Genomic DNA, 144,179 nt, shown 5'->3' with positions numbered 1-144,179 from the left:
GGACTCTATTTCATGTGTGGAGAATGCTGTATAAATACTAGCCTCACATATATAAAAGGCACATTTCCTTTTGTCTTGGTTGGAAATAGAGTGCATTCTCTTGACTCTTATGATGCTTATGATATTCAGTTAATATTTTACATTAACCAGGCAATATTTACCAGGGATTACTGTTAATATTTGGCCTAAAATTGTAGCGTGCATGGGGGAAGGCAGCAGCAGGGCTGGTAGGTGACATAATCACACACAAAAACATGAGCCCGACATATGCTCCTTGCAAAGGAGCCGGCTCTTTTATACAGCAGTATCGGCGCTATGCTTTAGTGCGAGAGATCCCGGGTTCGGATATTCTGAAGATTATTGGAAAACATGTACTTTCTTTGAAGAGTTTTGGCTTCATGTTATTTACCAATTATTGTTTATGCTGGCTTTCGCTGATCACCAAGTAGGCTACTATTTGAAAAGATGTCCGGATCTCTTCTGAAATGAAAAGGCATATGCCACTGTTTATTTCTTCGGAGAGTGCTGCTTATCATTATTACTATTTAATTTTTTTATGTTTCCACTGCTCTGTTCAAAAGGAATAAACAACTACAAGTATTAGTCATGGGAGTAACAAGATCAGTAACACCAAGCTTCAAAATAATAAAACCTTTTCTAAGAGAGGTCCCAAGCAGCTCATCCAAGCTTTATTATGACACCATTGTTGCTACCCGAGACAGCACCCGTTCTGCATTCGATAAACCGATATGTCTGAGCTACGTACGTTTTTTATTCTATATACTCATCTAGTAGAGTAATTAACACTATGCTTGGAGGATTCTTAATAACACTTGAATGTTCCCAAGAACCAAACAACGACAAATAGCCTTTAAATGCTAGTTAGTAGTTGTTAAGCTGTCTCTGTATCCTAATAAAGAGAAAACTAATAATTAAAGATTGGGTACTAAGGTAATTTGTTGGTTTGCAAGGAGATTTAAAATAATGGACTTGCTATCAGTATACACTCAGTAGGATATTTTATGCTGAAAAGAAAATCTGTCAGAACAACTAGTTAAACGAGTGAAAATAACAACAGCACAAAGATAAACTAGGCGACTGCAAAAATGAAATGCATTTAGGATCAGTGATGAGCAATTAACGTTATTTGTCACGTCTGTTTGAAATAAAAATTAAGCAAAACAGAATCAGGCTCAGTCAAGATATGAAGGTAAAAACAAGTGACATTGTTTTGTCAGTAATAACAGCCTTTTCTGAGTTTAATTAGGAAACAGAATTGGATCAAAGTTTAAAGGGAGGTAATAAAATCAAAAATATAACCTGAACTTAAAAAAATAGAAACTTCAAGCCCTAATTATAAGGCATAGTGATGCCTTTTGAGGATTAGTTTAAACTTGAGCAATTCATACTTGTAACAGCATATATGTTCTATTCAGCATATAATGTACATATTTAAAACAAAAAACAAAACCACTTATAGCCTGTCATTTGTTTTCCTATTACATTTCTCTCTATAGAAAGACCTTCACATTACATAGCAAAGGCAATAGTTTATAGCTTACTTTTGCTACCATTAAGGTCTAATATATCACTTGTTCAGTCGATTGTACTTGACAAGCAGCTTCTTGAACTTGAACTTTGTCATCTGGTGACAGATAACTCTGCCTGTTTGCTCAATTTCCTCTTTTGCAATAGCATCACTATGTTGTGTCTTATTATAAATCATTGCCTGTAGATTTGCCATGTATCAAGTCAAACTATAAAAAAAAAAAAGATGAAGCACTAGAACATGTTGTATCACCTTGAACACAATGTCAGCAGTATGGTAATAATGTGGTACCTGAAAGTATAAGGTGCATAACCTGATGTTGAAGTTACATGCATCCTTTTCTTATTTGTCAAAACAAGTGAATGTTGCAGATGAGAGGAGGTTTTTGTATCAGGTATATTCTAATATGTATAAAGATGGCATCAAACAGCTATCGCAGGTACAAAAAACAAATATTATATCATAACAGAGTATAAAATCTATTGACCACACTACTCAGGGATGTGAATCAGGTAACTGGTTTGTACCTAGGGTGATATCTGCAATGATCTGGAATGGATTTTTTAAAATTAGTTTTTTGCCACATATTAGTATTCATATCCTGTATTCTCATGCATAACAACTCATCACTGGAATTTAGAAAGCAGAAAGTTGTAGATATTATGACAGGGTAAGGAGTTCCCTGTCCACTAAAAAGGCTGTTTTAGTTATACAGTAGTCTCCGTGTATAGGAACACCTCTTAAGAGAACACATCGCCTAAGGGAACACCTGTGAAACAGATTTTCCCATTGTAAATGCTCCAGCTAAATGAACAGGAACTTTGCTTAAAAGAACACCTTCTTCACAACGTATACAGTATCGTTTTGTATTCTGATTTCCACGAGTGAACCTCATCGCTAACAAAATGGCATGTAAACAAACAAAAAAGTTTGAAATTGTTCAAGAAAAAAACCTGAATCAGACAGAGGGTGCTGTGTGCTGCGTGCTGCGTGCTATGTGACCTACTACACAAAATGCATGTTCTTGACGAGGAGAGAGCATTTTACAGACTGAGTGTCAAAAACTTGTATTTATTATTTATACTGAGTGAGTTATTTTAGAGAGGTAAAGGGAGCAGCCCTCCTCCAATAGTTAGGGAGTTGTTTGTTTAGTTAGTGCCATTGACGGCAAGTTTTGTTTTATTATTTTGAGCTGAGAGTTTTCCCATACTTTTGTTAAACTTTCACACTGAGTGTCTGCAATAAAACCAATAATTTCGCAAAAGAATCCTGGTGTCCTTCATCTGCCTCCTTCACCTGCATTGAGCATTGCACTGACAGAGGTATTGCCTCAGTACACCACTAGGGACAAACTTCTACAAAATTATATATATATATATATATATATATATATATATATACACGTAAGGCCCTGTGAAAATCGCGGACATTTTCTTTAAAATTCACGCTAGTGTCAAGGGTATGTGTTTCGTGCTTCACGGTTTTCAGTGGACTTTTGGAACATGGAAGTCACCGTTTTTTGTTTCTTTGCAAGTAAAGCAGTCACAGTATTGATCTGGATTTCCACCTTTCTCTTTCGGTGAATACTTGAATCTAAATGCCTGTCAACATCCAATTCTCGGTTGTGATCTACAGTAACTTTGCAGGACGTACAGAAGAGCTTACCTCCATCGCTGTGTAAAACTCCTGCTGGATGCTGCTTTATGTGATCTGCTGCAGACACATTTTTAGCCTTTTTAGAGACATTCATTTTCTTGTTTTACAGTGTGTGGTATTTTAATTTCCCGCCTAGATTGTATATAGTCACATGACATAATCTCTGCACAGCACTATGTGCATGTTGAATAGTACACGCAGGCACACAGCAGAACTGTACAGTTCTGTTTATGTATGGTATGAAATACAAATAATAATTATGAAATAATTATTTTTTATTTATTAAAAATATTGTAAAAATCACGGTATTGGGCTAATTTCACGATTTCCACAGAGAGAGAGAGAGAGAGAGAGATTTTCAAAATGGACTATACCTTCTGAATTATGTAAACTTTTTTTTTTTAAAACAGTCTGGGACACTACACCTTAAAATGTAATTGCTGATCCAAGCATAAATAAATTAAACGTTTTCTCTCCAGTCACATTCTTTATTGGGTGTACCTGTAAAAGAAACACATTTTGCATTGATTGATATCTAATTCAGCTATCAAGCGACCGATAAGAGAGTTAAGGGGAGAATATGAAAAATGGATGAAGCAGAGGGAATGGAAGCTGAAATGAAGTTTCACTGCTTGGTAGAAGTGTGATGAAGTATACCTACTCTATCACTGTTCATGCGATAAACGACCTTGACAGCATCCATTCCAGCACTTCCTTCCTGCAGCTTAATGATCACACAAATGAACAACACCAGGTCTTCTAAATGTGACCAAATCCAAACGTGCTGATGCAATTAAAACACCCCACAAACCAAAACATCACAGATAAAACAAAAACAGTATTTCTTTTTTTTTTTTCTGTACAAGAAAATACACTGTAAAACGTTAGATGTGTCCTATTTAAATATTATGCCATTTTCAGCTACTTTATGCCACTGTTCTGTCCATTAAAAATAATTACTGTACAACCTTGTATCGTCCTAAACGTCTTCTGAATATGGTCCACATACCTTTGCATATAACATGAAGCACTGTTTAGTTTCTAATAGATGTTGTATGTCAGGTAAGATTAATTAATAGAAAAAAATATATATTATCCCTATAGTAAGCCCTAAAACTGCTGTTTTCATTGATTTTCTCAGCGTTATAAAACATTTTTATGCTGTAACCCAACACTTTTTTTTAAAAGCCATACTGCCATGGAGACAACCCTATTGCAAGGCACAGTGCACTGGACAGTGGACGTTGACAAATCACCTGCCCTGACATATTCCATCACCTTTACAGTAACTGTAACATTGGTGTGGAAATTGTTCTGCACCTCCAAACCATCCAGCAAGTGTTTTCTGACCTTCACAGCTCTCTCTGTTCTTGTCTCATTCAGCACTAATACCTGCAGTTTCCCTCATGTCCCACTATATATTTTGGCGAACTCAATCTGTTGACAAATTCTAGTTAATTTTTCTACACCAAGTCATCGACTTGGAAGGGAAGCGATGTGGCAGCCACCGATTGGTGGAGAAACGGTTGCACTCGCTAACCAAGGGGGCGTGACTGACGGTGCTGTGTATTGCCTGGGATTATTCTTTGTGGTCGCCAGACCAGGATTATAAAAACAAAATAACAATCAAGCAAAAGCACAAAACTAATTCTAACATCAATACAATGTCACTGAACCCATAAAAACAGTGTTGAATTCCAAATGGGTCCTGGATTAAATACTCTTTTTAGCAGCTGTCCGTCCAGCCAGCAGTTATTTTGTAGAAAAAATTGGCAAATACATACAGAAGACATGATCCGGAAGGAGAAGCACCTGGGATCCAAGTTTAGATAAAACAGAAACAACTTCAGTTCAACACATTGTGAAAATGTTTGACAATTTAATTTAGAGTAGATATTCAGGGCCAGACATAACTCTAAAGTTCCATTAAGATGCTGTCTTAAAAATAATAGTTACAAGTCTTGAGATCACAGCAGAAAGATTATTTTGTGAACTTTCATTTCTATATATGATTTTCTTTTCTCGTTCATACCTCGTGTTCCCAGTAACTGATGCTATCTCCAACAAAAATGCTGTTTTGTTCAGCTTGTTATCTTTGAAGAGAAAAATATAAATTTGTGATAACCCTGAAAGCCTGCACAGAAGCTAAAAAAAAAAGGGAATTCAGCAGTCTTTAAGATAATAAAGAAACAAACATCTTAGTTCTATTGCATTTTTTAAGTCTCACACTTTTAGGGAACCAAGTTTAAGAGTTTTAGTTTTTTTGGTTTTTTTTGTCCCACAGAAAAGATTAAAAATGAATAAAAAATAAAGCTTGATGAAGGTGCTCTGGTGTTCTTTGACAAGAGGTTTCATAAAAAATACTGTGAAACATAAAGGGCCGCATTCATAAAGCACTTAGCTGCACTTAAAGACTAAGTAGCAGGGTTCCGAAAAGTATAGTGTTACACAGCCCCACGTGCTGCTACACCTGTTTAAATAACATACCTGTAATTTTTCTTTTCATTGTTAACATCATAACAACTTTTTACACTAATAACTTTAAAGTCTGTTTCAAAGCTCTTTTCAAAATGTCTGCTCTAGTACACTGGGGTTTGAGATCTGTCCTCTAAATCACTGCAGGAGGAGCGATTAAAAAAAACAACAACATAACAACAAGTGCTCTGGCTTTTCTGTTCCATATCACATCATGGATCGTTATTGCTGTGTTACCTGTTTGACAATGTGAGCAATAATCCTTAGGCTGTAAGATTTTTTTTTTTTAAAGTCATGATTATTATGATAATAATGTAAAGAGTCATTACTGAAGCTGGGTTTTCCACTTACACTTAGTAGCCATTTTCATCCTAGTTTCATTTCATGCTTCAATTAATTTTAATACAGTACGATGCACTAATAAGAGAGCAGGTCACATTATTTCAGCACTAGTAAACTTCAAGCCATATTTACTTTATTTTCCAACGAGAGGGATCTCTATAGGTAGAAAGACAGAACTGCTTTTAATTAGTCCTTTGTGTATCTATCCAGTCACACATTAATATAACCGCTTGTTCAGAATGAATTAGAGTGACAACAACTGTTTTTCTCCCTACTTTCTGCTCAGGGATGTTTTGATTATTTTCTTTACTGTGTTCATTAGCTAATGTTTCCTGGTAAAACCTTGACTCGGGGCAATGTATATAAGGCACATTAAACACTGATGTTATCATCAAATTAAAACATAAGCATATATACCAAATACTGTTTTTTCATTTTCATCTGCCACCTGGAAAATTCAGAATTGTTGCCATACCCACCACCAAAGGCTGCATTCAGTAATCAGTGGTGTGGGGGTCGGAATGTAGTGTATTCTGTAACTGTCTTGGATTTTTCCACTGCAGAATTATTATTTTTTTTAAATTTAGTAATTGCCAATTATTTAATTATTTTCTCCCAATTTGGCATATCCAATTATTTTTAGGCTCAGCTCACTGCTACCACCCCCGCGCTGACTCGGGAGCGGCGAAGACGAACATACGATGTCCTCCGAAGCATGTTCCGTCAGCAGACCACTTTTTTTTCACACTGCAGGCTCACCGTGCAGCCACCTCAGAGCTACAGCGTCGGAGGACAACGCAGCTCTGGGCAGCTTACAGGCAAGCCCGGCCAGACTACAGGGGTCACTGGTGCGCAGTGAGCCGAGGACACCCTGACCAACCTAAGTCCCCCCACCCCCCTGCGGTGCTCAGCCAATTGTGCGCCGCCCCCTGGGAGCTCCCATCTACGGTCGGCAATAGAATAGCCTGGACTTGAACCAGTGACCTCCAGGCTATAGGGCACATCCTGCACTCCACTTGGAGTGCCTTTACCAGATGCGCCACTCGGGAGCCCCACTGCAGAATTTTTAATAAAGTTATTTTACTTGTAAGTTGAACATCAGGTGACAGTGAAGTAGCAGTAAATCACAAACAGGAAAACATCATGGAAGCTGGCTCAATGACACCTGTGCTTCATTAAAGCTGTTTTTTTTTTTTTTTCAAAATTACAGACAACCTGAAGATGGTTTGAAGTTAAAATGCGGGTCTTCTTGAATAGCAAGTGTTTTTATGTGTGTGTTTGGGATGTAACATACTGTTATGTGCTTGTCTACACTGTACATTTGTTCTAGCGTCACCAGTATACCACACTGGGAAATGTAGATGATGTATCCCACTGTGATAATTCTGCCCTTTGCCTCAGCCAATCACGTGTGAATTCTTTCAATTCGGCGCAACCTGGCCTGCTGAGAGCAATCTGTGTGAGACTTCACACATGACACCTCTTGTCAATGCCAATTTTAAGGTTTACTATTCTTTTAAACAGCAAATGAACAGAGAAAGGAAAAACAGACATTTCCTTTTGCTCTTCAAAAGTTGTTTTTCCGGCAAAAACAAGATGTTTGACAAGTCTTTCCCCCGCCGGACCCCGAACCAGAGAGGCTGCAAATGCAAACAAGGTTCATGTTTTAAGAGAAGCCCATGGAAGATGCTACTTGCCAATTCCATACCAATGGTAGTCATTTGAAGTGGATTTTATCAAGTGGGCTGATCAAGCCATTAGGGATTTGGGCAATGGTGTTTGTTTCTCTAGGTAAACATAGCTGTTTTCACAACAGGGTACATCCACATCTATCACCCAGCGTGATACCTCACCCCCTTAAAAACAACAGAAATAGCAATCATTCTTTGAACTAGAAAATTGAAATAGAACATTGTGGTAAATATCTACATTTGTTGGTAGGTTTCACCAAACTCTTAAGTCACCTTTTGAATATTATCAGTTTTGACTGCTGATCATTTCAAAATCCCAAATCATCTATTTAACTTCTCAGAAACCCAAGCATAGGGATGCATTAAGATGCAGTGTTTTTTTTTTTTGAGTGAGACTCCTGAAATTAAGGCCAAAAAGTGACTTCTAATGAGTGAGACTTGTCAATTCTTTATTAAGTATGCCTAATTGCTTTTAATTATGCTTGTGTAGTTAATTATGTGCTATATAAGTTCATGGTAATTATATTAATTACACATGCAGTTATGTATTAACACAGTAATTACCACACGTGATCTTACATTAAAATAAAATTGTTCAAGTAATTCATGTAAAAATAAATGCTGAATATGGAAGAACTGACACAAGGCCAGAGACTTAAGATGCTTTACATCATCTATATTTTCACAAAAATGTATGTCTCCTCTGTGTATTACCCTGTTATGACTGTATAGTTCTCTATTTTAGTTTGAGCTTGTTCATTATTCATGCTTACCAACAAATGCTTCAGAGTGATTGCAAATTATTAATTTCTCAGTTGTTTCCATGAGCTGAGGCTTTACATTGGGAGTCAGATTCAGCATACTGTATGATGAGCTCTCCTGTTCTCTGTTACCAGGTACTGGTAGTATAGTACATATAGTGCTTAACAACCAAAAACCAAACAGAAAGATTTGGAAAACATTTGCCACACAGATTTGGTTCAGGAAGTTCTGAATCCAGAATAATTTGTGTTTCCACATGTTTTGTTCATATGCTGTACCGTGCTGTATGTTGCTGTATATTACAAAAAATATGATTGCATTAAACAAACATCTCATTCAATAATGTCTCTAGTTTGGTTTTCAATAGTTTACGGGTACATTTTTGGTAAAGGCATGGATACATGGATAATACCTGACAATATGTTACAATATGTGAATAAAATGTGATCTCAAATACTGGAATTCTAAACGAACACAATTTCAAGGCATTTGATATCAAGATTTAACTCAAGCATTGACATTGGCTATTAAAACAATAGAATCTGCTAAAATACATGAAATACAGTGTCAGAGAAACAATGCACAAAATCAACAAAACCCAAACACAAATGCTTTAAGCTACTGCTCAGATTAGAAGCAGGATTGGAAATGAACTGATATTTGAGGTGACATGGCTGAAGTGTGCCCAGTTTTAGAAGACACTGTGCCTGCAGCATCTGTTCACTTTGCACTGATGCTGACCAGGAGCATTACTGAAAGCTCTGAAACAACTAATAATTCACACAAGCCAAACTTGCGCATTGATCAGGCAATAGCAGTAAAGTATCCTTTGGTTCAGGCTTATATACTATAGCTTACTAACAGATAGAATCCTGACAGGCTTGTTCAAATAACAAGAACCTGTATGAGGACCCTGATGATATCTACTTAAATTACCTTAAAGTACCAGTATTCAGAATGTATCTTCCTGTTGTGCTTTCTTTGGTTCCTGTGTGCTTTTAAGACCCATTAAAGCTCAGTTCTCATGCAATATTTACAACTTCTGTATCAGACAGGTCATACCATTGCTCAAACACAGACAGTACCTTCAAAATGCTTTACAGGTCAGTGGATAGCAGTAAATCAGTCAACAGCTTCCCAGAGGAATTATTGCATTAGGCAGCTACTTAGCAAAACACACCTGTCTCATGTTAAGAAACAGCCTAATGTAGGTCAGTACAAATATTGCAGGATTTAGAATCTCAACCACAGTCTACTATAGATTATCATTGTTTGCAAGCATTGTAGGAGCCATTTTACCAAATGTTTTTTTTGTTTTTTTTAACCTTAACTGACGTGATGGCTGACAGAAGCTTTAATCAAACAGTTCCTGAACAAAACATTAAATTAAGTTGATAATATGACATTAAAGGCATTCATTCAGCTTTACCATCTATGAAAATAAACATGGTCTATGGGTAGAATTATGCAGTTGTTTTTTTTTTAATAGTTTTACGTAACATTTATAATTCACTGTTTTTTAAAGTTAAGGATGACCATACGCTAAATACAATACGTTCCTGTCTTAAGGTAAGTTAGCTTTAATTTCTGTTCATAGCGTCTTCAGTTTCATTCAGTAATAATTTAGTATTTTGATCTGGTATAGACGTCTTGTTTTATTTATTTATTTTGTTTTAACGCTGTTGCTTTTTTAGTGCATTTTTATGAATTTTGAATGTTTTGATATTTGTTGCTTGTTGCAATATTGATTAACAGTTACACATTACTTAACCCACTTTTGCACTTTACCTCTAAGCCATGGCAGTGCTAGAGCCAATGCAATATTACTGGCAACTTTGCATAGCCAGGATGTAAACCTCACTCTGCACACTACACGACCATGCCTTTACCAGGTGAGCTACTCAGCGACATCTTACAAACCTTACAGTCCTTGTTTATGCTTAACCAAACATGTCGGAAAAAGGCAACATAAAAAGGAGCAACATAAATGTAAGCAAAGCACTATATTAGCAATAATACTGTGCGTGTAATTAGTGGTGTATTCTAAAGCAACTTACCGGTGGCCTTTAAAGTACTTATTCATGGAAATAATTATGAAACCTAATAAGCAATTCAATTAGAAAGTGGATTTAATAAATCAGCTTACTTTATAATGCCACATATAAAGAGATGAATATTTGATCAATGATCTATATCAGTTAGGCAATTTCAAACTCACTCAATGTCATTCTAAATATAATAATATTATCTGGCATCAGATAAGACAAAATGCACACTAAGATATACTGCACAATATGTTTGATATTACCCAATTCCCTGAGCAAACTTGTTCAAGCATTGGAGATCAGCCAGAAGATCTCTGGTGTATACAAGCACATCTACATGTGACTACATTTTAAATATAATAGTGCAACAACTTTCTCTAAACATCTTCTGTAGTTCCAGGTCAGGCTCCCCCCAGGCCATCTTTGTTCTGACGTAGTCACAGTCTCTCACGGATAACTCTGCATTTTAAGTTTAGCTTAATTCTGCCAATTCTTTTACATTATCTGCAGTCAGTCTAACAGTCTATTTTGAATTAGTTTACTTAACAGGAAGCGCTAGTAACCAGTCTGTCAGATCAACTTTCAGTACCTAATAGCTCTTGCGACTCCAGATTTCTTTAATCAGCTTCACTGTAAACGATGTGTCGAGATGCTTTGATCCCTCTACAGTGATGGCAATCCTGATAACACTGGCTAGTGATGGCATATTGCTCTTAGCACATCAGTCCTCACATTCTAGTATGCAAAGGAACCGTGTGCACTGAAAAGTGCTTGATACAGATTATTTGGGAAACAGCTAAAGGCACAAATCTTAGGACAACTGACAACTGATGCATATATAACATGCTCTGGGTTCTATCCAATAGGGCGCATATATTGCACCCTCTACTGGTAAAGGGTTGTTATCAGTGATTTTGTTGTCACAGTGATGGAGCCAACTCTTTTAGCTCAACTCCTAACACAGTGAACATCACAGAGTATGTGTTTTGGCACCTCAGATTTTTGCAGGTATGACCAGCTGAGTGCAAAAGAGCATTGTTTGGTGCCCAAGTTGATGCGGTCATACAGCTGTGGAAGAGCAAACTCAGACATGGACAACCATGTGAAATTGAACTAAATCATTGAGTCAACTAATGTTAGCTTTATAGTGTCACTTATTCATATTCATCCTACACCAGTACAGGCAGTCCTCGCACTTACCACACAATTGGTTCCTGAAAGTCGCATTGTAAGTCGAAGCACATTTTCCCATAGGAACAATGTTATAAATTGGGGTTACGTTCCTGACTCTTTGGCCAGATAATATATTTTTACAAAAATGACCCATTATATTGTACTCACACACTCTTCACACTCAGCCCGCTGATTTTGGGGCACTGGCGCCCCGGTGGTTATGCACATATTACTCAGGCACCTAACTGGCTTGTTTAAAAGTACCGACTAGGTGCTTTCCCAAGACGTATTCAGTGTGTGCATGCGGTACTCCTAGCCAGAAATACGATCGCCTGAAGTTAAGCTCCTCTCGTGTCTCGCCGTGTCGTAAATGCCGTATCGATATCGTAAAGTCAAAGCAGGGTAATAATGCAAAGGAGTCGTAAGTGTCGTGCGTGGTAAGTCGAAGTGTCGTAAGTCGAGGAGTGCCTGTATTATACAGCATCTAGCTCAGTTCATAGTATTAAATCAAAATTGAATACAATATTATTATTATTATTATTAATTTCTTAGCAGACGCCCTTATCCAGGGCGACTTACAATTGTTACAAGATATCACATTATACATTATTTCACATTATACAGATATCACATTATTTTACATACAATTACCCATTTATACAGTTGGTTTTTTTTTTACTGGAGCAATCTAGGTAAAGTACCTTGCTCAAGGGTACAACAGCAGTGTCCCCCACTGGGGATTGAACCCACAACCCTCCGGTCAAGAGTCCAGAGCCCTAACCACTACTCCACACTGCTGTTCAGATATATCTATATAATTGAAATGTGCCTCTGATAACATCTGTTTTTATTATTGACTATAATTGGACAATACCACATAAGACTTTTTTGGTTTACATATAATTCTCTGAACAAATAACAGACAGAGTTTTGTGTTAACTGTTTTCAACTGCACTACTGTATGGTAAAAAAAAAAAAAAAAAAAAAAAGAGTCCTTTCGTAGCATTAGTTAAAAGGCCATCATAAATTGCACCAATTTATTTTTCCACAAGTACAAAAACAAGAACATGTGCAAGTGCTCATGAAAAGTGAGGGACACCGGTAGACAACATACAAGATTAACACATACGCTACAGTAAGCTTAAACACCCTTTTCAGACATTAGCCTCTTTTAAGCAGATACTACCAATGGTCACAAATTGTGTTGCAGTTTTGTAATGTGGACTCTGGTCCATACAACCTAACTCATCTTACTTATGATCCAAGATTATGCATATTGTTAGGCATGTGTATGATATGGAATCTCTCTGCTATTCACTTTCATTCAGATAACAAATACTACAATAAAAAGGTACGGATAAACTAAAACATCTATAAAGAGTGCACTGACAGCATAGTCACAGCAGCCTATCAAACTCAAATCGTAAGTGGCAATTACTGTAACTGACAGGCCCTCAAAACAAAACAAAAAAAGAACAAAACACTATCGCAGCTATGACTAAAGGATGCATCAAGTGTCCTTGAAGATAACAGTCTTTACTAGACCTAACTAGTAAAACATCCTCAAAATTGTCTTGGATTTTATCCACTCAGAAGACTCCTCATATACTTTTTCGCCTTGTAGTTTTCATTGCAATATATAGGCAAAAACATTTCTAAGTATATTTTAAACTGATTAGGGCTGTGTAGAAACAGAATATTAGATTTCCAATGAGATTTGTTCCTGTAAGCACAGTCATCTGTCTTATTATGCTTTTAGGGTAATAGTTTCATTTTTTTTTTTTGGTTTTCATAAGGGACACTTTCAAATGCAATTGTGCTTGAATGTTTTTGATATTCACATTCATCCTGAAAGACTATATAAAATGTTTTGGGTGTTAGAAGGTGCAGTGGTGTTGGACTTGTTACTTGTCAGGTAAGACATGATTTGAACTGACTGCTCTAAATTACAGAAGGCATGAGCATTCTGTGCACATAAAGCAGCAAGCCAAATTAGCAGAGAAAAGCCATGTGTAGTCAGTTTATGAGAGAAGTGAAGTTGCTTATAAATTAACAAATAATAATCAGTCACAACCACAGAGGGGGAATTTCCTAACCTTATTAGAATGTGTACCAAGTGATCAGATATTTAACATTGCCGCGTCTGACATTTGTCTCGCCTATGCTTTGCAACATGTTGAATAAAACAAATTGCTGTGTAGAACTAAGAATATGATTAGCGTCCATGTTCATTTCCATTTGGCATTCTAAGCTATGTCTTTCTTTGGCTGAAATCCCAATGAACAACTCCAAAACTGTGAAATGTGAAATGTTTGTAGCCTCCAGTATCTATCTGCTGGTTTACCTTGGGGAAAGTGCACAATAGTTATATTCTCTCTAACTCTTCTGCTCTGTCCATATGCAGGGGTCAATGCTCTTACTCGAGTCTATGTTTTTAACAGCGAAAAATCAATGACAGAGCTACAGAATAACAGAGATTTGACCCAAGAGTGCTTAAGACCTTGGAATAAGCTGCTAAATGACTTGATTGATACACACACACAGACATGATTTATTTTATATATAAACAAAACTATGTTATGAACCTGTACATTTTATTTATATATATACTTGTACCCAAGTGTCCCTCGTAAAGAAACTTTAGAAGCTTGTCAAAAAGCACTAGATAATAGACTAGATAAATCAATACCTACAGCAGAGGTACTGAACATGATCAACATAGTTTTAGAAAACAGTTATTTTACATTTGTTGATAAGAATTACAAACAAAATGATGGTACCGCAATAGGATCTAAATTAGGAATGCATTTTGCCAGTACATACATGGGGAAATGGGAAGAACAATTACTTAGAAAATCAGAAAGAGAACCTTTAGAATACATTCGGTTTGTAGATGATATTTTTGGGGTTTGGACACATGGAGAAGAATCTCTTTTCCAGTTTCATAAAATGGCAAATGAAATACACAGTAATATTAAGGTGGACCTTCGATGGACAAGGAAAGAAATAGAATTTTTAGATACCATAGTAAAACTTGAAGAAGGTTCAATTGAGACTGACCTCTTCTGTAAACCTACTGACATGCACCAGTATTTACACATGTCCTCTGCACATCCGATACACACTAAAAGGGCAATCCCAAAGGGTCTAGGAATAAGAATACGAAGAATATGCTCAAAAGAAAGTGACTATGTAAAACAAAGAAATGTATTAAAAACAAATCTTAAAAAAAGAGGATACAAAGAAAGAATTATAGAGACAGAGTTAAGAAAAGTGGATAAACTAAAAAGAGATGATCTACCAGATTATAAAAATAGAGATAAAAAGGTCAAAAGAGTCCCATTAATAATGACTTACTCTAAACTTTTGCCCAATATTTCTAAGATAGTTTGGAAACACTTGCGGATTCTACATAATTCAGAAAAATTAAAAAAAGTATTTCTTAAGGCCCCAGTTGTAGCATTCAAAAGAGAAGCTAATTTAGGTGATATTTTAGTTCACAGTAAACTTAAAAGAATAATTGACAAAATAGGTTCTACTAACATATGCACTAGTAGATGTAAAGTGTGTAAACACATAGACAAACGTAAAAATATAATTAAACATAAGAACACCACATATCCACTAAAAACTAATACCTGCTGTAAAAATAGCAATGTTGTTTATGGAATAGCCTGTGAAAAATGTGATGAAATCAAATATGTTGGAGAGACTGGAACTACTTTATATAAAAGAATTCAGAACCACCTTTCGTTAATTAGAAATAAAAAAATGAATGAACCAATAGTACAGCACTTCACCAGTCAGGGACATGACATAAATGATGTAAAGTTTGTAGTATTAGAACAGCTCAAATTAGACAATGCGACATATAGAAGAATAAAAGAAAGTAAATGGATAAATAGACTGAACACGATTATGGCAGCAGGACTCAACAGAAAAGAATGAACTAATTAACTTCAATAAATATATAACATTTAAATAAATAAACAAAATTCATTCAAAAGTTGTGCATGCTGATGCGCTGGGGAGGCCAAATCTAGACTGATCCTCAGAGCCAATGCTTTTTATTTTTACTTTTGTCTATGTATTTACACACTTTACATCTACTAGTGCACATGTTCATAGAACCTATTTTGTCAATTATTCTTTTATGTTTACTGTGAACTAAAATATCACCTAAATCAGCTTCTCTTTTGAATGCTACAACTGGGGCCTTAAGAAATACTTTTTTTAATTTTTCTGAATTATGTAGAATCCGCAAGTGTTTCCAAACTATCTTAGAAATATTGGGCAAAAGTTTAGAGTAAGTCATTATTAATGGGACTCTTTTGACCTTTTTATCTCTATTTTTATAATCTAGTAGATCATCTCTTTTTAGTTTATCCACTTTTCTTAACTCCGTTTCTATAATTCTTTCTTTGTATCCTCTTTTTTTAAGATTTGTTTTTAATACATTTCTTTGTTTTACATAGTCACTTTCTTTTGAGCATATTCTTCGTATTCTTATTCCTAGACCCTTTGGGATTGCCCTTTTAGTGTGTATCGGATGTGCAGAAGACATGTGTAAATACTGGTGCATGTCAGTAGGTTTACAGAAGAGGTCAGTCTCAATTGAACCTTCTTCATTTTACCATGGTATCTAAAAATTCTATTTCTTTCCTTGTCCATCGAAGGTCCACCTTAATATTACTGTGTATTTCATTTGCCATTTTATGAAACTGGAAAAGAGATTCTTCTCCATGTGTCCAAACCCCAAAAATATCATCTACAAACCGAATGTATTCTAAAGGTTCTCTTTCCGATTTTCTAAGTAATTGTTCTTCCCATTTCCCCATGTATGTACTGGCAAAATGCATTCCTAATTTAGATCCTATTGCTGTACCATCGTTTTGTTTGTAATTCTTATCAACAAATGTAAAATAACTGTTTTCTAAAACTATGTTGATCATGTTCAGTACCTCTGCTGTAGGTATTGATTGATCTAGTCTATTATCTAGTGCTTTTTGACAAGCTTCTAAAGTTTCTTTACGAGGGACACTTGGGTACAAGGATTTTACATCCATGCAAAATAAAATTGTATTCTCTGGAAGGTTGTGTTTTATTGATTCAAGTCTTTTTAAAAATTGTGTTGTATCCTTAACATAGCTTGGTAATTTCTCAACGTGCGACCTAAGTTGTTTTTCTGCTATTTCAGCTATTACGTGTGTTGGATTATCAATTGCACTGACTATCATTCGCATAGGGTGATTTTCTTTGTGCATTTTAGGATTTCCTCTTGCTAGGCTTGTTCTTGCATTATGTGGCTGCATGTATTTTTTTAATTCTTTTGATATAATGCCTTTATTGTATAGTCTCTCCGCAATTTCCTTAACCTCTTTTACCGATTTATTGATCTTATTGCTTTTAACTTCTTCATATGTATATGTATTATTTAATTCACATTCTACAGATTTCATATAGTCATCTGTGTTCATTATCACTACTCCTGAGCCTTTATCTGCCGGTCTTATCATTATATCATCATCATTTAACAACTCAGTCATAGCTTGTTCTTCAATATTGGTTAAATTAAGTTTACATCTTTTCTTTAGTCCTACTATTATTTCTTGTTTAACTACTTCAATATACATATCTAACCATTTATCTCTTCCATCCGGAGGAGTCCATGTGCTTGTACTATTAACCTTAATCCCATGCTCATAATTACCCTCTGAATCCGAGATATTTTCATTGAAAAAATATTCTGCTAATCTCATGCGTCTCTCCCACTCCTTTAATTCAGTGGCCAGTTTATCTTTATCGATGTATCTTTTAGTTGGTATAAACTTAAGTCCTTTACTCAGTACCGCTTTTTGGGATGTGGTTAAAGTTCTACTTGATAAATTGAATACTATGTCTTCTGTCTTATTTTTTGTGTATTTTGTACCATGTCTATTTTTGGGTCTCCTATCTTTCTGTTTTGAATTCTCTGTCCTATTCATGTTTAACTCTCTATTTTGCATTTTATAATTTACTTTAACCTGGTTTATTTTTACTGTTTTAGATTTATTTTGATTATCTTTCTTAATTATGCCACAGTATTTAGATTTTCTTCCGGTTTCATTGTCTTTAAATACAATAACTGAGAAGTGGTATATATATATATATAAATAAAACATTAAAGCTTTGATCAAAAGTTACATGTTGTCTCATTTACTCATATGTCGTATTATCCTATTTGGTGCTTAGTGTTTTTTTGTGATCCCAGAGCAAACATCTTTCTGCTTTTTAGACAAATTGATCAGTGTTTCTCAGGAACTGGCTTTGTGCCCAGTATCCAAGAATGACAACCATTCTTGTGAACTGAGTTAATTAAAATGGACTGCTGGTGTCAAGCAGAAGAAATGGGATCAACTCAAAATGCTTCTGAAAAACAAATAGAAAGATAAGATGAGCTTAAACTAGCAGTTCCTTCTTTTACAAGCAGCTATTGTTTTCTTGATAAACCTTATGTGTTGTGTTTGTTGCATTGTAAACTGAATTGAACTCCAGTGCATTTATAGATTTTAAGAATATTTTAAATGTATTTTCGGAAATGTTGCTAGCTGTTTTGCATTGTTTTTTTAACCACCTGTTTGGTCTATAGTAAAGGCTGCAGACAATTACACTGTTTTTTTTTTTTTTTTTTTTTCTACTACTTTTCGTAAATTGAGAGTAAAGAAAAAAATAGTAGAGATTACTAATTAAAATGCTGAAAAACTGTGTTTTACATATTTATGATGCAGTCTGTAATTATTAGATTAATAATGTTTGGCCACAACAGGTTTTCTAAATACAGTTTTCTAAATACAGTTGCATTCTGAGTCAAACTTAGTAAAAAGAGTACCAAGCTAGCTTTATAACAAAATGTGTCTGAATGTGAAATGACGCATTTAAATTGTTTATTTGGTTTGTGTAGCTGTGTCTGCAGTGGCTTTACAACATATCTGCAAAGTCATTTCCATCTGCATAATGAATGCAGCTTATCACAGGAAAGAGTTATCAGCAGAGAAAGGAAAAATCCTTTCTTGTTTTTCACGACTGCAATCTTGTTGTAGTGAAATCCAAGATCCAATAGTAGTGGTGTAAAATATGAAGGTGGTTTTGTTAAGGGCAATTTCTATTCAGCACAAGGACTTAACAATCATCAAGTACAGTTCTCTTTCTGTTGGATATGTCTCCGTGCAGCTTGTTCACACGCATGCAATTATTTTGGTTGGCCAACTTCCCTCTGCAGTTCTCAATATTTTATTTTACTGCAGAATAGAGAATGTATGTACTGTATGACCAATGAACCTTGGTAGAGCAGGTTGTGGGATTCGTGAGAGAACATCAGTGACTCCAGGAGCATCTACACACTAACTGAACATGTCAGTATTTAAAATACAGCACCTTCTTCAGGACCAATCACGTCTTCTTCATCTCTTCAACACATTTAGAATGCTTCTGGAATAGCTGCTCTTTAACCAAAATAATTGCAACAAATGTACAAGAAAGGATTACACAAAACACACAGAAAAATGTCCTTAACCCTAAGAATTATTAATATAACTACCATTTATATAAACATATTAGTTAATCAGGGAAGGAACTATCTTAAACTAATTTTAAAGTTTTTATTATCCTTACACGAACAGCATAAAAGTAAGACTTTAATATTTCCGTAACTTAAGGCTCATTTAAAAATCCCGACCAACTGTCCAACAAATACCTGAATACTGAAACAGCAGAAATATTCAAATATGTTTTATTTTTTCTTACACAGCAAACAGAGACTCCTGTAGCAATTTACCATCACATCTCACTCTTCTGTCAGAATGTGACAGGTTGAATGCTATTATGTCTCTCAGGTATTTCCTCCCTTCTTAGAAAAATGTGCCATTATGATAAATGGAAAGCACAATTACATTGGACACAGATGTAAGAGTGAAGCCATATTATTGTCAACATGGCTACAACCATGGCAGCGTGCTGTCAGGTCTATACACCTCACCCCTTGTATTGTGTTCCCTTGTTGAAAATCTTTTCCAGCAGAAATCTTGATTAAAATGTATAGCTCTCTCCCTCCTTTCACAAACAGAATGCTAAAATACAGTGGCACAATCTATGCAATGTAGATTGCACACAGTATTCACAGAACGGGAGCAAGGCCTGCGAGGAATAAGCCCTGGGACTTGAAACAGAAATGATGTGCTTGTGACTTTAGGAAGATGACATGCTTTGGAAGATGATATTCTTTCCCCTTGGCTTGCGGAGAGCCACCCTCGTGGAGTTGAAACCAAACCGATCACCATCCAAGGCTAGGAAGCAAGCATTACTTCCTCCAAATGGGAAAATGAAGAGAAGGAGAGAGGATACATTTGAGAAGACTAGAAGAAGTCTCCCCAACTACAAGGAGTGCTGACACTTTGGGAGAATGCAAGGTTTCCTGTTGGCTCAGGGACAGCTGCCGTCTTAGAGGGTGGACCCCTCTCAGAGGTGAGAACAAACCGATCGGCCTCCAAACCTGGGGAGCATGTATGCTGGTACCTGGAATGATAGAGAGATTGCTAAGATTTGGCCGGGGGTCTCCTCTGGCTCTTGAAGAACCTTCCTCTTGGAGGTTGAGGCCAGCTCGGGTTGGGGAGTGACGTCGCTTGCCCCCCGGCTCCCTGGTTTAGTAAAGAAACATAGGTTAATAAGTGACAATCAATACTGGAGGATTTTTTTTAAATTGTTTTTTATTATTATTATTCAGAACTATCTCACCTGCTCAGCGGAGAGGAAAAACACCCCTTAACTGGGAGGAAAGAGAGGTAGCCCCTACACCGGGCATACTAGCAATATTGTGTTGGGCAGAATAAATATCAGGAATTGAAGAAATTGTTTAATATATATGGTCCCCCCCATAGGGGACGTATCAGATATTACTGAGTAAGAACAGATATTACAATGAATATATTTAAAATAACTAATCACCAAAATCTGATATGACAGATCTGATATGATACGGCAGTGAGCTTAATTTGTGAGTGAGCTTGTAGCTTACATCTTCAGTTGGGAGTTTATGGCTACTGCTGAAGAGAGAAAGAATATTGCTGAATGGATTGCCTGGTCAAGTTGCAGCAGATTGCATAGTGAGCATTACAAGATAGAACAAGATGACATGAGTGTGAAATATTGGGACGTGGTGGTAATTAAATATTTTAGTAAGAATGAATGCGTTGCTCCTAATTCTGGAGCCTGAACGGGTCAGCGGGGCCGAGCCAGCAGGCTCAGGATTGTACAAACAAGTAAGCACAACTAAACATAGAGCAAGCAGGATAGGACAATCAATCCCTTGATTTAAATTGTGCTATCCCATGATTCAATGTGCGTATCACTACGGACGCCATTATTGGAGCCCACTCAGGAGGTGGAGGTAAACGAAGCATTGAACAGACAGCAGAAAACTATTTTTTTCTACAATTTCTAATTTTGAACTTTAATAGCATGTGTCGTGATACATGCTGCCATAATTAATGTAGACAGAACCAACGCAGTCATGATGATAATGTAAACACAGAGCAGGGTGGTGCATACATGGACACAGTGAAGCCGAGAGATGTATGGCCCAATATAAATTAAAACAGCCAAAGTACAGAAAACTTCTGGCAAAGCATAGAAGAAGCACAGATGGCAGAAATTAACCCTTTGCGATGCTATGGTGGACCAAGTCCGACATTACAATTTTCCCTTTCCGGTCTGATGTCGGACCCTGTCCGACATCATCAAAAAGAGGTAAAGCACAGGTCTCTAGTCATTTTTTCTCAGGGAAAAAGCCGAGAAAACTATTCAATGGCCGAGTGAGACCGATAGGAGCCGAGAGAAGCCGAAAAAAAAAGGGTTGGATCTGAGCAATACACATAGCCCTGGCACCACAGAGATAACACGGCCATAAACAAACAAGATAGCTGCTTCTGCATCCACAGCTCAAAGATGGACATTTGCAGAGCTTTTTGAGATGTTACACTAATAAAATAATCGCATTATTGAGGAGTTTGGTGATAAAACGAGTGATCAGGAGATGATTTATCAGTTATTATTTGTTTATTTAGCAGACGCCTTTATCCAAGGCGACTTACACTTACAATTACGTCTCACCCGAAAGACGGAGCACAAGGAGGTTAAGTGACTTGCTCAGGGTCACACAATGAGTCAGTGGCTGAGGTGAGATTTGAACCGGGGACCTCCAGGTTACAAGCCCTTTTCTTTAACCACTGGACCACACAGCCTCCTATGCACTACTATGAAGAGGTATGTGAAAAATACAGCGAACAAGGGGTGGGGCAGGGCTGGAGATGTGTCCTGTTGATATGCAGTGCCAGTTTTATATATATATATATATATATATATATATATATATATATATATATATATATATATATATATATATGTATATATATATATATATTCTTGTCCACCATTTGGTACTTCTATGACTTTATTGCTACTCTGTGATTTCTGATTATCCAGGTGTATTTAAAAAGCGAGTAACTATACTTATAAATATCACTTTTTATAACCTATTGCCTTTATACAATGCATTTTTTTATTCCCTTTCTGTCACTTTAAATACTGTATATGTTCATGTTTGTGGCATCTAAATGTTTGTGGCATTCATCTAGCAAGATTTATAACTTGGGTTAATGTATTTTGCAGATAACATCTCACAACATTGCCAGAAAATGGAAAACAAAAGGGACTGAGACTAAACTCTTAAATGCAGCACAACTGAAGTAATAGGTTGAATAACACTCAAGATCAGAAAGAAGCTACAAAGAACCACTTTGTGAAGATTCTTCTATCATGGATATCAATTACAGGAAAAACTATTCATTCTAGGGTGTCTGAAAAACTTGATTCTTCAGCAAAATCCATTTACAATCTTCAAAGTGACACTGACTCTATTAGAGGCCAAGTGTAAGTAAGCGTTCAAGCTTAGTTTAACTGCTTAAAACATTGAGAGAGTGAAGTGAAATAATTATCACCAAGCTAGAAAAAGAAAACATCAAAACAAACCACCAAATGTCACAACAAGCCCGGTTTTGTTCCTCAAAGAGCATATGTTTCATTTGGTTACTTTTTTTTATTTTATTTTTTGTGCAGAGCAGATGCAAAGCATTCCATAGTAGATGATAGTGTATTCGGTGCCTTGTTCACCTTGGTAAGATAATTCTCAATTCCACCTCTTAAATAATTATTACTGTTTCTAGATTGTCTATCCACAGTGTGTAACAATAGATACTGAAATAAGAGCAAGAGCCTTCTAGTCAGTCTGAGTTTACAACTCTACTGCTGAAACTGTGCAGGTCTTATTCCTACAGTGCTGTACATATTCACCCAATCCTCTCAGTGATATACTTGATAGTGGTTATTATTTTTAGCCAGCAAGGTACAGAAATATTGTGTTTCTGTATGTCACAAGTTAGTTTGAAAATTCGGCAAGAATGTGCATAAAGAATGTATTTCACTTTATATGAATTAGACTTCTTTAAGAATACAGTAATCCATTGTGTATCCGCCAGTCACATATCCGTCCTAACCGTTTATCCGTCATGATCAAGCTCTTCAGCAACGTTACTTTATTATTGAACAGAGAAGATTGGTTCAGAGATTGTAGATTCTACAAAAGTTTTCGTACACTGTGTTGTATGTGCTCTGTGCGCTGCCATTGCTGGTAGTGTCACGTGAGCTGTTCAGTGTGTTGATATGTAAAGAAATCCTGTTCGCCTGGGGGGCATATCAACTTCAACCTCCGTCTCGATCTCCTTCCTGTCACTCAGCAGCGAATGCACGCACCCACACGGCAGACGGCTACTCTGTCACAAGCATTAATATCATGTTCTTTCTAAACAAGAGGTTTAGGGGAGCTCTGTAATAAAAGCCGAAAATCAAAACAAAAATTGCGCAAGTATAGTAATTATTGCAGCTGTGTATAATGGTATTTAAAACAGGATTCGTTTATCTGACTTTTTACATATCCGCCCTTACTCTGGTCCCACCGCAGTCACATACGCAACAGACTACTGTATATACCTTTATAGAAATAGAAAGTAACATTTTTTGTGAGGTAGGGTATGGGAATAGCTAGTCATAAAGTGATGTTACTTCTTGTTCTAGCCTAGATATTGGATATTCTGTCGATGACTTCTGTAAATCTATAATGGAATTTTGCTATAATGGAATTTTGACCAATTTAATTGATTTCTCAAACATTATTATTAATAACTCCTGATGATGCCATTGAATTATTTCTAATAAGCATGAATGTACAGCATACCAAAATGGTTCCCCACCAACCAAAAAGTGTCTTGAATTGCACACGCTGGAATAGAACTATATGGAGGGACCACTCTTGTAGAAATACAAGTCAGACCTTTTAGAAATGCAAACTTTACACTATTACCTTCAATCTAAGTAAATCATTCTTGACATGCTTGGGAAATGTTTATATCCCTATGAACTCTCTGATGTAGCCCAAAGGTCTGTGACATCTACATTCTAGAGCATGTCAATGATAAGATGGTAATAATAGGAGTTACACCTGAATGCACTTACAGTTATTGAGTCGAAACAAGTCTTTTTATAGAAGAGGATATATATATATATATATAAAAAAAAATAATAGGTGACATTGTTGTCCTTCTGGCTATTTTTACTTTACCCCTTTTGAAAAACATGTTTGTTTAAATGAAGCTTAGTACTTCTGGTATATATATATATATATATATATATATATATTTGCTCAAAGAGCCAGCTGCCCAACGTTTCGATATGTTGTACATATCTTTCTCAAAGGAGCCTGTGTTTGAATCAAAACATTGGAGGTATTTATAGGTTTTTGATGGCATGACAACTACTTGTTATTGTTTACAAGATATATATATATATATATATATATATATATATATATATATATATATATATATATACTGTATATACTGTATATATACCAAACTACAGACTCTTGGTTACACGGTGGAAGTTTTAACTGGTTTCTATGAGTCACTCAGAGTAGTGATTTAAAATTTAGCCAACATGTCTTGGATTGAGAAACCAAGAAGTAAACGCCAACGATAGTAGACGCTCGCTAATCTGATTTTTAAAAAATGCATGCTAATGAAAACTGTAGAAACTGAATTTCCAGGCAGGAACACTTAAATATCTCTGCAAACATGTAGAGCTGTTTCTGTATTTGTTTATTACATATTCCAAACTCTTAAAACAAAGGCATTTTTCATAGGGTGCAATTAGCAATCAGTACTCTGAACACATCACTAATCTCATTCAGATTAGCAACAGCCTACTGTAACTTCAAAATGTCTACATGGCTAATTGAGTAGTGTAAAGGATAAATCGTAATGTGGCAAATCGTGAAATAAATATCTTTATTTATGGACTATAAATGAAACCACTTGTTTTGTAACATAAACTGAATTTACACTGGAGTATAAGGTTTTAATCCAGGCAAGACAGATCTTGGAAATGATATTTAGTGTTAGATTTCACCATAAATATCATAAAAAAAACATAAGGAAGTGCATACAGTACGCTGAGGGAAGCATTTTCTAGTTTAGCCAATAAGAATAAAATATGTGTTTAAAAAATGTATCTGGTGCAAGGTTTTTAGTATTAATATGTTTTATATAACCTTCTTGCTTAGGAGTGTTGGTCAATAATTTTCAACCTACACCCTTGTGGTAGATTATTCTGCTCAGCAATTGACGTTGACTGAATTAATAATTCACATGCCTATCAGGTCAAATTACTGTCATCTTCAAGCAACCAGGAGACCTTCACAGCTGTCATGACTTCATGGCTCTACGTGAAAGTGTTTTGTACAGCAGGCTCATGGGAAGTAGCTGTACGAAAAGTGACAAACTACTTTCTGGTGAGGATATGAAAGTCAAATTCTACCACTTAAAAATGCATTCAATAATCATATTTTTTCAAGTTCTTTACTCCCATTAAAATATACTTTATTTTTTAAATATCAGAAAAATATAAATATTAAGACGTAAGTGTATCTCTGATCTCTGGCCAGAAAATCTCAAACCTCTTAACAACAACTGAAATGTCACATAAAACTGTCTATAAAAGATAAAAGGACTTTAAAGCAGAATAATTTCATAAATCCTACCTGCTTGACTTCCACAGTCAGCTACTATACGGTAGAGCCTTCATCAATATATACACTGCAAATAAGGAGCTGCCTCACACCTTGGTCTAGGCTTTGACAAATGTCAAGGAGATCTTCTTTCAATCCCTGCAGATTGCCAATGTGTGATATGCTTGGTTGCTGTTGTTCTAACATTACTTGGCAAGCCTCAGTCTCCTGTACAGTACACTTGGCAATTCAAGCACATTGACCGAATAACATTGTATTACTACAGCTACTATGGGTGTCAGCAATATTTTGTATGTATTTTTGTACAAAAAAATACAAATGCAATATATTTATAGTTAACCAATTTGCTATAACAAAGGTGCAGATGTGTAATATGTACAGATGAACAAAAACAAATTGTTTTTCAAAAGCAATTAACCCTATCTTATTTACCTGATACAATGGCAAAAGTAATGAAAAAAAAAGTGTGCTTTGTATGGCTATTCAGATGATAGTTATTTATATAAGTTTAGGTACAGTCTTAGCAAATGTGCACTGCCTTATCCCCACTATGAGATAGATAGATGGATAGATAGATAGATAGATAGATAGATAGATAGATAGATAGATAGCATCAGTACCTACACATGTCACCTGCACATTCTATCTGTATTAAAAGAGCAATTCCTAAAGGACTGGGTATAAGGGTAAAATCTGTTCTGATGAAAATGGCTACAAAAAACAGGGAAAGGAATTAAAATTAAATCTTAAGAAAAATGGATATAAAAGAGGATATAAAAGAACAAATTATTGAGAGAGAACTGAGAAAAGTTGACAAACGCAATAGGAATGAACTACTTGATTATAAGAAAAGGGAAAAGAGGGTTAAGAGAGTACAATTAATAATTACGTATTCTAAATTACTGTCTAACATTTCAAAAATTGTTTGCAAGCATTTACGTATACTTCATAATTCAGAAAAAAAATTAAAAAATATTTCTGAAAGCACCGATCCTAGCTTTTAGAAGGGATGCAAATTTGACTGACATTTTAGACCACAGTAAGCATAAAGGGATCATAGATACATTAAGGGACATTGAAACCTGTAAAAGCACATGTAAAGTGTGCAAATATATTGGTAAAGATAAAAGTGAAATCACAAATAAAGAAAAGAAATATGCAGTCTTAAAAAAATCTGTCATGCAAGGATAACAACCTTGTATATGGTCTATTTGCATACAATGTAATACAATAAAATATGTAGGGGAGACAGGTACATCATTATATAAAAGAATACAGAACCACCTATCAAATCTAAAAAATAAAACAGGAAATGAGGCAATAGTTCAGCACTTTTACAAGGAACAGACACACCATGGATGACCTAAAGTTTGTGGTTTTAGAAAAATGTATTAGATAATGTACAGTATAGAAAAATAAAAATAAATACGGATAAATAGACTAGATACCATGAAGGTTTAAAAGAAAGGAACAGTAGATTGTTAAAACATTAGCTATATAGTGAATGACATCACAAAGACATTAGATTTAAAGAGAAATAAATGTGTGGTTACCATGGCATCAAAAGCCTATAAATACCTCCAGTGTTTGTTTTCAAACACACTTACTGAAAACATACCGAAATGCTGGGAAGTTGGCTCTTTGAGCAAAAATGTATATATATATATATATATATATATATATATATATATATATATATATATATATATATATATATTTCAAAAGCACTGTGGCAGGGTAGACCCCTGTCTGTAAACAAAGAGTTAGGTTATGTGTTGGTGGTACTGTGTATGAAGCAAATGTTTTTTGGCTGGTAAACGGCTTAGCCGTTCAGTGTGTTAGTTAAGAGTGAAGAAATGTTTAGTTTAGCACTCTGATGGTAGTTAGGGTTTTATTTTATATTCTCTAAATAATAAAAGTGTACAAAAGTGTGAAAAAAAATACCATTCTGGGTCTGGGTCTGCTGATTAAAAGTGTGCAAACGAGCCTTAGATAGGGAGTCTGTGTTACAATATACACACACACACACACACACACACACACACACATATCACATCAATAAAAACACTCAGAATATGCAATCCTAGGAGTGCTGAACATGATCTGTCTTAAAGTTATCACCAGGATATGGTGGGTGTGGCATTTTTGATGCTGCATGAAGGCAATGGGAGCCATCAAGGTAGAACAAGGAGGACTGCAGTAGCTGTAGCTGTACTGTGCATGAAGACTGGTGAAGGAGAATGGATATCTTCTGGGAAACAAAGAACATCTGTCGTACTAGTCTTTGCATGATGTTGGCTTGTATAAAATGAGGGAGTACATGGCAAACGTGGAACTCTCCTGGGTCGACAACACACAGATACTTAAATAATGTATTAGAAATGGGATTCGAGATGCTGGGGAAAGAGTGTTTCTCTAAGAGCCAAATAAAATGCATCCAGAATGAAAACAGCAGATAAAGGAGAACCTCTAGACAGATAAGAGAAACCCCACTGTCAGGATGCAGTGACATGTGTTTATTTATGTATGTGTTTATTAAATTATTATTTAACCAGCAAATCCCCTTGAGGTGTAACAACTCACTTTCGAGAGTGCCTTGGGAGACAGTTAAGGCAAAGCAATAGCAGGCATACAGTTTTAGTGTATATGTACTCACACAACACGCAAAGGCAAGGAACAATGAATTTCAAGGTAGGATCAAGTAAAAGTGCACATTGTTTTTGAACATTCAGTATAATTTGGCATTTGAATGCAATAACGGGAGGCCATAGATCCATACTATGTAACTTCTACAATGTATGGCTTGCTCTGTTTGGTGGCCAAACCTTGAATTGCCGCTAATTGCCACTTAATTGTTTTGCAACAGCATTTTTATATTTAAGGATATTTTACTTTGTATATTAAAAGGGAAGTCAATATAAAAAGGTATACACTGCTGCATCCCACTATTAAAAAAAAAACACAGATTCTATACTTCAGATGCAACAATAACTGATTGCCATGTCTTATTTGTTGAGCCTCAATTGACAATTCGTAAATCGTTTAATTGCCCTGGTACCCTATTTGGAGTCTGATGTAACTAGCTACCCAGAAACACCCACTGTGAGTCTAAAGCTCCTCCATATGTATTTTTTTTTTAATAGTAGCATTTTCTCAATGATTTATATTACTTTTATAATAACATGAACATGCATGTTTTCCATTGTGTTTTTAGTTCTCAATGTATTGCATATTCGATTAGGAATTTGGTTGCTGATTCAACATCAAATCCCAACTGCATTTCCTTTGTAGGTCTTATTTAGCAACACACCTGTTTATAGGAGGAGAACAATATCTAGAAAGTAAGGAGAAACAACAACTAAATAAAATGTGATATTTTGTAATGAAGTACAGATCTCATTCTTGAAACATGATAGAACAGGGGACTTAACTTGATTTCAAAAGTCACCAGATTACAAAGAGGACGTGGGATCAGAATTACTAAATTATATTCACATTCCCTGTGTATCAATGATACCTTTGGCTTTATATCTCTTTTCTCACCTTTGCTTATTATCTTCCATATCTAAGACCACACAGAGCTTCAAACAAAAAAGAGGAGGCCAGAGAATTTGTCTTTTTTGGGCATTCCAAAAAACAATAATTTTTGGTCACTCCAACAGATTAATTTTCTCAGGAATAGCATACGACAAAGACCTTGGATAAGTCATGGTAGAAAAGTGAAACAGTGGTAACATTGTCATATTTTGACACACCAATGGTATCATGGTAATCAATACACACTTGTAATCCAAGTGGAAATGTTGTGGTCTCTTACTGGTTCTTCAATAATTTCTTCAGGGTAGTCAGTAGATTAGCACTGTATGGAATTCAAAGCATTTAATAAAAGGTTCTTGTTAAGGATAGTTTGGGAGTAGAAACATCCCACACTACTTTACTTTCTCTTTTTAAATTCTAGTTCGTCTTGATCTCCAGAACAACCATAGTGTGTGAAGCATATCCATTCACATAGTGCATGAAAAAGAGGTTTTTGTGCTCATATCTGTTATCCCTCTCTCATAAGTCCTAGTTCCACAGGGTTCTTGCTACACTAGGGGATACAGTAGTTCGAATACCTGATTGTGGCTGGGCAGCAGAAATATTGTTCTTTTAGATTAATTCCCTACATTCACCCACAATGTCTTTGGATGAGTGCCCTTCACAGGTTTTCACTTAAAGTTTTCCAGCAAACTTTTTATTGTACTATAAATTGTTTTTTAACACTCCACAACACAGCATACAGCTCAACTCTCCATATCAATTCCAGTACAGTGTTTGGGCGGGTTTAGTTTGTCTGTGTACGTGTGTGTTTGTGAGGGAACAGTCATGTATTCTACTCCACTGCAATATGAAGTACTGTGTATGACAAAAAGGCAATTTGTATTGGAATTAAATCAAATCATTCAAAGATAGCATTTTGAATACCTGCTATTTTGAGGTATCCTCACATGTGGCTTAGAACAGGTAATACTCACCTAATAAGGCACTGTCCTATAGAATGCATCTTTCCTCTTTGTAGCTTTATTAGCTTTGAAGATGATCATTCACCTGGTACAAAATGCCCTGGAACATTCGCACTTTGAATTGGATCTGTTGTATTGTTAATGTTCTGATCATCCTGCTGGAGGACAGAATTGCAATTCTGTAATTTGTGACTTTGTAGTTAAGGGTTAGGTTTGGGCTAATTTGTGATTAAAGGTCAGGATAATGTCTATGTTTAGATGTTTTTAGATTATTTGGCTATGGACCAATTTACAACTTACTTTATTAACATTATTACCGGACACCATTTTCCGTGTGAAGAATCATTTTGTTACTCACTTGTTTTCATACAGTGCTTCAATTCAGGATATGAAAATATTTCAAACACAGTCTGCGCCGCTTGATCAGGACGCCTCAGGAGAAGTAGAAATATCCTGAATAAGCGGCCGTCCCAATTAAACAAGAGGCATTTGAGATGATGTTGGTCACACTTTTTTTAGTTTCTGAATGAAAATAAACATTTAAAAAATCACATCACATTATGATTAAATATTAAATACATAATTTAAAATACGAGTTAATTGTTTTTTTTTTTCTTAAACAAAATGAATTGCTGTTTTTTTATTTCTACATGAAATGAAAAAGCATGAAATCACATCTTATCACTTGTTGAGGAACCTGCGATGTTGGCACGCCAAGTTTCTGTAAAACAGCAGCCTGAGAAACCACAGAAGACTCCACCTCCTTCAAGAGTCCAACGTGGTTTACACAAGTCACAGGGTAATCACGTACTCACTTCACTGTGCTATGCAAAGCTGTCTTGCTCTGAAAAGAGATCTCCGTTCATCATTTGAAAATACTCTATCACAATTATACAAAGTGATGTCCCAATTAAACGACATAAATAGCATTGGGAAGAACTGTCTCCCAGAGTTGTATCCCATTTAAGCAGCCAACCCGATTATCAGTATTTTGATTAGGTGTTGCTGATTGTACAACACATTTTCATCTATAGAAACTTGGTTTTGATTTATATGCATATTCCAAAATGTATAAAATACAAGCAAAATATATTTATCAGAATTAAAGGGGGGCCCAATAAATACATGGATTTTAAAGCCTTGTTAAGAACTCCTTTAAGGGGTCCTGTCAGCAAGTTGTGACTGCACAGTGATATCAATGGGAATCCTATTTGTATAACATGAATGATATTATGTATAAAGTTTAGATTTGAATATGATCCTGTTACACTTGACTTTTAAGTTCTATTATTAAGTACAGTATCTACAAACATGTTAACAGTGTTATTTACTAACAGATGATCGCTTTAGAGCCTAGTTATAGTAACAAAAAAACAAAACAAAAAAAAGACACTACACTGACTGACGTGGAAACTGTGAACATAAATTACTCACAAAGGTGTTAGGGTTTATTTGTGTAAATCCCACCCAGTTTGCCAATATTCATCATTGAGAAATTCAACAACATAGTGGAATTGGCCAATTCTGTACAAGGTATGAATAAACACTATGTAACACAATTTTTGTTCCTGGGTAGTAAGTGTTATTTCCTAATTGCTTATGCCTCAAAAGTATAGAAAATGGCTATTATTCCCCACAAACTTTGCTTTTGTGACCAGGACAGTGATATTTTGAAATTTACCTATTTCCAATGAGAAAACGGGCGGATTTGTGTCTTTTCGTTCACATAAAGTCAGAAAAAAACAACATATGAATCCAAATTAACATGTATTTATACTAAAGTAATACAAAAATGACTACAAAAGATTTAGAGGTGAGTAGTTTTTCGAGATTTATGATTATACTGTAAATCACTTTCACGAATCAGCCCACAAATGTAGTCTCCCATCATGTTCTCGTTATACTGTCCTTGGTAGCGACGTTCAAAGTCCAGTATATCCTGGTGGAAGCGCTCGCCTTGCTCCTCCGAGTACGCTCCCATGTTCTCCTTGAATTTATCAAGATGAGCATCAAGGATATGGACTTTGAGGGACATCCTACAGCCCATTGTGCCATAGTTCTTCACCAGAGTCTCAACCAGCTCCACATAGTTTTTGGCCTTGTGATTGCCCAGGAAGCCCCAAACCACTGCGACAAAGCTGTTCCAAGCCGCTTTCTCCTTACTAGTGAGCTTCTTGGGGAATTCATTGCACTCCAGGATCTTCTTTATCTGTGGTCCGATGAAGACACCGGCTTTGACCTTTGCCTCGGACAGCTTAGGGAAGAAGTCTTGAAGGTACTTGAAGGCTGCCGACTCCTTATCTAGAGCTCTGACAAATTGTTTCATAAGGCCCAATTTGATGTGCAGTGGTGGAATCAGCACCTTCCGGGGGTCCACCAGTGGCTCCCACTTGACGTTGTTCCTCCCCACAGAGAACTCGGTCCACTGTGGCCAGTCCCGCCTGTGGTAGTGCGCCTTGGTGTCCCTGCTGTCCCAAAGGCAAAGATAGCAGGGAAACTTGGTAAAACCACCTTGGAGACCCATCAGGAATGCCACCATTTTGAAGTCTCAAAATGCACCTGCCGGATGCTTGCAGCCTCTTGATGCCATCTCAGAAAAATGCAGATATGTATCCACTTAGGCAGCTGGAACTAAACTGAACTGGTTGGCTTAAGGCCCCTGTATTTATACTACTATTTATATTACTGTAAAGTTCTAGAAGTTACTCCAAGTTTACTCAGCACTGAATCTATCTGGAATGTTCTAGAAAATAGGTACATTTCAAAATATCACTGTCCTGGTCACAAAAGCAAAGTTTGTGGGGAATAATAGCCATTTTCTATACTTTTGAGGCATAAGCAATTAGGAAATAACACTTACTACCCAGGAACCAAAAAAAAAAAAAAAATTGTTACACGGTGTAATCAGTTGTTTATTCATGGAGATTTGCCTCATGAGGGGAATGTGACAGAATGAAGAGCACTGTAAGCCCATAGCTTATACATTTCAATAGTTTAAGAGATTTATTGACACTTTACAAGTTCGGAGACTTGTTTAATACCTCTTAAGCTTGTACATATGATGAACTGTGTTGTCTTTTTTTATAGTCCCAATAAATCATACTTCATAGACGAACCCATCCTTTATACTTGATTTTACTTTTATGTATCTCCTACCCATTGTCATCTATTTTAAAGCAGCAAAAGAAAATATTTTGTGCATTTGAGAGCTTAATCTGGATGTGTTACTTTCTTTTCTGTGTCTTTTAGGAAATCTGTAAACATGATTGTGTGATTATCTTTTTAACCATAGATATACAATTATGCAATGGTATGCCAAAGGTGTGTATTTACTGATGTCATTTCCATTGTGGTAATAATGGATTTTTTTTATCTGCTAGTTGGAAAGTGAACAATCTCAGAAAAATCTGTCTAATCCTAGCACTGTGTTCAGTAGTGCACAGATAGTTTAAATTAAATGGCACATATGGCAGAATCTTTTTCCTCTCACACAAAACCTTTTTGCGGTCGGTAAGCAAAAACATACAAGGCAGCTGAATAGATATTGGTCATGCTGTTTTTGCAAGCTGTACTGTTGATAAGCATCCAGCAGTTTCCATTTCCATACCAGACACACAGTTTCATCTTAAAATCACTGTATATAACAGGGGTCGGCAACCTTTGATGGAGCAAGTACTGAAAAGCATTATTAAGTTAAAAAAAAAAAAAAAAAAAGTACACTGTAATCATTTACAGCTACATAAGGAAAACAGTTACAATTAGTAAATTAGAGGTCTATTTGTAAAAAGAGATATTTAATTTGTATGTGACAAATAACATAGTTGGTTAATGTTCTGAAAGCATTTTAATGAATTGCACTGTATTGTTTGATACGGTACTAAACAGCTATCAGTTATGCATGGGTGGAGGTAAAATGTCTGTAGCACTAGGGCAGTGCTGTTAATAAATACTGCATGAAATACTTGATTAACCAAGAATAGTGTTTGTTTCAGATTCAATCACAAATGCATTGTCATTTGGAAGATATGCATTATTAACACAAAAACAAAGCAATCAGTTATCAGATCCATGTTTGATTAATATATTTAACAAACAGTATCTTCCTATGTAAATTGGGCAACATTAAAATCGTGGTACTAACCACAGTACAAGATGATTATGAAGAATAAAGGTTTGAAATCAGGTCATTGGAATCCAGGGTGAAGTCAGAGAAGATGAAGAATGCAAGCTGTTTTCCACCTTTTCTCAAAATCATTTCTAAAAAGAAAAGGTTTCACACAGGTAGGCTTTAAAAGTGTTTCTTTTTTCTGGGCCCTCTTTCAACAAATCTTTCCAAATCAGCTGAAAAGCAATACATCTACGAAAATCCTAGGGAACTGTGGCGTAGTGGCAGGTGATCAGCGGCAGAAATAGCAAACCCAGACACGAAGCTTCAGTTTAAAGTGCCATGGCACACTTTTATTTAACACAAACAAATAAAAGGTTTAAACAACCTGCTGCTGTCAGCTTTCCTCTCAACTCAGCCCTTAAGAGGCTTCAGAGCGCCTCCATCCAGAGGCCGAGAACCAGCAGCAGGGGACCCAGGCAACGTAGATAGGGAACGCAGGACGGTGACCGGGTGAGAGCCCCGGCGACTGTGCAGTGACGTCTTGTTTACCAGGTGGAGTTGAACGGGAGTCCAGGAAAACGACTGTGCCTGGTGGTGGAGCAACCTGGGAACTATATGTATGCACAGATCGAAATCCTAATTAAACTCCATATTGTAACCTTAAAACAGTAAAACAATGCACATGGAAAAATAGGTAGTGGACAAATAAATGGAAACACCAATGTAAAGTCATTTATTAGGGTGTTGGGCCACTACGGTATCCTGCTCTGTGGAGTTCTCGGCAGACCGTTTTTGATTAAACTGGCTGTTCGCGCCCCAGGTTGAAATTTGCAGTCAATTGATCTGCAGTTGTTCGCCTGTTTTGCCTTGCACTTTGAATTAATGCACGGATAACACGATCCTGGAGCATGCGCTTCCGCTCACTGTTGCCCTTTGCTGATGATGTCTTTCCCTCAGAGTTCCATGCCGACATCACCTTAGACACTGTTGCTCGTGAAACATCAGCAAGTTGAGCTGTCTTGGTCACTGAAGCTCCTGCCAAACGCGCCCCAATAATCACCCCTCTTTCAAAGTCACTGAGGTCTCCTCTTGCAGCCATGCTAGCCATAATTATAGGCAACCAGGCCTGTCCAGCATTTTTATACATGACCCTGAGCATGCTGGGATGTTATTTGCTTTATTAACGCATGAGCCACACCTGTGTGGAAGCCCTTGCTTTCAATATACTTGGTGTCCCTCATTTACCCAAGTGTTTCCACAAACAGCATATGCTGCATTAACATGACTGTATTTCCAACCATGTGACAGCCTTCAGGTTCACAGTGTTACAGAAAGTTATAATGCAATCTAATACAATTGATATTTTGAAAAATATAAAAATAAGAGCAACTTTCTTTTCTAACAGGAATACATCAATTCCAACAGATTAATCTAGCAAGAAACCACTGTTTTCAAGGGAGGAGCAGGTCTTTTATTATCGTGGAAAGTATTTTGCAAATGTTGACATTGTTTATACCTTTCAAAAAATGACTTTGCCCTAAATGTCAGTATTTTTGATACATTTTGAGACAGGCGTCTTTTTCACAGTGTTATCAAAAGTATGGTTAAGAACAAGAAAGTAAAAATGTCATCTCATACAATCAGTATTTTGAAGCATTCCTATAGAAGAACTAGAATAAATGTCACATCATTTTGGATAGTGAAGTGATTGATAGACTGCTGCATAAATGAACAGCAACATGTAGAATAACATTTTGAAGGTATGTTTTCATTTAAACAGTCTGGTATTTATTTACCCGACTATCATAAATGTATTAAGGGAACAAAAAAAAAAGCTTTCCTTCAGTGCTTTAAAATCGTTGAGTTGTATATATAGAATTACACTCTCAACTACTTGATTAGAGGTAGCCACAGAACACTTACAAACATGTGTTTGATGTAACCTTCTGGCACAATCTCTGCATGTGTATTTCTAGTTACCTGTGCCTGATTATTTGCATTGCTTTACATTCCCAAGGAGATGCTATGCAAATACCCTGGAAACTTATATAGAAAGGATAGCAACATTACAACATTGTTGTAGCACCTCCCACGTGATTACCTTTGCACAACTTGGTAACACTTGGTAACCAAGGTAGCAAACAGGGAACATTACATTAAGACATGACTAGACACTGAGACAAAGCTAGTTTTGGAAATCACTTTCAACAAAGAGAAAATCATATCAATTCTTGACCTGTTAGAATCATTATTTGATTGCATGACAAATTCAATTTTTTAAACCTTTTTTTATAATTAACTGCGCTATAGAAATCTATTAGGCCTCCTTTTGTTAAAACATATGCATTTAATGTCAAGGCTTGGTATTTTGCTCGCACAGAATGCACATTCGCCACAGTTATGAGGAGAACTTTGTATGGAATATACTATACCATAATAAGAAATAGTAGGGAACTGTTTAACTTTTTCAGGGATGATAATTGCTCTAACCACCACACTTTTGTGCAAAGAGTATTGTGCCTTGTGGTGCTTAATAATTACTGCAATTATGTCTAATAGCTTTAGGGTTTGACAGGTTTAAGGCCTTTGTACTATATAATTGCCAACAGGGATTCACCATTAATTAAGAGCAAAAAAAGAGAGAATTAAATGCATAACACTGAAGTTTAATAGTGTAGAAAATACACAAGGGAGAAACAGCAAGGTCTTTTTTTTAAAGAAAAGAAAATCTTTTTTGTTTGATAGATCAAATCAGAATAGAATTATAATTATTGTATGAAGCTAGGACTTTAACAGTATAATAATAAATCAAATTGGGAAGGAAACTTTTCGAGATAATTACAGCAATAAAGATGGTCTTTTAAAAAGTGTATTGTTAAATAAAAGTGCACAGTACATCAATAGGTGCCCAAAACAATTATCTTACCTGAATTATGCATTGTGTGTTGTTTTTCCTATTGTGCTACTTTCTTGTGGGTGTTTATAAAGGGTGAGTCATGTACCTGACTCATACAAGTATCCTTTGCGATGATGGCAGTTTTGCTTAGTATGTGTAATACACAAGTAAAAAAAAACTGTTACTTGTAGCATATTATTTTTCTATATAAAAATATATATATTGTATTATCAAGTCAATCCATTCGGCACAAAAGTCCATTCCCAACCGCTGCTGCCGAGATGATATATAGCTATTTCAGAGATGCTAGCTCTATAAAAGACCCGTAGCTCTTGACAGTGAAGTGTAACATACTGAAGTACAACTGAAAGTTGTATATGTCAGTTTTTTTGGCATACAGTCGAGACAAATTCCCTCTGCTGAAGTCATTACTGTAACTACCATCATTAGACAAGACTGTTCAAGTACAATTTACATTGATTAAAGTCGTAAATTGAGTGCTATTCACCATATATCCCCCAAAAAATCAAATACAATCAATCACAGGCATTTCTATTTCAATTACCTTTCCCTACTGAAAAGCAATATTTTAAAAAGAAACACAAGAGAAAAAACCCAAATAGAATTCCCCAAACAAAGGGCCGCACTCCCCACACCCCTGGCTATTTAAAATGAACTTTCAGTTATCAACCTAAATACTATCCCCAGCACTCCTCAGTATATATTATAGATAGATAGAGAGATCTGTTTGTTTTTAATACAGTACAATGCTTTTGAAAGTGGAATGACAATGGAACTGGCTACAGCCAAGAATGGTGCCACCAATTGTAACACACTGCATGTGGTTTGTGACTAATGTCCTCTGGGTGCTAGGTCCAGGCAACAAAAATAATTTACTCATGCCATGAACCCAGGCATGAGAGGATAGGGATTTGGCCTGCTCCCTTGAAGGTAGAAAGAAACTGAACTACAAAAAATCAAAGTTTAATACATCAAACAGTCTATCTACTTTTGTAAATAGCATACTGTGTTTTAAGATCTATCAGATGAATGCTACTCTTTCAAGTAGCTACAACAATTTGAAAGATTTTTTTTATTATTATTATTTTTGTATCGCCAACATGCTGAAGTCAAAGCTATTCATCAATCTATACCAAGGGCTACATACTTTATAGACTATTCAAATGAACTAGCAATACAGAATGATTACAGTCAGGGTACATGAAAATTAACTTAATAAGCACCAAAATAAATACACAAATAAATGAAGTTATTTCTGTATAGACAGGAATTCAAATAAGTTGTCTGCAGGTCTGTATGCGGACCCAATTTTAAAAATGCAGACTTAATAGCATATTTTGTGAGCGCAAATGTGGACCACAATTTGTTTAAAAAAAAATAACCATCCTCATGGCACAGAAAGTGAACATTTTAAATAAATGACGACAAATGGGTCACATGTGAACAAGAGATATAGTTTACAGACCTGTGCAAGATAGAGCACCATGAGGAAGAAGGTCACTTATCAATTTATTGAACATTTCGATCATTTGCGCACATCTCTTGTGAAATGCTGCTCTGTTCAACAAATATTCATAGAGCAAAAAAAAAAAAAAACACTGGGGCAAAACTAATTCATGCAAACATTAGCATTAGATCACTATATCGCTATACTTCTGCTGTAATGCGTTTCATTTAACCTTTGTTTGGTCTTCTGTTTGCCATTCCCTGCTACTAATGTAGAACTATGCTTAATGGTTATTTTGTCTTTTTATTATTAGTTCGATTTTAATGCGGACCAAAACATTTCTGACTGTCCTCATATAAGAACTGCCCAGTTATATGATATTTGAACCCATGTGTGTAGATGAATTGGATGTTGAGTAATACAGTTCAGAAACAGCTGCATTTTATGATTTTAGAAATACGTATGGACAGGCAATATATTATTTTCCACACCTACAGTATGTGATTTAAAAGATGGTGTAGCATTCAACTCGTTCAGATCTGCTATATGAGAGCAGTGTGAATTACAGCTGGGTTGTCAAATTTACAAGCTTTTTTCCTGCCTGCAAGCACAAGCCTGGGCTAGTTTTGCATCTGTTTAATTTGATTCATGTATTTATTTGGCTACACTGGAATGGAATGAGTTGCAAAACTACTGAAACATTCCCCACATGTGGAAAGGTCTGCTACAAGTTAAATTAGGAAACACCCCTCTTTTTCTATTATTATAGCCCAAATAAAATGCAATGGGAATGTCAATGTTTTCTTACTTGACTTTGTTTCTTATAAATGTCACCATTTAGTTTTGAGAGTTTTAAAATGGGTTAAATTTTGCTGAAAATTTCAAAGTGATATAACAAGTTGCCAAATGGCATAACTTACAGTTGCAGCCGTCTGCACAGTACATAAACATGCATATTATATTTGTTTTGCCATCATCTGGGATGTGGTTGGCTGCCTTCAGCAATTGAAAAATGAGCCAGAATATAACAATCAAAACATATAAAAAAATTGAGATTATGTTGAAAATGTATTACAGGGATATGTCAAAATAAGGAATGTTGTCCATAACTACAGTATAAAATTATCAATAGTGTTACATTTAGAAATACTACAATAAACTTTATAATGTTTGTCACAGAAGTTTATTTTCGTAAACTGTAAAAATGTCTTTCCAGACAGATACTTTAGAAAAAAACATATCAGTATCTTTACCGTGAAATAGATACCAAAAGGATGGTACTTCTGGAAGACTTTTTAAATGATACACTATAGATAAAAGCATATCTCTATCTAAGATAACTTCTTAAACCTATGTGGAATAAAATTATAAGTTAGTTTAAAGCAATCTGGGTCATAAATCAGCTGTCATTATCGCTCCAAAAATCTAATTTATACTTTCCACTTATTTTAATTGACATGACTGACTTTAATTTCAAATTAATCTTGTAGTAATTTTTATTTTTAATGAAATGGTGGTCTTCTTTACCTTCGTTATTTGATTGACTATGAAAAGTTGAATTATCCAATAAGGTTATTGTAAAGTACTTAATAATATATTTTTCTTTCATTAACATATTTATCAGTTCATTCATCCCTAGTGCCAACACTTCATATAGTTTACCATTACTATTAAGTACTTTGCCAGCTTCACTTTGCTCTGTTATAGTCTATTTATTTCCTTATCTTTCCTGTGAAGGATGCCTGAGGTTGAGTGGGTGACTTGCTTTTCAAGTATTTAATTTGATGTGATATCCTAACTCCCATCATGGAGAGTCTTAAACCCTCTTTCCACCAGACAGAGCGACAGGAAATGTTGGGGTACTGACAAAAAATACAGGGATCGAGCAAACTAAAAATGCAGTTGACGACTCAATTGAACAATTGAAAATTGACTCAACTTTGTGTGTTCATAACCTGTACATAAATGAAACAGGGTGGAAGGGACCGAGTCACCTACTTGCACTGTAATTTGCTTGGAGATGGGATTGGAGGACGCCCTCTGACCTTCAGTTCTCCTGAGCTGTTGTGGGGATTGTTAGTGAGGGAACACTTTTGGACATTCTAAATTGTGCAGAAAATGTGCTTACACTGTGTATTTTTCCTCAAGGACCACAGGGAAGAATAGTAAAACTATTTTAACACTGAGAATGAAGTTCACATCTAAATTTAAGTAGTAACTCATAAATACTTTCAGACAATATGATTTTATATTGGTTGATTAAAAAATAAACAAATAAAAGCAAAATATGCTGTATATGGGAAGGATCAGTAAAAATGCAATTAAATCCACTCTTATATTGCAACCCTGTTGCAAGGAGATCTTGGGAATGTAAGTGATAACATTCTTGGTGCAGTAATTGCTGTTTAAGCACATTTGTAGGTCATGCATATTCTGCTGAACTTGTGTTATCCAATATTCACATAATCAATATGCAGTGTTAGCATACATAGTAGATACTTTCGAGGGGTATGCTTATTGAATTTATTTTAATTAGTCAGATTCACAAAACCATCCTTCAGTCATTTGGAGACTTTCAGACAATCAGGGATTCGGCCAAGATACAGAAGCAATGACATTTTTATCTCACTTGGGATTATAGGTTCTGAAAATCGAAAACAGTTTAATTATCCTTTAACTTTATTAGTCACTGCTTGCAAATGTCATCTTATGGATCAATATTTATCAAGCCTTGAAGATATTTTGAAGAAGACTTATCTTTTTTTTCTTTTTTGCAGTGTAGGATTAGATTTCTGAAATATCTGTAACAGATGGCTGAGAATTGTAAACATCTCATAAAATGATTAGCTTCAAACTGACCGGTGCATTGCACTATAATGTATGTGCAGCATTCGTTATTACTAATGATTAGGATTTAAAAATATGCAAGTGAATTGCATTCAGTGTTGTCTTGTTGCGTGGGTTTGAAAGCAATTGAAACATTCAACCTATATCAGATGGAAAATCTGAATTTATAGCTAGTTTTCTGTCTAGTATATATTGCTAGGATGATAGTGTAGCTATAGAGTTTCTACTTGGAATGGCCTAATACAGAAATATACTGTAAAACAGATTTAGTTATTTCTCAGTAAAACAACTCCCATGGGTTAGGGAGGCAGAACTGTCAGGGACTGTTTATCCTCATCGTGCTACAGTGGACCCAACTGGCCAGGTGTCGATTGAGCTCAAGCGGATGCCTGCAGGCCATGACGTCATACACGTGGGGCACGGGGAAGCACTCCCACACCCACAAATTTCTTTCAGGGACTCGAGGTGCCGCTGAAACATGATCAACAGGTTTTGCACATAAGAGCATAGGAAAGGTTTGAGAAAGAGAAAAGGCCCTTCGGCCCATCAAGGCTCGTCCCTTGTTAGCACACCATTTCCCCCAACTGGGAAAGCACAGAATGTTCCCAGTGTTTTAGATCCCACTACTTCACCTGGTCAGCTGTTCCATGCAATTATAACTATCTGTGTAAAAAGGTGCTTCCTACCTTCTCTTCTCAACTTGCTTTTACTCAGCTTCCACTTTTGCATCACAGTTTGATACATTATTACCACTTCTCGTTGACTTGTTCTTACATGAAAAAATCTGGGCTGCAAAAAGAGGGACTGGTTCTGCTAAAATCATAAAGGCGTTTAGTTCAATCACAAGGAAACTGTGGAGATGCTTCCTTTAGCTTAGAGCAATATTCCTGTAAATAATGCCTTTAAACAAGTCTGGTGTCAGTATCATATAGTTATTTGGACTTCAGTCTTGTGAGTAAAGCCCGGAACACACTGCCCGATGCGACCGTCACGTTTCTCAATGGAGGAGGTCTCGTTTAAAAAAATGTGGGCATCACACACTGCCTGCCCGATTGAAATCACAGGAAAGAATGCACAATTTAGCGATTTTTTCTGATATTTGACCTGCCCTGGATGCATAAAGTACAGTGGCAAAGCAGGGGCATAGCATACATTGAGGCAGCCGAGGCACTCTAGTTATACTGTGCTGATCGCACAAGTATATTTAATCCTTGGCCTGCCATATGTACCTGGCTTATAAAACCTTCTAACTATTAGTATTGGTTTTAAGTAGTGTATAATTTGAACTGTTTTTGTGTCTAGGATTTTTTATCGTGATTGAATTACCCCTTTATTAAATATGTAGTCTTCCTGAACTGGAATAAGGATTGAGAGTGATGGGAAGTGGTTAATAGGATTTTAATTGCACTATCTGTTCTTTTCTATCCAGAGTTGGAGTGGTGGAGGGCCAGAGTGGGACTACAACCACCCCAGTATTGGAGGCGGCGCCAGACAATTGATGGTGTGCTGTGTGCAATGGAAAGCACTACCTTATTGGAGACTGACCAGCGGGGGCACCAGTAGCACCAACGGAAAACTGGCTGGCTAGACCGCCTTAGTCTGTGGGTTGGGCTCGGTGGTGCTCCCTGTTGTGGGTGAGGTGAATTCAGTTAAACTAATTGCCAAATTGGGGAGCAGGAGAGTGGAACCACATCTGGTACCAATGACCTGGCTAGGGAAATTGTAGCCATACTGCTTATTAGTTATTCATATTATTTTTAACATTGTCTGTTTGCAGAACAAACAATTAATTACTTACCTAGTTGTCCTGTCTGTGTGTCTGGCTGTTGTCTTCCACTGTGTATGCCTCAAACCTGTGTGATCCTGTGTAATATTGTGTCGAACCATATCGGCTGGTACCATCACACTCGCATCTTGGTTGTGTCCAGGGAGCTGGCGGTCCATGCCTTGGTTGGTGCCTGTTTACTCCTGCAGTGCGTCAGTCATGGAGGGAGGTGCCTTGAAGGGAAGCAGTACAACACCTTATCACAATCCACAAGTAATCAGTAATTCAAAATATTTCTGCCAAATGTCTTCTGAATCATTTGTCAAACGGTCCTTGGCGTAATGATATTAATAGGCTTTTAATCAAAAAGCACCGCTTCAACAGTATAATTCAATGATGAATACTTAGCTTTGCTATCAGTTTCTGACCAGTCTTTCCTTCCATCAGGCTTGTCTGTCTGTCCCTCCCTCCGTCCGTCCCTCCGTCCCTCCGTCCCTCGGTCCGTCCGTCCGTCCGTCCGTCCGTCCGTCCGTCCGTCCGTCCGTCCGTCCGTCCTGCTTGATTCCCCCTGGAACCACACACTCCCTTGCTGTACTTTTAGTTCCCTTTTTATAGGAGACTATCAGTGATAGTTAATTGGTTCAAATGGAAAACACCTGTAGCTGCATTTGGAATTGGGGGACTATTTTCTCTCTCTAATCACCTGTGCTATATTACAAATATATTACAAATAACAACACACTTAACAATAAATAACTTAAACACAGCAATACAAAATAAGCAACAACTTGCCTCTCTTTGGGTAATAAACTAAATAAAATGTGAAAGATAACAAGTTTAAATGAAACCAAAATACTAATATAATAAATACAAAGCGAACATAATGTGCACAACCCCAACTCCTTTATAGTCACTCGTGACATTAGTGTTTGACAAGTTTGGGTCTAATTGAAACGCAATTAAAAATTGGACCTTGAGGGAGGTGTTTTTTGTATGTATGACTGTGTATTTACCTTTTTTTTTTATTCACTTGTCTGGTAGATCTGCTAAAGCTTTCTTTCAATGCAAGTGTTTAAAGATTACTCTCTCTCTCTTTGATTTACAGTATGACTTTTTTTTAAATACAATTTATTTGAGCCTGAGTGTAGCTAGAGTGGACACATGACACATAAGTTAAGCGCTAGAATCCTGCATGTTGATATTATAATGTCATGGCAGGGTCAGTATGAAGGAAACATATTCTTCAAATATAATTTTAATACCACAGCTTGCAAGAAAAACAGATTGCCAATTTAATTGCTTTTGAAGATAGTGAAGGAGAAATGAATACCGATTGACTGTAATTAACCAGCTGTCCCATTTTGATAGTATTCAGCAAATATATTGTGTAAAAACTTATGACATATATAACTGGGTAAATATCTGAATTTAGACCGACTAATTGGACAGAGTATCATAATATAAGTGTGAGGCTACCAAGCCATTTAACACATCACAGGTTACTAAGTGATATTTAAAAGTCCTTGCCCTTGAACCATATCTAATTTAGCCAATGTAGATGGCATCTCATGTCCACATAAATCACTTGTTGATTCACATGAGCTGCTAATGATAAGCAGTTCCTTAATCAAGGGAATGAGACTTAATTATTTGCATGGACTGATGTTAAAATGAGTCACATTGGCTAGCTTGCTTGATTTTCCCACACACAAACCAGGTGTGACATGGCAGTTTTTTTTCAGCTGCCAATTGCAGCGATAACAGCTCGAGACAGATATAATCCAATTAATGAGACCATTCTCATGTGAGATGTAACAAACTGCTGACAGTCACTGTGACTATCATCTGGAATCTTCTTTCGCTTCTTCTTTTTCTCTAATTATTCCCTGCTTTTTTTCTTGAGATGTCATCCACTGTGCACATGCAACATTGGATATTTACTAAGAAACCATCAACCTGTACTAACAACGTTACATGCCAGTGCCTTACTCTGAATTATTCATTGTCTAGACTGGTATAGAAATACACTGCTGCTTTAAAAGTCTAGTGCTCCATAAGGCTTTCAAATAGAATATACACATAGGCTCTATAACTCTCTATAGTCTTCGTCTATATCAAAAAAGTCATAATTACTGAATGTGTAGTTAAAATGGCCATGTGTTGTCACATCAAGTAATTATTAATTTCCATAAACCGATTTTTTAGAATTTCTAACTGCTCACATATTCTAATATTAAGTAATATTAAGTAATTGCATTGTTGGCAATTGTGAACTGTCCCAGCCACTCAGACACCTAGGTAGAGGGTACTATACTGTATGTGTGTACTAAGACGAATCTTGCTTGATTTCAGCAGAAACTGCATAGCACTCAGTGTTCCCTGTGTCCTTTCCACTGCACTTCCTGTGCACCAGTTGTATCACTTTGTCCCATTGCCAGCTAATAACACAGGAGGACACTTTCACCTCTCCACACATAATTTGGAGATACACTCAGTAAAATAAACAGCCATTTGCTGTAGCCTTCAAAGCAATTTACTTTTCTCTCAGCCAGGGTGAAATGTTTGACATGTGGGATTGCTTAGTATCTGGCACATACATTGATAGTTTCTGATTTATTTATAAAACACTGTGGAGCCAGGCAAATTGGGTATAATACTGAGCTACTGATTGCACCTTATTCAATGTAAACCTCGTTCAGTATTTACTGGCATTTGAGTTTTAGTGGTGTAGGAAGGCTATCAGTTCAAAAGAGTCATTCTCAAACACAAAACTTTGACTTGGCACAGAGTTCTTTTTTCAGTAATCGTAATAAAAAAAGACAGCATCTAATTTATCAGTCAGCATGCCGTTGTTCCACTATGATGTTCCAGCTGGTCATTCATTAACAACAAACACCTGACAGGACATCACATGCTCAACCTTTTGAAGAATACATTCCCCAAAAACAAAATAAAAAAACTTAAAGGGCAGGAGCATTACACCTTGACTGCATGTTTACACTCTTTGTGATGCATGAATTATTTAAAAGGAAGAATTGTTTATTGAGAGAAAATGTGACCAGACTTTCCATCAATTACAGCCAGATCAAAGCCAGCGAGGCTGTTATTTCTGCCAAATGTCTGTGTCTGCTGTTAATTCTATTTTTTTTTTTTTTTTTTACCAATTTGAAGATTCTAGAAGAATGTAGTAAATTCCTCTCTCTCTCAGTTTGAGATAGAAGCCTCTCTTCTCATTTTTGATTTGGCAAAAATATAAATGAAATTGAATTTAAAAGGTTTTGGATGCACAAAACTGCACTATAATGCTTGTTTCATAAACAGTTTCACAGCATCACAGTTTAACCTTTTCAGCCCATTCAAAAACATATTGTACCTGATAATGCTTTTGTAAATTATTGCATCACAATAATTGACTGTGACTGTGGACAATGTGTTGGTTTATGTAAATGCATAATGCTGACAGAATTTTGCTCCTAACCCATTTCACCAGTGTTGCTAACGATTCAGGTCAAACTACAGCATTGAAAACTGAATAACAGCTAATATCAATGACTTTCTAACCAAACCCCTGTTACTGACACATTGTTCAACATGGAATGCTAGAAAAGTGACAGTGGTGTAGTGCTATATTTAGAAGTGCGCGGTCGCATTTATGAGCAAATGAGACTGAGGTTCTGAAACAGAACCGTTTGCAAAAAAAGATGTGTAAGGCCACAGGTACCCTTTATTTGTTTGTTGCGATTGAGTTTTATCTTTTAAATAAATGTTTAGCTTATTTTATCTACTTGATTTCTGATATACAGTGCCCTCCATAAGTATTGGGACAGTGAAGTCAAAATTGCTATTTTTGCTGTACACTTTTATTTCTGGTGGTTTCAAGACATACATGTTTTACCAACTAAGAATAACAGCACAGTTCCATCCTCCCCATTTTATGTGAGCATAAGTATTGGGACAATTCAAGTATAAAAGCTAGTATTTAGTCGCAAATCCCTTGCATGCAATAACAGCAGTGAGTGCGATCCATTGACATCACCAAACTCTTGGTATCGTCCTTTGAGATGCTTTGCCAAGCCTTTACTGCAGCCATTTTCAGCTGTTGCTTGTTTTGGGGAGTTTCTGACTTCAGTCTCCTCTTCAGCAAGTGAAATGCATGTTCAATCGGATTTAAATCAGGAGATTGACTTGGCCAGTCTAAAACTTTCCACTTTTTTCCCCTGATGAACTCCTTGGTTGCGTTGGCAGTGTGTTTTGGGTCATTGTCCTGTGCATTGTGAAGTGCCGCCCAATGAGTCTGGTGACATTTTCTTGTACATTGGTAGCCAGGATGCTTCTGTACACTTCTGAAGTCATTCTGCTGCTGCCATCATTCGTTACATCATCAATAAAGATGAGTGAGCCCGTTCCAGAGGCAGCCATGCATGCCCATGCCATGATACTACCACCACCATGCTTCACAGATGAGGTGGTATGCTTTGGATCATCTGCAGTTCCTTTTTTTCTCCACACTTTTGCCTTCCCATCACTTTGATAAAGGTTAATCTTCGTCTCATCTGTTCCAAAACTCTACTGGCTCATCTCTGTACTTTTTAGCAAACACTAATCTGGCCTTTCTGTTTTTGGTGCTGATCAGAGGTTTGCATCTCGCAGTGTAGCCTTTGTAATTCTGCTGCCGAAGTCTTCTGCGAACAGTAGATTGTGACTCTTTCACCCCAGCATTCTGGAGGTTGTTGGTGATTTCACTGACACTTATTTTAGGGTTGTTTTTCACAGCTCTGGTCATTTTTCTGTCATCAACTGCTGTTGTTTTCCTTGGCCAACCTGGTCGTTGCCGATTGCTGAAGACACCAGTGGTTTCTTTCTTTTTCAGGACATTCCAACCTGTTGATTTGGCTTTGCCCAACTCTTGTGCTATGGTTCTAATTGAGTTCCTCTTTTCTTTTAGCATCCAAATCGCTTGCTTTTCTTTCATAGACAGCTCCCTAGTCTTCATGTTGGATTATGCCTACTGACACCAAACGCAGACTCCAAAGGCAAAAGCAAAGGATAGAACTGGAATACACATCCACAGCTCTTTTATGTGTGAACAATCAATGCAACAGGAAACACCTGATCAATTAGAAACACCTATGAGCTAAATGTCCCAATACTTATGCTCACATAAAATAGGGCGATGGAACTCTGAAAGTGCTGTTATTCTTAGTTGGTAAAACATATATGTATTGAAACAACCTGAAATAAAAAGTGACATTCTGTACCTTTGCCTCATATTCATCTTTTAATCGTATTTTCATATTGCTTGAGTGTACATGAAAAATAGCAATTTTGACTTCACTGTCCCAATACTTATGGAGGGCACTGTATGGGTCTAAAAATAAGAACTGTTCCAATTATTACATCTAATTGTAAAACGCTGACACCTCAGCACAGCATTGATACAGGTTCCCTTCACCTCTCTTACACATTATTCACACCTGTTGTTCCAGACCAGGCTCGCTATATATTCAAACTTTTTTCATTATTTATCTCTCAAGGGTTTCTTAGGGTTATTGTATTCTTTGCTTATTTGTTTATTTGGGTTTATTTGTTTAAAAGAAAAAAAAATCATCAAAAAATTCTAAGTTATTTTTGGATTACAGGTACTTGCCATTTTACCGCAAGACAGTCCTTCTTGATGGTATTGTAGTTTTTCTTGCGTGGAAGGAGCTTCCTGCTGATATACAAGACGGGGTGCTCCTGAGACAACACTACACCCAAACTCATCTGTCTGCAGGAGAAACTGCCTGCTGAAATCAGGGCTGTACAATATTGCTCAGGGATGTGTCGGTGGCTGCTTTTTTATTTTTCATATACATGAACTCCTGTCCCCTGAAACATAAGGATACACATACAGACACCAGTATAAATGAACTGCAGAAGGCATTAAAAAAACAGAGTTAAAAATGAGCATGAAGAGAGCTGTAAGGAAAAAGAGATGTCAAGTGAGAGGTGTGACTTTGTGGCAGTGTGAGTCAGCAAGGATGCTAATGTAATTCTGGGGACAGAGGCTATACTCATACACATTTTGGGTAACTTCTGGATTAAGTCGGGTGAGTGGTCCCCTGTCACATATTATGGTGGCTTTCCCCATTGTAAATAATGTGTGATTGTTTAGTTATTGTAATCATTTAATTTTTGAGTTGGAAAGTGCTCTGTCTCGTGAGTATGCTGAGAGAAGCAACGTGAATAAGGATGTTAGGAAATGCATCTTTGTGCATAAGTTAATTGGGGGTTATTGTGTAATTGACCCCCATTTGACAAATGAATGACTCTATAATGGCTGTAGGCTGTATAAGGACTTGTTTGAGTGCTGACAAAATTACTAAGTGCTGCTAAAAAGTGCTGCATGTTTAAGTGAGACACAAGTTCTGCAGCTAGAGAGCTTGTCTGTGACAAAAGAAGAAAGTGGTCTTTTTTTTATTATTATTTTGTGTCGATAAACAATAAGAGTATGTAAATTTGTTTGTGTGACTGATTGCCCATGTGACCACCTACCCAATCACAGAGTTCACAACATGTTTTATTTACAAACACATTTTAAATAAGAATTGTACGTCGTCTTTGTGAATAGCACGCATATTGTTAAATCCCTACAGTAAATCACAAGTTCAGCTTTGCCGTGCTAGGAACGTTTCTAAACGTGACAGCTATCTATTGAAAGCATCAAACTTTCACTCTTCCATTAAATAGAATGCCAAAGAAAGACAGATCAATAGTGGCAAGTACACCCTTTTAGACCCATAATCAATGTTGCCAATGCTGTATAAACATTAATTATTAACAATGGATGTGGTTTGGAGTGTTTTATTTGTGTCTTTTCTTAGAGTTGTAACGGTTTACCAGTGTCAAATGCCTCCATTAAAATGAAGCAAGACTAGGGTATGAGACATATGGATAGACAAGGTGCTCAACACCACAAGTGAAGTAAATGTATCGTAATAATAATATGTAACGTGTAGTCCAGCCAATGCTAATGTGGGAGTTACAATCAATTGCCTGAAAGGTCAGTTATCAGAGCTTGAAAAGAAATATCGGTTACCTGCTGAAGTGTTGAAACTTGGATCATATTTTAAAGCCAGCTAAAAGATTACTTTGAAACAATTGGAGATGCCATAAGTGTTAAAAAGATAGACTGCTACTGTGTAATATACAATGCACAATCATTTTAGAATGATGTAATCCCCTTTTCTTTTAAGACGTTGTTGAATGTCTAACCCCGATATTGTGTAGAGGCCAGAAACATGTTTTTTTTTTCCATAACCATTTTCATATCCTGCTTTAAAGATGTGACATGAGGAATTTTTTCTTCCATATACCACCAATGATTTATGGTATAGTAACTTAACAGAAATGCATTTTTTAATTTCTGTTAGGAAAGGCATTCGTTTCTGCAGTCCATTGCTGACATGCCCTATTGTAAGAATTGTATCTGTTTTTCTCCAGATTCTGTCCAGCGATTCCTCAAGAGGCAGGAAGGCATATCTATCAGTGTAGAGGTACTTTGTGTTTAGAATATATTGTTGGCTTCAAAAACATTCATGAAGGGAGGGGGGGTTGTAACAGTGAATACACATTTTTCAAAACACAAAAATGAATTCTGAGGTAACATGATAAGAAACCATAGGCTTCTTTTAACAAATGTCATTTTGTTTTCTGCTGAAATGGGAGATTCTATATACGTATGACACTTCACGGTGTGTGTGGTTTGGGACTTTGCATACAGCTCGATGGTTGCTGCACTTCACACACACTTTGTCTGTCTTTCTGTTTCATCCTCCCCTGGTTTTAGGTTGTTAGCAAACCACACATGGAACACTGTGCTTCCCTGACATGGAGTCTAGGGAGAACCCTGACAAGTCCTTGACTTTCCCATCATTCTCTGGCAGTGTATATTCTCTATGAAATATTTCACCACAGCTGGCTGCTCATAAACCCACATGCAGTCAGCTTCACCAGAACCAATGCATGGTGCACAAAATAAATGTTTAGTTTGTTACCAGGTGGAAGCATGACCACGTGGTGTCCAGAGTGAGTTACACACCCAGGGGAGAGCAGGTTCGTGTTCTGGCTGTGCACACTCATCAGTCTTCCCTTCGGATTCCAGAAGCAGCGTTGCCTTGGCTCTAGCACTCCTGCGGGTTCGGGAGGCAAGACCAGTGGGAGAGGATTCACATGAATGGCATTGAACAAAAGAATGCAGATGGGTAAGTACTTTCAGACTAAACCATTTATAGTAGGTAGGGGGTTTGTGGCGATCTGTCTGAACTACAGTATATATATATATATATATATATATATATATATATATATATATATATATATATATATATATATATATATACATATATGTATATATATATATATATATATATATATATATATATATATATATATATATATATAATTTTGAGTGGTTCTGAGTTCTGTTTCTCCAATGTTGAGTATTTATTATATATATATATATATATATATATATATATATATATATATATATATATATATATATATATATATATATATATATATAGTATCTCTCTTTACCTGTCCTAACTTCCAGGCATTGGACATATTGTACATGCTCATTCCAATCATATGTCCTTTCAACTCTGCTGGCACCATGAGGCTACAATATACAAGGTCTAGGTGGAAAAATATAATAAATAAATAAATAAATAAATAAATAAATAAATGTCATTTGAAACCATTTATGCTTAAATTACGCTTTCTGAATTGGACCCATAATATATTTCAATAAAATGCTATTCATTCAAGTAACGTCGAATTTTTTTCACATTATGTAGTGTCACAGGTGTATTTTGCCAGCTAGATATCAGAAGTGTACAGTCAAGAAGCCCTAAAGAGTGTTAAATGGATGGAAGATAATGGCACAACATGTAAAAGGCTAACAGACAAGTTCTACAAATCTGATCTATCATTCAAGCGAAATAATTGGAGCCACTGTGGGTAACCAGCGTCCATTCTCTCCCTGTCTTCTTCAGTTCTCTTAATGCATTATGCATCTTAAATAAACAAACATATCTGACCCAGTCATCTGAATGTCTTTTTGCCCCGGTGGAGTCTCTGGGGATTCTTCTGTGTACTTTCTGCTACATTTGATGGAATTTGAGATGACTGTTTTGCAGGCAGCAACCTTTTTAATGTGTCTGCCATTTCCATGCAGTCTTACAACCATGTCAGTTTGGGAGCTAGCTTGTATCAGTATCTTTGCCTTTTATTGCAAACCAAGATGTAAGAAAAAAACGGTTACTGAGCCAATTATTTCACAGTAATAACCTACAGTGTAGCTTAAACCGTACTGTATTTCTGTTGCTACAGTGTAATCTGTTTATTTTGCATTGGCCTGAAAGATGTATTATTAGTAGTAGTCGTAGTAGTCATAGAAGTAATAGTGGTCATTTATTTTCATGTAATGCATTTATACAGGTAATAATAAATTCTAGTTTCTAATAAAAAAGGTATTTTCTTTAGTAAAGTACACCATGGTTGGGATGAGGGTGTGGGTATTTGATTGACGGTCCTTTGGAAAGAGCAGAGGCTCTATTCCATTGATGTTATTCATTTCTGCTATAGGATGGAATTATTGAGATAACACTGCTCTAATGATGTCATCTTTGCTCCATATTGAATTGTTTTAGGTAAGCGTTAGCACACCTCTTTACACCGTATTAAATGTTTTGTTGTTAACACCATATTTAGTTTGCTCCCATATGAAAAAAAATATTTAAAATTTATAAATTAGCTCTCTAAACAGAAATCAAGACACATTTCATTATTGTATCTAAACTGCACAAAATGAGTAGTTAAGATAAATCTTTTGGCTCAGGTTAAATAATTTTTAAAAAATGCATTACATACTTTACGATCTAGCTGCAAATATGAAATGTTGACGGGCAAATTAAACGTATTATGAATAACATGTACTTTTCAATGAGATTCTTTATATGGCAGATTTTTTTTTTTATTTTTTTTTATTTGGCATGAAAAGGAAAATTTGCAATGGGGATCCGGGCTGGCCAAAAACAACATTGATATGAAATCAATATTTAATTAATCAGTAAAGCCTGGTGGTGCATCAATTTGTCTGTATTCTGTTCATTTCAATTACAGTACATTACTGTGGTGGTTCATCCATAGCTTTAAACACTCAATCATCAGAGATACAGATAAACAATAGTTCACTGAGAGAGTTTCTACCAGTCACATGCAGCACTGTGCTTTACCAGAGAATGAAAGTTATTAGGAAACAAGGGCACAGCCCTAATTATTATTATTAGTCGTCATAGTAGTATTTTTTAAGTACAAAAGGCCCACACCAACACTATAAATCACAAACAATAAACTAAACCAGCTGAATACAAATAATATACCAATTGTACAGATTTTGCAGCTAGACCTCACACTGGTCCAGGTAAAATACAATAATATTATTATATTTTTTTATTTTATTTCAAATAAAAGTGCTAGGTAAAACAGTGTAACAACAAGTAGAAAAAGTTTTTGATTAGTGTATATTACACTGATGAAGACACTCGATAAAGCATGTGTCTGTTACATATCAGGAATTCTGGCTTGACCATGCCTCAGTGAGCACAGGATGTACCCCCAGGTGTTCTAATAAAGTGTGTGAGAAGAGCACAAAAAAGCCCAATACACTATTTATATGTAATATATTTTTTATATTTAAATAATCTATCTATTCACATTTTCCTACTGGCCAATGCCAATTAATGGTATACATCAAATACTCTTTCCTTCAATTACATTTTTTTTTACCCTTTCCCTTAGAGATTAGCTTACAGATGTCACTGGGAAAGGTGATCTTTATTGATAGAGTGATTAAACGATGTGCAGCCTGTTCTCCTGTCTGAAGGTGATAATTATACAGAGAGCCGCAGCTAAGTAGGGAGTGTGCTCCCCTGGAGCAGAAGCCAGAATAAACACATCACATGTGTGACGTCCTTCACAGCACAGGGCCTCTCTTCATTACTGACCCATCATTCTTTTGGAATTGATCCCATTTCATCCAGTTTAATGAAGTTTAAAGCAAAAAGTCAGAGGAATTTCAATGTCATCTCCTCAGTAGTTCAAATGTACAGTTTGACTGCTTTTTGGCTTTCTTCTTTTCTTTCTTTTGCCTGAGAATTATTATTTTAAGACATCTTGTTAAAATGTTGTAATACTTATCTCTCAAACCAAAGTAGATGTTTAATTGAATATGGCAAAAAATTAAAATAACTAAAAAAGGGAAATGTAACTCTATATATAACTGTTAGATTGTGTCATGCCTGAAGTTCACCAGAGAACATCATAACTGCATTTACAGGCGTAGTGATATAATCAGTTGATGTTAAGTTTACACTATGCTGGTATGTGTTCTAATTTATTTAGCTTTCTTGGTTTTGAAATGGGCAAACCTAATGGAATTTCTCAATGGAAGCAACTGATCCACTTTTCTACTTGATTTAGTTATTATATCATGCTGTCAATGCTGCAATGCTCTCAGTCAAGAACGCTTTTATTTTATTTTTTAAAAGTGGAGAAAAATTTAATTTTGTAATATTTCATTTAATTGAACAGAGGAACAGTGCTGAGTTTAGACATTCTAAAAGAAACCTAAAGTCCAGATAAAATAATCTAGACTGTGAAACACAGAACTGGAGTGATATTTCAAGTACTGTTCACTATTAATAGGAACATACAAAAAAAAAAAGAACAGACAATTAATCCTTATTTATTTGAATAAGAACAGTATACATTTCAAAGATATATAGATTTTACATTAGATGCGTAGATTTGATTATTTTAATTATCTTTCAGTTATTCTTCAACTATTGATCCACCACTGGTATATGGCAGGTTATTTGAACTTTGGTCTGCAGTGTGTCAAACTGGATGTCACAGGGCTACAAAACTCATTGCTTGTCTAGATTGAGTTTCAGTACTAGCCCCATTGACTGCATTATCATTTGAGTTTACAAACTTCTGCTGCTCAGGGTAAACATATCCTTGTAGGACTATTGAGTCAAGCTAAAACAACATCAGAAAGCTTTGTATAGTCTTCAGGGTCTTCAGTGTGTTGTTTCCTTAGTTGTCAAAAGTACAAGAACTGACTATAAATATTTAAGGGAAATTGTAACAAGTAGTGAATGGAACCCTTAAGCATCCTTGAAAATGAAAATATATTAGTGACTATTTTAAGAAACAACAGATCTTAATACAGTACTATAAGAAACGACACTGCAGTGAAGAAGACACCAGCTGAAATCTACTTGACTTACAATAGTTTTACCTTAGAATTCTGAAGTTTTGGAAAAATCGTAATATACAGTAGCCACTCAAAAACTCAGAGACCAGAACAATTACAGACCTTTTTTCACTGTCTTTTATTGATGGCCAGTAATAATAGATAATAGGGAGGAAGGGTAATAAACCATAACAGGATTGACATATATTTAAATCATTAAAACAGATCCCCATTCAGTTGGCAACAGGATCATACTAGTACTCATACTAAATGACTATATTACCCTATGGTGTGGGCGTCATAGACTAAACCAGTTGTACATTCATAACTGCAGTTTTACATAAGTAAAGGCACTGAAATTGATGAGTGTTTGGCATGAGTAAGTGCTGTATCTGTGCTACACCTCTGATGACAGCTGTGTCCATATAACCCTTATGTCCATGTTACCCCCAGATCCTGTATATACAGGATATACATTTTGAGTGGTTTGAAAAATATGAATGCATGAATGACAGAAAGGCAAAAGGTCCCTGTGGTGTACACTGGCAAGCAAACCAGCAGTGCACTCAGGTCGGGCTAAATCAACAACAGTCGGCAGTGAGTGATTTTCTATCACATTTTATGTCTTGTTATATCCCCTTTAATGTTTCTCTTTGTCTACTGGTGCTTTGAGAGATTCCCCAAGTTCATAATGCATTTTGTGGTGCAGAGGAGCCTAATTTAGCTTCGAGCAAAAGCTTTGAATTTTTTATTATGAAGTAATTTACAGATGCTAGTAGATAAATTAGCACAACAAATTGCAGCTCAATTGCATAATCACACAGATTGATTTTGTGTTACTCTCCAAGATATATAGACACCTTGTGGCAACATTGTCAAGGAAAGGGAATGAAAGTTAAAAGACTTTCAATTTCGCTGGAAAACACAGAGAAATACACTGAAGGACGACATACTGTAGGTGTTGTCTGAATCAAATCCGTCTTCAAAAATGACTGTCCCAGATTCTATTAAGGAATACTAATTATAATAATGAAAATAACAATGGCATCCAATACAATGGGCAGCAGTGTGGAGTATTGGTTAGGGCTTTGGACTCTTGACCGGAGGGTTGTGGGTTCAATCCCAGGTGGAGGACACTGCTGCTGTACTAGGGTTACCATATGGCTCCAGATTAACCGGACGCTGTGAGACAGAACGGGATTTCAAACTTGCCCCTAAATTGAAATAAATGAAGGTGTAAATGAACCATCCTTAGCTACAATTAATAATGGTGCTTAAATACCCGCATGCGCATCAAATAATTGTATTAAACTAAGAATGAATTGCAGCCAGTCGCTATTTTTTTCTGTTTGTTAAAATTCAATTGCCCATATTATTCTGCAAATACAATCGCATCATCATCTCGATGCTCTATCGATAGATTAGCTATTCGTTCATTAAGATCTGATCAGAAGCAGCTGATCAGTGTAAATTGTTTGCTGCTCCCAAGCAATTCCACCACAGCAGGATTAATCTCAGCAAAGGTGGAGCTCATTTATACGTGAATTACTTTCAATTTAGGGGGAATTTTGAAATCCCGGTCTGTCTCAAAGTGTCCGGTTAATCTGGAGCCATATGGTAACCCTAGCTGTACCCTTGAGCAAGGCACTTTACCTAGATTGCTCCAGTAAAAACCCAACTGTATAAATGGGTAATTGTATGTAAAAATAATGTGATATCTTGTAACAATTGTAAGTCGCCCTGGATAAGGGCGTCTGCTAAGAAATAAATAATAATAATAATAATAAATGTATTTTGGTCTACCGAAAAAAAAAAAAAAATCACTAAATTCTAATGTCTGTTTCAAACTTGAAAAAGTATAAATGTTAGATGTGTGATGACCCCAACTGCAGCAGTCCAATAAGTAGCCAGTTGCTAAAGTTACACTATGAAACACAGGCTGAAATAAAGTAGAGGCACTAACAGACAAGGCACAGCCAATACAAGAAAAGTGCTGAGGAGCCGTCCAAACAGCAGCCTATCCAATGAATGCTTCATGTATTGGTTTTTGTTGTATATCTGGGACTATTTGTTTTATTGATTTCAAAATTTGGAAGCTACAACAACCACCCCCAATGAGGAATGTGTGGAGTGACCTTGACCTTCACCTTGTATCCAAGATAGTCCCAATCACTCCAATATGAATGAATTTATTGGCGCTGATTAGAATTTGATGAAGATCTGATCAAAGGTGACTGATTTTACGGCTTTTTATTTGGCATTTATGTTCATCATTTCGTAACTCTACTGTACAAAATTGATATATTATGACTTTACTTGCTACAAAGTAGTGAAATGGTTTGCCATTTAATCTTATGTATTTTATTCTATGTCTGTTGCAAGTAGTCTGTATTGAACCAGGGATCTGGTGTTTTCTCCCTAGGGCTAGTTTTATTGATCTCCATGCAAAAACATACACAACAGGTCCAAGAGCGGTTTTAGGGAGGCATTTAGATCACTGTTTCGATCTTTAAAATTGACCCCCGCTGCCTGAGAGATAATATCTATAATACATGACAGAAAATATAATAGCCTGTGGCAAAGTGGTAATGACGTGCAGGTGAGTGCAGTGCAGAAGAATCACACAGACAACGTTGGTACAGGTGCAAGGGTGTTTATTTAATTTAATAAATGTCCAGAGCCTTAAGGCAAAACCTGCAAATAATAATAGTGCTGGAAGTGATACAGCGGCGTGTATCACTTCTATTTGTAATCCTACGGGTTTGACCCGCAACCCCAAAGTCCCGTTCAGACACCCACACTAAACACAAACACAAAGACAGTGCGTGATTAAAGTGCTAAAGGTGCAAACAAAAGACAGTTCCTGTAGTGAAAAGGTGAGTGGTGAAGTCCGGGTTTTTCGCTGGCCTGCGGCCGCAGCTCCGGATCGTGCTCAGTAATCTTTGTGAGAAACGACACACAAGACAAACAGTGTAAATACACAGACAAGCAAACACTCACGGTTTTTAGCACAAACAAGACGGGCTCCTTCTAGGTTATTTGGTTTAACCATCTGCAAAGGAACAGATCACTCAAGCCATGCCCCCTATTTATACCCTCGCCCATGACCCCGAGGTTAACGAGCGCATCCGCTCCTCCAGTCCTCGGATGCCACGCCGCTTACCGTCTGGGTCACTGAGCTCGGGTGCCATAGCTCCGCCCCTTTCCGAACTGACCGACTTCCATCTACCCTACGGAATAAATTGTCGTGCCATTTCATTAAGGGTACTCTGTTCCTCGTGCACCGTGCCCTCACAGGTCGAGAGGGAGATCTAACACTAAGACTCATTCGATCTCTGTCACATAGCCCCAATTTAAAAACTTCAAAAAGCTATATCAGAATTCTAAAACTATAAGAAAATAAGTAAAGTAGATAAACTTTCTGTATAGTATTAAGAGTATGGGGTATATTTTACAAAGATCTATATATATATATGCCAATATAGAGATGTAAAACTACTCCTGGGACACTTACAGTAACTGTTCCTGTGGTCAGTATATATCAGCTAATGTCAGCAGTGTCTGAAATACTGTCTTTAGTATATCTGTTTCTTTTTTGGTTGCTGTGTGTATAAACTGTATATGGAAATGAAAAGTAGGGGGTGGGGTGTACAGCACACCAATAACTGAAAACAATACATGAAGCGTATCTAAAATGTAGCACTTTAATGACAAGTTCTTACTGTAGTTGCCAAAATATATACACTATGTAATAGCATACTGTAGTTCAGTCTGGAAAAAGGCACATTCATCCTGCAGTAAACACTTTAAAAATGTATTGTTTTGGAAACATCATTGAGCTCATTTGTAAAACCATCCATAACCTTGAAAGCCTATAGGAAAGCAGTTACCAATGTAGTGTTAAAACAGTATTCAGCGGGCAGCCTTCTCAAAACAGCTCCTCCTTTTCTACATCTTTTTTGTATTATGGAGCTGTGTTTCAGGGCTGTATTGATTTCCATTCTGTCCCTGGTTGATTAATGTTTCAGGAAGGCGTCAGGTGCATTAGTGCAGAGCTGAATAGAAAGAGCTGGGATTTATTTCTGTAGCAAATCTTATATCAACTTATAAATGTAGCACCATCCCTGATTAATAATTGCTTATGTATTTGTTAACAGAATTTTCAGCACCAACCACAGACGCCAGATATATTATTACTGATATATTTTCCAAAGTTGAGAATATGCTTGTCTGCCCAGAAAAATAAGTCAATAAATAGTATCCGATGAAATTGCTCATATTTCCTAATGAAACTAACACAAAAAAATACAAAATGTGAGAAAGTACTAAACCTTTTCTCTTTGCATATTTAATTATTTATTGGGTTAAGGTCATAGTATGTGTGTTCTGTATGATTGCCTTTTGTTGTTTCTGTAAAAACTCTTAAAGGATGTTTTTCTGAAGTGAGCATACTGTGTGAGTGATGAACAGACTTCATCTATGGCAGTGGTTCTGAACCGATGGGCCACGCAAATGTTTTTTTTTTTTGTATTTGTTTTATTTTACCTATGATACCAGCAGAGACCCGATCCGCGGGCGTTGTTGTGTTTAAGAATCAGTTAAGAATCTGTTCCTGCTGCAGTGTACCCTTGTTCAGTACATAAAATGGATCGGTTTGTGGAACGTGAAAAGATGCTGGAGGTGCATCATCGTCTAAAAAAGCAAAAGCTCAGAAACAGGAAGAAAGCTGCTTGGAAATTGGATTTCCCTTTACAGGCACTGCAGATGAACGTCGTCCTCAGTGTGTCCTCTGTGGTGGTGTACTGGCGAATGACAGAAAACTTATTAAAAACAGAAGTGCAGCCGGAGAAACATGGGTTTTTAAAAGCAATTCTAGCAATTTCAGTAATATGTTCTGGGGTGAAACTAGTGTCAAGTTCATCAACATGTAAAGAAAGAATAAAGAATAAAAATGTCCCAGGTATGTGTGTCTTTTTGTTTTATTTTGATTTTTGAACACTGGAATTAAGTGTGGTTTTCTATGTACTGATGGCATCTGTACACAGGATAACATGTACTGGATTTATGGCAAATACTTCACTGTGATTGGCTGATTTCTGATGCAATCAATATACTTCCCCACCCCACCTCATGTGGGACTGTTTTACAGTGGCAGCAATACAATAAGCCAGACATAGTAAGCAAGCACTTTTTTGTTTACTTTGTTTACATTACGAATGTATGCACAGCGGCTCAATGCAAATTCAAGCAGGATGTTGAATGTTTTTCTGTTTCGGTATCCTTTCTGCTTAAGGTTATAATCCTAGATATCATATTTTAACTCTTTCACATGGGAGAGCTAATTTTAAGATATTTGTAGCCTGGGACCTCATTAGTCAATTACGTGTGTTATGGTGATGTCAGGTATCAAAACAGTAATTTACTTCAATGGTAATATTTCAAAGCAAAATTGCTTTTTCATAAAAACATGTTTGGTCAAAAACTAACTTTTCTTCTAAAAAATCCATTCATCTTTTAAAACATTCTTTATTGTTTTGTAAAAAGGGTTAATTATTTGAAGACAAGATTTTGTTAGAATGGTCTTAAGGTAGCTTTTCTCCCCTGATTGAACGTGGTCAGTATCTCCTGAAAGCAACTCTTCAGCTAAATTGGACTCCAGAGATCCAACTAGCTTGCCAAAGACATTTGTTGCCAAGTCATTTTAGATAACAACTAAAGACTACCAATGATTTAGTTTCCTCAGTCCTATGGAGCAGCCTATCTCATTTTGAGGTACTATCTTTCCCTCATTTAGGGGCTGATGTAAGGATATTTGCCGCTGCAAAACACCCACCTTAGCCGTAAAGACTCTCAGATCCTCCTCAGAAAATGTTTCTTTTCCGTGCACCAAGAGGACTTTGCTGCCCTTCCTCAGACATATGTTTTTTGTTTGGTTTGATTTTCGTGCTCCACAAATCTCATACAGCGCCTACTGCTCTCTGTACTCCTAACTCACCTCACCTCTGGGCTGTAAGTGCAGCCGCTAAATAGCCAGATGCACAGGCGGCGCTCACTGCGACCCTCATTATCCTGATTGCGGCTCATTATTTGTGCGTGTTGAGTAATTTGCATTGCTCTTAAGCTTACATAGGCTGAAGTGAAAAATAATTGCCTGGCCGATAGGCAATTTGGATTTTGCAGCTGCAATTGTTCACACTACATCTATCCTTACATCAGCCCCTTGGAGTGTATATCTATTATTTGTTTTCCTTTGTTCATTTATTTTTTATGTATTATATCAGTTGTGACAAGCACAGGTGCATCATAACAGAGGATGCACTTACGAAAAGATAGACCAGAATCGTTTTAATGTAAAGCAGTGGTGGTGAACTCTGAACCTCAAGATCCATTCCAGTCTGTCGAACATGCTTGGAGTACAAACCTGTAGTGCATCTTGACGGCCAGAGTTGTGCACCACTGGTAAGAAGATAAGAAAAACAAAGAATACAGCTGTGAATCAAACATTAGGACAATAGCTCAAATAAGTTATGTATAGTACTTCTTGTAATTGACATACAGTATATGAATCCGCCTATATGGTGACTAGTTGATATACCATGCTATATTTTGAGTGAATCTACCTTTGTTAGTTGGTTTACAAGATCATAGAACATGTCCTGTGAGACAAGCTTAATCTGTATCTTATGAAATAATAAAATAGTTATGTCGTTTTCATACAATCAAGCAATATGGTTTACGGAATTCAATAATAAAGTCTAAACCTCATTTCCTCCTACATCAGTTTACATGCATTGCAAAACATAGGAAAAAAAAAGTTTTACTACCACAATGTGAAAATTAAAGGTGGCATAATGCACATGCAGACATTTTCTTCCTGCAGATCATGTTGTCTGGCTCAGCCTAATAACAAGAAGTGAAAAATTGAGGTTTGGAAATTGATTCAAGTTAATGAAAGAGAGGAACATTTAAGGAGTTTGAAGTCCACAGGTGGCCCTCGGGCTTTCCATTGAGTCACAGCTAAGGTAAAGGGCATTTTTACACTGTGGATAAACTAATGCAGCACTCTTCAAGGACACTGCCTCGAGGTAGCACGAAAGACATCTGGACTCACAGAGGTGCTTCCCCTAGCTGTCTACCTAATACACTCCATCCATGGACGGATGTTGCAGTTGTAACAGTGCAATCAAAATTCATTTGTAATGGATCAAGTTGATTGTATTGAAGTGCCACAGTTTGGCCCCTGGTATTTTCAAAAGCAAATTGTTATTCACAAAGTAGACTTACAAGCAGACAAGTAGACTTTTTGTTTTTTTTATTTTTAATTACTTTTTGAATATTTCTATAATTGTTCTTTCACGTTGAAAGTGTAAACGATGTTGTGTAGATCAGTGAAACAAACTCCTACTTTAATGCATTTTGAATTGTATTTTTTAGGCAGCAGAATGTGAAAAATGTTCAAGGGTGTGAAGACTTTTTCAAGGCACTGTATATATATATATATATATATATATATACATATGTGCTCAAATTTGTTGGTACCCTTACAGCTTATTGAAATAATGCTTCATTCCTCCTGAAAAGTGATGAAATTAAAAGCTATTTTATCATGTATACTTGCATGCCTTTGGTATGTCATAGAATAAAGCAAAGAAGCTGTGAAAAGAGATGAATTATTGCTTATTCTACAAAGATATTCTAAAATGGCCTGGACACATTTGTTGGTACCCCTTAGAAAAGATAATAAATAATTGGGTTATAGTGATATTTCAAACTAATTAGTTTCTTTAATTAGTATCACACATGTCTCCAATCTTGTAATCAGTCATTCAGCCTATTTAAATGGAGAAAAGTAGTCACTGTGCTGTTTGGTATCATTGTGTGCACCACACTGAACATGGACCAGAGAAAGCAAAGGAGAGAGTTGTCTGAGGAGATCAGAAAGAAAATAATAGACAAGCATGGTAAAGGTAAAGGCTACAAGACCATCTCCAAGCAGCCTGATGTTCCTGTGACAACAGTTGCAAATATTATTAAGAAGTTTAAGGTCCATGGAACTGTAGCCAACCTCCCTGGGCGCGGCCGCAAGAGGAAAATCGACCCCAGATTGAACAGAAGGATAGTGCGAATGGTAGAAAAAGAACCAAGGATAACTGCCAAAGAGATACAAGCTGAACTCCAAGGTGAAGGTATGTCAGTTTCTCTTTGCACCATCCGTCGCTTTTTGAGCGAAAGTGGGCTCCATGGAAGAAGACCCAGGAGGACTCCACTTTTGACAGAAAAACATAAAAAAGCCAGACTGGAATTTGCTAAAATGCATATTGACAAGCAACAATCCTTCTGGGAGAATGTCCTTTGGACAGATGAGTCAAAACTGGAGCTTTTTGGCAAGTCACATCAGCTCTATGTTCACAGATGAAAAAATGAAGCTTTCAAACAAAAAGAACACCATACCTACAGTGAAACATGGAGGAGGCTTGGTTATGTTTTGGGGCTGCTTTGGTGCGCCTGGCACAGGGTGCCTTGAATCTGTGCAGGGCACAATGAAATCAAGACTATCAAGGCATTCTGGAGCGAAACGTACTGCCCAGTGTCAAAAAGCTCTGTCTCAGTCGCAGGTCATGGGTCCGCCAACAGGATAATGACCCAAAACACACAGCTAAAAGCACCCAAGAATGGATAAGAACAAAACATTGGACTATTCTGAAGTGGCCTTCTATGAGTCCTGATCTGAATCCTATTGAACATCTATGGAAAGAGCTGAAACTTGCAGTCTGGAGAAGGCACCCATCAAACCTGAGACAGCTGGAGCAGTTTGCTCAGGAAGAGTGGGCCAAACTACCTGTTAACAGGTGCAGAAGTCTCAATGAGAGCTACAGAAAACATTTGATTGCAGTGATTGCCTCTAAAGGTTGTGCAACAAAATACTAGGTTAGCGGTCCCATCATTTTTGTCCATGCCATTTTCATTTGTTTTATTATTTACAATATTAAGTTGAATAAAAAATCAAAAGCAAAGTCTGATTTCTATTAAATATGGAATAAACAATGGTGGATGCCAATTACTTTTGTAAGTTTCAAGTTATTTCAGAGAAAATTGTGCATTCTTCGTTTTTTGTGGAGGGGTACCAACAAATTTGAGCACGTCTGTGTATACAGTATATATATATATATTTTTTGCATTTGCACTTCAAACAATAAGCCTGACATGACATTCAATTACTTGTAGTTATTACTCCATGTTTGAGAAATAAATAAATAAGTACAAGATTGTGACTGCCTTAGATTACTGTTCACAGCATTTCAAATGTATAATGTAAACCTCCCTTGGATTGAGTCTCATAATATTCCAGATTTTAAAAGAAGTTGGGTTTACAGCTGCTAATGTTTTTCCAGTGAAAGTTGAAGTCTCCTGCCATTTAAAACATGTATACATTATACAAGGATATTGTTTACTACAGTTTAAAAGCTGCTCTGTAATTCTTCTAATTCTTATTATTTGTAAGTTACATTTTCTTATGTTTGTTTGTTTGTTTGTTTGTTTTTTCTCTCCAGCATTCTTGCTTCTTATGGTCTTTCATAACACTGTGATGTATTATTGATGGTTCTAAAGATAGTTCTATTCTCATTTAAGCATGTCAGAAATATCGATAGAAAACACTCAGGGCCCTCAGCTTGTTAGCAAAAGGATTCCTTTATGACACGTCAGCAACTCGGTGTACCGGTATATATTTAAGATAACTTCTTATATCTTCTGGCTTCACAGACAGCAGGAAAAATATCATATATATTGGTCACTGTACTTAATTCATAAATCACAATATGTTCCTTTGTTGTACAGCAACTGTAAAGAAATCTGTGCTTGAGGCTTATTAATAGGTCCCACAGCTAAGCATCTTGCCTGAGAAGGCATCATTAGTCTACCACAGGTGAATTGGTACTACGCTAGATGAATACAACCCCATGCTATATAGGAAAGTAAATTATTTTATGTATTGGTACTCCTTATTTGAGACAGAATCTACAAAGGCATTTTCTTTAAAGGGTAGCAGTTCCCTGTGACAGATTCCAATCCAATCTTACAAACCACTCCCATGCTTGGCCTGAAGTGACAGCAACAGAAACAAATAAACCCAATACCAGGGACTAATTTAGCAGTGGAATCAGCCCAGTTATCAAGGTGATAGTGCGCTTCCAGATTGGTTGATTGTATTCTTAGACCAGCTAAACCTTGCAACCTATTACCCCATTGAGAACTAGCTACAGCCACACTGCCCACACTGAAAACACTCTAGGGAGTACCCCACTGACAAGCAACAATATTCAAGCCAGATAGAGACACTGAGATGCAACATGTTTACATGGGTGTGCTGTCCTATATACAAGAATTGCTTTAGATAGGGGGGTTTGCCAGGTCAGAATTGATGGCCTGTATTGGAATAATCCACAGCCCTGCTGTTCTTTTAAAAAGGTCAATGGGATTTGCAGTAGTTTGACAGAAATCTACATTTTATAAGACATATTGATATGCTTTAAAATGGAAACAGTTTTTTTTTTTTCATAGACAGGATTCCTATTTAGCAGAGACATGCTCTTGCTTTGGCTGCATTTGTGTATGTATTTATGTATGATTACTTGTAAGTATGTCATTTGTTTTGCATGGAAAATAGGTTTGTAATCTCAGTGGGATCTCCTATTTAACATTTTATCGGAAGGAGGCACAGTAAATTGCAGTCAGTAGGTGTCACTGTGGCACAGCATGCTCACTGAAACAAGGCATATATAGAGGATCTGTTTCGTTTGCTATCACTACAAGGCTGTTAGTGCTTCACACAATACAGGGTTGATAATAGAATAGTTTTCTAATGTTATAATTTCTTCACAAAGAACCCTGCTATAAACTGTTTCTGTTTTACAACATTTTAAAGCTATAGCTAGATAAATTAGGTTGGCATGACATCTTCTCAAAAAATATTCAATTGTGCACTGCTGGTTCATTAGGGTGGTGTGAGATAGAAAACCCTTTTGGAAAACGCCTCTGAAATTAAAACATGTATAATTAATTGGTGCTGCTCAGTTTGAATGGTAGGGGTGAAATATGGGTACATTGTTCTAGTAACGCGAGTATTTTTAATTATGTTATGTATGAGATTGTATTTTAATGGGGTTAAAAGAACATGGTGCAGTTTTAAATTGCATTTTGATTTTAGCGAAGGTCTTTTCGTTCCCTTCTCTTATGTAAACGAGCACGTTATGCAATGTAGCAGCTGCACAGTGAAACGCCGTCATGGAACTCATGGAGCTCCATCGAGTGTGTGGCATGTCCCAAAGGAGGCAGCTTGTTAACTGCAGGTGCTCTCTTTGGTAGTAGCTCACTAACTCGCTAAAATAACCCGTGGGAATGCAAAGCTCCTGGGCCTCCTCGGGGCTCTGCCTTTACAGACTGCATGGAATTACTTTTCTTATACAAAAAGAGGGGTTGCGTCTCACTGCCACGCCTCCTGATCTGTGTGCAGCACTGAAATTGAAACAAACCCAAAACATAACTAATTTTAAAAATGTATACATACTGCAAGTAACACCCTTTCTATGGAAACCGGTATGTGTTGCATATTTAACAGCTATAGTAATGGCCACCAGCCTTCTTATATGATGCTGATGTGATTGAATACATTGAGATTAAAGTTACTTGACAATATGCTTAGCAAGGACAGCCTGAAGACTGTGGTATCCCTGACCTTAGATCTCATCTGGAATCAATACTAGAATGTTAGATTTTCCACATTAAGAAACATCACATAAAGGTGCTGTGTATTGCATTGTTATATTTCTAATGAAATTCCAGTATGATGCTATCAAGCACCCAAGATATAATCAATGGGTAAAACTAAAACCTAATAAATTTGACCCAAGATTCATGCATTTTTTAAATGCAGATTTCTTTCAAATTTAGAACAGCACAGCCATTCAATGCTATACACAACTTAGCAGTTTTTAAATTTTCAAAAATTATTGATGTTTTATTTGTCACAGGTTATTGCAAGTAATCAGTATTTTTCTTTTTTTAAATCCTACATTTTGAACTGTACCAAACCCTATTGCAGGAAATTAATTATATTCTGAATTTTCAATACCCCCTCCCTGTAAATTACCAAGATTATGGGATATCCTCATTATCAAATGTCCTGACAAGTAATCATTAAATCAACCAAGCAACATTAATATATTGATATTATGTTTCTTAACTAGTCAGCCCACTGCATCTATTTGTAAAGTCAAGATACAGTAAGAGCGCCCTCTAGGTGTCAGATAGGGAATTTTCCCTAGCTTGTACCAAAGGCTGTGCTGCATAACACTACACTTTGATATGGCAATTAGCATTATGTGAAATAATCTATTTTAAAAGAGTTAAATGTTACTGCAAATTGTATTTACATGAAGTCTTGAGGAGCATTATTATAATCAAACCCTAACTTCCAAGTCAAAACTTTTCTGAGGATATGATTTGGCTTTTCTGCAAGTTATCCATAAAGAAAGCTGCAGATTTACGTATTTATTTATGTATTTATTGTGAATTTTATCTGTAATAAATGTGACATGTCTTTAGTACAGCGATTGAATCATGAGATGAATATCTTTACCCTTTGCACTGTGAGAAGCAATCATTTTTAGCAAATTAGGGAGCATGAATCATATGGTCTCTTTGGCACTGAGGGGCAGGTTCAAACTATAGAAGCAGATCCCACCATGTGAGGTAAAGATCTGGCTGCTGAACCAGAAACAGACTTAACTGCCAGCATGAATCATAGGGTGAAGGTTTTCTGATGCCTTGTTAGGGGATTCAGTGTATATGTATATATATATATATATATATATATATATATATATATATATATATATATATATATATATATATATATATACTACATATATATATATATACACACATATATATATATATATATATATATATATATATATATATATATATATATATATATATATATATATGAAACAGAGGTCAAGAACAGATTTTTAAAAAATGTATATATTGCTTTAAACTTATTTTAAAGTTACAGGCCTCTGTATTGTGCCATGAACATCAATAGGGTAACATACACTACACTTTATTAGTACCAGTCTATTGGATTGGATTTGGCATAGAGATGTAAATTAGGATGATCATGTAATCCGATTAGCACTATAAAGATGTCGTTTGTTTAAGCAGTGTTGCAGTCATTTTCATACAACAATGCTCTACCTAGTTGTTAGTACATTAGTAGCAATGACTACATTCAAGATAATAATGCACCCATCCACTGTGCCAGAATTGTGTGCAAACAGTTTGAAGAGCAAGGCAGAGTTCTTCCATGACCAACACATTGGTCTCAATCCATTCAAACACGTCTGGGATGAACGTTCAACAACAAATCTCTTGAAACACCTTTCAGTAGCTTTTGGAGCCGGGTGACGGCTGGTATTGGGGATAACGGTGGCCCACCTTATATTAAGTGCAGGGGTCCCAGTAAAGTAGCCAGACAATGTATACCACTCTAAAATAATTGCTGCAAATTCATTTACAGTCCATCTTATTTCATGTTTATGAATGACGTCTGAATATTTTCAAATGATTATCTAACTACCATATTCCTTCGAATTTAAGATGTACATTTTAAAACATTTTTTCCTTCTCAAAAATGGCCTGCGTCTTAAATTCAAGTACAGTATAGTAATGCGTATATTAAAATCGCCAACAAAAGATGTGACTGCCCGAATAATCATACAGCAACGTGACTGACTGGCAGTTGAAGGGTTCCGTAGTAGTTATCCTGCGGAGCAGATGCTTTCCTCGATTTGAACAAACCAAGCTTTTCGCTCACCGCCTGCCTGTGTAGCTATGGCCGTAGTACAGTAGCCTCAAACTGGCTCTCTGGGCACGCCCCTCAGCCAATCAGGACCTCCCAATCAGCTCCGGGCAAGCCTTCCTGTTTACCACTGCAGCAGCGCAGCTGAACCAGCAACAGGGGCCTCCCTGTCACAAAGCGTCATTAACTAGTCCCTATGGAAATCCACTGTAAAATTTTCTTAAAATCACTTGAAAATTACGCGGGAGAGAGCAGATTCTGTGATTTTTTCTGCGATCGCGGAATCCTGGAGGGACTCATTTAGCTTCCTGAGGAATTCGAGGAGAAGCTTGTACAATTTCAGCGTTTCGTTATTAGACTCGGTTTTAATCAGACCCCCGTATTTTTCTACTTGCCAAGCAATACCACAGTTCACAAAAAGGCAGTGTTTGAAGGTTAGTAGGTTCAAGGTTCGTTTGCTAGCCAGGAATTCGAAGGTAGTTTTAAATCTTGGAAGGTTTGTCAGGCGGCATTCACGCACTGCATTTTTTTTTTCTTTTTCTGTTAACAGAAACCGTTTGACAATGACGTGAATACTATAAAGCACACATTAAATGTCACTCACATGTAAAATTCGATCTTTTGATTTGTATAATGCATATTACTTAAACAAAAGTTATTGTATTAAAATCTACTACCAAATCATTATATGTAACAACTCTATATGGTGCTGTTGCCATGTATTGGAGCAGGGTATTATGCCAAAGCACTAGGGAGGTACCTGTCAGTTGTAGTGCTTCAGTAAAATATGTACTGAATACCTAGTGTACAAGATAAGTGCTATGGTAGAATATGTTTGAAACATACAAAATATATGCTAACACTAATCGTTTTAATTTCGAAAATTGAGCACCGTCCGCCCCTCCTCGCTCCAGCTTGTGTTATCCAGAGGCAATCCTTTAATTTCTTCATTTGCCATCTCGACAGCAAAGCGTTGTATAGCATAAGCTGTATTGAAAAAAATGTCTTGAAACCCCTCTGCTGTTTGGGATTTTTTTGTTAAATGCCCAGATGACCAAAAAAAAAAGTTGAATGCAAACTGTGCAAGTGACTGTTGATGTGTCATGAAGGTATAATGTTAGGTTACTTACCGTAACCTTGGTTCCCTTTCAATTCGAAGACAACCACCAAAACATTACGTATGGGATATGCCTGCCAACTGGTAGGTATTCACTGAGCTCTCTATATCAGAGCTGCCGATAGGCCCCTTCCTGGATGACATCCTTGGCCCCGCCTACCGAGGGGATAAAACCGTCATTCCACGGAAGCCAGATAGCAAAGCCAGAAAAACTGCACGAGTCTGGCCGCAACTGATCGAGCTGTCAGTAAAAAAAAAAAACTTACTGGCCCAGCCGACTGCGGCTGCCAATGGAAACAAGGCATTTGTGCACTATTTCTATTCATAATGTGACTGAATGCATATTGAAGCAAAGGTATTTGTTTACATTTTTGTTTTTATTTACTAGATTTTGTACATGTTGAGTTTCCATATACAACATTATATTAATTTCTGTGGTTTATATTCGTGTTTCTGGTTTATATTTGTATTCATGATGATGGAATGTCATCAGCCAATCAGGCTGTGGATATGGTTCTGTTTTAATTATATACAGTAACATCAGCTTTACTTGTAAACTTCTCTCTTGCCAATGTATTTTTATTGTATTTAGTGTTGTTACTATGGGAGACAGAGAATCACCCCAAGGGGAATACATCAATGTGATTTATATGGGCAGTGATATTAAGATCTGCCACTTTATTTATAATTTTAAAATTAACTCTGTGTTTAACACTTGGTATTTAAAAAAATATATATATATATATATTTATAAAGGAGGGCTGACCTTCCGTTTTCTGAAAATTGCACATTACCTCCAAAACTCATGACATTTTAGCTGAATAACCTGACCTGTTTATGTACCATACCTTGATTTATATGGTACTCTTAAACCTACTGTGCCAGGAAAAAATGTGATCTGACTGACAGAGGTTAAGAGAGAATCTACAAAGCCTGCCAGATCTCAGTAGGAATCTGACAGGAGAGATGGATGTGTTCCTGAATACATCAGTGATTGCCCTAAGGCTGGATGAGTATTAAAGGCATAGACTGACACACCAGTATGCATGGAGAGCATAATATAATATTTAATGAAGGTTAAATGCAAACATTTAAAAGTAAAGGCTCACCAGGAAAGGTCACATTGTTGTATGTATTTATTGTTTTGAGACACAGAAAAGCCTTTAGTGTTTTGTAAATGTTCTAATTTGCACATGTGAACTGGTGGAGTGTCCCGGTCCTATTTAACTCGTAAACATCAAATTGTCCAAGCATTGCACTATAAACATGCATCTACTTCCAGCATGCCTGGCCTGTTAGTTTTTATTTGCATTTTAAGGAAACCTGTGCTCTACGGATGACTTCACGACCAAATAAAACAGAAACATGGTAATTACAAATATGACCATAATTATATCATGCTAAAATCCTGTACCACTGTGCAAGATTACATTAAATATAATATGGTAAACACTAAAGGTCAGCACCTTAAAACTGTATAGATACATTAACTGAAACAGCTGACTTTGTTCTAATATTTAGGATCTTCATTTTATTGAAAATGTTTGTTTTACTGATTGTATTACAGCAGAACAATCACTACAATGACATATCATACGGCACTTTGGTTAATCTATCTTTCAGATGCTCTGATTAATCAATTCAGAATATATGTCAAGGTTATAAATATAATCCCCTCATTGCCATAGAGACCATGATTCACCCTTCCTAAATTTCTATTAAAAAATGTGCTAAATACGTACGAGACTATTATGCATGATGCATTCATTAAAGGTAATAATTAGCATTAAAAACTGAAAAGTAGATCACATCATCAAAAAAAAACTGTAGAAGGCATTTTTTTGGCATTTAATGCTTACATACTTAGATTTAATCCATATTTTTTATGAAATGGATTGCCTGGGTATCTGGACCAGCAGATACCAAATACAGTTAAATGCAAAAAAAAGAGGAAAAGTAAAACCTATTTGTATTCAATCACTGGAAAAAAAATGTCATTCTGATGTGAAATTTGTTTGGCTTTTGTTATCCCTTAGTCTTGATTACAGTATGTAGAAAAAGACACAAACAAGACATCTGCTGTAGTGACCCATTACCATAGCTCCTGCAATGGACTTATTAGGCTATTATGACATTTACAGTATATAGGTCTTGAAATTATTACTCTCTCTCTCTCTCTCTCTCTCTCTCTCTCTCTCTCTCTCTCTCTCTCTCTCTATATATATATATATATATATATATATATAGTTAGTTTTTATTGCGGTAAGAACCCCATGTGAATATTTTTCTTCAGTGATGAGACTTTGGTCTTGCATGAAAGGTATAAAGGAGAATTGCACAATAAGCATACGTGTGTGCAAGTGATTCCCACATCACACTTAATTCAACAGCTAAAGGCACTTCTGACTGCGTTCACTTCAGCTTTTAATTAAGGCTAAAGTATCTCTTAAATTAGCACATATCCATTTAATTTGACAAACACAATTAAATGCTCTTTATACACTGTTAAATGGTTGACACTTTGAAGTCAGTAAAGCACATTCTGCCTGATTATCCCCATTATTAGTAGAAGGGAAAATCCATATTCATAAAACTGTTCACACCCCTCTGTACCCGTGCCGGAGCAAGCAGGTAGAGCAGATGAACCAATATCAAACCAATCGCAATTATGCTGAAAAAAGACATTGCAGGCATATGTACAACAAAGCAGCAAGCTAGGTAACGTAATGCGTTGTGTTTTAAACCCTACACCCTGTTCAGTAACACTTTAAGGTCACCCATGGATTCAGTGTTAAAGCTACCATTTGCAGTCCTAAAGGTATCACAAGGCCTAAAACTACCAAATACCAAAGGAAATCTTGAAATCCTCATATTTCAGTGGTATTCATTCTGTCAGGTTGGCTAAAAAAAGGGAGACTTTGCAACATTTCATCATTTATGCAGTATCACTGCACACTATGCAAATTGTCTTCACATTATTGTGAGTAATTATATACAGTTATATTTATACCACACACAGGGCAGATTTGGTAGAATTTGGGTAAACAAGTAAATCTTAAATGTGATGGATCTATTCTTTAGGACAGACTTGGTTGTAGATTTCTACCCCTGACTTCACTGAAGGAATATGAGGCAACAGTCCTTAAGGAGTAACCCCTTATCCCATCCAGAACCATTTTAAATACCTTGCTTGCAGACATGGAGACCCTATCAGGGCTTGGAACCCTGCACCCTGCACAAGCCCTGCATCCAGTCCTGAGTTTAGAACTCCACTTGTTTAGATGTATTATTGAAATGACCAGGTGCCTGTTAAACAAACAGGCCCCTTCCCTGCACTTCTCACAACATGTATAAATCACACCTACATCTGCAGATTTACTAATAGGTCTTGTTCATGCAGCTATAAGGTAGGATCACTTTTTTTCACATCAAACTCTTGACTCCTGATCATTTAAACAATACACTTAATTGAAGGTAGTTCTGAAACTGATGGTATTATTGCTTTTTTTTCTTGTTGTTTTATCCTTAGAATCCATCTACTGCTTGACGTGAATTCAGAAAGTATGTTAGTTGTATCAGTGCTGCAACTGTATTTCACTCTTTCAACAATGTTAATTTTCTTCTAAGAGACACGGATACAAAAAAATGTACAAAACCTTGATGTTGCACCTGAAAGTGCTTTAAATGTTTTCCACCTCACACCTAGGCAATATATTGGGTGTACTCTACCAGTATCTAATTTTAAACAGCATAGGGGAAAAAAAATCCTTCAGCTGACCTCCCTTCTGTCTTTGTTTTCAGCTAATACATGGTTGCCATGGGAAGATGTATTATTAGCATACTTTTACATTGTTGTGTTTCTTTCCCATCTGCCTAAAACAGTAAGACTGCTAAAGGTAAAAAAACAAATTCACTGTAATAAATTAAGCGAAACAAACTAAGCCAAGTAGTCTGAATCTTCATTTGCATGTGGATAACATGGTCCTAAAGACTGCTTTTAGTTTTTCATTAAACATTTCAACTATTTTTTTTACAATTAGTACCATGGGTTCAATATTCTCTTAAAGTGATTGTAGCTAACACAATGATTCCATAAATCCCACCTGTTCTGAAGTATCATTAGCTACATAGGTCTCAAATATAATCGTTTTGAATAAGGCATTTTATAGCAAACATCCATTTTCATTGGAGCCATAGGCTTCAGGGAATAATATGTCATTTAAATTTGTTAACTTTTTGTATGTGATACTAAAACAAAAAAAATACAAAATCTCAGCAAAAAGGAAATAGTTCCATTTATATTCTGCTATGTTTTGTTCTTAAACTGTTTGGGAAACAGTACAGTTGGCACAGGATGAATACACAGTGGAGCATTTAACTTCCCCATGCAATAAAACAGGTGAACAGTTTTAGATGAGTCGTGAATCTGCATAGGTAGAGGTTTGACTCCTTGGAGAGATATTATTGTGTGGGTATGTGTATTAAACTCTAAAGTTTTCATCCAAAATAACATTTTACAGCATAGGCAAGGCATACACACTGTATTATTGTAGACTTTGATATTGATGGGATACAGCCTTATGAAATGTCTCTGTATGAGATGGAAATTGTATCGCTGTATTGTTAAATTATTTTTTATTTAACTACATCTTATAATATATACATATATATATATATATAGATAGATAGATATATTATAAGATGTCGTTAAATAAGAATAATTTAACAATACAGTATAGGTATATAGTATAGGGTGCTTTGGAAGATACAAGCTGATTTACACCCTGACCTCTGTCTGTCTGTCTGGATATCTGTTTGTATCGTACAGCACCCTAGAGAATATTATATATATATATATAAAAAAAACTTTCTTTGAAGTGTATTTATTGAATTAATTGCATTGCATATTGCTAAGTGTATTGCAGTACATCTGAAAAATATACTTGCCTATTTAACTACACTGTACCACTCTGCCTCTTGATGTAAGTCTTTTAATAAAAAAGCCATGCCCATGCTCAAGCACCAATACTACAGGGTAGTGTTTAGCATATATATTTTAAAACATGAATTTAAACCTGTTCATAATGGCGGTAGGCTTGAACAATACTCTTTCATTCTCTACAAATTATGTCTCAGTTATTGTTTTAAGTTACATAGTACAATAGTGACATTCATTTTGCAAAAGATTCCTAAAACCATGACCTTAGTAGTTTTTTGTTCATTCATATTTTAACGTGCCTTTTGTCATTTCACCCATTCACTTAGGCATTAATAACAGATAGTTAGCATAATAAGAATAATTTCCATTCTGTTGGCTAATGACCCCAAGTTCATGCCCCATTAAAATACAGCCTGAAACTTTGCCAAAGGATATTTCCATCAACAGTGTTATGCTGGGCAAAAAAAAAAAAAAACCTGCAAAAAGGTAAAACATTATAAACACAGCAAACCAGATCCTTTGTGATGCCATAACTTGAGGTGTAACATGGGACCCCAAGCAACTGATATTTGACCATAAACATTTGCACAAGATAACCTGACAGGCCTTATACACTGTCTGGCCACTTTATTTGGACCTACAGCTAATATCGGATTAGCCACTGTTTGCCCTGATCACAGTCTTGGCATGATGTGGTATAAACTCCACAAGCTGTAGATATTGAACCATACATTCATTAATATTTCAGGCAAAAAGGTTAATGTAGGATCGTGAGGATGAATGCGTTTTTCAAGTTAATACCATACATGCTCAATTGGATTGCAATCGTGGCCATAGAAGATGCTTAAACCACTCAAGCACAATTCCGGCACAGCAGATAGGTACACTATCGTCTTAAATGTAGCCAATGCCACAAAGGCACAAGTGCAGCACTGTTAGGTGAACTTGATCTGCAACAATGCTTAAGTAAGCTACAACATTAGTTCTGCCTTCCAGTTCATAGAGAGGGGGACCTGGTGCGATGCCAATTCCAGTCAGGTAGACAGGTCCTAATAAAGTGGGCAGATCGTCTATGATGTGTATGTGACACGTACCGTACACTATGGGTTGCAAAAACACCACTGATGTGTGTCTTGACACTTAACCTTTTCAGCTCCTTTGACGAGGTTCACTGTCTCACCTCACGTACCAATGATGAGATCTCTCCACGTAAATAAAGATCATACAGCAGCATAGGCACCATCAGGAATAAAAAAGTGCATGTGGAGTGGGGGAGGGGGGCGGGGTGGTGGTGACAGGACATCATTATAATAGACACTACAGTACTATATATATGTGTATATTTGATTTTGTTATGATTCATGTCTCACACAGGAATATTGACTGGCTTGGCTTGTTTTAACAGGTTTTATATGAGCTGTTTATTATTCAGCGCAATAAGGTCCTTTGCCCAACAGAAGATTTCTGGAAATTGAAATTGAAATTGTATTATATTGTTTGCCTTCTGTGTCCTCTTTTTTCAGGTACAGAAATGTCATGGATTGAAAGATACATTTCTGGCAGTTACAGTATAAGGTTTGTTTTTTTTATTTCACAAAAGAAGGAAAAAGGTCATTGGTTAAACAAATCTTGTGCTTAAAAATGTAATGTATGTATTTCAAATTTAACAAAAATGACCTTCATTAAAGTTCTAACAGTTCAACATAATTCAATATATACACAGTTTATTATACATTATACAAAGTAGTGATAATATGTAGTTGTATAGTAATTCTGTTTAATTATTTCACACTACAGTAATCTGTTGTGTGTGATTACCAGGTGTGGAAACTAATCAGCAGGTAGGGGTGTTCCAGCGGGGGCGTCAGGTATAAAAAGGTTCCATTTATTCACCTCAGGGCTGCTGTAAAACCAAAGCCAACTGGGCTAAAGAAGCAGAAATTCGCAGATGTGTGTGTCTGTTTGTGAGAGAGTGAGAACCAGAACCAGGGTTGGATACCGAAGAGTAAGCAAGTAAGTAGATCTCACCAAAGTTTTCATACACTGTGTTGTATGTACTCTGTGCGCTACCATTGCTGGTAGTGTCACGTGAGCTGTTCAGTGTGTTGATAAGTAAATAAATCCTGTTTGCCTGCGGGGCGTATCAACTTCAACCTCCATCTCGATCTCCTACCTGTCACTCAGCAGCAAATGCACAGACCCACATGGCAATGGAAGCTCCCTAATAAAAGCTGAATCTCAAAACAATAATTGTGTGTATATAGTTATTGTTACAGCTGTGTATAATGGTATTTAAAACAGGATTCATTTATCTGACTTTGTATTTGGGCGATGGACTACTGTATTTTAAAGACCACTTGGGCTTCCATACAGCTATGCTGGAATATATTGTGTCCTGTGGCTATAGATTTATTTAGCATTAATAGGAAGGTATGGCATGAATGACCTTTACCACCCACTTAGAAATATTAAAGGATCAGATTGCCAATTACAGAATGTAACATGAAATGACTGGGTCCAACATATGATACCAAAAGTGCAAACTGCATAATTAATTTGTGATGTTTCTTAAAACTAAAAACCTATTCATTTTAACAAATGCCATGGAATCCATGTATTATAAAAAAAAAGAACAAATAGGGCTGAAGTGAATTAGATGAATTCACCTGAACCCTGAGATACAATTATAACCTAATGTAATTCACTTCAGCCTATTTGTTCTTATTTTTTTATATACTATATAGACTCCATGACATTTGATAAAATGAATAGGTTTTTAAATTTTAAAGCACAGTAAAACATCACAAATGAATCGCTGTCAGTCAGCATCTATTTTAACTCTTGTCGTGGTATGTTTCCACCAGGTTTATATCGAAGGCAGTTTGCTTTGTTGTGCTTTTGTTTTCTTGGTCTCCGATGAATAATTCACTGGCTTCTAGTGTGGGAATTTCAAAGCGGGCTAACATTTCTAGTGCTTGGAATATTTTTAATAAAAAAGACATTCAGCAGTTTAAGAGACAGAGAATTCCAAGGAAAATAAATGTTTGGGAATGTGATAAAAAGGCGATGTGTTGTCAGATTGTTTAATTATGACTTTTTGATGTAACCACTTATTTATGACTTTTTTTTTGGTTGTGCGGAGATGCACTTATTGTACTTATCCATATAGTGGGTGCATTAAGTAACTGTTAGAAATGCTTAAATTGTAATGATCAGACCCCCGTATTTTTTTCAGCATGCTAAGCAATACCACAGTTCAGTGTGCTGTTGTGGTTGCTGGGTTACATGTTGCCTGATGCCGTGGAGTGTTGTGTCGTGCTTACTGTTGCCAGGATGTGCGATGCCGTAAGTGAGTGGTGGTGTGTGTACAACAGAGACGCTATCTTAAGTATTGTACAATGTGCAGCACGATAAACTGTGTGCTCTGTGGTTAATCTACAACAACACTGATTCGTGTCAGTTTTGTACCATACAAAAGCGTAATTTATTTGATGTTTTTCTTTTTCCTCAAATTGAGGGTGGTACATTTGAAGGAATACGGTAAACTATATACTACTAGATATTAGTAGGAAGGTACAGAGAAAGCACAAATTTGGCAGTTACTGGAGAGTTGACTGGTCATTGCCACAGCACTATTTCTCAAAATGCATGTGTGAACCTTTAACATTCCTTCTACAAGATTCAAGTTATTTTAACAGAAAAAAACAAAACAAAACACAAGATAAATAAAAGAGAAAATAATTGTGTGTGGGTATTTTTCTCCTTTATATGGCACGGTTTGTATAATCACTTTCTAAATGTGATTTACAAAACATATCACATTTAGAGCAAATTAACCATATATTCAACATTCGGCTACATATTTATTTATATTGTATTTGCATTACAATATAAAGGGGAAAAGAAAATATGGTGTTAGTTGAACACAGATGACAGTGTAACAGTGTTTTAAAAGAATATAGTTTTTTTTTTGTTTTTTTTAACATTTATTTTTATTCATTTTCCAATTTTCTCCCAATTTTGGAATGTCCAATTATTATTCAACCTGGCTTACCGCTACCCCTGAACTAACTCGGGAGAGACGAAGACGAGCACTCACATCCTCTGAAATGAGTGCCATCAGACGTCCGCTTTTTTTCACTCTGCAAGCCCGCCATGCAGCCATATCCCAAACTTAGTGTCGGAGGACCACGCCGTTCTGAATTGCGTACAGGCTGGCCTGCAGGCGCCCGGCCAGCCACAGGGGTCGCTGGTGTGTGGTAAGCCAAGGACTCCCCAGCCGACCTAACCCCGCCTGGGCAGTGCTTGGCCAGTAGTGCGCTGCCCCTTTGGAACTCCCGTCCATGGTCGACAGTGGCATAGCTTGGATTCAAATCGGCGATCTCCAAACTATAGGACGCTTTTACCGGATGTGCCACTCGAGAAGCCCCCCTTACAAGAATATAGTTTTTTGTGAACAATTATTTTTATTAATTTTCCTTTCTTTTCCCCACCCTTGGGAAGAGGGAAATGGGGGAGACCATACAGATCAAAAAAATATCACAACAGTACCTATCACAACAATATCACAAAAAGTGCTTTGTGATGGTGGTCCACGATGAAAAGCGCTATATAAAATAAAAATTGACTGATTGAGAAATACAACATAATATCAAGACAAAAACAAGAATATTACAACAAGATACAATATTCAAACTAAAATATCAAAGAAAGAATATACCTTAATTAATTGGATGAAAGTTATCCTAGGGGGAAATGCCATAATATGCACTTGATCTTACTCGAACAACTGTGCTTCTTTATCGGCAGCAGTATCCCATGCTGTCATTGTATTAGCAGTGGCTAAGTTAGTCCATTGATACCGATGTTCCATTTGGGCTAAGGGTTGTGAAACGCAGGGCCCTGCGTGCAGAGGGATCAATAACCCCCGTCGTATCCTGAAGACGTTGAGCAAAGAAAAAAATTGACCTCTTCAGGAGTAGTGAAAGACATGATTAATCTTCAAAACAGCTGGACACACCAAGAAACTGTCCACTCCCTGGGTGTGAAGCTTCGCTCTCACTTCACCAAAGGCCCTCCTCTTCACGGCGGTGACAGCAGAGTAATCCACATAAAAAGAGAGCTTTTGCCCCTGTACGATGACCGGAGCGAAGTCGTTGTCGATCAGAGCATAAGTTGTTCAATTATAAATGAAATAGTGAAGTGGCGACAGGAGCTATATCAGCAAGCAGCCATCCCAGCGGTAAGGTCACATGATCCTCAAAAGAATATAGTTAATAGCTTATTCCAATTATACATAACTTACAATGATAAAAATATGTATTCATATTAACACCGATTGCTTCATGAACCTTTGCAAATAATTTGCAGCTGGATAAATACACTTAAAGTGGAGTTGCAGGTGGAGTTACAGAATGATACCAATACCATAACTTAACCACAGAAAATAAAAGCTTTGAACAGTAGATGGAAGAACAGTGTTGTACTGCATTTATCAAAGTTTTTGTATATTGGTAGACACATTGATTGATTTTATGAAGGGAATACTGTAATTGATTCTATTTACAATTCTGCAAATGAGAACTGGAGTGAGCATTAACATTCATTCTGCTGCGTTGGATTGGCACAGCTGTATAGCCCTGTACTGAGAGTAAAGACCGCTATACTTTATAAACACATGCACCACTATCTAATTCAGTTCCATCATTTAAACATATCAACCAATGGTATTTACGAAATGATACACCACATTGCATACATTTTGATTAAATGATATACTGCTGTATAAGTAATACAAAAATACTAGGAAAAATATGTCATAATTTATTTTATATATCATTAAAAGGGGGATTTGATTCAAGATCTCCTGTTAACTAGAGTATAATAAAAAGAGTTCTGAGTTGCATTTCAGAATTTAAGGCAATGCATCATTGGTGAAAGTTAATATTAAACAACTACTCTCAAGAATGAACATTTCCTCTGAATCCGCATATTAACTACATTGTTCAACATGATTTTCTTTTTGTCACAAAGTAATAAACATTTTTTTTTTACACTGTATATGATTTTGGTCTTGGAGTTCCCAGGGGGCAGCGCACAACTGGCCGAGCGCCGCCCGGAGTTGGGAGGGCTTAGGTCGGCCAGGGTGTCCTCGGCTCACCGCGCACCAGCGACCCCTGTAGACTGGACGGGTGCCTGCAGGCCTGCCTGCAAGCGGCCTAGAGCTGCGTGGTCCTCCGATGCTATAGCTCTGAGGTGGCTGCACGGTGGGGCTGCAGTGTGAAAAGAAGCAGACGGCTGATGGCACACGTTTCGGAGGACGCATGTGTTCATCTTCATCTAACCCAAGTCAGCGCAGGGGTTGCAGCCGTGAGCCAGACTTACAAATTGGGCATTTCAAATTGGGGAGACAATGGGATAAAATACAATTGCCAATTCAAAATTAAAAAAAATAAAAATAAAATAATAAGCTCCTAGGACTGCAAATAGGCTTTTTTATGACCAAACATATGACATTAGTGATGTATTACTCAAGTCTCCTTGATTTTAATAACAATTTGGTATTTGGTGGAAGAAAATCTAAAGATTGCACTAAATGTTAATTTGACATCAGTTTTAAGGGGATGAATGAATCCCTTTATTAACCCAGTGACCATGGTAACAACTCCTCAGTGTTATTCAACAGGTTTATAATGTTAAATGGTTAATGCAGTAAAATAAGGATGGTTATCATCATTCCATCGGAAGTACCAAGACCAGGACTGGGATACAATATGTGACATTGATTCAGTTTTAGTCAGTTTTGCTGTCCACAGCTGGCAGTGGAATAGCCTGGACTTGAACCGGTGACCTCCAGACTATAAGGTGCATCCTGCACTCCACGCAGAGTGCCTTTACTGGATGCGCCACTCGGGAGCCCCCGCAGGCCTAGTAACTTAACATGAATAATTCCCCTTTCTGAAAAAATAACCCTGTTTCTACTTATTTTTTAAATACCAATACAGTGCCAGGGACAGGGTAGCAACCATACAGATCTAAGTGTATGGCCAATTTTATACACATCATTGAGTAGCTGTTTATTATATGGCTTCATATGAATTCATTTGACTTGATCATTGGTTGAAATAATATGTACAGTTTTACGTAATATTAAATGAATAACAGGCAGAGCTGTTACTTTGGCAGCAACATTTAATAATGTGGAGCCAGTATGCCTCAATACTGCTCAAACCTGAACATAATTACAGAAGTTGTGTTTTTCAAATGTATAGCTGTAATTTTAAAAAGGGCACATTTTAAATATTTGTTTCTCTTTCAGTTGAATCCTCCGATGTCTTTTCAGCATTGACTGACAGATTTTCAGGGGTGTTGTCTAAAGCTGCTTCCGCCTCTTTCTGACTAGAACTGTTGATTGCTGCACTTTTCTTCTCTTCCTCTCGTTTGCGCTCCTTGTCAAGCAGTCTGTAGTTGATGGCATTCCCAATAAATAACCAAATACTTGCAATTATAACAATGACTCCACAGCAAAAATACATGTACTTGTAGTCTTTAGTCACGTCCACCATCCAACCTGGAAAGAAAAGGTAAAATAGAAGAAATATCAGAATAACAGCAGAAATCAAGCAGTCCTTTTTGTAAAAATTGAGAAATTTTCAGAAATACAGGGCTTGTGTTACACGAGTGGAGAAAATTACATTTTAAAACCAAAAACTGCCAAAATGACTGCCGTGGGGCTTCTAGTGTTAACAAAACATTGTGCATTCAATACAAAAATTGATTGATAAAGTACATTGTAAATATTATTTCACTAATGCCAGTTTCATCTAATAGGGTTATTTTTTATAATGTATTTGTCAAGATCATATATAGCTACAGTATGTAACAGACCTTAATAGTTAACGATGCATATAACTCTTTTACTGTCTAGCATTTTGGATGTATAAATCACTGCTTAAAAATGTATCAATTAATAATACATAAAGGCTGAATTAATTAAATTAACAATTACAGTTGGTAAAAAAAATCAGATTTTCTGATTTTAAATGTTCAAAATTTCTGTCATGCTATTTAAAACATTTAGAGGCATTCTTAAGAAAACTAGTATTCTCCTGATAAACCATTCACCCACTGGGGGAAAAAAGCAACACATAATGAGACAAAAGTACAATTAAAAGTTTTTTCATACCTCCTAACGGTGGTCCAATGAGCACTGGGCAGCACTCTATGATTGTAACCAGACCTACAGCGCTGGAGAACCTCTGAGCACCAACAATGTCCATCAGCGTTTCAAAGAGGACGGAGCTGACCATTCCAAAAGCAAAGCCAAAGAAGACTGCATAGACTACCAGGCCTGTATAAGTCTCTGCCAATGGGCACAGCACATGGCAGATACCATTGTACAATACTGCAAAGCTAAAAAAGTATTGGATCTTTGGCCTTATCCATTTAGAGTTTGCCAACAGCCCCATGGAAGGCCTGGCGAACATGTCTACAAAAGCAAGGATGGAAAGCAGAAAGGCTGCTGAGTATTCGTCGATGCCCTTGTGTTTGGCGTAGGGAGCCAGGAACACAATGGGAGCAAAGAAGCCTAAAAACATTATGACGTTTCCTGACAAATAAATGAGAAATCCCCTGTGTTTGAAAAGAGACAGGTCCAAGTATGTATTAAAGGTCTCCCACGCTGTTAATTTCTTTGAATCATGCTTTTTATGCAGGAGAGGGTCTCCAGCTTCAGACTCCACATCTTTTTTGGTTTGAGGGGCAGGTTTTGGTCTTAAGGGCCTCATCAAGGACCCAGCCACACAGCAGTTCAATAGAATCCCACCGAGAATGAGGAAACTTCCTCTCCAGCCAAAGCGGTTGAACAGGTACTGGTTGAGGGGGGCCAGAGTGCTCAGGAACACCGGGCTTCCAGCCATAGCTAGGCCATTGGCAATCGGACGCTTCTTGAAGAAATACTTTCCAATCATAGTGAGGGATGGCTGCAGATTGAAGGCCAAACCGAAACCTGAAAAGAGAGTTTGAAGTCTTTCATATTAATTAAAATGGCCTATAAAACAGATGCAGAACTGATGGAAGGACACGATAAAAAGCGCAGCATAACAATCTGGCTTTAAAATAAACAAAAAATTAAAAACTTAAAGATACCTGTACAAATAACCTATAGATAGACAGACACCACTAAATGCAGCATTGCAATAGAAAAGTTGCGCAGTACACATAACATTAAGTTCAAATTGGCACAAGACAGTTCTATTACCTACCTCCTATGACTCCGACACAAAAGTAAAGCTGCGCAACACTGTTGCAGAAGGATGCTGAAATCATTCCTATGGAACACAGGAAGCCCCCCATGATCATTATGGGTCGACTGCCATATTTGTTTACTAGGATGCTGCTTATGGGACCTGTAAGCAAATTTAAAAAAAAATGACATGGTATCGGGAAAAGCAGGGTTTGTTCAACTTGTGTTGAATATCTTTTTGTGCGTTTGGCACAACCGTGTTCATTTATTTTATTTTATTTTATTTTACCGGCTCACAACAGATTAGAATATACAGAAAGTATTTAAAAAACAGAAGGCTTTCCCATCTGCCATTGCTTATTCTCAGTACAGCTCATGAAACCTGTGGACAGGACCAGATTATTACCTTTCCTTATATTACTATTTTTTTTACCACATATCTATGTTTGGAGGAATCCACTCTGGGTTTAAACTTCATTTCTCCATTATACCACACTGGCCTTAATACAAACAAAATGTGCATACCTTGCTCAGCAAACCATATTTATTAAAGTAGTCTGAAATATGTAAAGTTATAGTCAGCGAAAGATTGTCCATTTCAAAATTAGAATTGTGCACTTCTGTTATGTACACAGCCAGGATGCAATTGTAAGTGTAATTTCCCTGCTTAAGAAATACCACTATTCAATTGTAACATGCTTTTGGGCTGTAGGCTAAGTATTTGGAGGTTTCTTGAAACAACTATAAGCATCACTGTGCTGGCAGAAATTAGTACTGTATTTAAAAGCTGCTTAGGTAAGACCAACTGTATTTGTTAATTTAATTAATTCAGCCTTTATGCATTTATTATTTAATAATTTCTGGTCAATCAATACCGAACATTTCCGCTAACCACACTAGGTAAGGTTGCTCTACACTGCACTGATGTGCTTCTGTGGTAGTCTACGTGGAAGTGCAGGATCTGTCAAAATACTATTCATTTATTTTAAATTCAATATTTGAAATATATAGTGAAAATCATTGGATGTGTGTCTATTACTTCCAGCTCTTGTTCTACAAAAGCATTTTACAATCGTTTTTATTTGGAAGTGTGGATTTGCTGAATAAGTTGCTTTGTCAGTTGTAATGTATTTTCTCCATTCTGTACTGTAGCGATGCTTGGACCCTGGAAAGGAGGGTGAGCAGTGTGTATATTATTTGGAAATGATTTGGGTTGAATTGAACCTTGGATAAGGGATGTTATTTGTGCATAATTAAAACATTCATGAATAGGGTTAAATGCATCTAATGCTCATAGGTCTTTCACCATTGTGTCTTTTTTGCTTTTAAAAACATCAAATATAGACATCTCAGCAAAGAAAACAAAACTAATGTCGACTGTGACTACTGCTACAGAACATTGAAATATGTATACATAATCCAGCCGTCATTTCATTTCAAAACAGTAGGCTAATACAGGCTGCAGCATTATAAAACACACTGCAAGACGATATGTAATTGTAAAAAAATAAATATATATATATATTGCAATCTGTCGTGATTTAACTGTATGATTCCATCTGTTGTCTATCATTGAAGCTGCCATTGCATTTGATCATCAAGGGATCACAATGCATTCACGTCATAATGGGGGGGACATACCAATCCTTCCCCAGGGCCCATGAAGGCTCTCAGCAGCCCAGGATAAGACACAGTAAACTGTGTTTAATTATGTGCAGTATTACATTTTGTCTGACCCTGAACTGCAGCAGACACCTCGACTGCATACAGAAAACACCCAGTTCAAACCGATGATACCTCATTTGGATTAAAACATCTCATGCAATTAATAAAAGACAGAGCAGGAGAATTTGAGGATTGAGAATCGCGGATGGATCTTTAAGAAAGATATCAACCCGACAAGCATATTTCATAGTGCAATTTGACATTAAAACACAGATATATGTGTGCCCTTGTATTGCAATTTCTAAATCAGCTTACAGTATTTATAAATTGTGTAGACTCAACTTCTGCCTTATCAGAACTGACTGGAGTGAAGCATGAAAACACATTTGTACCTTGAAAAGGGCATTAAACACACATACATATTTTAGTTAATGGTGACTTAGCTAAAACAATCAGTACAAAACCATGTTGTGCTACTGCTGTGGAAAAAACATTCAGAACTCAATAAGTGTTGTGCATCCCTGTAGAAACTCTCCATTCTGCTGTTACTGAAGTTCCAATCAAGATAAATAGTGGCCACAAAAGTAATTAAAGCAGTAAAACCCCTTAAGGGTGTGTTGTCTACAGTGCCCTCTTAAACCACTGGTAGTAGTGCTAAAAATCTTGGTGTCTCCATCTGCAAGGTTTCATTATGAACAGGTTATCATAAACATAAACTAGACTCCTAAGATATAGCCTTAATTAGCCCCTTTATTACCACAAGCTATGTACATACAAGTTTTATATCTCAAGCCAAGAGAACAAATGGACGGATGAATGCTATTCCCATTGCCAGGGGTTTGCATCGTCTGCCATTGATAAATTCAGAAATACAAACATAACATAATCCCTAACAATCTATGTAAATCGCCTTCAATTCAAATGTCAACTGATTTAACATTAAATTATTTAAATTATGATCCCAATTATATTAAATGCAATTCTAATGTTTTTCTTTAGCCTTTTAAGAAAAGGAACAGGTAATACTATCTAAATGAATAATCAAGACTACTTTTCCTTTGCTAATGCGTGAGGAAAGAAATTGACCTCCTTGACAGAAGTTGATTTTAAAGTTCTTTTTAGATGTAATGTATGGAGGCGTAGTTCAAACTTTCATTTATTTGTATCTTGGCTCCAAGACTAAACTATTCCTTTGAGATACTTGTCAGGACACCTCAATGCTATTAAGATCAATGGAAAATCGTCTTGAGCACCAACTGAATAAAAACAAAAACTCAGCTGTGGGAATATTTTCATTTCTTTTTATCTCAACTTTCACTGTGTTAGATCCTTTAATCTTTTTCAGTAGTTTTCTTCATTACTGCTGATATGTTTAACCTCACGGCCAAGGCTGTAAATAACGTTGGCCTTTGCCTCGGATGACAAGACAGTACAGATCCATTTCAATTTTGCTGTGACAGGTTGGAGCAAAATAACAAAAAAGTGGGGAATGTCCATGTGTTTGCTACATGTATGATAGGTGAGACAGAGTATTCTGAGCACTGTTTATTCTTCTTCTTATTATTATTATTATGAAAAGTTTCATAATATTCTAATACTTTATTTTAGTGCTTCCCATTTTGTTGACACTTTTTAAAATACTTTAGAATGGCCAATTATTTTAACTCTCATTTTTCTCCCCAATTTAGAATGTACCTGCACTCCCCTCACCACAGCAATTATCTGAGGAGAACTGAAGGTCAGTGGGCGTCTCCTCTAATCACTTGACCAAGTCAATTGCCTCTTTACACCGAGGAGCTCAGAGTGGATGTTGGCAGCTACTGGCCTCTGGAGGGCCAGCCTTGCTTGTGTCCACTTGAGCTCTCCTGGTGCATGGACAGCACGCTCAACTGTGGTACAGTAATCAGGGTGCAAACCTGTGTTCACTGTAAAAAAAAAAAAAAATATGTATGCAATTTCTTTAAGAATTATGTGAGAAACAATTCCAGCTCTGATTTCCTACATAACAGGAAGCCTTTGAAAACGGTCAACAGCACAATTAGGTTCTCCAGTTATCTATTTAAAAAATATGAACATAGAAATAAAAGTTTAAAAGATGACCTGTTCTTTTCAATAAAATATTTAGTTATTGGTACCTGCCATTTCCTATAATTAAACTTTCTTATTGGACAGTGGCTTGCAGTCATTAATGCAAGTATACCAACATGACAGCAAAGTTAGTCCATCCTGCTCTGCACAAGGAACAATGCTGCCAAGAAATCATAGACAGTTATCACTTAATACATGACAAAAGTGCTAATATTTGTTGATCTTTCTCCAGTGTTTAATAGTTTGGAAGCAATTCCACAGGCTATGAAGGATTATCATTTGATGACATTGCAGGCACTATGTGCTTTATCAGATGCTTGGAATGCTTTGTATACCCTTGGTTTTAAAACAAACAGATAAAGTATTTAATTTCAGCCACTTTGCAGTTGTATGCCATCGGATTTCTATTCATGTAACACAAGAAAGCACCTGCACTCACAAACACACTTCATGTCAAGCAAAGCCAGAATCAAGACATGCCAATGTGAATGATTTTTTTTTTTTTTTTTTTTAGGATGTGAATTCTAATTGCAAAGGGCCACTTCAATCTGTCACCACATCAGTAAATCAAGGGGGAAAAGTACTAGTTTATTCTTTCCTCTATTTTGTAATTAAGATATATAGAGCTTCAGGAGTTGGACACAATATTAGAAACACCTGTGATATGTAGCACAGACTTTGAACTGATTACTTTCTTGTGCAAATATCATAGAAACTGACATGTATTCTGTAACATGTGAAAGCTGCATTTCCCTATTGCAATATCATTTTCTATGTATCAGTTTCTAGGACAGCAAATCTGACCTCAGTTGGCAGTTGCTTCCTGATTTATCAAAGAGGAACAAAAAGTAATGATTATTTTGGGTAATTGTGGAGAAATGGCTGTGCTGCAGATTTTCAAATTCATCTCCTCTGAAATGACTGTAAAGGCAGCAATGATTGAAGAAAGGTCATGCATTCCTCCAGAACAATTCAAAAGTCTTCCAGACTTGTATCTCTGTGCCATGTCGAATCAATGCTGTCTTGGCTGTAACTGACATATTTTGGCATGTTCTGTACATCTAAGGGATATGAAAACATAAGGCAGGTGATACTTATAATGATAAAGAAGGAGAAGGAAATATAAACCAGCCACCAAAGCTCAAATATATTTAGCCTGCAGTTTGTATTCGTCAACATTTTGCTAATTTGCATTACCAATTGGTTTTACAAAACATGTACAGTACCCCCACAGTGAAAGGCCAATTATAAGTTTGTGGACATGCGTGTGTATTTAAGTTTATGTTAAATATAAAACTCAGAGTAGATGCCTTTTTGAAATGTCTTGATTTAAATATCCTTGTTTACGTAAAAAAAGAAAAAAGAAATGTCTACATTTTGTACCGTATTACTTCAATTTGGCGCCGCTGCGTTTATTTAAAATTGATCAAAATGACTGCGGCCCTTAAACGAGGGTGGCGATTATACGAGAGTTTCAGACAAGAAGGCAGAAGGGCACAACACAGAACATGTCAGGTGACCAGTGTGTGTGTGTGTGACTATGTGCTGTCAGCAAAACAAAGAATTTGATCCAAAGTGGCGGATCACTGATGGCTCGAGCTGTTGCCATGTTTGATGTGTGGTCCATGTGTGGTCCAGTGGTTAAAGAACAGGACTTGTAACCAGGTGACGAACCACTCAGAATGATTGCAAACATCAAGGAAATGGGGATAGTAAAAAAAAGAAAACCAAAGCTTCTTACTTCATGTAATTCTGTGTACTGTATTACTCACTAATTGTATTCCTCTCAGATAATGTTCAGCTATTTTCTGATCTGAATACAACATGCAGTCTACAAACAGCTCCTTAATCTGACCCTGCCGTTGAAGGGTTCCTGTTGTATGCTGGTTGTTTCAAGGGCATGCTAAATGAGGTTATTAACATTCAGCACATGACGTGCCCTTACGGAAAATGAAGTCTTGTGACAAATAGGACAAGCCCTGATCCAGCATGCTTACTCGTTGCCAAGTCAATCTGTGTTAGTCAGGTGTGCCAATATCAATTTGATTTGTAACAAGGTTACTCCAGCCATTTGAAAACACTACAAAACAGCTTATCTATTATTTGCTTATACAGCAACAACAACCAAAAAAAAAGGTAGACAGATGTAGCTGTAGCCTCTATTTTCCGTTAAATTAAATGGAAGAAATTGATAGAATATTCATAGAGGTGTTACTTTGCTAACTTTATATCATGGATAAATGGCTACTATTTGACATCATGTCTTTAAAAATGTCACTCAAAACAAAGTCAAAATAACCGAGTAATAACGGTTAGGGATACAGTTAAACCTGTTTAGTATTGCTCCAGTTGATGTCACCTTCCTCTATTTATGACCATATTAAAATGTCCCAGACAGAATATAAGAGTCAATGGGGACAATAATATCAGTTTGGTTATTATGACCAACCAGTTAATATCACTCACAGTGATCTCAGTCGAAAAGTGATGTCCACCCCTTTTAATATGACTTTGAGAAATAAAAGTAAGAGTAAAAGGTTTACATATAAGTAAGCTGCTGTACAGTATTGCAATGTTCAGAATATAAAGTACTGTAGCACAATATAGCACAGAACACTGCAATGTGTACTTAACAGTCAGTTTATTTTTTTAAATTACTACAGTATTGACTGTATATTTGTATAAATAAATGTAATAAGTCTTATCCAAACGTTTATCATAGACTTACATTTCAGATTTTATACTAGTGTAAGCCTTTCGATTATGATGACCCTCTGTATGAGTGTGCACTGTTTATTTTTATTTTTTATTGTTTCATGATATCTCTCTCAACGCATGTATAGTTGTGTGAATAAATATTCTTACTCTGGGTGTGTTTTGCCCCTGGTACTGTGCAAGATGCAATCACTGTACAACCCAGATGGTTAAAGATAGAATTAAGTGGGACGAGCTGTCCTTATTTCACAACTGCTGTCCTAAATCCTGCATCTTAGAGAATTAGTAAGTTACAGTTCGGACAGCAGAAACTGGGTTCAACCACTAAACAAACCTGTAGCCATTGCCATGAGAATGCAGACTGTGACAGCAGCAGGTAACAGAGACAACTCCATACATGATTTGCATTGCAGAAACCAGATTATTAGCAATAAGAGCAATCCTGGTTTTAATCAGAGGTCTTTTTCGTTGGGAAGCTGTATGATCTCAGTGTTTCACAATGCATTACCAGTGCTTTTAACACCATGTTAGTGAATGTGAGTGCTGTTGCTCCCCTCTTCATATGTGAGTAATGGTGTGAGTAGCAAATGTGATCACAGTTCTAGCCTGGATAAAACACAACTGACCTTAAAGAAAGATTACTTTTTGATTACATGTGGTGAATCATTCTGAAACCCCCATTTTTTGAACGCATACAATATCCATCCCTGAAAAATAATTACTTTTTACTGCAAAGTTACTACCATTATGCTACCACTGTACTACAAGAAGCCAAATAATTACTGCAGTGAAACATGCTTAATAGAAGCGCTACTTAATTGAATCGACCACATATGTTGATCAAAATTGCACATTTTCTATTAACCCAATACAAATCCATACCACATTATTGAATCAACAATGTGATATTGAATACGCATCATACACATGGGAGGTCATACACAAAAAACACTCATCATATAACAGATGTATTCCCCCCAACTCAACACAACACGACCATCATGACAGTAAAAATAGATATAATGAAGTGTTCTTACCTTTGTATAACTTAGTGATCGCACGAAGAGCACAGCGTGTGGGTTTTCACTAACTCTACTGTGCAGAATAAATGTTTTTTTTTTCTATGGGTAAATATCAGGACTTTCTTCCTATACATCGGGACGCGGGACATTTGCTATATAGGGACTGTTGTCACATATCTCTACAGAACAATTTAAACACCATGCTGACTTTGAATCTGTGCTATCCTGGTTGCCCATGGTGGTGATTCACAACCCTGCACTTTTTTTTTTTTTTTAACACCTGTTTAACTCGGTTAAAATGAATCTTGCTGGCCATTGTTCCATGTGGTTGACACCTTATCTATTACAAACAGCATACAAAAAAGAGAACATTCAAAACCGCATACAGTACAAAAAAAAGTGTATCAAAAACTGCAATGCATGCTATTTGATTTGTGAACACTTTTCTTTCCTCCTGACTGAAGCCTTGTCTAAATTTTATTTTTCATTCCAACCGTCACTCATCTTTTATTGCCTTTTATGACATGGTACTATAAAAAAAAAAATGCAGAACATAAGTCACCAAAAATGTTGGTGTGGAAGGTGTTAGCCTTACTGAAACCGACTTCAGAGAAATGTAATTTTCTAAAATGTCTGAGGTATAGAATTGTGCTGCATGGATTCATTTACTTTCTTACATTCTCGTACAGACTATCTCAATTGTTTTTTTCAGGACAAATAAAATCAGTAGCTGTTTTGGGAGCATTTCATTGATCAGCTGGAGTTGTGTTTTTTTCTTACTTAGATGCATGGATCAAGAGATAATCCAGATGTTTGGACAGATGGCCTGACATAGTGTACTAATGCAGGCTGCTGGTAACCCACAGTCAACAGCTTGAAATAGGAAAATGAGAAAATATTGGGAACATGTAAATTATAAACTATTGTGTCTAATTGCAAAAAGATGACACCAGTGCAACATCATTCTAAGTCTAATGTTAAATGTTTACGTACCAGAAAGCTAATTAAAATATTTGAAGTACAGAATCAGAATATCTGTAGATAATTAAACTTGCAGACTATTGATTTGTTTTGCTGTTGGCCTAAATGCACATACAAGAGACATATATTCTGGTTTAATCAATGTCTTTGAAGTTGGTCAATAAGACTTAGACACACATACAGGTAAGAAATGAGATGATTCTATCAGCTAAGGGCTAAGAAAGGGTTAAACACATACATGATCTAGTATAGAAGACTGATGTGCAAGCATCTGGCAAACTGTTCCACACCGCTGGTCCTCAAACGACACCGAGTTGCTTCCAGCTGTTGCTCTGTATTTCACATGCGCACGTTCACCTTGGGCCATACTTGCAGTATCTATTACTGTAGATTATACAACTGATAGCTTTAAGCTGGCTAATTAAACAACAGACCAAAGGAGCACTCAGCACAGGACAACATAGGACACCTATAATAATAGAGATAGTACAGGTAAGCTATTGTAAACCACTAGAACAAGTCATACATAGGGCCTATATTTAAAACTGTTTTATAATTATAAATGTAAACAAATTAATAGATATCGTTTGCTTGTTGTATATTATGACAAAAATGAACAGGTATTGTTGCATTTACATCAATAAATTAATACAAGGAATAACATAGTATTATATTGTGTGTTTGACAGCAATTTATACATGGGTTTTACAAGTCACACAAAATAACATTTTGCATATGTACTAGCAAAAGTATATAATGTGACATTAACTTTTATAGCCACTTGCTGTCAAGCATTGCGTGTTATAACTCCTACCTATACTGTACAGTAGAAAAGAAAAATGTAGCCTACGCAATGTCAACTACAACAACTTTTGTTTAATTCTTATTTTAAGCATACACTGCTTTAAAATGCAGCACAAATTGTTCACTTACATAAAGCATCAGAATAATATTCTACTCACAGTTCATCGTTGGATTTAATGTAGCATCAAGTCTGTTCTGCACACAACTCGACTATCCTATTGTTGTCTTCAGATATTTAAAAAAAAAAATGTAACACTGCTCTATTGAGACATGTTTACTGCAGGCTGTCCGCACGTTACCCAGCACTGCAAAGAAAATGACTGTCTCAGTGTTCTTGCGTCATAAGGAAGCGTACCTGACGAAACATTAAATTCCGTCCTGGAAGAAATTCAAGCATGAATATCGGTCTACATTATCGGCTAAAACAACCAAAACTGCCGATAGCCGATTGTGTTTTTTTTCCTTATATCGGTGCCATGCCGATAGGCTACTGATTATCGGTGGCACCCCTACTGTTCAGTCTGTGTTGTACTTTTTAGATCAGATACAGGAATTACTGACAAAATCTGATTATTTTGGATTTTTAGAGTGATGTCACCAAGTGGTCAGTAGACGCTGCTATAAAAAAAATATATATTGTGAGACAGCAGGGAGGGGGTTAAATCCTCCCTGCAGAAAACATGTGCAAATGCACATTGGTTGATGTAATTGTTTTGTTTTATTATTTAATTATCCCCTGCACCTGGTGATCATTGTAAATCAGAGCCAGGTGCAGGGTATTTAAAGAGAGCAGCCAGTCTGTTCTAGGCTGCTGAGAGAGAAGGAAGCAGGATAGGTGCTCTGCTTCCGAGCAGTCGGGTGAAGAAAGGTAGTGTAAACCTGTGTGGTTTGTTTCGGGGTGAAGATTTTGTTTTGTGTTCCAGGTAAACAGCTTAGCTGTCCTGATTTATAGTTTAGGTTCCTGTGTGTGTAGTTAGTGCTCGATAAGAGCTAGGTGTTTATTTGGTTTTGTGTGTTTGATATTTGTATTATTAAAAATAGCGCACCAGCGCTGAAAAATCCATTTCATTGTTCTGGGTCGTATTTTTAAAGGGGCAACGAACCCGAGTGAGTTGTGCTTTGTCACATATGGTGGAGAATGCGGGCAGAGTGTGTGGGCACCCCTACGACCCAGAAAATGGATTTTAAAGAATTGATCGCAATGATCAATCATAACACCGCTGCTCAGAAAGAGCAGACAAAGAAGTGGAGACAGGAGTTGGGGCTACCGGATCCGGAGCCGACGGAGCTGGACCTGCTGCTCCAAAGGTGGGAGCAGGCAGGGGGTGCCCCACTGACTCAAGCCCCAGAGCCCAGAGGCGAGGAGCCGCCGCTTCCAGAGCCCAGAGGGGAGGAGCCGCCACTTCCGGAGCCCAGAGGGGAGGAGCTGCCGCTTCCGGAGCCCAGAGGGGAGGAGCTGCCGCTGCCGGAGCCCAGAGGGGAGGAGCTGCCGGAGCCCAGAGGGGAGGAGCTGCCGGAGCCCAGAGGGGAGGAGCTGCCGCTGCCGGAGCCCAGAGGGGAGGAGCTGCCGCTGCCGGAGCCCAGAGGGGAGGAGCTGCCGCTGCCGGAGCCCAGAGGGGAGGAGCTGCCGCTTCCGGAGCCCAGAGGGGAGGAGCCGCCGCTTCCGGAGCCCAGAGGGGAGGAGCCGCTGCTTCCGGAGCCCAGAGGGGAGAAGGTGAAAAGCATACCTCCACCACAGCCCCGACCACCACCCCTACAGTCCAGTTCGGCGCCGCTGCGTCCAGTCCCTCACCCCTTGCTCCTGGACACCCTGCCGGTCTTCCTGGACCTCCCTGTGCTGGACCTGGAGCCCAGGAGTCTGCAGCACTGGCCACAGCTCTGCCCCTGGTTACCTGCTCCGCTCTCCCCGAGCACCCAGACGTCGCTGGGCTGCTGCCAGACGTCGCTGTTGCTCCCCCTGTTAGCTGCTTCGCTCCCCCTGGGTGATCGGACATCACTGCGCCAGTTCCCAGGGGAAGACCTGTGTCCACTGCGGCATCCTCCAGTGCCCCGGCCTACGCTTCGGTCGGCCCTGTTAGCCCGGTGGGGTCCTGTGTCGCCGGTTTGCGGTCCCTTCCTGGCAGCGCCGGAAGGACCGACCCATCCTCAAGCCCGCCCGTGGAAGAGGGCGGCAATGGACATTGCTGGACTTGAGGCTGGGTGGTCTTTTAAGGGTGGAGGGAGGTGGCCGTGGTATGGCCGGTGTCTTGAAAAGACATGGGGGGGGGATGTGTGAGACAGCAGGGAGGGGGTTAAATCCTCCCTGCAGAAAACATGTGCAAATGCACATTGGTTGATGTAATTGTTTTGTTTTATTATTTAATTATCCCCTGCACCTGGTGATCATTGTAAATCACAGCCAGGTGCAGGGTATTTAAAGAGAGCAGCCAGTCTGTTCTAGGCTGCTGAGAGAGAAGGAAGCAGGATAGGTGCTCTGCTTCCGAGCAGTCGGGTGAAGAAAGGTAGTGTAAACCTGTGTGGTTTGTTTCGGGGTGAAGATTTTGTTTTGTGTTCCAGGTAAACAGCTTAGCTGTCCTGATTTATAGTTTAGGTTCCTGTGTGTGTAGTTAGTGCTCGATAAGAGCTAGGTGTTTATTTGGTTTTGTGTGTTTGATATTTGTATTATTAAAAATAGCGCACCAGCGCTGAAAAATCCATTTCATTGTTCTGGGTCGTATTTTTAAAGGGGCAACGAACCCGAGTGAGTTGTGCTTTGTCACAATATATATATATATATATACAGTAATGTTTTTATAATCCCCCCCCCCCATCACAAAATCCACAAAAAAGTGAACCGGACTATTAAAAGTCACACTATCGAGATTTATAAAGTGTAAGCTTTACTTTGATTGATAACATAATTATTCCTCTTGATCGTTAAAAAAATAGGTGGCCAGTGTAGTTCCAATTGTTTTTAGTTTGTCTCCCAGATGAGATTAAACATTGATCTTATATCAGTAACAGTGCTGAAGAAATTGTTTGAACACTGTTCAATAATGCAAACATTATCACAGCATTGTGGTATTTTATAATACAAATTCCCAGCACAGACCACATGCACTGCTCTTTTGTTTCTTGAGTTATACCTGTATTTGAGTGAATGCCAAAATATTACACTGGGATCTATTTGAATGATTTAAACATAACACTGCTATACCTAATTCCACTGTAAAATCACCCCTGAGAGGAAACACCAGCTGGAGTTAAAGGACTGTGGTATTTATATATTTATAATTGATCCCACTGAGTGCTTAGAACAGATACAAATACTGTCATGGTTTAAATGATCTTGCATGAGATAAAAGGAGCCTACTAACCCTGTTATTTGCATTTGATTTCCTTATTCTGAACAATAGTAACAGAATTAAAAACATAACGTTAAAATGCTTAGAAATAGAATAATGATAAACACAAAAAACAAGATACACATCCACTAGGGTCGCCATTTAAAAAAAAAATTATATATACAGTAGTCTCCGCGTATAGAAACACCTCCTAAGAGAACACTTCGCCTAAGGGAACACCCTTATGGTGAAAAAGATTTTTCCCCATTGTAAGTGCCCCGGCTAAAGGAACAGAAACTTTGCTTAAAAGAACACCTTCTTGGCACTAATAGCGATTCGTTCACAATGGATACAGTACTGTTTTGTAATAAAGCGACTTATCATCGAGGGCAGCAGTGTGGAGTAGTGGTTAGGGCTCTGGACTCTTGACTGGAGGGTCGTGGATTCAATCCCTGGTGGGGGGACACTGCTGTTGTATCCTTGAGCAAGGTACTTTACCTAGATTGCTCCAGTAAAAACCCAACTGTATAAATGGGTAATTGTATGTACAAATAATGTGGTATCTTGTAACAATTGTAAGTCGCCCTGGATAAGGGCGTCAGCTAAGAAATAAATAATAATAATAATAATCGAGAGAGTGTCTTGAGGGACACGGAATGGTTTATTAAATCATTCCAGAACCGCTGTCATATCATTGAATCGTTTTGTATTCTGATTTCCACGAGTGCACCTCATCGCTACAAAATGGCATGTAAACAAACGGCAAAATGTGCCACTGTTCTTCTTGCTACACAAAGTTGGAAATTGATTGAGCTCTTGAGAAAAAGACAGAATCAGACACAAGTCGCCAAGCAATTTGGTGTTTCCCGTTCTGGTGAGTTGCTTCACCGTTTTGTTAAATAATGTGCATGTCTTGTATATTGCTGCTGCATTTTGTAATGTGTGTAAGGGTGCTGTGTTATTTTAGTTAGTTTAGTTTATTAATGTTAAGTTAACCGTAAGTAATGCCTTTTCCATTGTGATAGCCAGAAACACACTTGCCAGCTAATTTCATAGTACATAGCGCTTTTTTACCATGTTGCTATACTGATTCATATTGTGTCTGGCAGCTAACTCCGTCTTTGGCTATAAGTACACATCGCTATATCTATCTATATTGCTATATCTACAGCAAGCTAAATAATAAAAACACAAAAATGTGTGTGTGGATAATCAGAAGGGACTAACAACATTTGGTACTCCTGATATGATGGGGAACACTTTCCTATTAGTATTATTTCATTTTTAAATTTAATTTAGTTTTAGTAATAACAGTCACAGTGTTTGAAATCTGTCTTTGTAAGTATCAACATTTATTATAATAAACTACAAAAAAAACCATCAACAATTTGGTCTGTGTCTGGTTGTGCGGCAACAAGAACAGATAGCTTTGATATATTGTTGGTCTCTGTTTTTCTTTCTTTTTATATTTTCTTTTTTATCCAGCTGCAAACACAAAAATGTGTAGTAGCTAATCAACATACCCAATGCTGTGTAACCAAATTGAAACAGTTATATTACAGTATATTCAAATATGAAAGCCCAAGCAAGGCACCACAAATTAAACAAATTGAAAAGGTTCTATACTGACAAACCAGTGACTTAAATTTAAGTTTTCGCTGTGGCTGACGGACCCAGTTTAACTTTAAATACTATTGTATACAGTATGTGTGCTGTATTTCCTGCATAAAACTGTGGTTCTGAATTGTACTAATATACAAAAAAAGGATAATGATAAACTGAAAAGTTATAAATGATAAAGAATGGTCTTGTAAGCGTGTTACAATCTTACCGCCTGCATACATGACGGCTAACATGATAGAAGATATCCATGCTATCTGGCTGTACGAAGTGTGGAAGATCTCTTGTATCTCTTTGAAGAACACTGTGATGGCTTTCGGGAATGCATAGGAGAATCCAATAGAGATGAAAGCTCCAAAAACCACAGCCCAACCCCATTCCCCATCAGGTGGAGTGATAGTTGCGGGACCTCCTGCAGGTGGTGGCATCTTAGGCCCTTCTTAATAGTCTCTTAGCTGGAACAAAAACAAAACAAGACAAATCATAAGTATAATCTTAAATGCAGAACATCATCATTAAGTATATAGATATATGTGCAGTCTACATGTGTACAGTACATGTGTATTTGTATATTAAAAAGCTTAACCTGTGGAAGGGCACAGCTGCTCAGTCAGGCTGGTAAGTGCTTGTAGTTTGTTTCCAGCTCAGTGTGGGGCAGTTTCAGTTAGTCGTTTGAGTCGTAACCAATAATTTATCACTTAAAGCAGGAGTGGCTCTCAATGAGCTTGACACATACAGTACACAGAAGCACACAGGGGAGGAGTAATCTGCCCAACAGTAGGTAATCAGTGCCTGGAGAGTACACTGTAGTACATTTTCTTCTGTCTGCTGGTGTATTAAAATCTCTTGTCAGCATGGCTAAGCTAAAATAATACTAAAATAGGCCTCATCACAATGAGTTATGTCCTTTACCAATCTGTCTGGTGAACTAAAATATGCAACATACTCAACAGGAAACGCATTTAACAGGTGCTGTAGAACAGTATAGGGATAGGTGCCAAAACTGGTGTTACTGTCTAGCAGGGTGGTCGTACCTAACGGGCAGTTTGACTTTGCACATAGTTTGCTTTTAGGGAGAGAACATTTTCCTTTAAAATTCACGAATTAATTTTAAAATCTGAAAAGGTATATTTAAATATTTCTGCCACTGATATCGTGCAGCTTTCTTCAACTGGATTTGAAAGTTGTTGTGAAGAGCCTGCCTCTTTTGACCACATTTAAAAATACCACCACATTTTTATTTAGCATGCTTGTGAAACAAATCTTGCCCTATGAATTAGGTTTAAGAGATTGTAATTCAACTATATACACGGTCACAGCTGGTGCTGAGGTCAGTAGCCCACAACAATAATATAGGAGACCAATGGCACGAATTCCCAGCTATGCTAATTTAATACATTTTGGGCACAGATGTGATTTCTTTATTTTTTTGTTCTTGGTAGGTACCCATGATAGATGCTACTTAAGGCTAGTGTATAGCATGAATTGCATCTTATCTTACTGCTAAGGGACAATAATAGTCTAAGCTTAAAGCAATCAGCTATCCAATAACCAAACATAAAAATAACAAAAGTGTAAGGATAAAAGAGCTTGTTGTTTATTTATTTATTTATTTATTTATTTATTTATTTATGCTATATTTTAAATTTTATTTTTCACCTTTAGTAGCATCAACTAAACTATAAAGCACTATTGTTTTTGGAGTCGTCTGCAAATGGCAATAATTTGAAATGCTGAACAACTGGTGTCACATAAAAAAATAAATACAGTTGAAGCCCCTTACTTCAAAACCCCTTTGATTTGAATCGCCTTATTAACCGCACTGCAAGTGACTCCGACAAATTCAGAACAGCTGACAAACGAAAAAGGACTGTACTTACTCTAGCTGAAACATTATTGAACGGTTGAAAAAGGCTGAACGCGCTGTTCAACTTGCTAAAAGAGTATGGTGTGGGAAAGTCAACACAAGCTGCAAAACAAAAAAAATTTGTTGAGTACCATGGAATCAAGCCACACCACAGCACTGTGAAGAACTACGCGATTCTGTCAAGACAATGCTAGAGAAAAAGCTTGTACATGTGGTTCAAACAAGAAAGGGAAAGGGGCACTCTGATTTCAGGAGCAGCACTTCAAGAGAAAGCTTTGTTATTCCATAGTCGACTACATCCAGAGGAACATTTTAAAGCTAGTGATGGATGGATGTAGAGATTTTTAAAAAAGACACAGCATCGGGCAGCTTTGCTTTGCTGAGGAAAAAGCGTGGATACAGCAGAGTTAGAATTGTTTTGTCAGAAAATGCTTCAGTGTAACACTAAGGAAACAGTTTTTGGGGCTATGAGAAGAGTGCTAATGTTTAAATAAACCTTTAGAGTATAATATATGTACATGTATTGCTGTTTTTTTTGTAAACTTGCGTTCATCCGAATGTTTGTTCACAAACTATTTCAAGTTGTTCGGGTGACCGGGCTTCTACTGTAGCTGAATCAAACACCTTGTACTGTATGCTTCGTGTTTATTTATTCTCTACGTGGTCAAAGAAGCTTGTCAGGGCTACTTTCAGCAGATCTCTGTTGTTAATAAATAACTGCTTCGGACGGCCTTTAGTTATAGTAGAAAGTTGCGCGAGGTTCCGTCACAAATGGGATAAAGTCACGTGAACATATGGTAGGCAGGGGTGAAGCGGCCGCCTCGGTAAAAATCAGCCAGGTACATATTTGAAAGAAAAAAAAAAGTACAAAAATATATCAAAATGTTTTTTAAAATAATGTGCCCACTTACATTTTTAAGAGTGGCATATAAATTGACATGTTTTCATATTATTATTATTTTTTATTTGCCATTTCTTCATACCATTATTGTGATCTTGGGCTGTATATAAATTTGACAGCCGGGGTATTGAAACTTCGCGCCAAACAGACATGTTTGTTTCTCGTTCTCATTGGTCAGTTTCTCTAGTTACGCCGCGTGTAGCTCCAGAATTGGATCCAACATCTGTTTATGATCTGACCAATGAATTCGGATCCGATCCCATTGTTTGTTCTCGTTAGTGCAACCAGCAGGTAGTCCCGTATATTATTTAGTGGACGGTTCGGTACTGTACATACTCAAAGCCAATCTGTAAAACATTTCTTTCAGAAGAAGCCAACTCTGGGTAAGAATGTTTAGAGATTGTATTTCTTATATTAATATTGTTTTTCTGCTGACAGTCCTGTGCAATATGATGTTTAGCGGAGATATGTTCATAAATCAGTGTTTTTCTTGCACAATGGCAACGCCTTCCCCCTCCCCCGATATAACGATTCATAGCTGTTAGTTTTTGGTACTTTTCATGTATTGTATTTGACGCTATGGAATAGAAGAATTGGAGGTAATTCTATTTATAAATTCATTGTTTGGCAACAGCAGTTTTAATGTTTTCATTAGAGAAAAAAATCCAAGGAAGTACTGTTTTAACACCAGTGATCTTTAAAAAAAAAAACATTTTTGGCATCTTTAAACAGCTTGTCCAGTGGTAACAACGCACTGGATACTGAAGTAAACTGCAGCTACGTTCCAACATGAATGTGACAGCGCGGCACCTCGTCCAACCTTGACCTCTGCACACCAGAAGCAGTTTAAAGTATATCTGCAGCATTGTCTGTGTTGATGATTATATATGATAAGTGTATTGGTTTGGTTATCAAACAAACAAAAAAAACCTTTGCATGTTTTTTGTCCCGCCCCAAATGTAAAACAAAAAATTCTCCAACAGCATATAGACAATCTGTGTTTTCCTCAGCAAACGGATTCCTGTTCATGACGAAAAAGAGTTTAACTGAGTGCATCCTTTCGATATGTTTGATTGCTCTTGCGGCAGTATGGGTGAAAATAGACTGAATGGCCTTGCCCTGCTATATGTCCACAGAGACATGTCCCAGGAGGAAGTGTTACAGCGTTTCGATAGATCAGGCCATCGGAGGATTGGCAAACTCTATTTAAAGCAAAGCCTTCTAAATCATTCTTTTGAATCGTGGCATCATACAGTCTCAGTGGTCTGATCAGTCTTAGCACTAGTATCAGCAATCTTACCAGTCCCAGCAGTGTCAGCTCCAGTCCCAGCAGTGGAAGCACCAGTCTTACCAGTCCCAGTAGTGGCAGCACCAGTCTTACCAGTCCCAGCAGTAGCAGCACTGGTCTCAGCAGTGTCAGCACCAGTTCCAGCAGTAGCAGCACCAGTCTTAACAGTTCTAGTTGTAGCATCAGTGTCACCAGTTTCAGCATTAACTTCAGTAGCAGTGAACCAAACACATGTCTCAATGAAGGTATATACCCATCTACTCATTCATATTTATAAGTTCTATTCTTCTTGTCCTTTTAATATCACATATTTCTAACAGTGTGAATAGAGTAATTTTAGGTTGGTGTTGTTTTTGCTGGGAGATTTGTTTAAAAAAATGTGTGTCATGAAATTTCAAACATCATCCAAGGTGGGTTAGCGACTTATATTGCTTAGCAGTTTGCATTAATAGTCTCCAGGCTTCATGAACAGGCTATGCAGGTTTTTTTCTTTTTTTTTTTAGACAAAAATTAGATTTTGCCTCAGTAAAAATCTATTTCTAGCTACACCCCTGGTAGGGCTTTCGAACTTGTTGCCAAGCAAAAAAAAATTTTTTAGTCAACTTGCACGGCTTTTTAGCGTGATAAGGCAATTTACCCACCCTTTTTCGCCATACCATGTTATTGCCGCACACTTGCTATAGCGTGAGGAATGTGTGTGTGTGATATGTGCGTGCTACATTAATAGTCTCATGACAACTGAGAGAGAATTTGGAGTTTCTAAACTGCAAGTAAACCAAGTCAAAGACACCAGGGTGTTCCGTACAGTAAACCCCAGGAAAGGTAAATTATCAAAGATTAAGCAGGTATTTTCTGCATTTTAATGGGTTATAAGCATTTTGCTGCCGGTAAAATCAATGAGACTCCCAATAGTTTTACAGTGTGTTCATTTGCTTGCCTAGGTGCAATAGCAGATACCTTGAGGGTGGAGGGGGAGAAAGTAACAGTGGTTTATACTGGTGCACAATAACTCCGAATAAATGGCTAGTGTGATTATTATTACAAGGTATAACATATTCAGTACATTTATAAAAGTAAGTTCTACCACAGCAGCAGATGGAGCCACCAAAATATTTAGCTTGAGAACCCTTGATTAGAACAAGATCTCTGAACAGGGCAAATAGCTCACCAAGCAACAAAGAAAGTAAATTTTTAATATCTACATATGATTATCATTTTTATTTTTTTATTTTTTACTATTAACAGAATCTTTCCCTCAGGTGAAATCTTCACTTCTAAAATTGGATGAATCCAACCCTTTTATTAATTCTAGTGCAACAAAAGTAATGAAAATGAATTCTCTTTGGGCCAGAAGAAATAGATTATCTCAGCCCACCTATTATAGAGATACATTAAATGAGACAATTCTACTTAAAACTAAATCAAATTGGTAATAGTTGAGCTTCTGACCCACCGTGTTGTGTGGTAAATACTTAAGAACATAAGAAAGTTTACAAACGAGAGGAGGCCATTCGGCCCATCTTGCTCGTTTGGTTGTTATAGCTTATTGATCCCAGAATCTCACCAAGCAGCTTCCTGAAGGATCCCAGGGTGCCAGCTTCAACAACATTACTGGGGAGTTGGTTCCAGACCCTCACAATTCTCTGTGTAAAAAAGTGCCTCCTATTTACTGTTCTGAATGCCCCTTTGTCTAATCTCCATTTGTCCTTGTTTCTTTTTTCAGGTCGAAAAAGTCCCCTAGGTCGACATTGTCAATACCTTTTAGAATTTTGAATGCTTGAACAATTGTAGTCCAGTTGTGATATGTTATTAGAAGAATTGTCATTGAACAGGTTTTATTTTGCATTTAAATAATAAATGCTTAGGTTTAACTAGAGTTACATTGCCTGTGTGCAGTAGTCAGGCCACACTGTCTGTAGTTGAGCTGAGGGAATGGTCAGCAGAGTGACGTCATCACCGCGCAGCCTGTACTGAGATTGAGACAGAGGAGTCAATGTACTGTGTTAGAATGAAATGCTGAACCTATACTGGATGTTAGGAAAGCAATAGGATTCCACTTGTACTGTAGTTTAAATGCACTATTGAGAAACAACACATATACATTCAAGGAATAAGTGTTTACTTGTGCTGCATTGATATGTATGTGAATTGTTACCTCATGATGATTTTATAAGTTTTTTTCTTTCTGTAGCAATAGTAATATTAACTAATAAACTGCTATGATATTTGAACCTACCTTCTTGTGGTTGAGGGTGTTTTGTGTGTTCATTGTAATTCCTCGATCCTATACACGTCATTAAATAAAATGATTATGATGAGGTCTTAATTAACGTGGATGAATATTCAGATTATTTAACAGATAAGTAATAGATTGTCTGTGTTTAGTCAGTGATCTAATATGGTAATGGTCATATAGTATTCATTCAAGTTAATTAACACACAAATTAATTTGAACTATTGTAATTATTCAAATTAATTAATTGTTTAAATAAATTATTAAACAAACTAACGCAATTAGCCCCACACTTGATAGTTGACCATGTCTGCATGATATCTTCCCAACACAATCACCTACCACGTGTTAATGCTCTCTAATCCGGGTTCTGTTCCTAATAAACAACCTCTTTATGATTGGATACTGTACAAAGTACATTACCATGAAACAAAGGTGATCAAATCGGGACTTTCAGGTTGCATCTGCTACCAAACATTAGAGCTATTATTATTATTACTATTTTGACTTGATAAATAAATACATGAAAAAAATACTGCAAACTCAATGTTCAAGGAGCCTTGCAATTTAGGGTCCATGTCTGATGCATGCAACAAAAATGACACGAATACCTCAGTAAATGCAACTTGTTGAGTAGGCAAAAAGAGTGGATACACTTTCAACACATACTGTATGTACACTGTGCTTGCCTCCTTAATGTTTCTCACACTCACCTTGTGTTGCTATGGTATCTTTGAAAAACTACAGTGACTGATGATTCATTACTTTTGTCGATGCAACATGTTGAAAAGTTTGATTTAAAAGCAGCAACCAAGAAGTGTCTCTCATGAGTGCATTCACATATTCTTATTTTGCCAGGATCTTTTTTCTCAATAAAGCATTTTGATCGCTTGGGGTTTTTTTTTAGAGCAAAAAGCTTTTAATTTCCAATGCTTTAAAAAGGACATTTCACAGAAACAGGAGATAAAAAGAAAAACTAGCAATAGTATTGTGATTGATTTTCTTGTGCTTTTCTACATAAGTAACTAAGTAGATCATCCCCAGCAGAACTGCTGCTCAGTCTGATATATTTAATGTTTATCCCATCTAGCAGAAACACACAATTAAATCAACTGTTGCAGAGAAAATCTGAAATGGTTACTGACTGACAATCTCAGGACACATTTAACCAGATGGTATAAAACAAATGTTATTATGTAATTAAATTACAGGGCAGGTGTATTCTGTAGATACAATACTCTGTATTAAAACATATAATAAGCATTTAGAAACCAAAAGATATGTATTGCACAAAGTTTAGAAAAATGCAGCTTTAGAAAGTGGCGTGGGATGTTTTAGAAACACATTAGTAGCTGCAGCTGTCGCCAATATTAATGCTCATTAAAATTATTTTGAAATCAGAAACATTTCTTTACTAAAACTATATGGGTATCAGTATATATGAAATATCAGTTTAAAAAATATTCAACAATATTTGGATAAACATAATCAACACCAACTATCTTTTACATACCTTTTTTTAAATATTTATAAACAATAATACATTCCAATTTTAATATGTATACAAGTTGCATACCAAATTTTCATTTAAAAAAAGATGCACAGTATACAGTATGCAGTGGTGAGTTCTGGCATAGGCGTTGTTTTGCTGTGTTGTGGACCATCTGAAAGAACATCAGTTGCTGCCATATATTGTTAATCTGAAAAAATAAGCATTTCTTTATTTTTTTTTTAAATTTATTAAGGCAATCAAGTTATCGGTTATAACTAGGGGTTTACCTAAATCGCAATTTCGCAGAAATCAGGAAATTGAGTGGTCACCGCGGATTTCACCTCTTTTAGGAGCCAATGCATACAAACAAGTACAGAGAGGAAAAAAAAGAAACCTCGTTTAAATGAACTACTGCACAACGCAAGCGATGCAAAGTACGTATTAACCTTCTGTAGATAGGCTTTTTTATTCCTTCACCGTCCTATGTCCATTGCACTTAGGCAAAAAAAAAACATCCTTAGACAAATAACATTTACAAAACAAATACTCCAAAGCAGTTAACGTTCTTGTTTACTGTTCAAATGACAAAAGTGTTTTCAGCATTGGAGGTAAAATACCAGAAATGGACGACAAAGCAAAAAAAGCAATGTATATTTCGGCTGATGATCGTGTCAAGATATTTTACAAAAGAAACTGTACATGCAGATGGAGGGAATTATTTTCTTTGTTTTGACTCGGTACTAATAAAATTAATTATTGGATGGGACAAATAACATGACAACGAACGTGCTGCATATACTGTCTTTATTAAAGTATGCCAGATGCCCTTGGGTAACCGAGTTTTGGGACTGTTTCGAATTGATTTACACATCTGTATAACTTAGCAAAGCTTTGCCTTAAACTTCCAACCAATTCAGAGGATGCAGAACGTGCAGCCTCAATGTATGGGCAAGTCCACAGCAGACAGAGAATGTCGGCAGCAACTGTTGGGAGATGTTGCATGCTTGCCTTTAACAAAAGACAGAACTCTGTTTTAGTAAGGAAGCAAGTACCACTATTTTTAGGCTTGTATAGTGATCTGTAATATTGCTTACTTAGGTCAATTTAATGTTTAAACAGCGAAATCCTAATTTTATTCCATAACCTACCCGCGAAAAATACGTAAATTTACAGCAATTTAAATAATCCCCTATTGATATCAGGTATGTTTGGATTACAGTACGTTGTCAGACAAGACTATAGAGCAGTGTTCCTTATTATATGTCCCGCTGGCAAAAACTGTCCCTCGGAGATGCCATGAGTGGCCTCCCAGCTGCCCCAGTATCACCTGTATTCTGCGTTTTGTACATTTTTATTATTTATATAAATATATATTTTTAATTCCCTCTTCACCACCTCCACTGTCACTTTAATCAGTTAACCCACCTACTTTTTAGTTATTCAGCCAATCAAAAAAAATCTAAATCATAAGCCTACTTTTCTTATTGTTTGTTGCTCAACAGAGCCGCGTCAGTTCTCACATTACAGTACAGCAGTGGTAGCAATCTGGAAAGGCATTTTACAACAGTGCACAACGATTATTCAGTACATTTTCCGATGTGATATATATAGAAAAGAACAAGTAAAGAAACTGAAAGCTTCCCTGAATTACCAGGAGCAGTTGTTAACTCAAGCAACTGAGCAAGAATCTGTAGTTACTGAAGTGTCTTTTTGAATTATATTGATTTTACTTAAACATAAAAAGGCTTTGATGACGCAGAAAATTGTAAAGGCGTGCTTCGTTGAATCTGCGGTTGAGAATAATTTGCCATATCAAGCTTCAAAATCTCATATTGGTCAGGCACCAGACAAGTCCAGGCAGAGATTTCTCCATTGCTGGGCCTGTGATTTCAGGGTTCATCAACTTTGTAACTGTTGCTTAGTTAAAGCAGGTGAAACTGGCATGACAGCGGGAACAGAGGTCGCCCATTGATCATACATTTTTCTGCTTGGTAAGTGTTGAGGCAGCAATCAAATTGGATAGAAAAATAGCGGTAATTCATCACTGATGTTTCATTGGAGACAAAAAAAAAACATTTAAAAATAGTATTTAAAATATGCTGTATACATTTTTTAAGAAAATAGAAAAAAAACAAAACAAAGGAATATGAAATAGCCAAGAGATTACTAACATTCTGGAAGACATTTCCCAAAACTAAATAAATAACACACCTGTAACTGACATACATGCTTCTCAGCTATACATTATTGACAAAGCATGTATGTCAGTTACAGGGGTGTTATTTATTTATTTTATCAGCTATACATTATTGTTGGCAATGTCAATAAAATCCAATTATACTTTGGATGTTCTATGAGCAAAGTCTTTACCACTTAAACTTTAGTTTTCAATAAAAAAAAATAATAATGTACCTTACTTTGTTTTTTTGAATGTGAAAATATTTTCCAGTTAGGATTTTTTGTTGTTTACTGTCTTAAACATACTGCATTTACTGTTGGGGGGGACAACAACGGGCAGCAGTGTGGAGTAGTGGTTAGGGCTCTGGACCGGAGGGTTGTGGGTTCAATCCCCAGTGGGGACACTGCTGTTGTACCCTTGAGCAAGGTACTTTACCTAGATTGCTCCAGTAAAAAAAAAAACAAAAAAAAACAACTGTATAAATGGGTAATTGTATGTAAAATAATGTGATATCTGTATAATGTGAAATAATGTATAATGTGATATCTTGTAACAATTGTAAGTCGCCCTGGATAAGGGCGTCTGCTAAGAAATAAATAATAATAATAATAGCAATGTGCTCCTTGCATCCAATCTCAAACCTGTTACAGGTGACTGCCCCTGCCTATTAAATCAAATAAATAAATGGATACATAAATGGATAAATAAATAAAACATTTCTGTAGATGTCATAGTGTTTGCACCAGGAGATGCAATTGAGGAGATAAGATAACAAGAACATTGTAAGAAGAATGGGCTGGAAAGGCACTATCAGCATTCAGCAGTCGAATACATCAATACATCATCCACAACAGCCTCTAGTCAATCTCTTTCACCAGATCTGATTACACTACTCCAACTACCCATAAATATTATATGCTTCCAAGCTGTCTGCACAGCCAATTAACGTTATTACTTGTCACACTGTGTTATTCACAACTGGAGACCATTTCTTTAAAAATCCTTCTTGCGTTTAAGTATGAAATGGAAATGATCTCTTGATGGACAAACACCAGTCCTTCCAGAAGTGCCAAGTATTGATGGCAGGTTCCTATATTACACCACAACTATAAATAACTTCTCCTAAGTTATTATGTTACTTCAAATTAATCGTCATGAAAAAAATAAGGTTTTATTTTCCAGCGAGCCAATGCAATATGAACCATTAAGAAAGAGAAACATGGATGTTTTAGTTTGACAGCAGATCTCAACACATTTAATATCTGAAACTGCTGCTGGTTTCATCTGCAGTCAGCAATTTGGACATTAATCAAAGGTCAAAGATATTCTGGTATGTTGAAATAAAGATTGCCAATATTGCCATGGCCCTTTGTTACAGTACATATTTCTGGTTATTATTTTAAAGCTTGACATTTGAATATAGGGGACCATTGGGTGGCTTACTCCTTCAGAGAACAATTACTGCCAGCCCATTTTGTTATGTTACTAATGGAGAATAACAGGACTGATTTTAAAAATCACTCTCAAATCAGTCCATGTGGCAGATGGAAACGCTACATAAATAACACCAAGACTTTTATCACTGCCATTTAATTGTACCACCCACCTTCCCCCTTTAGGGGGAGCTGCTGCATGCAGGATCAATCAAATGCAGTTGCGTGGAGGCAGTTTGATTGGGCATATTTTTAAAAGACCGTTTGACATGTGCTAATTGAAGCAATCAGTTTATGTCGTTTGAAGTTCTCAAAATACTGCTAGTAGTATTTGAGAATTGAAATTGGCTTGCATTTCCAAAAAATGCACACTATGCATTAACTATAACCTTACATTTTAACTGTAATGTTACATTGAACTACTATACAAAAACTTGGTCAAAAAACAATAATTATTCTTATTTGCTTTATTGACCACAAACTATACTGTTAAGCAAATCAACACACAAACATAACATAATGTTTTTAATTCCAATGCAGCAGATGGTATATACTTAAGAAAAGACCTGCACGCATTCTGCAGGCATTGGCTCTGGTGCTCCCATGAGTTAGGGAGGCAAAACCGACCAGGGACTGTTTCTCCTCACCGCGCTACAGCAAACCCTGCTGGCCAGGTGCCCAGTGGCTTCAAAGGCGGACACCTGCATGGCTGGCTTTTGCCCTTCAGAGGTCAGTAACTCAAGTTCCTGGGTGAAAAAGGAAACTGGCTTGGTCGCCGGATCTCCTGAGCCGTGTGGGATGGGTCTGGCATTACTTCAATCTCATGACGAATTGACTTTGTGGATTCCCTGACGTATGAATACCAGATGAAATTAGACACAGTGCAATCCAACACGATAATTGAGTCTACATTATAAATGACTATAATTAGACAGTGTGTAAAGCACATGCCTGAGCCTGGTGGGGAGTAGGTGTGTACTCCTTGCATCCAATCACAATCCTGCTCCAGGTGACTGCCCCTGCCTATTATTAAATCTATTGAAGCAGACTTAATGTACTGTACCTGAATGTTGAATTACTTTCCCTTAATCAGATAATGAGCCTGTGCTGTACCTTTTCTCTTTAATGATAGAAGTAGGACAGGTAACTACTATATCCCTTAAGAAATATGATTTCAAGGATGCATCAACACATCTGCAAAATGATCACCCTGACAGTTTTTTTTCCCCAGTTACAGTGGGGTGCTGCTGTTGATGCTGTCCTCCTAGGTCACTAAGCCAAGGTCACACATAGTCATTCAGTGAATGAGCTGGCTTTGGAATCCATGGTTTCTTGGCTCTTTTCCTTTCATACAGTACTAGATTCTTGGCTATGGTACGACACTGCGTCGTGCCCCATAACCCCACAGCCATTGTGATATTTAAGTACATCACAACACCCTGGAGTTCCATAATGTGATTATAAAACAGGATTTATCATCGTACTAACATACTAATTAGGCACTTATATTCTTCATTGGTGTGTCTGCTATTTATAAAAAAAAGAATGCATAACAGGCGCTGTGTGTGTGTGTGTGTGTGTGTGAGGTACTATGTTTGTTATTTTACAAATAATAATAATAACTATTCATCCCACGTGTATTATTTATTTTATTTTTCTTTTACTGGAGAATATTGGATTGATTATTAAGATCAGTCACTAAAAATGCGATTGATGTAATGTTACTGAAAGAGGACAGTGCTTTTGTGAGAATATGATTAGCAGTGCTAGATTGTATTGAATGGTTGTACATCCACTGCTTTGCTCAGCTTCGACATCGTCCGAGGATGGAAATAAAAAGCATGTGAGTATTCTCTATGTATTTTGTAGTTGAATGAAAATCACCAGACCCTATTTAATTCAGCAAAAAATATGTATGTTAAATATTTATAAGTATAGCCTTATCTATAAAGTGTTGCTGATCACAGCTTCAAATGTTACTTTAACAACTCTTTAAAAACCTAGACACATTTACCTTTGGCATCATTTCCAGACTTCATTAACTGATTACACAGCAGATTAGAGTAGGAACACTGCTATAAAGAGTTCTTAAAAAGGGCTCATTTTAAATGAGGTTGTCATCTGATAAGACTGTGATTAAAATATTAGTTATTTTTTTTATGCGACTGTTTTGTCGTGGGTTTACTTCTATGAGCTTCAGTGCAGCTTGTTGATGACAATCATACAGGTTGTTTAGTTCATAGAGTGCGCCTACCACTGAAACTACTCTATGGGAATGTAAACAAACATGACAGCCAACATGGTAGACTGTGGGAGCAGGTAGGAAACCTGGATATTTGGTATGTGGACATGTGATTTGGCAGTTGACACAGATGGGATCAGCAAAGCTATACAGCTCAACAGCAGTCATCTGGCAAACCCGTTTTTAGTGAAACATGTAACCTTTTTATTTACACTCTAATCTGCAGCACGTATTGTCTATGCAGAATGTGCCAAGCCTTGCTTAAACAATGCTGATTCTTTGATTATAATATAAAAAGAGAAATATATATATACAGTTAATCTGTGCCGGATCGCGCCAGATCCCAGGTCCGGTACCTTTTTGTCTGACAGACGGGGATTATACAGCCTGCAATCAATGAACCGTGTGGTATGAATTGAATGACAAAAGTACACTGCAACGAAAAAACTTTTTACAACAACAGTGTCGTCACTTCTATTCATCAGATTACTTGGCCCTTCCACTGGTATTGTTGAAACCTGAAGATTATGTTAAAACATGGTTAGCTAATGGTCGGCATGCAGCTACCGCACCATATTTTCTATAATGGCCCCATCAGCTGCTGTCAGGTCTTTGTAAATGCAAGACAAGTGGCGAATCAGACTTTCTTTTGCCAGGCTATCAATAATAAGCTGCTTAAAATGAATGGCGTTGTACGTTTGGCTAAGCTCTCCAGTAACTGTCCTGCCCTAGAAATGCACCCTCACCTGATAAATCCAGCAACAGTGTGCGATGTTTCCACACTCTCTTTCCAAGACCTTTTAATAGCGGAGACTGTTGTCCAGGCTGTGTTCCTTTTATAGCTATCACAGTATATCCAAAAGACCTTGTCTATCTCTTGCACTGAGCATAAATAACAACAAGATAGCAGTAATGTCCTTAGGATTCCTACATTCAAATAATGTTCACAAGATTTCATTCTGTTGAAATATCCTTGAACCATATGTGTACTTCAAAGCAAAGCAGCAGTAAGAATGGATACTGTGTGTATTCAAATTATTCTTAACAGATCTAAATACCGCTGTCATCATCGAAAGAAGGGAATTTTGACAATACCAATATCTAAGTTTGTGTGATAGGTTTGGTGTTATATATTTACTAGTGGCTGTATTTAAATCCACTGCCGTTTATATCAGTTGAATAAAACCCTGCATCTCTTACATTTACCAGCACATTAGTTCACAAGCCTAGGTTATCACTTCAAGGTGCCACTAATGATCTGCAGGGAATTTCATAGTCAAGGAAGGGATTACATTATTATTATTATTATTATTATTATTATTATTATTATTATTATTTTGCTTTAATACATTGTATGTTCAACTGTAAAATATCTTGAAATACCTATTTTTTAAAAAGTGCAAAAAATACTGCCCTTTCCATAACTGAACAGCATTCAAACCACCTTCTCTTCCTCCATAGTCAGAAACGTCTGACTGATTCTACAGATCTTGTGTTGCTAGTGACACACTCTGTGAGTTTTAGGAAGGATCTGAAACCGTACAATCTAGTTTTAACCTTAAGTTGTACATAAAGGCTTTATGCACAAGTGGCATTGTCAAGCCTGCATACTGCTTACTAAGAGGTTGTGCCTCTGTCTGTAACAAGCAGTTGTGCTTGTGTCTGAACTGCAGAGTACATTGTTTCATGAGCATAGCAACACTCCAAGGTGAACTCTTTAGGTTTTCTCCAAACATCCAAATGTTGTTTTTTCTTATAAAGATAGTGTGAAAAGACACTGGTTGATGGCTTTTATCTGGGGGGAAACATTTTTTTTTTTTACAAAATACATCTAATGTTATGCTATGGCATCATTTTGTAGTCTGGTTATTTATTTTACAGTTTTACTTATGAGATGTTTATTCAAATTACAACTGCATTCTCAAAATAATATTTTCATTTATCCCTGAAAAGTGTTGTTTACAATTTTTAATTGCGTGGCCCAGCTTCTGCTAGTGAAAGCAGCAGTCCCTTCCAGTGTGCTGCGGCTGTAGAGATACATTTTTGTTGTTACATTTTAATCCAAACTGTCCATGACTTTGCAGAGCCACTTAGATTTGCATTATCTTCAGTGAATACAACTGTATCGTCACTTTTCCAAACAGTACATTAGAGGTAGCCTACCCTTTCCAGCAACGGAACTTTCGACAGTGACAACTCCAGTTGATCATTTTAGTTTGCATCTCCATACTTGAATATGTATAATATCTCTTTTATACATGTATGTGGATTTATTATTAATTGACTTACTGCCCACATCGCAACCAAGATATGTAGAATATCTATTTCATACATGTATAGGCGCAACCAAAAAAGGTAAAAATAAATAAATAATTCTGAAACAGTGGCACGTGACAATGTAGTAATATTAAACATTATTATTTTCGCTCAAGACAGGCGGCTACAGTTGACTGATTTAAAACTAAAATAATATTGACAGTAAATTAATATGACACGTTTCTAATTTCATGGAATATTCGATTTAATTAAAATATTATTGATTTGTTATCATGGGGTCCTAATCGATAAATAGTTTGATTATTATCATTATCGTTACAAGCCTAACTCATACTGTATCACTTCTAGGCTGTGATTTCCAGTTAGGCATAAAACCTTACTAGCACACCAAAAGATTGAATGGATAAGAATCCCATTACACTAGACCAGTCAGGTCTCACAGTTCTACAATTACACTCTTAGAACACAGCAATGTTTTAATTTGTAGCCAAACCCTGCCAAAACCTGAAACAGGAAACCCAATTGGCAGTAGTCTAGTTTATGGTTAGTGCCGTCAAAACAACAGAAACACAGAACTTGAACCAAAACAATTGCTAAACCAGATCATTCATAGACCCAAAAAGAAACCAATATCTTGATATGCAGTGCTTTGTGTTTTCAAGTAAGACCATCTTTTTAGACGATCCCAGGTTTATTCCAGACAACAGCTCAATTAAATGTCAATCTAATTATATCTATAACATTAATAAACTGACAGATTTCTCAGAACAGTCATAGCATTGCATTTAAATAATAAGGTTAACCAAAAAATGGAAAAAGCGTGTTTTATTAGTATCTTAGACAGCCCATCCTTTTGGTCTTTCTGGATCATAACATCGTCCAGTTAGCATATTGTATTCATAAAGTATTTAAAATGCTTGAATTCTATTTTTTCTCATTCAATACATTTATATAGTAACATAGAAATGGCATGCTATTTTGAAAATATATACTTGTAATAGGCATACTCATGCATAGGCACATGACTATCCTCCTTAAACACCACCAACAAAGGGTTTTCTCTCCCTTTATATACATGTGACCATTCCCCGATTAACACTCACTTATCTAAGAAGGGCATTGCCACATTACACCTGTGAACACACTGTTTTACTATGCTTTGCCGTATTTACATGGTTTTTGCATGCCTGAGAATTACATTTTGTTATGCCTGCTATACTACATGTTGCTATGCATTTCCTATTGTATACTGCAGTATGCTTTAAAAGGCGATGCCTCATTAGTATTTTTTCACAGAAAAAAAATGTTGAGTCTTGAATGAAAGTTGTTGCAAATAAGAGTTAAGAATGTGCTTAAAGCCTTGGATTTACCCCATTTAATCAAGCACTGATTACAAACACATTCTAAATAATGTCTGCGCTGGAAAACTGAACTTCAAGAGTCATTATTGTCTGCTTTTGCAGAATAGATGAAGGACCACAGCCATTAATAGCTGAGTGCCAATTGTCCTTGGGAGTAGCATGATGTGAATTTGTCATGTTACTGTTCATGTAAAGGCTGGCAATGAGACTTTTGAAATCATATCTCTCCTTATCCATTAATGACAACAGACTTCTTGACTCTTGACTGGCAGTAGTCTTTGGTTGACCTCCAAAGTACACCATTAACAAATTATAAACAAGTCTGTCGACAGTGTTCTTCTTTCAACTTTGAGCTATTGCATGGTTCATTACCACTATCTATTGAGCTGACCACAGCTTCAAAAATATGCTTAAAAAGTAAGAATAAATACCACAGGGACCATTATAATACCAGACCAACAGCAAATAGAAGCAAAGGAAACACGACACACAGGAAAAACGTTACAGTCATCCAGATAGGAGGCACTTTTTTACACAGAGAATTGTGAGGGTCTGGACCCAACTCCCCAGTAATGTTGTTGAAGCTGACACCCTGGGATCCTTCAAGAAGCTGCTTGATGAGATTCTGGGATCAATAAGCTACTAACAACCAAACGAGCAAGATGGGCTGAATGGCCTCCTCTCGTTGGTAAACTTTCTTATGTTCTTATGTTCTTATATACTAGCAACTGACCGTTAACTAAAAACAGTCGAGAAAGTTTCATATGAGATTTCAAAAATAATTGCTTAAATAACCCTTGTTTAATCCCAAGTGCGATACAGACGGATGCAGGAAACTGATATTCTCAGTATTACGCTAAATATGTTAACGCCAAGTTTCTTGACAATTTGATTAGTGGTTTTCCATCCTGGTAAGAAGTTTCGTTTTTTGACAAGAAGGAAGCCTTTTCAATAAGTGATCCTTAACATCCATTATTGTGAAGCAGTTTTCATCCAAATATGCAGATAATTTGCTGATTCATCTTATGAAGTTACCTTAACACCCAGTTTCTTTGTTGCAAAAGTCAATAACGAAGGTATTACTTATCTACTTCCTGACAGTCACAAGGTTAGCTGACATTACACAAGCAACATTAAAATCCACAATATCAAACTGACAATCTTTTCTCTTCTCTCCTGTCGTACAATGTAGTGTTGTTGATGTTGCTATGGAATTTCAAGTTAAAACTTTGAGCTCATAGGACCTGTGTGGTTTGTACAGGGTAAAAGCATTTCTGCACAGAAATGAATGAAATGTAGCCCTCTGGTTGTAAAAAAAATGTACAAAATAATTTACCATGTTTACGTTTGCAGTCCCCATACACACCACTGGGGTTCCCAAACTCTCTTGGCTCACAGCCCCCCCCCCCCCCCCCCCCCCATTACATGTGGCTTTCTGACTGAGGACCCCCACCCAATTAGTACACAGAAATGTGTTTTTTTTCTTACAATTACCATCTTTTTGTTGCATAATGGCACCCACTGTTATTGTGGACATTGGGTGATTATAAATGTATGATGGACGTGATATCAAGGTAGTAAGAGTTGCATTCAAAATAACCAAACAGGAGCTTTCATTTAAGAGAGAGTGTATTCCTGCATGTGTTGTGGCCCCTTTGAAACCAACTCACAGCCCCTAAATGTCCCCAGCGCCAGCTGGAACCACTTCTATAGAAGGCTGACATTAAATAGAAAAAGATCACTTAAACTAGAATCGACCTTCAATCGTGCAATGCTTGTTGCATTCGGTAGCTATTTTAGGTCATGTGATGGCTACACAGCTGAAGACATTCCTGTAAATAAACACCATCTGACACTGTTTAAATCTACTGCCTTGTTTCTTTTGTCAAAACCCATTGAGGATTGTACAGTGCTTTCAGTAGCTTTAGTCAAAAGCATGTATGCAGTAATCATTACAGAATAACTGGATGTCTGGTTATGCTCGTATATTTGGATTCCTCATGTAGGTTTCTAGGTTTCATTCTTTGGTATATTCTCATATTTCTTGCTTTAATGGGAATTTTCTCACACTTCAACCAATAATACATTTTAAAGTTAAACATGTAGGGAGCCACTTGACTTAGATATGATGCTGGAGTGTTTGAAGCTATGGTCTCTGGAAACAGGCTTTAAATCTGATGGTGAATAACTTGAAATAATTTAGAAAAAAAAAAAAGTTATATGGCTTGCAGAAGAACACACGGAACACCAAACTGTTTGTCACATGCAAAGAGCAACAATATAGCTCTGAATCGTTGTACAAGGCAAATCCTGCTCCGTGTGCGCTTTGGATAGTCTATTGAACCTTTGGAACCATGCAGATTGTAAAATCAGCAGTCTGATTTGATCCTGGTAACTTAAGCCCCTTTCACACTGGCACCCCTACCCGGGTCACAATCCTGCGTAGTGCGAAACCAGGTATCTGGGTTGTACCTGGGTTAATCATGTTACAATTATTTTCCATTGAAAAAAAGAGCTTATTCAAAAATATATGGCTATAAAATATATAAAATGTACAAGGAAATCAGGAAAAATACATAGAAAGCGAGAGCTTGTTTTAGAGTTGCATTTCTTATTAAGTTATTACTGTATGTTTGATACTATTTATTACTATTGTGCTGAAAGATCCCAGAGTCTCTAACAGAAAACACTACACGTGTGTTGAGCTCTTTCAGAACTGGTGCACAAGTTGGTATGTGTGGGCGTGGCGTGGTTTTCAGAGTATTATTCAACATTAGCATCTCTCTAACTGAATTACAAAAACAAAACAATGTATATTTTGTGGAGAAAGTTTAAAACAAACAAACAAACAAAAAAAAAAAAATAGAGGGAAGAATGTCCTAAAGTATTAATTATACCAAGCCCCATTCTACAGTAATATGTACAATTCTAACGCACGTGTTACATCCGGAACACTACACATTTTGTATGGAAACTCCTTTGCAATTATGTGACCAATGATTTCATTCACGCAAAGTCGCCTATGCTGATGCTATAGTACACTTGAACACCAATAGCTGCAGGACAGAAACCATCCCATCTCGCTGTCTGTCGAACCAGCACCCTGAAAATGAAGCTGCCCCTGTGACGACATACACGTATTTGCATAATAGAATCCTCCCTTCAGTCTGTAAACGATTGCTGCTTTTTATTCCCTGAAGCAATATTTCCCCCTCCGTCTAGACAAGATATAGTACAAGATAAAACACATTCGCCATCTGCACAAAAAAACACACCACCTGACTAGTAGCCTCAGTATTGAACAATGAAGTAGAGCATGGCTGGTTTTGTAAACCGGATGTAACCGGTAAAGTCCAATTTACTTAAATACATATATAATGTCCTGTCCTACAGTATACACTACAACATTGTGGGAAAGGTGTCAATCAGTCGTGTGAGACAACTAGGACGAACATATACACTGTATTTATATGTAATTTATCAATATTGTCTACTATGAATTAAGCACTAACGAAAACACATGTGTATCGAGTAATGTCGACATTGTATTATGTTTATACCTAGGACTTTTATATTTTTATATATTTTATTAGTAATAATACATTCAGAACTGATGCATGCCAACACACAAAGCTTTGAACATACTACAGCAGCCCAAGCAAGCACTATTGTGCGTTTGTAGTTCAACCAGTAATTGGCAGATAAATAATACATGATGTAACGAGAAGAAAAAAAATCATCACACGATACCTTAGCAAGCAGTGTATCCTTGTGGTCCTTAGTCGCTGACCTTGCCTGTGTCAGCGTGGTGGAAGGTACGGAGCCAGTGATCAATTTGAATGTGTAGCTTACAAGGAAGCTGTGTGTCGTCGGTGGGTTTAGGGCGGTCTCAGAGTACAGTAGTAAACCCGTGCTGGCAGAAGACTGAGTGGCGTTCTTTTGTTCATCAAGAGTATTTTTGTCTAATATAATTGCGGGTAACGTTTTCAATACCCACTTAACACTGCTGGATGATGTATTATTCACAGTTTGTGTCTCTGACAGATGCTTTATGGGTTTAACGAGCAATAGTTAAGACAAGCAGCAGTCGCTCACGGTTTACCTGTTGTATTTGCCATTGTAAAAAGTTTACCATAAGAAAAGCATAGCAGCGTGTAATAAAGCGCAGTGAAAGCATGGTAAAGTATATGTGAGGTTTGAGATTAAGAATATTAAAAAATATATGGCAAATAATCATAACCTATGGTAAATGCTTAGTATAAGTTTGCCGTGGAATAATTTTATAATGGTGCTAGTAATATCAAATGATTGGTCAGTTGTATATTTCAAAGGGGCGTTAGCATGTTAAGATACACCGTCTTCATTTCTAGTGATTCAAACATGCTGTAACCTAACCTTATAAGCAAATGGCATTAACCAATATGTGAATTACTCATGCTACTTTATGAAAGTTTTTTTTTTCAAGTAAGTCGTTATTATAAAATAGAACAGTGACAGAAACTGAACTACTAACTATGGAGAAAGTCACAATGGGAGTTAAAACATGATTTAAGATACCTGTGTTTATCGTGATAATATTTAGTCGATAATTGTTAATTATAAAATATATATGATTGAATTAGGATACAAACAGCTTACTTCCACCAATGTTGCACTTGTATTACCAGTATATATTTAAATAATAAGTGTAAAATTATCTTTTTATTCATAACAACAAATTACAGGAAGGATTCTATGATAATTACAGTAAGCAAAATGTTTTTTTGAAACCCTAGATTATTACACCATTCAATAGTCCAAAATCAAATCCAATTATTTTTCCCCCATTTTTTTTAATTTTATTTATTTATTTATATTTTTATGCGGTGCAATGCAACAAGTCACATGCAACGATCTGTACATGATGAAACCTGCAAGCAATTTGATCCAGTTAATCCCTAAAGCTATTATAACCAGTGTGGCTGGTTAATTCCTATCATTATGTTATTTTCCATATATCATTTCACTACATGTTCTTTAGCATCTGTAAAGCAGAGCTGAATTTGCATCTGGCACATTTCGTTTTACGTGCAACAGGCTGGCTGTACTTCACCATCCATAGGATCATTTTCTGTGTCGCTTGTCTTAGGTAATAATTGGTTTACAAGCTGTCATTGAAATGTTGGGGAAATATGATAATGTACTGCAGATGGAAACTCTCCCTTTTAATGCAGCCCTGAAGACTTTAAGATGCCGAAAATATGTTTTTGTTCTTATTACTGAACAATATGGAGAAAAACTATTAATATATAGGGTATCAAATAATGTAGTTAGCCTGTCTTTATATTGAGCTACTGTTAAATACCTGTACAATTACAGGAAAACGCTACAACGTAGCAATTACACACTTGTGTTTAGAATAAAAAACAAACTTCAATTAAAAGATCAAATACATGATTAAAATACAGAACTCACAATAGCAGGCAAGTAACATGAGTAGATTACAATTGACATCAATGAAATAATCCTAGATCAGTTTTCAATAGATAAAATACAATTAATCAATTAACAGCAATGAGATAATTAGAAACTGAATTCAGTGCAGTATCAATGAAGTAGATAAAGATTGACTTTCATACAGATAATTGTACAATTAAACAGACATAGAATCGGGACAACATTCCAACAGCCTGGCATATCTGCTGGGTCTTAGTTTGCACTGCCTTTTGAATGGTAACGAGGTGAAACGATTTATCCAATTAAATTTAGTTAATCAATTATACCTGCCACATTCTCTCAGTGATTAAACTCACTTAACACGTAGCACCCGCTACATTCAATCAATCAATCAATCAATCAATCTTTATTTTATATAGCGCCTTTCATAGTGGACCACCATCACAAAGCGCTTTACAAGATGCAGTAACAACAAGAAAATCCATAATACTTTAAATACAGAGAAATGCATAATACATTCATATATATTGTAAACTTGACACATTTAAAGAAAGTTACCAGTACATTTTACAGTCTGTTTCACTTACATAAGAACATAAGAAAGTTTACAAACGAGAGGAGGCCATTCAGCCCATCTTGCTAGTTTGGTTGTTAGTAGCTTATTGATCCCAGAATCTCATCAAGCAGCTTCTTGAAGGATCCCAGGGTGTCAGCTTCAACAACATCGTAACAGTTGTAACTAGTTTGCAGATATATTAAAATGGAATACTGTATATTGAGACAAGTTGACTCTATTGTAAAAGGCTAACTACACCTAATTTGGTAGTGAACGATTTGCCTTGGTTTTGTTTGTTATACTTCACCAAGGGCTCCTGTTATAGACATTTAGCTGTCACTATATTAACTAAGGTTGTCACTTGCCTGCATTTTTCCAAATACACTTCCACGATATTAATAATGGAGGTAGTTGTGGACTTAAAGATGTTGCCAAGGACACATTATGTGATGTGAGAATTGTCCCGCATGCTCTCTCAGCAACTCCCCCATAGTTTTCTTTGCCACAGGCATTAGGATTTCACTAGTCTAAAGATGTGAATCCAGAAATGCAGAGTTTGGCTAGCTCATTTAGATACCATCAAAGAAGACACTCTCAGGTCAACTTTAAGCAGCTTTTATGGATCAAACCCATTTCTACATGGCTGTTACGTAAATCCCTTATCTTAGACATGCACCTTTTATGCATTTTCCGTTTCAAATTCAGTTTAGTCAGAGCTTTTTATTTCTGTTTTGTTTATGTTTCTTTTTGTTCTTGTGTGCTTTGATTTTGTTATGGAGTAACAATTTCAATTCTTAGATTTTGCATTTCTGGAAAAAAAAAAAAAAAATGCCGTAATAATTAAAATTCCTACCAGTATATGAGAAAAGTAAAGAAAACCTGTTTGATTGCAATTTGCTACATATATACAGTAAATCAAACTCTGAAAAACGAATTAATAATTTAATTAAAGTAAAGTAGATTTTCACTAATCCAGACCCTGGTAGTCCGAACTGACCTTAAATCATAATAAAATGCATTGCAGTATACATTACACAGCGGTGGGTAATTCCAGTCCTCTGGGGCAATTCCACTGTATTAACTATGTAGGGAACTGAATGAACAAAGATCTGGACTGAAATTGCTCTTGTTGCCTTGCAATAGTATGTAGAGATTTCGCTTTAGATGGATGCACAGAACTGAGATTTATCTGCTTTATTTATTTATTGCATTATATAGCACTTTTTATACAAAATTATCACAAAGCACTGTACAGTACATAGCAGAAAAAAAGACGCAACCACAATATATTTGTATAGCATGTCACATATACAACTGCCACAATCAGACATTTTAAATAACAGATGTAAATAACAGTATACAAATAATACAAAATCAGCAATTTTAAAGTTAAATTAAAACCCACCAAGATAAGAAAGTCATTTTATAAAAAAAAAAAAAGCCAGACCTCCTGTGTTGCTTTTGTTGACCCTAGAAATAACCAGCAGCCTGCATCTTGTGATCCCAGAGTGCAGTTTGGAAGATATGGGGTTAATAACTCCTGCAAATAACTAGGTGCTAATCCATTCAGGGCCTTGTAAGTTAACATCAATTCTATTCTGTACAGGGAGCCAGTAAAGAGGCCAAAACATGTTCACCTTTCCTTTTTTTAGTGTGAATTCTAGCGGCAGTATTCTGAACAAGCTGCAAGCGGGATACCACACGTTTTGGGACACCAGAAAAAAGTGCATTACAATAATCAATTCTAGATGAAACAATGGCATGCCATAGTCTTTCGACATCAGATACAGAAAGAAGTGGTCTAAGTTTGGCTATATTTCTCAAGTGGTAAAAAGATACTTTAGTAACTTCCCTAAGACTCAAATGGTAGGTTAGGATCAAAGATGACCCCCAAACTTGTAATTTCTAGTTAAGTTTTGATGAGAGACTGCAAGGGTCGAGCTCATGTAGTCCCACATTTCCTTTTAGTTGGTTATGTGAGCCCACTAGCATAACCTCTTTTTTATCTGAATTCAACATTAGAAAATTCTCTGACATCCAATGCTTGATGTCTGTAAGGCAAGTAGCTAATAACGCCCAGGCAGAAATTCCTGGCTTTAGGGACAAATATAGCTGGGTTTCATCAGTATAGCAATGGAAGTTCACACTGTGTCTGCAGACAAGGTCACCTAATCGTAGCATATATAATGAAAACAACAAAGGACCTAGAATGGAGCTCTGTGGAACACCATAGACAACTTCCAATAATGCCGATTTTACCTCCCCAATAGAGACAAACAGGGCCGTCTCAGTGCTAGGTGCAGCACGAAAACCAGACTGAAACTTCTCGAATATACCATTAAGAGTTAGAAATGTTTGTAATTGAATAGCAACAACTCTCTCTAGAACATTAGCTAAGAATGGTAGGTTGGAAATTGGACTTTAGGGTCCAAATTGTGTTTCTTAAGCATAGGCTTTTACCACAGCTACCTTAAGTGCTGAGGGAACTATACCGGAGGAAAGTGAACCATTTATAATGTTTAAAATGTGGATATTAATAACACCAAGAACATTTTTTAATAGTTTCGTAGGAATAGGATCAAACGAGCATGTAGTAGCTCTCATATGTTGAACTAGCTCTGTCAGTTTCTGTAAGGTAATCAAAGAAAAAGCCTCCCTACTAGCCTCAATAGGTGTAATTGTTAAAATCGTGCTGGAGTCCTTCTAAACAGAAGGTGTCTGTGGAATCTCATTGCTGATGTCTAGTATTCTATTTTTAAAGAAATGTAAGAAGTCACTGCAGCTGTGAGAGGAGCCAATGTCAAGGGTAGAACTATTAGGGCAAGGATTAATTAATTTATCTAGGCTAGCAAAAATAAATATAGGATTATTTTTATTTGTTTCAATTAAATTAGAATAATATGATGATCTAGCCAACACCAGAACCTTCCTATATTTAACTAGATGGCCCTATCATGTGATGTAATGAATGTGCAGTTTAGATTCCCGCCATCTCCGTTCTAGTTTACGTCTTATATCATCTTACGAGTTGTATCATTAAACCACGGTGAGCTTTTTTTCAAAGACACTCCGAGTTTTGATTGGAGCTACTGTATCTAAGATACCAGTCAAGGTGGTGTTATAGGTATTAACCAGCTCATCTTCTGATAAGGACTCAGAGAGTGGTAATGAGCTCAAGACATCAGTTGAAGAATTAATTACCCTGGATTTAAATGTACGGTCCACAGTCTTTGTAGATACTGACAGATTCACCTCAAAAAGAATGGCAAGATGATCAGAAATAGTAAGATCTAGGGTTATGACATTCTTAACCGCTAAACCACGAGAAATTACCAGATATAAAGTATGGCCACGATTATGTCAATATAGATAGCAGATCCCCAAATGCAGTCAGAAATAACGGGTTTGACTTAGGTGATCAATACATAATTGCAATATGAACAGGTAATGGACTGTTTAATGTCAAGGTTAAAACTTCAGTAGATAAATAACCTTTCCTGTTTGATTACAGAAAACAGTAGCAAGTCCACCTCCCCATCCAGTAGAGCAAGCTTTCTGGAAAAAAGAATAGTTCAGTGAAACATTGTCATTCAGTCCAAGCCATGTTTCAGTTAAAGAGAGAATATAATTTATGGATGTTTAACAGGAGAACATTGGTGGTAACTCCACAGAATGCTCGGCAAAGCTTCTCTGATTGCTTTCCTGTTCCAAAATGGATGCTCCGAAGGCTAGTCTGTGTAAGTATCTCAAATGAACAGATGTTGGAAGTGGGAGGCCCATCTGCAACCTATGTAAATTGATTTAAAAGGATTTGCATACACTGTAGTAATTTCCAAAACAAATCTATAGTATTTAGAGGGAGAGTCATTTGAGCTACATGTTACAAAAGCATTTTTTTATATCCGTGTATTGTCAACATCTATAAGGCATTGAAAAAAAAAAGTGTGTCATGAATCCCGACATAAGGGATTTGCTTTATAATTGTGAGCATTCATATTCTAATGGCTTTTACTTGATGCCAAAGCCATGGATATATTCTACTGTTGTTGAAAGTAAATCCAAAAGTGTTTGGAACATTCTGGTTTGACAGCTCCTTTGTTTTCCATACTTTGAACCTGCTCTACACACAAATATTCAAATTGTATTCAAATACTGATATATTTAATACAATATTACTTAGTTAATTGAATTCATAACCCGTCTGCAGTCATCCTAGAAAGAACTGAGGAAATACAGTTTAAAAAGTGATCTGCATTTTTGTTGGATACATGTTTTCTTCACTGGTAGTTTCTTATCTAGGACAAGAGAAACAACTTTATAACAAAAAACACGTAAACTCTTAATACAGTAGTTTACGTCATCCAGTATTTCAAACCTGAGGTATAAAATTCAGAGGGGAAAGTTATTGAAATTAATAGAAAGTGACTTTCAAGCATTGCATTTTCAAGTTGTGGATTATTTTATATTTTAATGCTTTCTTACTGAATTTATCGATTAATTTATTCTTAAAACATTTATATGAGGTTAGGAGTGTATGATTAAAGTTTGGTGAAGACTGGAGCAAAAAATCAATAAGCAATAACCCACGACAGGGTGTGCGGTAAGTCCTTAACTGATTGTATATGGCAGCGAGAGGATTATTTTTTTAAAGATGTTAACCCAGACACACTTGGATCTTCAGAGGTGATTAGCCCCTAGCTTTGTCTTACTGCCCGGTCATGTGATCTTGTTCAGCCCATCACGATGTTAAATGTATCCAAGCCATGTGACAGAGACAGGCAAACAGATGGACAGACACGATCAGGGCATAATAATTGTTTGAATGAGGACCCTAAAACTGAATTTATTATTAGTGTGGAATATGGTGGTGTACAATCCCTAGAACTGACATTGTCACACACTGGTTAAAAGCAAATCAATAAAATAATATACTGTATGTTTACCATTCTGCTCTGTGCTTTACTGTCCTTCATAGATTTTTTTTTCTACAATACACACAATATAATTTGGTTGTTAATAGTACAAACGTATACACGCCGCTTGTTGGATGAATACAGAATGCAGAGTTATAAACTGTAAGAATTAATTTAGGTTATTCTGTTTAGGTGTCCCAGTTTTTTGTAACTCAGTGTTGGCAGACAACCCTATCTCAAATACCACAATCAACATTTGATATGAGGCATGTAGGAAGAACCAGGTACAAATGTTAACAGAAAGAAAATAGATGTTATGCACAAATGAAGTCAAAGAAACTCCAAAATGCAAGTGAATTTAGAATAAGTATGACCTAAAAACAAATAAATATATATTGTAATCTATCTGGTATTTATTATGTTTCTGGGGAAACTAGATGTACTGTACCAAATTTACAGACATGTTGGACCTTGTTCATCAGTGTCTGTCTTGTTTTGTGTTTACATTTTTAATTAAAAGAGGAGTGACACAGTAAAGTGGTTTTAGCTAACAAAATAATATAATAAAGCATGCACTTGTATTCACTTTCATAAAGAAACATGTTATATCACACAGGTATTTCCATTTTTTAAACATGACTTCTGTTACAACACAAGTTAAAAAAAAAAAAAAAACATTCTCAATTTTCTTGCCTTCCAGGAAGTCTTTTCAAAGCAGCTGGTTGGTTGCTGGCAAGAAAGAAGGCCCTGAAGGGCTGGGGACAATTGAGAGTTGACCTGATGGCAATTCTGATGGAACGCTTAGGGCATGAAAACACACAGCACTTGGCAGAGTCACAACAGTGTAAACCTGCCCAGATGTATAGGTAGATAAGGATAATGCTTTCTTCATAATATTTTCTGAAAATGGTTTAAATTAATGGTTTTGTTTAAGTGCAGTGTGTCCTTGTCTGTATATAAAAAGTAAACCATTAAAAAAACAAGTAGTCATGGCAGCCCCACACCAAAACATGTATTCTACCAATGTATTTAACAACTAGTTTCTTGCAGCTCCAGATGTGTTTTTAATTGTCTAAGGGCTTGATTTGATCAATCTATTCTAGATATTATTATACCACTTTATTGGTACATTTCTTTGGATTGCAGGGAGATTCCCCATTGCTGTAAAATGCTCAAATAAAATCCGGGATTGCCATATGCCAGCAGGTATAGGTTAATATATATGTTGCTAAAATATCCCTTGTAACTAGTTTCTAAAAAAAAATGTAAATTGGTTAACAAAGATCACAAGCTATGTGTATATAGACACTTGATACAAGAAATGTATCCTACATTTTGCACTAACCCTATATACTGTAGCATAGTCTGCATAATGTGCAGCAGATTGCCGTTCAGTTTAACATGCAAGCATACCACTTCAAAAGTATTTACTGTGCACATTACATTAAAAGTGCAATGAGCCTCTGCAGGAAGTTGTAGCCACACCAGAAATAACAGTTGGTGTTTTTCCTGTCAATTAGACCTGCAGCTCTTACTTTATAAAACCAGCACCTCTGTGCACGTGGCAACACAGTAGGAACTATTCTTTATCATGGTAAATGAAGAACAAAGTTCAGTCAGTACAGCACAGGTAAACAAAACCCAAACCCAGCTACCGAAAGCTAATGTTGTTATCAAAAGACACACCCAATACCACACAGCTTCATAACGAGACTTGTTTCAGGTTCATCTGATTAGGCAGGTTTGATCGTGTAAATGCTTTATTGCAGTAGGTTTGAAACTAGCGACATGTTCACCACTAACAAGTAAATATTTTATCTTAATAGGAAAGTTCCTGGTATTTGAACAAAGGCAAGGGTGATAACTAGCACATTTGGACTTTCTTGCAATGATATGCACAAAATAACACAATACCTAAATTGCTTAAAGGTCGAGCATTAGTTTTGCAATAGATGCTTTAAATTTGGTGGTCTCTGAAAACTATTTCTACCAATGAAATGGCAATGGAGATAAAGTAAAATGGCACCCTCTGTCCTAATACATTAATGCGTTGCAAAGGGATACAAAAGCCCACAAGTAGCAAAACAACCTTTCGTTAAGGACGGAAATCAACACATGTTCTGGGAATAATTTGATTCCTTTCTTCATCACAACTTCTATATGAATTGGACAGAACATACCATAAGCATTAATTAAATAAATGTTAGCTCTTGCAGTATTTCTTCACATGTCTGTATATCAAAGGCAGGTTTTTTTTTTCTAATACGTCAGCTGTGATTCGCTGGTTTATAATGTGAGAATTTCAAAGTGTGACTCAGCACACAGTTTAAAATTAAAATTCATTAAAGATTTCTAAGGAAATGACACAGGGAACTCAATTTTGGTGACACAATAAAGAATTATGATAACACATCAAATTATTATGACTTTTCATATAATGCACACAATTAGAGAACCTGTTTGGCATATTAATAAAGTTATGTGGGTTGAGAAGTATGCAACGAAAGAAAGGCAAGTTAAGAAGCTAGAGAGGCTGGAGATTCGACTGCTCAGTGATGGGGCTTTTATTGGACAGTAGTACTCCAGATAAGATAATGATGAAAAATGAAATATTGAGATGTTGTTGACATTATAAAGGAAATAATGAAACCTAAACTTCTAAACTGATTAGGGGCCTGGGCATGGAACAGAGTATAAATGTACTTAAGTAAGGCTTATGGTATGCTCTGTCCATATATAAGTTATGATGAAGAAAATAATTTCACATATATATCACAATACCAATGCAAAAGACTTCCCCCAGTACATGTACTGCTTACTCCCTCAAACATTTTGTAATGAAAAAAGGTTTATGGTATATGAAAACATCCATCTTTAATTAAGGTACAGTATCATCTATTTATCTTCCAGTTTCTGAAATAATTTCTTACATGTTCAAAAACCAGGGGGTCTGTGATATAAACCGGTGGGACATCAGATCTGCCACTGTTTAGATCATTAAATTAGACCCCCATATGTTGCATTTCGATCAGCCTCATGCCACATTGACCTCGGAGGCCTGCTTTCAAGTGTGTGTGTAAGGTCTGGATGACATCTTGAATACTGTTCACAGCATATGGCTTGTGCAATGTCCTGATGCAAGCATAATTTTTCTTCCAAGATGTCAAGACTTGCTTCATCCACTACTGTGTGCAAAGTGCAGCAATTGCTCTGTATTGTTGCACAGGCGTGATGAAACTTGTAAGTAGGCTCTGACATCAGATACACAAAACAAACTTTATATTCAATAAAAATTAAAAAAAACAAATCTTAAAGATCATGTTTTATCATGCTTCAGTATACAAATATTGATAAACTGATGGGACTACTTAAGCAGTCTTTAAATAACAAGTTACAAATAGCAGAATTACTTATAAACACCTGTAGGTAAGAGCCTTCCAAAAATATTATGAACAGCATTTTTTATTTTATTTATTTATATAGGTTTTGAAACATTGTGGCAAAGTGCCCCGCCCCTGTGTGCATTTGTGTGATCTGTGTTGTATGTTGGATGTTGCGTATGTTAATGTTGGTGTATAGATTGGTACACGGGATATAAACGGGTCTGTGTTTCACGTATATTTAAAAAGTGTAGATTTGTATTTAGGCACGAGGAGAGCACAAATCACTTCACGTGCTGGTTAAATGTAATATGTGAGCACGGGGTTGCACAGAATTAATTCACGTGCTGGGATTCAAGTGAATAATTAATTAGTAATTGAATCCCAGCACAACAGTATATATAGAGACACGTAGCATGCAGTCGGGGTTGGGTGTTCGGAAGAGGAGAACGGGTGAGAGAGAGAGGAGAAACTAGAAAGTAAAATCGTAAACGTAAAGTGTTTGTTCTCACCGTGTCTGTTTGTCTGTCCGTGCACCGTTTGTTTAGTGTTAATCCGTTTTGTCTGTCTGTTTATTTTGGCTATAGTGCCGTGTCCTGTTTTGTGTACCGTTTAAACCTTTTATTTGTTAATAAACGCTGAGTGCAGCCATTGCACTCAGCTCATCATCACCACCGTCTCTGTCTGTGTATTCCTCTCTGGTCTGACGCCACCCACTCTGGCCGTCTTTGTGACACGTGGTGTCTTCGTGGGATAGCCGCGCCTCCAAGCGTCAGACCAGGAGGGGTCTGGATTAAAAAAAAAAAAAAAAAAGATTACAAATATTGTTTTGGGGGAAAAAAACAAAACAAAAATCCATGGCAGAAGACGCCATCAAACTGCGGGGCTGGTTCCTGGAGAATGCTGGGCTGGAGGCCCAGTCTCTGCCCATAGTCGTCCGGGTCCTGTGGATGATGGACAGTGAGAGATGGGAGGCATATCAGCAGGAACACACCCCAAACACCTTGGAGGAGGGTGTGGAGTTTGTCCTCAACTACCTGGAGGCAACCATAAATGGAACAGCAGCCCAGGTAGCAGGACCACCAGCAGAGGAGTACCTGCTGTCCCCATCTCCACCAGCAGAGGGTGAGTACCTGCTGTCCCCATCTCCACCAGCAGAGGGTGAGTACCTGCTATCCCCATCTCCACCAGCAGAGGGTGAATGCCTGCTGGTTTTGCCTCCACAGCCCAAATGGGAGGAGCCTGAGCATCCACAGCCCAAATGGGAGGAGCCCAAGCGGAAGGAGCCCGAATGTCCTACGCCTGAGTGGGAGGAGCCCGAATGTCCTACGCCTGAGTGGGAGGAGCCCGAACGTCCTACGCCTAAGTGGGAGGAGCCCGAACGTCCTACGCCTGAGTGGGAGGAGCCCGAACGTCCTACGCCTGAGTGGGAGGAGCCCAAACGTCCTACGCCTGAGTGGGAGGAGCCCGAACGTCCTACGCCTGAGTGGGGGGAGCCCGAACGTCCACAGCCCAACAGGGAGGAGTCGGGGCGTCCACAGCCCAACAGGGAGGAGTCGGGGCGTCCACAGCCCAACAGGGAGGAGTCGGGGCGTCCACAGCCCAACAGGGAGGAGTCGGGGCGTCCACAGCCCAACAGGGAGGAGTCGGGGCGTCCACAGCCCAAAAGGGAGGAGTCGGGGCGTCCACAGCCCAAAGGGAGGCAAGTCGGGGCTTCCACAGCCCTGGGACCCAAGCCACCAGCAGAGGGAAAATGCCTGCTGGTTCAGCCCCAAGAGCCGGAAGGGGAGGGGTTACAGGCTCAACCCCCTGAAAATTTTTTGGGGGGAGAAGGGCAGGATGCTGGTGTCCCCCAGCAGCCTCTCGATATGCTGCTGAAGGCAGCACGGCGCGCACATGCCCAGCCGCCACAGCAGAGGGAGCCAGCACCGCCAGGAGCAGAGGAGCTGGAGCTGCCTCTGCCTCCACCACCTCCAGGAGCAGAGGAGCAGGAGCTGCCTCTGCCTCCACCACCTCCAGGAGCAGAGGAGCAGGAGCTGCCTCTGCCTCCACCACCTCCAGGAGCAGAGGAGCAGGAGCTGCCTCTGCCTCCGCCACCACCACCGCAAGGAGCAGAGGAGCAGGAGCAGCCTCTGCCTCCGCCACCACCACCGCAAGGAGCAGAGGAGCAGGAGCTGCCTCTGCCTCCACCACCTCCAGGAGCAGAGGAGCAGGAGCTGCCTCTGCCTCCGCCACCACCACCGCAAGGAGCAGAGGAGCTGGAGCTGCCTCTGCCTCCACCACCGCCAGGAGCAGAGGAGCTGGAGCTGCCTCTGCCTCCACCACCGCCAGGAGCAGAGGAGCTGGAGCTGCCTCTGCCTCCGCCACCGCCCTGAGCAGAGGAGCAGGAGCTGCCTCTGCTGCCCGTACCTCCGCAGGGAGTACGGTGGCCGGAGCCCCAGAAAGGGGAGCTGCTGGCCACGAAGAAGGGGGAGGAGGTCTGGAGACCACTCTCCCCAGCAGCAGTTTCGCTGCAGGAGTTCTTGTGGCCGGAGCCCCACAGGAGGGAGCACAAACTTAGGAAACCTAGCCCAAAGTGATGTTGAGCCCAGTATGTCCTGTGGCATAAAATATAGAAATAGGATGTGTCTCATACAAAGTCTACAAGCTAAAAGGTATTGTTAAATAATAATAATATTATTATTATTATTATTATTATTATTATTATTATTATTATCATTATTAATAATAATAATAATAATAATAATAATAATAATAATAATAATAATAATAATAAAATATGCAGAGAAATAATGAATGAGTGTTCCATCCACCCCACAGGCTATACAAGCTCCATTGAGATGCAAGGTTGGAGGTAAAGATAAGGGTGTGGAATTGAATAGAGGGATGGAAATTAGATGTATGCAAAAAAAAAAATATGTATGTTATCTATCTGGCAAAGCAGATAGATGGGTCATTGAATCCCTTCTCTGTCATCATTGCTGAGGTAGGCACCTGAGCTGGCAGGCTGACTGCATTCAAATATAATGCACATATCCAGGTGAGTTATAGACCCTAACTGACAGCAAGGTTCCCAAAGACATATTATTATTATTATTATTATTATTATTGTTATTATTATTATTATTATTATTATTATTATTATTATACAGCCCCCTGATTCCCAATGTTAACCTAATTTTGTTATAATGTTAGTGTTCCATATTAATAATGTTACTATTCCTGAATGCCTTGATTCACCTCACAAGTATTAATTAGGAGAAAACCTTTGGCCTTGAGCCTTACAATATAACCAAGACATGCAGGTATTTCACTTTACCTACAATTTTTAATGTGTTATTGCATACATATAGCTTAGAGTTTAATACCTGAATCAGGTATATCAAATAAAAACTATTTTATACACGTATACTTTATTTGGATACTATGCTATTTTTGAACTTCTAGCTAAAAGAAATTCAGTCACAGCAAAAAAGTCTAATGTTCCAGAATATGGGGAAATCTTTTGCATTACACAAAAAGAGACTTACATACACTTAATAATTGATATATCTGTAAAGGAGACAGGTGGCTTGGGAGATAAAAACTGTAGACTAAAAGCCCCACCACTGGGAATGATTTCACATACCATGTAGCCACGCAAATAGGCCTGTTCGCTTATGTTATGGGAGTGCACTTATATGCGAAATAAAACCATTGCCTTGTATGCAGGGTCAGATTAACCTGTCCGCAAATTAGGGGCCCACATGAGATCATAGCTTGTGTTGGACATTTCACAAAAACAGAGTCTCTTACGCAATCAGCTTCTTGCTAATGTACAATACCAAATGCCCCATGCCCTCTACCTCCTGGGAGAGATCCGTCCCTAGTCCTACATCAGAGGCATCAGTCTGCAGGATAAAATGTATGAATCATGCTCAATTTACGCAATAATTTATTTCAGTTTTAGGGCCAATTTAAAAACCTGTCCTGTCTCAAATGGGCACAGTATGCCTCTTTACATTTTAGTACCTTTCTTTTTTTAATTAGGGGGTTGGGATTTTAGCAAAAAAGGCAGGTAAAGGTAAATGTTTACAATGCAGGAGGCTGAAGGAAATTCTAATGTGGATGTCTGCATTCGGCAAGAAGGGTTTAAGTCCATAGCGTTTTGTTCTATTGAATGCAATGCTACTACTGGTCCATAGAAGGAATCTTCTAACAGGTTTAGGGGAAAAAAAAAACATGGTTTTTCTTTTGATATATATATATATATATATATATATATATATATATATATATATATATATATATATATATATATATATATATGTGTGTGTGTGTGTTATGGACCGTTGCCGAAATCGAGCAGTTGCCATAATGCCCAGGCAGTTAGCGAAGTGCCCAGCTGCAGCTGGCAGGTGCCCAATTAGCTTCAAATTTTATGTCATTTTGGCATCTGCCTGGGCAGTTCGTCAGCTGCCCACAGCCACCCCGGCTGATGGCGAAGAAAGACTTCAGTGCGCCCTGTTGTAACAAATGAAAGGCTAATGGAAAGCAACACCCCAGTGTTCATCCTCTGGGTATCTACTGCAGTTCTCAATAATAATTTGTCAGTTAAATAACTTTATTTAATCATTAGACCAACTGAATCGTTTATATTTATTTTAATGTATTTATTTTAATGAAATGCTGAGGCAAATGTCTAATTGTCTGAGATCTGATGTCAACTTATGTTAGACATGAAATAATACTGTTTGAATGTGTAAAAAATATTTTCTACCGAACGAAAACTAAACTTTCAAATTGTCGTTCACATTTCTAAATAAGAAAAATACAAACTTTATGCTGTTGATTAATGACTAATTTAATATTGCTATGATAAATTAGTTTTGGCACTGCTTTCTTCCTGAGTTTCAGGTAACTATATTTAACTGGGTGGCTTTTACATGTTAGAATTAACTTTTATTAGCCTTGCTGATATTGAAACAACTGATTCAAACAACGCAACTCTGCTCAGAAATTTGTATTGTATTACTGCAATAAGAATAAAATAAAACATTGTTGCATTTTATTCTGGACTCCCCCCCCCCCCCCCCCCCCCCCCAACACACACACTTACTCTAACCTCTATATCTAACCCATGATGAAAATAAACTGTGCATTGATATTTTGTTTAGTTCCGTTGATAGCGTTGTCAGAAAGTATTTAAGTTATTTAGTAAACATTGCAACGGGTGGCTTGGTGGAGGTGCGTTTTTGTGCTTAAAGGTAACAAAGGTAATTCACTCTCTGTTTGTATTATACTGTATCTGTTAAAAATCTTTCTTCACCCGGGTGGCTGTGGGCAGTTGACTAGCCAGGGCAGATGCCGAAATGACATAAAATTCAAAGCTAATTCGGCATCTGCCCGCAGCAGCTGGGCACTTCGCCAACTACCTGGGCATTATGGCAAGATAAAAGTCTTTCTTCGCCATCAGCCCAGGTGTCTGTGGGCAGTTGATGAACTGCCCAGGCAGATGCTAAAATTACATAAAATTTGAAGCTAATTCGGCATCTGCCCGCTGCAGCTGGGCACTTTGCCAACTGCCCCGGCATTACGGCAACTGCCCCATTTCGGCAATGGTCCATAACATATATATGTTTTTCGCTCTTATAATAACATTGCATGCTTTTGTTTGTGCTCTTATCCATTCCTTCCTTTTCCTGTCTCTTCTTGTTATTCCCAGCATTAATCTTTCCATACTCTGTTGAGTCTTTGTAATTTGAGTCATTTTTGCATTGAGGGTCCAGGTTTCACATCCCTAAGTTAGCACTGGCAGCACGCATTGGTCGAAGACTTTCCTCTTGAGGCATAAGGGTAGTTTCCCTTTCAGAACCATGCTTATTCTTCCAAAGGCACTCCAGCTCATTTTTGCTCTTCTGTCGATTTCGCACATTTGGTTCTTCGTTGCCGAAACTAACTGTCCTAAGTATACATAGTTATTGACTTCTTCAAGCTTGATCCCACTGACTGTATATTTATATAATTCTACTGCTGATGTAGAGCGGCTGGACTTTCTGGTAAACTAACAAAACCACTGACTCATTAACCCCAGTGGATGTTATATTATGCACTTGCTCATGTCCTTTAAGCTTTTTTTATATTGCATCCATATTGCTTCATGTTGTGTTCTCTGTTCCCACAGATGTTTGAATGTAAATTAAAATTATCATTAACAACGATGTGATTTAATTATTATCGCATGTGATTTCTGTCATATGGTACAAGGAAATAAAGACATAAATGGTTTAACAAGCCTCATATCTTGAGTACCCTGGTTGTTGTGGAAGAGTGTTTGTAGGTGACCCCCAAAATATGGCTTGGTATAGGTCACCAATGCAGGCCAGATTAACCAATATACCAATAATACCATTTGCCATAATATGCATAGGGCCCTCAAAATATGGGTTAGCGTAGGGCCCCCAGGTCCTTTAATGCTGCCTTGACTATTTCAGAAAACAGTAGAAAAGAAAGTAAAAAATGTTAACAATGCTTTAATGTGTTCTTCATCAATACTATCACAGTGTAACTGTCTCCAACTGTCTACATGCATCTTCAAGGTAATGATATTCTATGACAGGTGTTTGTTTTTTTCTTTTAATGAAACACAAGTAATGCTTCCACTCTGAACTTGATGACAGGCTGCTGTTTCTATGCTGTTTAAGGATAATATGATTTGGAATCTCAATGAAAGGGAATAGCAGAGATATTCCATTTGTCATCTTATATATATATATATATATATATATATATATATATATATATATATATATATATATACATTTGACCTAATCTGGGAAGTTTTTTTTATCAAAATTGTTATTGGTCACATTAACTTTTCCCCACTACATTAAGAGCCCCATGAGATGTATTATCAGTGTGCTACTGTATGTATTATAAAACTGGTAGGAACAGAAATAAATACAGTTACTTTTTTCCTCTCTTGTTATAGTGCTGTGGGGCATACTGTGTATAGGTGTTTACTACAGTCTTAAATTCCTTTTTGAAAAAAAAGAAAAACATCTTTTAATTTTACAGAGCTAGAACCAAACAACACAGGTGGGACTAAACACAGCCACTACATGAATCCATTTGGACCCACTTATTAACATTACTGCATACAATAAAAATACAGTGAAGATAAAATTCAGGTTTATACATTTTAGGTTGTGTGATATTAAGATATTAGATCACAAAGGGTTAGATTCTCAAACCTATTTACCCCAAATTGTCATTAGCACGCCACCCAATAACGTTACTGAACCAAAATTAAACATCTCAAGACATTTCATTTAGGGGCTTAATATTAATATCTAAATGTGTCTCATACCATTTTAAAATATAAAACAAAAAAAATAATAAAAAAAATAAGGCTTGAGATTGAAGAAAATGCTTTGAAAATATGACTCCATGTTTGGTGCTAGAAGGATCCAAGATTCAGGTTTAAAGTGCTACAGTAGTAAACAGAATTATTAGAGCAGATCAGCTTCAGCAATACAAAATGGCAGTACCAGAGTATCATCGCCTCCAGTTCTACATTCCTGTTCTGTACTGTTTATCATTTTGACTTTCTACGTCTGACACTTTCGAATTAGATGCCAAAAGTACCACTTGATGTCTTACAATTTGGATTCTTATTTGCAAGCAGCTGTACAGGGAATACTTCTTTCCCAAATGGACCTCTGACTGAAAATGCATTCATTGCAGCTTTTGGAAAATGTGGGTGAAGAGTAAGACAGGATATAAGTACAACAGACTGCATGATTTTGCCTTGTGTGTGAATGTATTCTGTTATGTAAAGACTTTTTTTTTATTTTCAGGTAAATCTAATATTCATAGACACATATCTATACAGTAAAATGATAACCCATCTGTGCCTTCCCTCCAACCCAATATGCACAGTGTTTATAATAAGAATGTATTTTGATTTTAGTCTGTGTCTTTTTGTGCCACTGCTGTTTCATTCACCAAAACCAACTTAATAAAGTGATCTGTTATAGGCAAAGTTCTATGTATACATTTGAATAATAGTTCTGAAGTCCTGCTGCATTCATGTTAAACAGAAATACAAATACCACAGCACCACCTTCAGGCTGCATACGATCATTAAAAAAGAAAAGGGATTTAAGCTACAGTACTGTTAGAGCTAGATACTGGTATAGGTTTCTTAAAATACCCATGAACATCAATATTTAAATTGATTTAGCAATAATACATTAAATATTATTAGTACAAATAAACCAAAAACACCATTTTTTTTTTTTTTTTTAAAATAACACATTCACAGAATGCTATAAAGTTAAGATAATGAGTTGCATAACTGTAATATTTGCAATATTCAGGGGTTGGAAAAAAATTGAATTTCAAATACCTTCCATAATGCTGTCAGTAGGGCGCTGGCTTACCATGGACAGTCATTACATATTGATTTAGAATAACAAGTCTGCAAGGTGTTTACGTTTTTCTGGAGGAATATACCTCAGTGATTACAGCCTCTAATGTCTTCAGGGAAGTTGGGTGTCAATAAATGCATAGCCTGTTCAGTAACATGACCCATATAGTCATCACTTTTGAGACAGCGAAACATCAGTAATTTGAGTTCTAGTCAAGGAAGTGCCAGCTTTCATAATTTATAATGCCTTTTAATATCTCTCGGATATGCTGTGATGGAAACTGACTTGCAATATATTACAGAATACATGTCAATATGCCGTTTGCATATCAAATTAGTCTGTCAAGTGAGGGGGGGGGGGACCATATTGGGACAAGAAAAGCAGGGGTAGAGCACACTCCATTCATGTCAATGGGATATTGGGGAGGGTGCTGGTGGGCTGCCCCAGGCCAGTATGCAAATAAGGGATTGGGAGGGGTGTTTTGGGTTGTTCAGGGAGGGGGTAGGTTGGGCTTTGGAGGGTGCAATTAGGGTATTATTTAGGTCTGCCACTGTTAGAGGTAGGTGCTGTGGAGGTGTTTTTTTGTTTGTTTGTTTTGTATTGATTAAGAACTGGCACCATTCAGCTGATTCTTTGCCATATGGAAATGCATTTCGAAGAGTCGTGTGTTAATAAGCTTGTCCTACTCATCTCTTTTGCTAAGAAGAGCTTTAAATAAATCCTCTCGTGTGCCTAAAACAGGACTCATGCCTCCTTGTGTGTTCTTGCACCACCAACATTTTACAATACACACACAAATGTGTGCTACACGATGAAAAAAAAGCCATTTTAACTAAAGTCCCTTTCTGCCCAATTTTGAAAAGCTGTTCACCTGCGCTGCTTGTGCCAGAATGTTGAGCCGTAACAAACAAGTTTCCAATAAAGTTTAATCTCAAGAATGTTCCCCTGGAAACTGTTGTGTTTAGATAAGCTAATGCCATAGAATGAGTGGGATAATCACCTTATAGCCAACTGTTCAGTGGTGGGTTGCTCTGTATAAACACATACAGCTAAACAAAAACAAAAAAAAATGCTTCACAATCATGCAGGTCATAAACCCTCTGTTTACAAAGTAACATGTATTGACCAAGGTGCCTGAGGCAATAGCTGGGGCAGAATCTCTTTTCACACTATAGAGGCTCCATGGGAGAAGATTTGCAAGGCAAGCTAAAGAAAGCTGAGAGGTATTAAGAGGTTTTATATGGGTTTAACTAAACAGAAAAAACCCAAAGGTGAAGAGCAGGTGAAAATGAAACAATAGCACTAAGTAAAGGTATGAAGAAGTGCAAACCACTTGGTTTCAAATGCGTTGTAGTAAAGTCTGGAGAAAAGTGGTAGAAGGAAGGTACATAGGACTCCGGGTGATGCAAAGTCTGTATACTGCAGGTTAATACATGTTGAAGGGGGTCCCCGAGTGGCTCATCCAGTTTAAGTGCTGCCGCTGGGAGCGCAGGATGAGTCACACAGCTTGGACGGTGCCAGTTCGCGTCCGGGCTGTGCAAAGAGGCCAAACTTTGCTAGGGACTCTGGAGGGGACGTCACATTGGCTCTGACACTCCCGGGGTGGGGGATGGGAAACCGGCAGGGATTGCTTCTCCTCATCGTGCAACAGTGAACCCTACTGGCCAGACACAAAGCACATTCAGAGTGGATAAGAGGCAGGGCTGATCTCTGTTCTCCGGAATCGGTAGCCCGCCCACCTCTGCTCTGGATTGCTCGGCATAAAAACAGTTCTGGCTTTAGGCTTGTGAGATTGGAGGACGCTCACACGCCCTCAGAACGTCTGTGCTGTGTGGGGACTTGCTGCGGTGTGGAGAAAAAACATAATTGGACATTCCAAATTGGGGGAAAAATAAATAAAAATAGTAATTGGTCACTAAATTTAAATAAATAAATAAAAATATGGGTTGAAACAAGAGGGAAAAGAATGGTAGCTTTATCATTTAAAACTGATCTAAAGAACTACATTCCCCTGAATGCCTAAGCCAGAAGAAAAGGTCTGATTGTCAGGACAATCCGTTAACTAAAGACAGCTGTGGGTAATTGATGGAACCAGCACATGTATAAATGGACAGGTTAAACAGACCTTGGTTGGCTGTGCTACAGGGAGGACCTGAGTCCAAAAATGCTTAAAGGCATAGAACACTGACTGGAAGTTAGGGAATTTAAATATATTTTGTAGTCAGCACTCCTGAAGGAGTTCAGTTTTTGTTTGTTTTGTATTTTATTTGTGTTCTCAAAGCAGCCTGCTGGAAAAAATAAACACATGGGTATCCCCCATTAAACTATACGTCTGTTGTCGACGTGTCATATATCCATCACCAGGAACCAAGAAATTGTGGCAAAAGTTGGACCAGAAGGGACAGGCCTCGCTTTGTCACAACTGCTGAAAGAGATGGCACATGAGGTAAATGATCATGATGGAGGAGTGCACTGTAGGCACCGTGAAGAGTTCTTACCTTTGTCTCTTTCACACATGTCTATCAGTGCTGGATATTGCTCCCATAAAGCTTTTTAGAGAAATCAGATCAGAAAATATTTCATTTTGCACTATTTTCCAATTATTGTACACATTAAATTAAATACTTATTCTGACAACTTAACACTAAGGGTTACCTTCTATAAATTCATAGAAAAATGCCTGTAATTTTTAGACCAGATTCCCAACCTGAGCAAATCCCAAGTGGTCCCTGACATGCCCCTAAAATAAAAGAAGTGCATCTACCACGCTCCCAAGCCATTAATCTGCTAATCCATTACACAGCATATCAACAAACAAAACGTGTGCCTCCAAATGTGTGGGTGGTGACGTCAGGTTCAGGAAGCAGCAATAAACACAGATGATACGGGCTGAAACTGAAGCGCTATGGCTGCGCTCAGTGTGTTTATTAAATAATAAAACAAAGATTTAAACAAAACACACAATAAACAAAAGGACCCACTGGCCAAAGCAAAATAACACAAAACAATAATAATCTTTTCTAACAACGAGTACCTTTGTTCGCTTATTTGGTCGAGGGAGCATTCGCTCTTTTCTATTTACTTCTCTGTTTGTCTGAGCCCGGAGTGGGTCTTTTATACTGTGGCTGGAGCCTTAATTCCCCATAGACAATGACCTTATTAAGGCTCCAGCCACATTCCCACTGGCTTTTCTGGGATGGGGATTTAACCCCATCCCCACCAGCTACACTTTACACAGCAGCAGTGTGGAGTAGTGGTTAGGGCTCTGGACCCTTGACCGGAGGGTCGTGGGTTTAATCCCAGGTGGGGGACACTGCTGCTGTACCCTTGAGCAAGGTACTTTACCTAGATTGCTCCAGTAAAAACCCAACTGTATAAATGGGTAATTGTATGTAAAAATTGTGTAAAAAATAATGTAATAGTATGTAAAAATAATGAGATATCTTGTAACAATTGTAAGTCGTCCTGGATAAGGGCATCTGCTAATAAATAATAATAATAATAATAATAATAATAATAATAATAATAATAATAATAATAATAATAATAATAATAATAATATGAAAACAATAAACAATAATGTCGGACGGCTTTCGTCTGTCCGCGCACAAATACAATACATAATAATGATGCAAATAATAATACAACACAAATAATAATACATAAATAATAAAAGGGGCGGGCACAGGAACCAAACGCTCATCGCATGTGCTTTAAATTCTGGTGTAGTTTGTGGTATGTCAGCTTTGAAAATGATATCCTTGCTTTCATTGAAATCCAGTAACATATTGACAGTGAATGGCACTGTTTCAAATTGTGCTGGGTTGTTAAGCAAATGATGCACAATTTAAGTACTTCCCCAAATGTAGCTGTTTTAATTTATGTTTAAACATTCTTTGTTTTATATACATTGCACATGTTAAATTAACAGAATATTCCATGAAATAACTTGGAGTTCTGTGTTGAGGATGGCTGCAAAAAAACCCACTGACCCACTACCTTTTGCCTGCACAGTATCCTGGGACTACAGCAGATATAGTGAGTGGCTTGTCTCCTGATTTTAAATCTCATCACAAGACAAGTCTGTCAGAACATTTCGATGCTTCAGGAGTTATGCAGCTAAAATCTAAATCGGATGATTAATGGGTGACAACGGTGGAGTAAAAAAACGGTGTTGAGGTTTCATTTTTGTAGAGGTTGCTGTCATTGAGATGTTTGTGCAAGTTCAAAAATAAAAGTAATAGTTTTTCAAAAATCTGGAGAGTATCTGGAGAATATTGTGAGAATGGAGATTTTACCATCTCCATTTTCATAATATTAAATTTATTGCCTGTTTCATGTCCTATTAAGTGTTTGTTCTGAATAATCTGTTATTGTTATTTCTGCTTGGGTAATTATTTAGAATGCTTAATAAGACAATGAAGAGCAGGACTTCAAATGAATGGCTTTATCTTACCGGTATGCTGTTATATAAATCATTTGTTAGTCTTGGTATTGTTCAGGAGGAGGAGCAAAGAGTCAAGCCTACTAAATTAATTCAAGCCCCTATTAATACCTATTCTGAGCATTATGTTTTGTTTATTTTTCTAGCTGCCTCTAGGCCTTCAATTACTTGCAGATCAATATTAAAGACCCACATTTCTGTATAATATAATCACTGTTTAATATTCCAAGCTTTAAAATAAATCGCTGGGGATCAGCTGACGACTGCATAAGATTGAGCTACTCTCAGCTGTAAAGGAAGCACAGCCTTACATCTTGCTTCCACTGACACCAGAGCTGTCCAACCTCTTCAGTTTATTAACTAGTGGACAATCACTTAAACAAATTGAATAAAAATGTAAAACATTACTTGTAACTGTGTGCCATCGTGTATGTCCTGACTGTTGGAAGCCCCATAATATTTAATTAATTCATTTGATTGTGTTCTGTATGACTGATCTTTGAGTGCTAGAAATTCTTACGATTTAAACTTGTATTTAATATACAGATTTTTCTTCATTTGGTAACATTAATCTTTCCCTGGGTATTTATTAGGTTCTGGTGCCTCCTACTGAACCGTTGCCTTCACACAACTT

At 37.0% G+C, this 144,179-nt stretch overlaps 1 protein-coding gene across 1 annotated transcript; it reads right to left on the bottom strand.

Moving 5' to 3' along the window:
• Positions 1-78,459: 78,459 nt before the first annotated feature.
• Positions 78,460-120,412, bottom strand: LOC117414834 (monocarboxylate transporter 2-like). The gene is made up of 5 exons (XM_034024649.2): positions 120,156-120,412; positions 99,344-99,587; positions 84,934-85,077; positions 83,856-84,677; positions 78,460-83,240 (listed from the first exon to the last, which is right to left on the bottom strand). Exons 2-5 carry the CDS (start codon positions 99,558-99,560, stop codon positions 82,966-82,968), a joined length of 1,458 nt encoding a protein of 485 aa, XP_033880540.1. The 5' UTR covers positions 99,561-99,587; positions 120,156-120,412; the 3' UTR covers positions 78,460-82,965.
• Between the last annotated feature and the right edge of the window lie 23,767 nt (positions 120,413-144,179).

This window comes from Acipenser ruthenus, chromosome 7 (genome assembly GCF_902713425.1).
Source record: "Acipenser ruthenus chromosome 7, fAciRut3.2 maternal haplotype, whole genome shotgun sequence".
Lineage (NCBI taxonomy): Eukaryota > Metazoa > Chordata > Actinopteri > Acipenseriformes > Acipenseridae > Acipenser > Acipenser ruthenus.
This window is presented reverse-complemented; position numbering and strand designations above follow the sequence as displayed.

Coding starts and splice junctions, on each gene's coding strand:
- LOC117414834 (XM_034024649.2), bottom strand. CDS start 99,560: ATGCCACCACCTGCAGGAGGTCCCGCAACTATCACTCCACCTGATGGG. Junction 84,678..84,933: donor TTGTGTCGGAGTCATAGGAG/GTAGGTAATAGA, acceptor CTCTCTTTTCAG/GTTTCGGTTTGGCCTTCAAT. Junction 83,241..83,855: donor CATTGGACCACCGTTAGGAG/GTATGAAAAAAC, acceptor TTTTCTTTCCAG/GTTGGATGGTGGACGTGACT.